Raw genomic sequence first — 144,179 nt, 5'->3', positions numbered from 1 at the left:
GTAAGCCTCTTGGCATGGAACACCTATTTCATTAATTTTGGACTGGTGCACTCTCCAAATTCATTTTGTGAGAATTTTGGATAAAACATTTAAAAAAAAGAGGCTCTTATAAAACAAAACATTGAGTCAAAAAGGAAGATTTTAAAAAATCAAATTAGAAAAAATGACATCAAATGTTATTAAAACTAGAGTACATTAAAAATAGAGGACATCACATTGTTAAAAGAGACAAAAAGTAAGATTTAAAATCAAATTAGAAAAAATGGCGTGACATGTTATTAAAACTAGAGTACATTTAAAAAAGAGCACATCACATTTGTACAAGAAGTAGATCATATAACTCAAAGCCATATGGTGTCAAAAAACACCTTACATTAGCTCACAGCCCTAGAAGATCTCATCTTGGTCTCTCTTATCTTCTCAATAACCCAAAGTCTAGAAGATCTCATCATTGGTCTCTCAAAACTAGAGTACATTTAAAAGAGAGCACATCACATTTGTACAAGAAGCAGATCATATAACTCAAAGACATATGGTGTCAAAAAGCACCTTACATCAGCTCCTAGAAGATCTCATCTTGGTCTCTCTTATCTTCTTAATCACCCAAAGTCTAGAAGATCTCATCATTGGTCTCTCTTATCTTCTTAATAACCCAATCTTTCACTGCCTCCACATCTGTATCCTCAACATAATTACATGCAAAGAAGTAGTTTAAGTAGTCACAAATTATAATTTCTCAGTGAGGCTCTTATTGTTCTCTCAGCATCCACATCAAATTGCCCATGACGAGAGCTGCGATAACAAAGGTTACTTAAGAAGTCTAAGAGATCTTGTCGGCTTTTATAATATGTCTTAAAAGTCTTTCACTCTCTGCTATCTTGAGAGTCTCCTCCCTCTCTGCATGCCTTTGTGCATCAAATTCCTCTCTCTCCATCTGTGTCAAAGGAGAGCCTTGTCGAATTCTAGCCTCTCTCTGTGCTCCTTGGTCAGCAATCCATTCTTTGAGACTGTTAATCCTGAACTCCATGTCTTTGACAATGCCAAGGACATCCATGGGTGGGGAGATGATAAAGAAAGGGAGAATATGGACTAGGATGGAAGAAAGAAGAGAGTGTTTGTGGAAGGACTAGGATGGAAGAATACAAGTTAATGAGAAGCACTAGGATGGATGAAAGAAGAGAGTGTTTGTGGAAGAACTAGGATAGAAGAATACAAGTTACTAGGATGGATGAAAGAAGAGAGTGTTTGTGGAAGGATTAGGATAGAAGAATACAAGTTACTGAGAAGGACTAAGATATAAGAAATAAGAGAGTGTTTGTGGAAGGACTAGGATGGAAGAATACAAGTGCACTAAGGCACGATGTGTTCGCTATGATAAGGATAAGAGTTGGAATAAAGTGAGAGAAGCATTGGGAATGATCTATTTTAAGTGAGTGGAGACTGTCCAACTGAATAAAATTTTGCAGAGCATTGGGAATGCTATACTTTAAGTGAGTGAAGCATTGGGAATTGATAGTTTGGAGTGAAATATATTACAAGTGAGAGAGACAGAGAGCGATAGAAAGTGAGGAAAGACGTAAAGTGAAAGATGAATATAAGTTAATCAGAAGGACTAGGATGTAAGAAATAAGAGAGTGTCTTGAAGTTTCATTCCCTCTCTCTCCCTCTCTCTCTTTCTCTCTCTCTCTCCCTCTCTCTCTTTCTCTCTCCCTAAGTCTCCCTCCTCTCTTCTCTCTCTCTCTCTCTCCCTCTCCCTCCCTACTCTCTCCCTCCCTCTAGCAGCCACGGCTGCCAGGAGACTCTCTTCTCTCTCTTAATCTCTCTCTCCCTCTCTCTGCTCTCTCTTTCTTTCCCTCCCTACTCTTATCTCTCATTTAAGGAGCCCCTCTTCTCTCTCTGAATCTCTTGTCTCTCTCCCTCTCCCTCTCCCTCTCCCTCTCCCTCCTCGCCCTCCCTCTCCCTCTCCCTCTCCCTCTCCCTCTCCCTCTCCCTCTCCCTCGTCGTCCTCCCTCTCCGTCGCTCAGCCCCCTCCCCCTCTCTGTTGTTCAGCCCCCCCCTCACCGTCGTGTAGCCCCCCCCTCCCCGTCGCTCTCAGCCCCCCCTCGTTGCTCAACCCCCCCCCCTCCCCGTCGCTCTCAGCCCCCCCGTCTCCCCGTCGCTCTTGGCCCCCCCTCCCCATCGCTTAGCCCCCTCCCCCTCTCCATCCCTCAGCCCCGCCCCTCCCCGTCGCTCTCAGCCCCCCCCTCTCCATCGCTCAGCCCCCCCCCTCACCGTCGCTCAGCCCCCCCCTCCCCCTCGCTCTCAGGGGCCTCCCCGTTGCTCAGCCCCCTCCCCCTCTCCGTCGCTCAACCCCCCCTCCCTGTCACTCTCAGGCCCCCCCTCTCCGTCGCTCAGCCCCCTCCCCCTCTCTGCCGCTCAGCCCCCCCCTCCCCGCCGCTCAGCCCCCGCCCTCCCCACCGCTCAACCCCCCCCTCCCCGCTCAACCCTCCCCCCCCTCCCCGCCGCTCAACCCTCCCCCTCCCCGCCGCTCAACCCCCCCCTCCCCGCCGCTCAACGCCCCCTCCCCGTCGCTTAGCCCCCCCCTCCCCTCCGCTCAGCCCCCCCCCCCCCACTCAACCCTCCCCCTCCCCGCCGCTCAACCCTCCCCCTCCCCGCCGCTCAACCCTCCCCCTCCCCGCCGCTCAGCTCCCCCTCTGCTGCTCAGCCCCTCCCCACCACGCAGCCCTCCCCCTCCCCGCCGCTCAGCCCCCCCTCTCCGCCGCTCAGCCCCCCCCTCCCCATCGCTCAACCCCCCCTCCCCGTCGCTCTCCCCTCTCCCCTCTCCTCTCGCAGCCGCTCCCCCCCTCTCGTAGCCCCCCCTCCTGTAGCGCCACTCTCCCCCTCTCGTAGCCTCTCGCAGCCCCCCTCCCGTATCTCCGCTCTCCCTCCCCCTCTCGCAGCCGCTCCCCCCCTCCCCCTCCTGCAACACTATGCCCCCCCTCCCGTAGCTCTACTCTGCCCCCCCCTCCCGTAGCTCCACTCTACTCCCCCCCCTCCCATAGCCTCTGCGCCACCTCCCCCTCCCGTAGCCTCTGCCCCACCCCCTCCCGTAGCATCTGCGCCACATCCCCCTCCTGTAGCCTCTGCCCCACCCCCTCCTGTAGCCTCTGGGCCACCCCCCCCGCTCTCCCTCCCCCTCTCGTAGCCTCTCCCCGCCCCCTCTCTCTCCATTGTGCCCCCCCTACTATAGCCTCTCCGCTCTGCCCCCCCTCCCGTAGCCTCTTCACCACCCCCCCCCCGCTTGCGCTTGGCCTACTGCCACGTGGTCTGAGGGCCCTTGTCTGCTGCAAGCCTTGGCTTGCCATTGGCCTTGCGCAGGCCTGCGCACCCCTACAGCAATGCTGAACAAGATCTGCCTCTGCAGGAAATCATGCACTTGAACAAGTCCTACAATGGCCCACAAACCCAAACAGTCTCCGAAGCCAATTGTGGGAGAGATCACAAAGCGCATCTCCAAGAGTGGATTAGCAATTGACAGCCAACCAGCCTTGAAAACATCGGGTGCAATGCGCACCAATGCAGTTCTTTCTCCCGCAGCCATCATCTCTACTCCAACCACTTCCTCCCCCACCACTGTACCACTTAGCCTGCCCCCGCCAGGAGAGGGTCACAGTTCCTCACCCCCCACACAGCTCCCTTCTGTCTCCACCACTCTTATGTCCCCCCTTCCCCTCACCCAACAGTCTTTCTCCACTCCTCTGCCATATACAACCAGCCTATGGCCCATGCCCCCATAGCCATATGCCATGTCCCAGTTCGCACCCTCCCGGGTCCCACCTGAGATGATAGATTACATCTTTACGGAGCTACATCGACTACGGGATCATACCGTAGCACAAGATCAGCTTATTCAGAGCATGCGCCAAGAGATCACTCACCTCCGTCAAGAGGTTGTCTCTCTCACTGCTACAGTCACAGCGGCCCCGCGCACAACACCAGAGGTGGAGGAGCGGATCGCTACCATCCAGAATGCTATTGCGGAGACTACCAGATGGGTGGACGTTGCGAGACAGGCACCCAAAGCAGCAGTCTCAGACACCATGTCTGAGCAGGAACAGAGGGCCAGTAAGGCTCTCAACATCCGAGTACAAGGTATCCCCCGCGCAGATTCACTCAACCCCTTAGCGGACGCGACTACTTTTGTGACCTCTACCCTCGGCCTCGCCGAGCATGGGATCGAGCATGCATGGCGCACAGGATGGGACCCCATGCACCCACAGCCACTCATCATCCGATTCAGGGATATTCAGGCTCGACTTGCAGCACTAAGGCAGCGTGCTACACTACGGGACCACCCTACTATATTCATGGATGAGGATCTCACACCTATGCAAGTGGAAGAGCGGCGCACCCTGCTTCAGCAGCGAGATGTAGCCCGTCAAGAGGGGAAGTGGGCTGTCGTCCGAGATGGTCGCCTATTAGTTGGCCCCCGCTGCCGAGCCCCACCAGGTACTCCATACACAGTAGCAGACTCCCCCCCAAATAGGGAGACATGGTCTATGAGATTCAGACTCAGCACATAGTACCCTTGGCATGCACCATATGGAACTGTAATGGTACCCTATGGTCTGACCCTAGGAACTTCTCAGAGTCATACACTGGATGCGACATCCTTTTCTATACAAAGACACATGAGAGCCCCGAGCGCCCTCTCCCCTCAGTCAGTGGCTATACCTGGGAGTCAGTAATCCGTGAGGAGACCAGATATACTGGGGGGGTCTAAGTGTCAGGCGGAGTTGCAGTACTCCTTGGTTCAGCACTCACGAGCTTGACATCCGTGGTTAGATGGGATGTCCATGCCTGTTACCTATGGCTCCGATTCTGACGCCCCTCCACACGTGACCTCTTTATTGCAGTCTGCTACTTTCCTCCCGAGACATCACATTTTGCACGGATGCTTCATGAGGATACAGGGGTATCCCCCTATCTAGATCTCTACTCATACATTGTGGAGTTCTCCAGACACGGAGAGGTCCTCCTAGTTGGGGATTTCAATGCAAGGACAGGTGCACATCAGACATCACTCTTGGACTTCCACTCAGATCCGGTCCTATTACCTAAGATGGACACAGGACTCGGGCTTCCCCCGCTCCTCGGTTGACAGTCGCGCCCCGTTAGTGGGTATGGGCAGGCTCTTTTGGACCTTGGACGTATACATGATCTGGTCATCTACAATGGACTTGACCGGTGGCCTGCCTCCTCTGGTTTCACATGTTTCCCACATGGCGGAGGAGCCAGTGTCGTCGACTACATTCTGGGATCTCCTACTTTAGCCCCACAGATCACTGACTTTCGCACTGCACCCTTACCTCTAGGAGCCGATCACACTTACCTGTTCTTTCATATCCTTGCGTCCCGAGCCCCTCCCAGCCACACCCCGCACTACACTACCTATCATGATATACGCTTCGATCATAACCTCTCACCTGATTACTCAACCCACCTAGCCTCCCTCCTCAGACACATAGACACCATATCCTCTCTAGATCACCGAGCCACCCTTATCACCCACTCCCTTCACAATGCAGCCCGCCACATCTTTCCTTCCACTACTTGGTCCACCCGCCCTCCACCAGCTGGCTCCACCCCTTGCAATAGCTGGTATGATGATGAGTGCAAAGCATTACGCCGCACACTCTGACTCACGACCCAACAAAACGCTAGGGCCAACCCACGTCTCACCAGGGATTATCGTCGACTAGTCCGTCACAAGAAGCTAGCCTTCCTGTGCCAGAATGAGGATACGCTATTGAACATTCTATTTAGTAGCAACTCCAAGGATTTCTAGAGGAAATTCCTAGAACACCCCCTCACGGACACTTCCCTTTGGCACACCTACACATGCACACTCTATGATATCCCTGATCAGCCTCCTCCCAACCTCTCAGCCACCCCGTGCCCACTTCTTGTATCCTCTTCACAACCCAGGGAGTCACCCACGCAGTGCATAAGCTTCATAACGGTCGAGCTAAGGATCATGAGTGCCTATGCACAGAGTTTGTTGCCTATGGCATCAAAACTCTAGCCCCCATCCTGGCAATGCTGTTCAATGCTGTCTGCCACGGGTTCCCCAGAGCCTGGACCCTGAACACTATCACACCCATCCACAAATCAAGAGATCCCATGGATCCAGGGAATTATAGGACCATCATGGTTGGACATGTTATGTCCAAGATCTATGCATCAGTGTTAGATGGTGAGGTCAGTGCTCGCGCAGAGGTACAGGGGCTCAGGGCATCCGAACAGGCCCGCTTACTCGACTTACGATCACTTTTTTACACTTAGAGGGATCATTGAGGAGGCCAGACACAGGAGACAGAGAGTATATTGTTGCTTTGTGGATTTCTGCAAGGCATTCGCGACACCGTTCCCCGTGCCTGACTCATCAAATGTCTGCAGGAGTTAGGCTACGACTCGGTGATTATTTGGGCATTAGTAGCTCTCTATGAGCGGGTGATGGGGTAGGTCAGGATTGGCACCAGCTGGACCCCAGAGATCACGAGCACTATCGGACTCAAACAAGGATGTCCCTTATCACCGACTCTATTTGGCCTCTACATCGACGACCATCAGGACACTCGGAGGTGCAGGCTGCTCTCTTGCGGAGGCTGTCATCCAGATTCTCCTATACGCAGATGATGTAGTACTACTATCCTCTTCTGCTACTTGTCTTCAGCGACACCTGGATGGACTTCAGGTCTTCTATCATACACATGACTTGAAGGAAAACCAAGGTGATGATCTTTAACACTTCCAGACCCCCGCTATGCACCGAGAGCAGTTCCTCTTCGCCAGCGACCCTATTGAGATAGTTGACTCTTACACATACTTGGGCCGGCTCTTAGGCTACCGTAGACGTACATCCATGCAAGATTTGGTCTCGAACTAATTTGGTATGCGCCACGTGGAAGGTATAATGCGTACATTTTTACAATCCCGACTAGCACGACTACGTGTGAAAAATGGCGCACGTACTAACGAAATATGCATGTGGACTTATCTGTTGGAGATTAAAATTTGCACGGCTCTTAGGCTCCGTAGATGTACATCCACGCAAGATTTGGTGTCCAACTGACTTGCTATGCACCATGTGGAAGGTATAATGCGTACATTTTTACAATCCCTACTAGCATGACTACGTATGAAAAATGGCGCATGTACTAATGAAATACGCACGTGGACTTATCTGTTGGGGATGAAACTTCACACAGCTCTTAGGCTACCTTAGACGTACATCCATGCAAGATTTGGTCTCCAACTAATTTGGTTTGCGCCACGTAGAAGGTATAATGCATACATTTTTACAATCCCTACTAGCACGACTAAACCCTAAACCCTGAACCCTAAATCCTAAACCCTGTTAGGGATGAAACTTCACACAGCTCTTAGGCTACCCTAGATGTACATCCACGTAAGATTTGGTCTCCAATTGATTTGGTTTGTGCCACGTAGAAGGTATAATGCATACATTTTTACAATCCCTACTAGCACAACTAAACCCTAAACCCTAAATCCTGAACCCTAAATCCTAAACCCTGTTGGGGATGAAACTTCACATGGCTCTTAGGCTACTCTAGACATACATCCACGCAAGATTTGGTCTCCAACTGATTTGGTTTGCGCCACGTAGAAGGTATAATGCGTACATTTTTACAATTCCTACTAGCACGACTAAACCCTAAACCCTAGACCCTGAACCCCAAATCCTAAACCCTGTCGGGGATGAAACTTCAGAAGGTATAATGTGTACATTTTTACAATCCCTACTAGCACGACTAAACCCTAAACCCTAAACCCTGAACCCTAAATCCTAAACCCTGTTAGGGATGAAACTTCACACGGCTCTTAGGCTACCCTAGACGTACATCCACACAATATTTGGTCTCCAACTGATTTAGTTTGCGCCACGTAGAAGGTATAATGCCTACATTTTTACAATCCCTACTAGCATGACTAAACCCTAAACCCTAAATCCTAAACCTTGTTGGGGATGAAACTTCACACGGCTCTTAGGCTACCCTAGACGTACATCCATGCAAGATTTGATCTCCAACTGATTTGGTTTGCACCACGTAGAAGGTATAATGCGTACATTTTTACAATCCCTACTAGCACGACTAAACCCTAAACCCTAAACCCTGAACCCTAAATCCTAAACCCTGTTGGGGATGAAACTTTACACGGCTCTTAGGCTATCCTAGACGTACATCCATGCAAGTTTTGGTCTCTAACTGATTTGGTTTGCACCACGTAGAAGGTATAATGCATACATTTTTACAATTCCTACTAGCACGACTAAACCCTAAACCCTAAATCCTAAACCCTGTTGGGGATGAAACTTCACACGGCTCTTAGGCTACCCTAGACGTACATCCATGCAAGATTTGGTCTCCGACTGATTTGGTATGCGCCACGTGGAAGGTATAATGCATACATTTCTGCAAGCACCTTTTCAATGCTTAATGTTTACAATTACGACACACGACATTATTTTTAAAATACATTATGTATTAGATGTGTGAATTGAGATATCTAAAATTCAAAATCATACTCTTAATTTTAAATACGCACATGGGGATGAAACTTCACATGGCTCTTAGGTTTAGTGTAATAATTGCAAGCATTGATATCTACGAAATTCAATATGATATTCAAAATGATAAAGTTTATACTTGAATACTTTTTCAATGCTTAATGTTTATAACTACTTCACATGGCATTCTTTTTTAAATACCTTATGTATTAGATGTGTGAATTAAGATATTCAAAATTCAAAATCATACTCCTAATTTTAAATGTTTATGTTAGATTTGAACAAACTATAAATTGAGATAAACAAAGTGTGAAGAACATCATGAAAGTACGAAAATGCTCATACATCATAAAAGTAAGAACAATATCATGAAAGTACCAAAATGAATTTGTACATCATCATCATCATCATGCATAAGTGCATCCCTAAACAAGAAATGTGTGAAGCTTAAACAATCATCCTGAATCAGAATCTGATAACTCCACATATGATCCTCTAGTCATCCTCTGACGTGGCTCCTGTATGACCCGTTGCCCAACCGTCCGCTATGTGCCCTCAGGCAAAGCCGGATCAGATGGGTCAGCCTCATCACTTGCATAAGATGGGCCAGCCTCATCCTGATGAAGAGGAGGGCATGCTGCATGAGCCACCGTTGCCATCTCTGCCTCCCTCGCCTCCTCTATGTATGCGCGTCTCAGCTCCCATATTCGTGCATCTACGAATACTCGTGCCTCAAATCCAGAACGAGTAATCGTCTCTACATGTAAAAGATGCTGGTCTCGGCCCCGCCCAAGCTGCTGCTCCACCCACTGCTGCAATGATGTCTGCAGCTCTGCCTCTCGCTCAATATGACGTGCCTCCTCTGCTCGTGCCTCGTCACCTGGCATGAAATCACCATATGAAAAGCATCGTGGAACGCATGCTGCAACCACTGATGTATCAGCACCCTCCTGCATCAGCAATGCTCTCTGTGCCTCCTCCCTGTAGTGCTCTATCAAGACCACGCGGGTGAATGGATCAATGGCCTGACGATGACTAGGATACAGATCATCCATGCCTAGTCCTCTGTATGTGGCCACATCAATGTCAGCAAAGCATACAGGGCACACTGATCGTGCCACCATGTGGCGGGTCATGCAATGGAGATGTGCGATGTGGCCGCACCCTAGTCCAAACCACCCTACGGTGTCAAACTCCTCGTGGCAAAGGATGCAAGTGGCAGTAGGAAGCCTGGCTATGATTGCTGCGTCTATGGGTGTCCTAGTCGGCACATCTACAGGAGGAGCAGGGTAGGAGGAGCAGGGTATAGGGCCACGCTGGGGTCGGATCCTATGGCGAGATGGATCACGACTAATATGCCTCAACTACAAAATATAGTGCTTCGCACGATGGTATGCTATGTGTGTCCAAATCCTCTGCTCCTCCAAATCTGCCTCCAACAGTCGTATACGAGACTCCATATCCTGACGCAATAGATGTGCTTGCAATGCAAACATGACGCGTACATAGTGAGAATTAACCAAAAAATTTCAGTTCAAAACACGCTACAAAAAAATAAACTAACATAATCAAAATAACTAACCTCGTCCCTAGGCTCGGCCAACGATGCCTCCAACTCTGCAATCCATGCATCTTGAGCCTCCAACTCGTGCTGAGGCAGTGTAGATGTGGGAGGTGGTGTAGATGTGGGAGGCTCCATCGATGATCGAGGTGGGGGAGGTGGAATCGAAAGTGATCTCGATAGGGCAGAGACCATGTGCTGCAAGGATGATGCCACTGAATGAACATCCCCCCTAATCCATCCTCCAACAGCTCGCAATGCCGATGCAGGGATGGTGTGCAACTCTGGTGCCTCGCGTCGATGCCGAAGTCTGATGCTCCTGACGCCCCATCCTACCATGTCCTGCTCCTGATCCTAGACGGGTACTAAGGTAGTCTACCCGATGACCAAGCACAAACTCAACGTATAGCTGCATGGCAAATGACCTGGCTATCTAACGGTTGTGAGGCAATCGACCACCATTCGCAGCGAGATATCTCGGATAAATGTGTGCTGCTATGATGCGGTGCCTACAACGTAAAATATGCAAGGGGAGCCCTAATCGTGGTCACATCGCCTCAGTGCGACCATCCCAAAACATATCCTCTAAGGCCTGCCTGTGATGTGACTCACGCTCAAACAACTGTCGAATGGCTCTCCAATCCAAGCCATCACCAGTGATCTCTGCCTCAGCCTGTGCCTGAAAGCTATCCACAACGTCCTCAACTGTGTCCAATCGACCCAGAGCCTCAATAACTGAATCTAGACTCACAACCAAGTGAGGAGGTGCCCTAGCATCCTGTAGTGCCCTCATCTCAGCTCTCAGAATCTCTATCTGCATATGAATAGTGGTGCCAGAACCTGTGCGATGGCTAGTGCATGCACAAAAAAAACACATGGAAATTAATATTCTATTTGGGTAATGATAATAATATTCTATTCAATACGACTTATAATCTATTTACGTAATGAAAACTATTTGTACGTACTCCTTGATGAGGTAGGATGTCGTTGGGATCATCCTATGCACCTACCGGTAGATGGGCCAAATGTGTGGCTCAATATTATGTTTATCAAACTCAATATTATTAAAAATTCTTAATTTTGATTAAAATTTTTTCAAACTCTAGTTGTTGCATTTTTAAACTTAGATGTCTCAAATATTTTTTCCTTATATGTTTCCCTTTTTTTACTTTTTATCCAATATGAAACTTTTCCACATGTGGTGTAAGGACCACATTGTCCACTTATGGCCCCTATACTAAGGACAGATAGTGGAGAGGTTTGGTTGCTAAGACCTTCTTTGAATGCTTTACTGCCTTGGGTATGGAGGAGATAGAAGGATACCTAATACATTACTTTGAACGATACACAAGCAAGGTGCATCTAGTATTTCTCGGACTACACATTAAAAAAGAGAGCAGGTTGAGCAATCCACCTCAACTAGTGCCCATTCCTATAGATCATCACTTGGTTCCCATGTCTGGGGAGAGAGGAGACCTTTAGAAAATCATTTATGTATGTGTTTTCGATGTGCTGGTGCATTTAGAAGATCCAATTAGCCATACGCTTATGCATCTAACCACTCTAGTGTTGGGGTCTTTGCCCATGTGGTGTGATGTTTTAGGGATAATGCCCATGTGGTGTTTTATAGAGCCTACTTACTCTACCTAAATTATGAAACAACTCTTAACCAACTATATAGTCTATAATATTTCACATAAAGATTGATAAACGCACACCGCTACCTTAAACTCTTATTTTCTTTTTTTTTAAAGATGATTTTGAAGACTAAAATTTAAACGTTTTTTTATTTAAATAAAAATAGCACCAATTTCAAAAATAACATAAAACCTACTTTAATCTCTCTTTTTTTAAATAGATGAATTTAGAAAACAAAATATATACATTTTCACATTTTACATAAAAAATTACGTAATTTATTAAAAAAATTTTGAAAAAACTTTAAAATGCATTTGAAATTTTAAAATATTTTATAATTAGATTACATATTCCTATAAGCTAAAATAATATAAAAGCTACTTTAAACTCTTATTTTCTTATTCTTAATACATGATTTCTAAAAAAAAATTTAAACGTTATATTAAATTCAAAACTTCAGTAATTTGTAAACTTTAGTTATAAATTTTTTTTAATGGATTATTTTAAAAAACAAATTATATGCTTTTTGACATTTAAATAAAAACTTCACTAACTTAAACTCTTATTTTCTTTTTTTTTTAAGATCATTTTTAAAAATAAAATTTAAATGGTTTTTATTTAAATATAAATAACACTAATTAAAAAAATATCTTTAATCTCTTTTTTTTAAAAGATGATTTCAAAAAACAAAATATATACATTTTCACATTTTAAATAAAAAATTACGTAATTCCAAAAATAATTTTAAAAAACTTTAAAATGCATTTCAAATTTAGAAATATTTTATAATTATTCCTATAAACTAAAATTTAAATGTTTCTTTATTTAAATAAAAATAGCACTAATTTAAAAAATAACTTTAATCTCCTTTTTTTTAAAGATGATTTTAAAAACAAAATATTTACATTTTCACATTTTAAATAAAAAATTACGTAATTCTAAAAATAATTTAAAAAAACTTTAAAATGCATTTCAAATTTAGAAATATTTTATAATTATTCCTATAAACTAAGATTTAAACGTTTTTTATTTAAATAAAAATAGCTCTAATTTAAAAAATAACTTTAATCTCTTTTTTTCCAAAGATGATTTTAAAAAACTAAATTTTTTACATTTTCACATTTTAAATAAAAAATGTCGTAATTCAAAAAAAAAACTTTAAAATGCATTTGAAATTTAGAAATATTTTATAATTATTCCTATGAACTAAAATTTAAACGTTTTTTTATTTAAATAAAATAGCTCTAATTTAAAAAATAACTTTAATCTCTTTTTTTTCAAAGATGATTTTAAAAAACAGAATTTTTACATTTTCACATTTTGAATAAAAAATGTCGTGATTCAAATATTTTAAAAAAACTTTAAAATGCATTTCTAATTTAGAAATATTTTATAATTATTCCTGTGAACTAAAATTTAAACGTTTTTTTATTTAATAAAAATAGCTCTAATTTTAAAAATAACTTTAATCTCTTTTTTTTCAAAGATGATTTTTAAAAATAAAATTTTCACATTTTCACATTTTAAATAAAAAATGTCATAATTCAAAAATTTCAAAAAAACTTTAAAATGCATTTGAAATTTAGAAATTTTTTATAATTATTCCTATAAACTAAAATTTAAATAAATTTTAGCAAAAAAAAAAAGCTACATAAAAAAAACCCTACCTGGACTCTCCCGCTCCATCCATCTTCGTCGGTCGCTCTCCGTCGCTGGCGCAATTCCGTTGACGTCCCACAAATCCGAAATTGGTCAATGAGGAGGAGCTCGATCGAGTTATGAAGAATGAGGGGGGTCGCTCTCCTTTTATAAGAAAATTTAGGGTTTCCCTACCTCGATCGAGGTATTTCACATGCAACATACATATCGCTCCATCATACCTCGATCGAGGTATAGACATGCCACGATACCTCGATCGAGGTATTTTGACATGCCCATACATCTCGGTACATCTACCTCGATCGAGGTATAGACATGCCATGATGCCTCGATCGAGGTATGTCAGCAGTAGCCGGATGCCACATGTCTCAATTGACGTATTCGACATGCGGCCAAGTCATCGGTCTAGCATACCTCGATTGAGGTATGTCAGCTATCCTATCGGATGGCACATACCTCGATCGAGGTATAGCTGGACATGCCACACTACCTCGATCGAGGTGTAGCTGGATTGCCACGATACCTCGAACGAGGTATATGTGGCATGTATAGGCTTGGTCCGGTGAAAAAAGCCCAGCACCTCGATCGAGGTATTGGCTTGGCTCGGTTGTCCTTGTGTGTGATTTTCATTGGAACTAATACCTCGATCGAGGTATTGCAGACCGAAGCAAAACCTTTGTATTTTCACTCGAGCGGGTGTCACACTCACCCGAAAGTGGTCCAGAAGTGGACACCCTTAGCTTGCTACCACCCCAAATTACTTAAGTATTAAATGCTTGAGACCCTACATGCAAAAATTCTCATCCCATTTCTAAGAATAATCACTTATTCAATTTGTTGAGAAGCAATCTACATTGATATGTAACCAAGCCAAATTACTCACTTATAGTTCTTGAGAGACTCTCACAGCTGGGATCTCGCTAGGATTTCCCATTCATTTAACTAGAAATTGAAAGATTCTCAATTGGGAGTTCCTATTGAATTAGCTAGAAATTCCCATTCGCTTATCAAGACAATTACATGGAACATAGCAAGCGCAAACTAAGAGGCCCAAAGAAGTCAATGTGCAATGTTCTTCAAAATAGAGTTCTTACAAAATAAGTCTTAGTAGACCTCATGGAAACAAAGAGCTCAACAACATATTGTGCAAGAGTGGAACATTTTTAACTTATAGATGACAAAAAGCTTTGATGCAACAAAAGTCTTCATAGAGGAGAAATGGTTTCAAGAAGGTATCAAAATTTTGTTCTATACATAAAACACTTATTTCAATTAATTTTGGACTCATATGTCTATTTTTGGACTATTCCTTAAAATCCTTCCCAAATGATAAGTTTACTTTATGAAAATGTCATTCAAGAATCAAAAGTTTACTTTCTGACATTGTCATTTCCACATAATGCATTTTAAAATATCTATCTACAATATTGCACTAATAATGCAAAAACTACTATTGAATCCTAAATTTGTATTTCTTGTTTAAATTCATGAAAAACCATGCTATTGAGGATTCACAAAATTTAAAAACTGTATACACAAGAGACCTGCAAGACTCTTTTTACTTTCAATGCAGAAAACTATAACACTCTTGGATATTCAAGAAATTAAAAGGCTTATATAGACATGAGACATGAAGGAAGCCTCTTTTGTACTCCAAAAATAGCAATAGCTATGCTTCCAATTTTACATTATCATAAGTTTTACAAGAAATATTGCTTTGGATGCACTACAAGGCATAGGCCCTTTTTCGATGGAAATACCAACCTTTTTTACACTAAAAAGTTTTTTTTTGATAGGCGCAAAGGTCAGTATTTACATTGCTATAAGCGTCGAAAAAGAATGGTCGCTATATAGAGACACTAACAAACATCACTATATAGTGACACTGGTAAACGTCGCTATATAGCGACAGTGGAAACATTGCTATATAGAAACGGCGATTAACAAAAGCTAAAAAAACATTAGTGGGGCTGAACAGGGCCATAGCAAGCCCTGTTTTGCCCCACTAATGTTTTTTATTTAGTAATGACAAAAGAATGTTTTTTGTTACAAAATTTCCCTTGTGGAAAGGGTGATACAAAATCGCTCAAATGAACTGAGCGATAGAAGCACATACATGTCGAAGATATACAACATTGTTTGTTACAAAATTACCCTTTTGAAAAGGGTGATACAAAATCGCTCAAACGAGCCGATATACAAAAGCATATACATGCGAAGTATATGCAAACTACTACTAATACTACTACTACTACTATTGTTGCTCATCCAAATCGTCATCCTCATCCTCGTCGCGTTGGCCTGACCCCTAGCCCTCATGAGCTACGCCTGATCCCTGGCCCTTGTGAGCTGTGCCTGGATCCCTGGCCCTCGTGAGTTGCGCCTGAGATCCCTACCCCTCGTCGAAGTCATGTAAGTCTAATCCCTCATCATCCCCACTCACCTCTGTTGATGGGACATTCGAGCTTTGATTCTAAGAGTGAAACTATATTAATTAGAAATTAGATTGGAACTTAAAGAATAAAATAGTTTAAAAAGTGAGATTACAGCAAGTAGGAGTAGACTTATACTGTGTGAGCAGCCACCTCAACCCAATCGACCGTCGCTCCCAGCACCTCCTGGTCAATAAACCATGGCTTTGTTCCTATGCAAAATGCACATCTCGTCTTTGTGTTTGTAGGAAGGCGACCAATTGCAGCTTGTTGTGGGCCCAATTTATGAGAGTTGGATAAAGTGCATGCAATATGTAGTAAAACAAATAGAATAATACATTAAATGAGAAGAAGTAGACTTACCATGGTTGCCTCGAATGCCAACCGTCCACCTGCACCAAAGTGTGAAGTACCTGCGGAGTCCAGCCGTCTCCTTGCAGCCCTCCTCTAACCCTCGAATAGTTTGAGATGCTCCCTGTACTGCTTCTTGAAAAACTTCCAATCAGCTTTGTCTGCCCAGCTAGGTTTAGCCTTCCCGTTTGTGATGGAAGTACACAAGGTTGACCTATAATGCTTCAAGAGGAACCCCATGCGCTCTTTCATATAATCCGAATTGAACTCCCAATTTGGATGGTTAGGATATTGTCTTTTAAATTCATCGATGACTACCTGCTTCTTTCCCTCATCTTGGTACCGCCAGTTAGTAAGCTATAATGCTCCTGAAGTGGTGGCTCATCTATCGCCTCATGGTGGCCATCACTACTGAGCTCTTCTTATTTTTTGCTATCTCTCTAGTAGTCATGATTTCATAGGATAGGTGTTGAGATATCGAGCTCCACTCGTGATATGCCAGGGTGACCGTTGTGCATTTATGTCACCGACTTGTTAGCTACAGATGCGGTTGGTACACCGCCCACGAATAATAGCTGGATGATAGCTATCCTTATCTACACTAGTTCGTGGCTCAGTTAGTATGCCACCTTAGTAAGTTGAGTTTGGTTTGAGACCCACATATAGGGTTCTTCTATTTCTTTGTACTAGAGTTCTTTTGGCTTTCACAACAAGAAGAGGAAAACTGTTTTCAGCCTCCACCTTTGTGTGTATTCCCCCATTGTGTATGTGAGAAAGCTGCAAGTGAGACTCCTTCCCTCTCTCCCACTATCTTCACAATAGGTCCTCGACCGGGGGTAAGGAGGACTCATGGTAGTGGCAGAGTTAGAGCGAGTGTGTTACTGCGAGCACTTACACAGCGAGTAGTAGTGGGAGTAGGAGAGGGCAAGGGACCAGACTGGTACCGGGTCTCAGGACCAAGTGGAGACCTGTAGGGATGTGAGTGTGCTAACTCGTCTACATCTCCCGAGTCAGCACAACATAAGTGACCCCTCCTACTCTTCCTTCCCTTACGATGGGCACACGCAAGTGATGACCCCTCAGTCGAAGGGGCTAGAGGGGATGGGTGGACGGTACGTCGAGCCATCGGTGTAGGAGAGGGATTTGCTGAGGTCCTCTAGGATAGCAGAGAGAAGAAGCTCGCTACCTCTGCATCGGTCATCTGTGCGACAAACTCATTGGCACTCCCGACAAAGCCATGGTCTCCTAGCAAAGGAGTTTCTCGAGGGGTAGTCACAGTGCTACGTCCGAGAGGAGTTGGGCTAGGGGTAGTCACAGGGGCAGGCCCTTGAGGTGTCGCCTGAGTGGAATCAAAGTCCTCTGGAGAATAGAGATCATGTTGTCTCCTCCTATGAGGGTTTCTATACTCGTCGGACGTGCGACGTGATCCCATGTCTAATTTGGGGAGATTGGACAAACGTACACACAAACACAAAAATAAAAAACAAAAAACAAGAGCGGGTAAGAAGCAGAAAGACAATTAATTACTTGAGACAATTATGAAATTCAAACTCAAGAAATTATGGGCAGGCAATTAATCACTTGTGAAAATTATGAAATGACATCAACACATAAAGGATAAATATGAAAGGCCAATTATTTACTTAAGACAACTATGAAAAGCTAGTTTTGAAAAGACAAATATTTATGAAAGACAAGTGGAATCCAATAAGATTTTCATATATATATATAAAATAGAGACAAAAAGTATGTCTCCAAAATTATGTATATAAAAAATTTATGTCTCCAAAAGTATGCTTAAGCAAAATTTATCTCCAAAAGGGACATTCTCCAAAATGCCAAAATGGTGGAGGAGGTCTACTGCTCTGTGTTACTATTTGAGGTACTTTCCTCCTCTACACGACTAGGCAAGTCACTGGGGACCTCATCCTCCACCTCTTCTAATATGCGGTCATGGTCTTCAATGATTATGTACTCGCAATCCACGAATGCCTCCACACAATCCATTATTTTCTTTACACAATCATATTTGAGGCTCCATCGATCATGGTGGTCTTTGCACAACCTACAGAGATCCCATAGGTTGGGTCATGCATTCCTCAGTCACCCTTGCTCCACTACCCTTCGGCTTGGACCCCACCCAGAATCATGCACCCCCATGTTATACTTCACCCAGTCATTCTCTTGCACAATCTTGTCTTTTACAGGAGCTAGTGAAGCTATGTCTATAATCCCTACAATGTGGGAAACCGGGTTCGGGTTTAGGGAGGACACCCATGGGTGAGGGCATGGTTGTTCCATTTAGAATATATTTGAAAAAAACAAGAACCAAATACGGATATGAGGGAAATCATATGAGGGAAAGCATATGAGGGAAAACATATGAATAAGAGAAGGAGAAGCATAAGAGAAGCATAAAGGAAGAGAAGGAGAAGCATAAGAGAAGGAGAGGGGAAAAGAAGAGAAAGAAGAGGGGAAAAGAACCAAGTATGCATAAGAGAAAAAAGAGAAAAAGCATATATGCATAGGAGAAAAAGAGAGAAAGCATATGCTTATGCTTATGCATAAGCATATGAGCATATGCTTATGCACACTACTACACATGGGCCCTATTCCGATGCTTAAGCACCGACATTTAGCGTGCATGGGGCGCTAATCGTCGGTAACCAAGGAGAGATTTGTTAAGTGTCGCTATATAGTAACTTTAGGCAAGTGTCGCTATATAGCAACACTTATTAAACTTGTGAATGGTCGCTATATAGAGACACTAAGATAATTTCTTATAGTGATGTTTTACACATAGTGTTTTTTCCCATACACTATCAAAACACATGCAAAGCACTGCCAAAGCAATCACAATGTACAAAGATATGGGAGACCAGTCACAAAGCACTACCACAAGAACATGTGAAGCACCACCAACACAATCACAAAGAGCATCTAGAGAGCTTAAAAGCACATGCAAATCACATTAAAACCACAAACAAAGTAGTCACAAACACAAGGCGGTGCCAAAAACACATAAAAACTTGCCCAAAACAACTATAAGCATTGCCAAAACCACATATATAGTGCCAAAACACAAGGTATGAGAGACCATACACAAAGAACATGCAAAGTAGTCACAAAGCACATACAAAGGAGGCACAAAGCACTCATAATGCAGCATCATACACATGCAAAGCACTGCTAAAACACATGTAGAGCACTGCCAACGCAATCACACAGCACACAAGTATGAGAGAACATTCACAAGGCACTGCTAAAGCAATCACAAAGAACATGTAGAGAAGTTATAAAGCATATGCAAAGCACAAACAAAGTAGTCACAAACACAATGTAGTGCCAAAAACACATAAATCATTGCATAAAACAACTATAAGTATTTACAAAAACACATATAAAGCAGTGCTTAAACACAAGGTATGAGAGACAAGGCACAAAGAACATGCAAAGCAGTCACAAAGAACATACATAGGAGGTGCAAAGAATTCTCAATGTAGTAGCATAAACATGCAAATCACTGCCAAAACACATGCAAAGCACTGCCAAAGCAATCACAACGCATAAAGGTATGAGACACCAGCCACAAAGCACTACCAAGCACATGCAAAGCACGACAAAAAAATTCACAAAAAGCACATCTAGAGAATCTTTAAAGCACATGAAAAGCACAAACAAAGAGCATGCAAAGCATAAATAAAGCAGTCACAGACATAAAGCAATGATAAAGTAGCAAAGTAGCCACCATTCACATACAGTGACAAAGAAATGACAACACAATGCCAGAGCACTCACAAAGCACATCTAAAGCACTTGTAAAGTTGTTGAGGAATATGGTGCCATGAGCATGTAATTAGATGCTAAGGTATAGTATAGGAATGTATTAAAGTAGCCACCCTAGGATGTGGACTACATGATTGGAGGATGTGGTGGATCGAGGACATTCACAAGGAGAGATGTGGATCAAAGGATCCCATAAGTGTTGACTATTCTAAAGGCTCTCTCTATATAAGAAGCCTTCTTGTATTGTTGAATTCATATTGCAATATATTGACTTGAGTCTTCCTATATCTCTCATGGAGTATCTTGTGCGGTTGCATCCACCATAGCTAGTACATTCATCATTGTTGCACTAGGCTTAGCACGATCATTGCTCATGTTTTCATATGGTATCAGAGCCCAGGTTAGCTAAATCTAGATTAGTTTTAGATGTAGTTGAGAATGCTTTGTGATACTTCTTGAGTGTTTCCTTGAGAGAGAGAAAGAGCAAGTTTTCTCGATAGTAAGCTCCTACAAGGAGCTTCACACACAAAGTCGTTAAAAGCACAGGCCGAGCTCGACTACTAGCCATCTCTATTGACTCACCTTTCCTGTGCTCTTCAACTACCTCCAACCTCTCCTACAAATGGCACACGCATAGTAGTGCCTATGGCTTGCCACCACTACTACACACGGGTCCTATTTTGATGCTTAAGGACCGATGATTAGCATGTGCGGGGTGCTAATCGTCAATAACCACAGTGGGATTCATTAAGTGTCGCTATATAGCGACTTTAGGAAAACGTCACAATATAGCGATGTTTAAAGTGCATCTCTATATAGCGACACTTAGACTTGTAAATGGTCGCTATATAGCGACACTTATTAGACTTGTGAATAGTCGTTATATAGCGACACTGAGATAGTTTCCTATAATAGTGATGTTTTACAAAGAGTGTTTTTTCTCATACCGACCTTAAAAGATAATTTTTTCCAATGACAAAATTTTTTTCTTTTTCATACATGTTTGATCCTTTGAGAGAATAAAAGTACAAGAGCATGGGAAGAGCATGTACATCAAGCCTTTGAAGCTCATATATTCATGTCCAAGTTTGAGATGAAAAAAATCAATGAAGAGCATTTACATAAACGGCTTCAGTCTAATGTGCCAAACAAGTTTATCTCTAACTCTATACCGACTTGATCTCCTATATCATCATCATACTCTAGCATCGTACATTCACCTACTAAGAGTACTTGATCATCTTCTTCAATAAAGTGTGGTGATTCTTGATGATCGTCATCTTCTTCCTCAATATCGTGATCTCCATCTTCCTCCCATACGATGTCATTATGCGTATCTTCCTCTTGGCTCATATCGTGATCTTCACCTTCTTTGCTAGATCCATCTGGATCCATTGGTAGCGGCATCTCCATATCCACATCTCTATCCAGCATTGGTAGCGGCATCTCCATATCCATATCTCTATCTTCAAAATTTTTCTTACTTCGTGGTGCAACTCGGATCACATACCACCATCTTGGATCAGAATGATTCGGATGAAAAACCACCTATATTGAAGATGGGTGCCAAATGCCATCAATTACATGTATGAAATTATGCTTAAGTACATGTATGAATGGATCTTTAAAAACGAAAGCTTCGATTAATTAAATCATTACTATGCACCTTCTCACAATGCTAGGGAAGAATAAAAGTATCACTTTCATCGGTCCAAAGTTTGGTGGAGTCTATTGCAAAGAATTCGCTACTGTCTTTTCTCATTGTCACATGTCTTTTCTCACTATTACTAGGCGATATTTGAGCTATGCTGCTGGGTTGGTAAGTCAGTTTATGCAGGCTCCAAGGAAATCGCATTTGGATGTGGCTAGACTCATACTGAGGTATGTGAAGTCCACATTGTAGTATGGACTATTTTATGAGACTGGGGTTCAGATACAGTTGCATGGATACATTGATGTTGATTGGGCTGGTAGTATTTCTGATAGACGATCTACTAGTGGATATGTGTTCTCTTTTGGGAGTGTTGCAGTCACTTGGAGCAACAAGAAACAGCCTACAGTTGCCTTGTCAAGCACAGAGGCTGAATACAGGGGTGCAGCAATGGCTGCATGTAAGGCAGTTTGGTTGCATAAGCTACTTTATGATATGCATCAGTCTATAGATGGGCCAGTTGTCATTTATTGTGACAACATGAGCAGTATACACTTGGCAAATAACCTAGTCTATCATTCTAGAACAAAGCACATTGAGGTGCATTATCACTATGTGCGGGAGAAGGCTCTAGTAGGTTTTATTGATCTGGTTTATGTCAGCATAGACGATCAGGTAGCTGACACATTCACGAAGGCATTGGGTGTAGAGAAGCTGTGCAAGTTCAGAGACCTGCTTGGTGTGTAGGAATTGGGATTGAGATCGAGGGGGAGTGTTGAGATATCGAGCTCCACTCGTGATATGCCAAGGTGACCGTTGTGCATTTATGTCACCGACTTGTTAGTTGCAGATGCGGTTGGTACACTGCCCATGAATAATAGCTACATGATAGCTATCTTTATGTACTCTAGTTAGTGGTTCAGATCTTTAAAAATGAAAGCTTCGATTAATTAAATCATTAGTATGCACCTTCTCACAATGCTCGGGAAGAATAAAAAGTAACATTTTCATCGGTCCAAAGTTTGGTGGAGTCTATTGCAAAGAAACCGCTACTGTCTTTTCTCATTGTCGCATGTCTTTTCTCACTGTCACATGGTGACCATTGTATATAGTTCTAAACCATTTTACATCAAAAATGAAAATTCTAAATCGTAATAGATTTCACATATGGTTCCACAATAATCCAATTGTGAACAGAGAATATTAGTATCCAAAGCACTTGCTCGGCTATCTTGTGTGAACTTAGCCGACTCCACAATCATACGTGACTCTCTTTGAATCTATGCGTTCCACGCAAAAATGTCGTCCATATAACCATAATGCACTGTACTTTTTGTACTGCAAAAGAGCGTCATTTAAACAATGAAGATGCATCTATTTTATAGTGTATATTGCCACAAATAATTACTTAATTACATCAAGAGGTAAGAAACTTACATGCATCATACATCCAGATGATAACTCTCGCTCGCACTTGTTTATTGTCTCTCCATTGCGTTTGGCTTTACCTAGAGCCAATTGTAGCCAATCAAGTGACATGTGAGTGGGGAGAAGGGCGAGATCTCGTGGATATGGTTGCGATTTCCCGTACATTACTCTAAATCTCGTCCTTGCATTTATTCTTTCTGCTTTGGCCACTTCATATCTCTTAATCCACTTCTGCATCTCCTTGTTATTGAGGATACAAAACTTATTGAATTTCTCAATTTTCTCTTTGCTCATCTTTCTTTCAATTCCTTTTCCTTGGGGAACCTCGCCAAATGATGTGATCATCATCCTTGTTATGCCAAGCTTATGGCATATCGAGATCCGTGGATGCAAGAAACTCCGTGATATATACTAATGACTCTTGCGCAAGCCATCCCTCTGCCATGCTTGCTTCTCATCTTTCTCTTTGTCTTACAAATCCCTTCAAATTTTTCATAAACCGCTCAAGAAAAAACATCCACCAACCATGAACGGTACCTACAACGGCCACCTCATCAACTATGTGCACAAGCAAGTGCACTTGAGTTGTCATAATGCTCGAGGGAAAGTGCTTCTCAAGCAAGCATATGGCTTCAATGGATTCCACCCTAGCCTTCTCGATGCTCGATATGGAGATCTCTTTTTGAGATATCCACCTATTTCACGTGCCCATGTAAGATATATTCATAATCACTCTACAGATTATTCAGCTTAAATTGAAGAAAATGCAATCAATGCGATTTGATAGTAAGCATACCTCACAATACCACTGATCTTGAATATATCATTTCTAACATCTTCTAAGAACCCTTTTATTGTAATTGGGAGGATGAACTATCAAAGCAACAAAGAAGTCATGTCAATAATATAACATAATCATAATTACACTAACGCATCACAATTATCAGTACACTAGTCCTAGAGCTTAGAATACCTATAAGACCTTGTGCCAATCATGGGACTTGATCCCACTAAGCTTATTGTCCTTTGAAAATGCTCCTTTCAAGCAACGCATGTACCTTGTGGGTGTTTGAAAAGAGGCAACCATTGCCTCCTCTCTCGTGGAGAGGATCCATGTTACTTTCGGAAGGATAACTTTTCCCAAAGCACACACTTGGGGCCACAAACGAGACATCCTATTCATAGCACGCAAGTCTTCTCACACTCCCTTTGAGTCTTTGGAACCAACCAAGTATGCCCAAATAGTAGCCCCCACATTCTTGAAGATATGCATGGGATCCAAGAGATGATTGATTTGTAACTGACCCCAATAAGGAAGCTCGTAAAAGATCGATAGCCTCTTCATACCACGAGGAGCTCATGAGGAGGTTCCTCTCCATTCGCCCTCCAAGCATGAATCCAGTCACTTGCCTTCAAATATGGTGGTGGTGGATCAAGCTAACCTCCACGCGTGAGATGGTCTAGTGGAAGGTATCGAGCAATGCCTTCATAAACATTTTTCCTCATATGTTTGGAGTATCGTGCAAGCGATTTCAAACCCGGTCCACAAATAGTACAAGCATGGTACCCACTTGTAACAAGTCTTGCATGTGTGCATGAATGTGTTAGTATAAGAGATGCGTGCGAAAGAGAGTCGTAAAAGCATAATCCTATATTATACATGTAAAGACACAACCACGTGCCTGTGCACTCTCCATATCTTGGGTATTCATGCATGGTCCACATCAAGATACCCTTGACCAAAGTATCATTGGTATGTCTAGGAGCTTTGTAAATATCAAAGACCCGCATTCCTCTCCATAAGATTTGTAACTCCTCTATCAAAGGTGCCATGTACACGTCCATATTTTTGGCTTTGTACTTCCCTGGCACAAGTAGTGCAAGCATGAGGTGCCCATTGACCTACACTGTCATAATCTTGTTGCCTCCTTATTTTTTACCCTGGATCTATCACCACGTGCAACACCCACGGTGGGTACTGGTTTGGGCTCCTTCCCATACATTTGCAAGTGGCGCATGACAATACGACATTGATGCCGTACTTCTCACTTTCAATGAGTGCAATGATAATACAACCTCTCCGTAAGCCACTCTGCGCTGCTGGGCATTGGTGCATTATCTAATGAGCTTCCACTCATCCCTTCCATCTGCACACTTCCAAAATCATAACATGAGTGGCAAGGAAATCTGTTAAGATCCAAAAAATAGCCACCCATGAGCTCCTTTTCTCTCTTTTGGCAATAAGTGCCCTGAACTGTCGCTATATAGCGACGTTCTGCCTTGTTCAGTCACTATATCATGATGCTTTTCCTGTTTCGTAGCTATATAGCGACACTTTTTTGATATAAATGTTGCTATATAGTGACTGACCAGGGTTGCTATATAGTGACGCTGGGGGCTTAAACTTGAAACCCCACGCTATGCTTTCTTTCACATCTCTATTGCGGGAAAAGCAAAAATCTCTCCACCCACCTTATATTCGAGGACCTCGCTTTCCTCCTCTCTATTCCCCACTCTTCACTCCTACCCAACTCCTCTCCCAACACTTGTGTTCCCTCTCCACCCTTCTCCCTCTCTGCTTATGTGAAAGGACATTTTTCAAGAAGGTGACTCTCTTTAAGCAATATAGGTTCATTTTTGTGAGATTTCATTTTGTGAGTATTGAAACATGTTTCTCCTTGTATTGCTAAGGCTATGTGCTAATTTTCATGCTTGATTTTCAGAGGTTAAGGACAAAAAACGAGATTTGGTGAAAGAAAGAAGACTCACCTCTTCTCTTTTTAGTATTTCTCTTCCTCCTCTTTCTCCTCGTTTGTAGGCTTATGATTTGTCCTTGTTTGTAGTCTTATGATTGTCTCCTCAATCTAATCCCTTTGAGAAGTTGCTTCTCTAAACTCCTCCTTCCTCTACCTAGTTATTTGAAAAATTGTATGTTTCCTCTCTTTTGTAGGACCAATCCATGAAACACCGAGCGGGACTTTTCAAACTAAGAGAGTGCTTTCTCTTTTTTCCTTTTGTTATTTTCGTTATTTTCATTGGCCTGTAGCTAGCGCCTTATGCATTAGCTGTAGAGATGGGTGTAGGAACCCTCTCTTCCCCTCTCTTCCCCTCTCTTTCCCTCTTCTTTCCCTCTTTTTCTCTTTTCCTCTCTATTTCCCCCCCTCTTTCCCTCATATGCTCATGCATAAGCATAAGCATAGTATTTCTCTCTTTTTCACCTCTTATGCATATGTTTTTCCTTCTCTTATGCTTATGCATTTTTCCCCTCTTCTTTTTCCCTTCTTTCAATCTCTTTTCCCCTCTCCTTCTCTTATTTTTCACTCTCTTTGGTCCTCTCTTTTCCTCCTCTTTTCATAAGCATATGTATTTGCCTATGCTTATGCTTATGCATGAGCATATGCTCATATGCTCATGCATAACCACAAGCTTATGCTTTCTCACTTTTTCTCTTATGCTCATATGCTCATGCATAAGCATAAGCATATGCTTTCTTTCTTTCAATCTCTTTTCTCCTCTTCATTCTCTTCTTTTCCCCTCTTTCAATCTCTTTTTCCCCTCTTTCAATCTCCTTTCCCCTCTTTCAAACATATGCTTTCTCTCTTTTTCTCTTATGCATATGTTTTTTCTTCTCTTATGCTTATGCTTATGCATGAGCATATGTCTCCTTCTCCTTCTTCTTCTCCTTCTCCTTCTCCTTTCCTTCTCTTCTTTTTCCCTCTCTTTTTCTCTTCTTTTCATAAGCATATGCCTATGCGTATGCCTATGCTTATGCTTATACATGAGCATATGCTCATATGCTTATGCATAAGCATAAGCATATGCTTTCTGTCTTTTTCTCTTATGCATATGCTTTCTCTCTTTTTTTTGTTATGCATATTTGGTTATTTTCCCCTCTATCAATCTCTTTTCCCCTTTTCTCTTCTTTTCCCCTCTCCTTCTCTTTTGCTTCTTATGCTTTCCCTCATATGCTTTCTGCTTCTTACCCGCTCTTATTTTTTGTTTTTTATTTTCGTGTTTGTGTCTATGTTTGTCCAATCCCCCCAAATTAGACATGGGATCACGTTGCATGTCCGATGAGTACGAAAACCCTCGTAGGAGGAGACATCTTGATCTTTATACTCCAAAGGACTTTGATTCCACTCAGGTGACACCTCAGGGTCCTACCCCTACAACTACCCCTAGCTCGATTCCTCTCGAACGTAGCACTATGACTACCCCTCGAGAAACTCCTTTGCTAGTAGACCAGTTTGCACATGGGACCAGTGTAGTTGCAGATATTGATATTTGGCATAAACGCATTGGTAATGTTAATGTATAGTGACTTAAATTAATGCAGCCTAAGTCCAAGGTTGCAAAAATGCATAAGGTATGTGAAGCCTGTCGATTTGGAAAACAGGCAAGGAAACCATTTCCTAGACATGTTCAAGAGAGTAATAGGCCATTGGAATTAATCCACTCTGATGTGTGGACTACTAAAGCTGCATCTATTGGAAGCTGTCATTATTTTGCCACTTTTATTGATGACTACAGCAGAAAAGTTTGGGTGTATTTTATGAAAAAGAAAAGTGAAGTGTTTGGGCATTTCAAAGCTTTTAAAGCCATGGTTAAAAAAGAAACAGGCCTACAAATAAAATGCCTAAGGTCAAATGGAGGGGGAGAGTACCTCTCAAATGAGTTTGCAAGTTTCCTGCAAAAGCATGGCATAAAGCAGTAATATTCATGTAGTCATACCCCACAACAAAATGGACTTGTAGAAAGGAAAAACATGCATATTAGAGAGGTATCTTGTGCCATGCTCAACAAAAAAGACCTACCAGATTATTATTGGGTTGAAGCAATTGCTACAGCACTCTACATAATGAATAGGACTCCCACTACAACAATACATGGCATGACACCAGAGGAGAGGTATACTGGCAGGAAACCAGATATTTCTCATTTGAAGGTTTTTGGTTGCATTGCCTATGTTCATGTGCCAAATGAGTTGAGATCCAAGTTGGATCAAAAGGCTAAGAAATGCATCTTTATTGGTTATTCTCTGTAGCAGAAAGGGTATAGATGCTATAACCCTTCTACTCATAAGTTTACAGTGAGCAGAGATGTTGTTTTTGATGAGATGAGCAATTGGTATAAACTAGTAAATGTGATTGATGATGTAGATGCACAAAATGGTAATGTTGCATAGAATTCACAACAGCAATCTCAAAATATTAGTGGACCTATAGTGTCCTCTAGCAGTGGCTCACATACTTTGCCATGGACAGGCAGATTGAGATCAGGAGGATCTCCTCAAGGCAATGCAGATAGTGGCATGTAAGTATCACGAAAAGGAAAAGAGAAAGTAGATCAACCCATGGTTGATGTGAATGCAAGTCACTCTTATGTGGATGGTGAATCCACTGCAAAGCCTTGATGATGAGTTGGGTATTCCTTCTGTTGTTACACCTGGAGTAAGCAAGACAAGGGAAGTTTTGAGAGAACCTAGTAGTGAGCCTATTTTGCACATGGTCAAAGTGATACATGAACGAGAACCCACTTCTTTTGAGCAAGCCATGGGAAAAGAAAAATGGGAGAAAGCCATGGATGAAGAAATGGATGCCTTGGAAGAAAATGCTACATGGGAATTGGTGCCTTTGCCTAAAGACAAGAATGCAATTGGCTACAAGTGGTTTATAGAAGAAATCATAATGCAGATGGTTCTATGAATAGATACAAGGTAAGATTAGTTGTCAAGGGGTATGCACAGACATATGGCATTGATTGTGAAGAAACATTCAGTCCGGTTGCAAGGATGGCAACTGTAAGAGTAGTCATTGCTATGGCTGCATCAAAGGGATGGTCTTTACATCAGATGTAAATAATGCTTTCTTGCATGGTGATTTGCAAGAAGAGGTCTATATGGAGCAGCCACCAGGTTATGTTCATGTTGTTCATCCTGAGTTTGTTTGCAGGTTGAAGAAAGCCTTGTATGGCTTGAAGCAAGCACCCAGAGCATGGTGTGACAAGATAGGACGGTATCTTGTCACTATTGGCTTTCAAATTTCCAAGGCAAATTTCTCACTTTATGTGAGAAAAACAGAGAAAGGCATTATGCTGCTTGTCATTTATGTTGATGATTTGATCATCACAGGTGATAGTGATGACAATATCCTTTTTGTGAAAATGCTATTGAAGCAGAAGTTTGAGATGAAGGATTTGGGAGAGCTGCATTACTTCTTGGGCATTGAGGTGATTAGATCCACAAGTGGGATATGGCTCTTGCAAAGGCAATATGGATTGGACATGCTGTCCAAATATGGGATGACAGGCTGTAAGCCTATTTCAGTTCCTTTGGAGTAGAATGTGAAGTTGAGTGCAGATGCAGGTGAGCTTCTAGAAGACCCTACTATGCATAGACGCATAGTAGGAAGTTTGATTTATATGACTATTACCAGGCCAGATTTGAGCTATGATATTGGGTTGGTAACTCAATTTATGCAGGCTCCAAGGAAATCGCATTTGGATGCGGCTAAATGCATATTGAGGTATGTGAAGTCCACATTGTAGTATGTACTATTTTATGAGACTAGGGTTCAGATACAGTCACATGGATACACTGATGCTGATTGGGCTGGTAGTATTTCTAATAGATGATCTACAAGTGGATATATGTTCTCTTTTGGGAGTGCTAAAGTCACTTGGAGCAGCAAGAAATAGCCTACAGTTGCCTTGTTGAGCACAAAGGCTGAGTACAGGGGTGCAACAATGGCTACATGTGAGGTAGCTTGGTTGCATAAGCTACTTTATGATATGCATCAATCTACAGATGGGCTAGTTGTCATTTATTGTGACAACATGAGTAGTATACACTTGGCAAATAACCTAGTCTATCATGCTAGAACAAAGCACATTGAGGTGCATTATCACTATGTGCGGGAGAAGGTTCTAGTAGGTTTTATTGATCTAGTTTATGTCAGCACAGAGAATCAGGTAGCTGACATATTCATGAAGGCATTGGGCATAGAGAAGCTATGCAAGTTCAGAGACCTACTTGGTGTGCAGGAATTGGGATTGAGCTCGAGGGGGAGTGTTGAGATATCGAGCTCCACTCGTGATATGCCAGGGTGACCGTTGTGCATTTATGTCACCTGTTGAGAGTTCACACTCAACATCATGTGATCATGTGTGCATAGCACCATCACGTGATCATATGTGCATAGCACTAACCTTATAGAGTGCTATAAAGGAAAGGGTTAGATCCCCCAACCCTAACCCTAAAAGAGTTTGTATATATTCTATTTTTTCAACTAAATCTAGTGTACAGTTAGTCATTTGTGGTGTGCTCTCTAGCTGTGCCCTCTCTCCTCATCTCCACTCTTCTCCTCTCCCCTCTTCATATTTTGTCATGGTATCAGAGCTTCCTTGCCTTCCGCTGAGGCATTGTGATTCTTGAGAGCGTAAAAAAACACGCTGCTAGGTGTGTTATCTAATCAAGCACTTATGCGATGGGCATGCCACTTTTCATGTAAGTCAATTCCACCTAGTTGAAGGTGTGTGAAAAGTATCATGCCCATTAGATATGCTTTGCATTGTTGATCAAGCATAACACACTGTTTTTGCCTTACTGTCATGCACAACCATATAAAAACACGGCCATAGGTGTGTTATTCAAATAAGTACTTATCAGATGGGGGATTCACTTTGCACGCAAGTCCTTTTTAACTAAGTTGAGGTGCGTGCAAAGTATTGTCACCATCGGATATGATTTGCATGGTCGATCACGCATTATACACCATTTTTTCCCTAATGATATGCACATCCGTAAAAAAACATGCCATTAGGTGTGTTATCTGACCAAGTACTTATCAGATGGGTGTGCCTCATTGAGAACATTTCAATAATACCTAGGTTGAGGCATATGAAAAGTTTTGTGCCCATCGGATATCCTTTGCATGGTCGATCGAGCATTAAATACTATTTTTACTCTAGTGTCATGCACATCCGTCAAAAAACACGCTGCTAGGTATGTTATACGATCAAGCACTTATGGGATGGGCGTGCCACTTTGCATGTAATTTGATTCTACCTAGTTGAAGGTGTGTGCAAAGTATTGTGCCCATCGGATATGCTTTGCATTGTCGATCAAGCATAAAACACCGTTGTTGCCTTAGTGTCATGCACAATCGTTAAAAAAGACGATCGTAGGTGTATTTTTCAAACAAGTACTTATCAGATGGGGATGCCACTTTGCACACAAGTCAATACTACCTAGGTTGAGGAACATGTAAAGTCTTGTGTCCATTGGATATGCTTTGCATAGTCGGTCTCACATGATACACCATTTTGTTGCTAGTGTTATGCACAATCGTCATAAAATATGTTTGGAGGTGTGTTATCCAAACAAGTACTTATGAGATGGGTGCACCACTTTGTATGCAAGTCAATAAGACCTAGGTTGAGGAGTGTACAAAGTTTTGTGCCCATCGGAGAAATGTAGATGCGATAATATTAGAAAATTCTCGGTATATGTATATGTGTGTGTGTGTGGCAAACAATTTTGACACAAAGTACACACCTAGTGCACAAATTATGCACTTCATACCTTGAGTAAATAAGCTTGTTGATGAGGATAAATATGCCCTTGAATAAAAGCACAGTTGTTGTATGACCACAATAGGATCGCTTTGACACCTGTGATTTTGCCCATATGTAAGTTTACAAATAGTATAAAAAATCATATAATAATATATTAATAGTTTGCAAATGTGTATAGCAAGTGAGTAATGGGAAGTGGAAGTGGGAATGAGGAGGGAGGAGTGGAATAGGATAGGGAAGTAATAAGGGTGTATGATAATAAGTATAAAAAATAGTATAATAATATATTAATAGTTTTCAAATGGCAAGTGAGTAATGGGAAGTGGAAGAGAGAGTGGGGAGGGAAGAATGGAATGGGAGAGGGGAAGGTAATAGGGGAGTAGGCTAATAAGGGAGTGAAATGAGTGAGGGAGTTAATAGGGGATGAAAAAGAGGAGGGTGAGATGGGGAAATATGGGATTTGGGGAAATGGGAGGAGTATGGGACGTGGTGGAAATGTGGGATGGGAGTGGTGGCAATGGGGAGGAAGAAGAAATGGATGGATGGGAGGAGGGCTAATGGATGAGGGATGGGGGTCCAATAGGAGAGGGGGAGTAATGGGAGCCAATGGGAGAGGAGATAAATGAAAAGCCAATAGGAGAGAGGGGAGGAATGGAAAGCCAATAGGAGAGGAGGAGGAAAACCTAATTTTTCTTATATATAGTCTTCCTTCTTCATTCATTCTCCCCTCATTTCATTCACTGAAGCAAGAAAGCAAGAAAGCAAGGACGATCAAGAGAGCAAGGAAGGAAGAGCAAGAAAGCAAGAAAGAGCAAACTTACAAACTTTTTCCAGGTACTTGCAAACTTTTTTTTCTAGTTTCTTTTTTAAAATTTGAAGAGAGAGGAACTAGAGAGAGAAAGGTTCAGGGGAGGAGAAGAAGAGGATGGAGGGAAGGGAGGAGGAAGGGAGGCAGAGGGTGGGGCTGAGTAGAGGAAGGAAAGGAGGAGGGAGGGGGGGAAGGGAGACTGTGTCTCCCATGGAAGGAGGAAGGGGGGAGGAGGGGGAAGGGGGCGCTTGCGGCTTGGAGGGGAGGAAGGGGGCTGGCGGCAGCAGCCACCAGCTTGGGGCGAAGAGGGAGGTGGGTGGGAGGGAAGCGGGTGGGAGGGAGGGCTGGGAGGGAAGCGGGTGGGAGGGGGGGCTGGCGGCCGCGCCGCCAGCTCAGGAGCGGGGAGGGGGTTGGGTGGGAGGGGTGAGAGGGGTAGGAGGAGCGACTGGCGGCCATGGCCGCCAGTCGGGGGCGGGGCGAGGAGGGAGGTGGGTGGGAGGGAAGGGGACGGGAGCGAAGGGGGTGGGAGGGGGGGCTGGCGGCCATGGCCGCCAGCAGCTCGGGGAGGGGGTTGGGTGGGAGCGGCTGAGAGGGGGGGCAGGGAGGGGGGTTGGTGGGGGGTGGTGGGAGGTGTTGAGAGGGGGGGGGCTGGCGGCCGCGGCCGCCAACCCGAGGGAAGGGGGGTGTGGGGAAGAGGGAGGGGGAGAGCTGGGGGGTAGCGAAGGGGGGGGAGGGTGAAGAGGGGCGGGGCTATCGGCCGCGGCTGCCATCCCGGGGCAAGGGGGGGTGGGAAAGGGTGAAGGAGGGGGGTGGGTGGGGGGGGTGGTGGGAGGTGTTGAGAGGGGGGGGGCTGACGGCCGCGGCCGCCAGCCCGAGGGAAGGGGGGGTGTGGGGAAGAGGGAGGGGGAGGGCTGGGGGGTAGCGAAGGGGGGGGAGGGTGAAGAGGGGGGGGGCTGGCGGCCGCGGCCGCTAGCCCGGGGAGGGGTTGGGTGGGAGGAGGGGGTGAGAGGAGGGGGGGGCTGGGGGGGGTGGGAAAGGGTGAAGAGGGTCAAGAGGGGGGGGGCTGGCGGCCGTGGCCGCCAGCCCGAGAGGGGGTTGGGTGGGAGGAAAGGGGGTGGGAGGGGTTGAGAGGGGGGGGCTGGCAGCCGCGGCCGCCAGCTCGGGGGCAGGGAGGGGGGTGGGTGGGGGGTGGTGGGAGGGGTTGAGAAGGGGGGGGGGGGCAGCCGCGGCCGCCAGCCCGGGGGAAGGGGGGGTGTGGGGAAGAGGGAGGGGGAGGGCTGGGGGGTCACGAAGGGGGGGAGTGTGAAGAGGGGGGGGCTGGCGGCCGCGGCCGCCAGCCCGAGGAGGGGGTTGGGTGGGAGGAAAGGGGGTGGGAGGGGCTGGGGGTCGCGAAGGGGGGGGTGGGGAAGGGGGAGCACTGAGAGGGGAAGGGGGAAGGGTGAAGAAGGGGGGAGCACTGAGAGGGGGAGCGGCCGCCAGCCCGGGGAGGGGGTGGGAGGGGTGAAGGGGGTGGGAGGGGTGGGAGGGGTTGAGAGGAGGGGAGGGGGCTGGCGGCCACGGCCGCCAGCCTGGGGAAGGGTGGGTGGGAAAGGGGGGAGGGCTCGACGGGGTCGGGAAGGAGGGGGGAAGGGTTGAGAGGGCAAGGGGGTGGGAGGGGTTGAGAGGAGGGGAGGGGGTTGGCGGCCATGGCCGCCAGCCCGGGGGGAAAGGGAGGGAGGGCTCGGGCGCCGGGTCACCAAGGAGGGGGGGGAGGGTTGAGAGGGGGGCAAGGGGGTGGGACGGGTTGAGAGGGGGGGGCTGGCGGCCACGGCAGCCAGCCCGGGGAAGGGGGAGTGGGGAAGAGGGTGGGAGGGTTGGGGGGGTCACGAAGGGGGGTGGGGAAAAGGGGGGAGGGTTAAAAGGGGGTAGGGGAAAAAGGGGTAGGGGAGGAAGGGGTTAGGCGACGGGAGAGGGGGAAGGGTAGCGGGAGGGGAGGGGGAGGGGTCGACTGGGGGATTTTGGCGGAAGGAGGGGGGGGGAGGGGAAGGGAGGGGTCGAGGGAGGAGTTTTGGCGACGGAGGGAGGGGAGGGAAGGGGAAGGGAGGAGAGGGCTGGGTCGAGGGATGGATGGAGGGAGGGAGGGAGGGGAGAGGAAGGAGAGAGAGGAGAGAGAGAGAGGGAGAGGAGAGGAGGGAGCAGAAGGAGAGAGAGGGGAGAGGAGGATTTGACTTACTATCACGAGCAAGAACGACAAATAAGATTTGACTTACGAGAAGAATGAAAAGGACTTACGAGAAGAATGAAAAGGACTTACGAGAATAAAAAGGACTTATGAGAATGAAAAGGACTTACGAGAATCGAGAAGAATGTTGAAGAAAGTATCAAGAAGAATGTTGAACACAAATTTGAATTCAAAAGGAACGTATGAGAAGAAAGTATAAGAAGAATGTTGAACACAAATTTGAATTCAAATTTATAATGAATTCAAATTTCCCTCTCTTTTTTGAAAATTCAAATTTATGCGTAGGAGGAGTGGGCTAGTTTTAACTCTCTCGTCATTTCATTGAAGCAACCAAGAGCGGAAGAGAAAGGATAAGCGGAGCCTTACTTTTTTCACTTTTTCCAGGTACTTGCATTCTTTTTTATTCGTCTTGTAATTCTTTTTCTTTACTTACAATTCTTTTCAATTAGTTTCTTGTTAAGGTTTTTGAGTTCTATTTCTTAAAATTCATATTGTAATTCTTTTTCTTTACTTATAATTCTTTTTCAATTAGTTTATTCTTAAAGTTTTTGAGGAGGGTGGTCTTTTAGAAGGCATTACAATTCTTTTTAAATTAGTTTCTTATTTGAGTTTTTGAGTTCTATTTTAATTAGTTTTTTATTTATATTTGAGTTTGTAAATTTGAGAAATGAGAGAATAGGGAGGGAGGGAAAGAGAGAAATTAAGAGAGAGAAGAGGGGCTCCTTAAATGAGAGAGGAGAGGGAGAGAGGGAGAGAGAGAGAGAGATTCACACAGAGAAGATGGTCCTTAAATGAGAGAGAAGAGTAGGGAGGGAAAGAAAGAGAGAGGAGAGAGGGGGAGAGAGATTAAGAGAGAGAAGCGGGTCTCTTGAGGGCCGTGGCTGCTTGAGGGAGGGAGAGAGTAGTGAGAGAGAGGGAGAGAGAGAGAAAGAGAGAGAGGGAGAGAGAGAAAGAGAGAGAGAGGGAAAGAGAGAGAGGGAGAGAGAGAGAGAGAGAGATGTTTATTAGAATGAAACGTGGCGAGAGGAGAGAGGAAAAGAGAGAGAGATAGAGAGAAGAGAAGAGGGAGACTTAGGGAGGGAGAGAGAGAGAGAGAGAGAGAGAGAGAGAGGAATGAAACTTCTATGCTAGAGGGAGGGAGAGGGAGAGAGAGAATAAGTGGGATGAGGATAGAGAGAAAAATACTTAAGAGTTGTCAAAGAGAGAGAGAGAGAGATTAAGAGAGAGAATGAGGTGTCTTGACTATGGCTACAAAGAGATTTAGGAGTCGAGAGAGAGAGAGAGAGAGAGAGAGAGAAAGTAAAGAGAGTTTTATATATTTACATCTTTTATATTATATTTTTAAATGAGAGAGAAGAGTAGGGAGGGAAAGAAAGAGAGAGGAGAGAGGGGGAGAGAGCTTAAGAGAGAGAAGCGGGTCTCTTGGGGATCGTGGCTGCTTGAGGGAGGGAGAGAGTAGGGAGAGAGAGGGAGAGAGAGAGAGAAAGAGAGAAAGGGAGAGAGAGAAAGATGGAGAGAGGGAAAGAGAGAGAGGGAGAGAGAGAGAGGGAGAGAGAGAGAGAGAGAGAGAGAGAGATGTTTATCAGAATGAAACGTGGGGAGAGGAGAGAGGAAAAGAGAGAGAGAGAGAAAGAGAGAGAGGGAGAGAGAGAGAGGAATGAAACTTCTGTGCTAGAGGGAGGGAGAGGGAGAGAGAGAATAAGTGGGATGAGGATAGAGAGAAAAATACTTAAGAGTTATCATAGAGAGAGAGAGAGAGATTAAGAGAGAGAGATTAAGAGAGAGAATGAGGTGTCTTGACTATGGCTACAAAGAGATTTAGGAGTCGAGAGAGAGAGAGAGAGAGAGAGAAAGTAAAGAGAGTTTTATATATTTACATCTTTTATATTATACTTTTAAAAAATTATAAAAGAGTGAATTTATGGTTTGTTTTGAAGGTGAGATAATATTTTTATATATATTCATCTTTTAAATTGAAAAATGTTAACTTTTCTTTAGATACTTGTTCTTCATTTATATCACATGCAGGTTTAGCCTCTACATCACAACCCCTTCTTTTGCATATTTAAGCCTCTTTAACCCCAGCACATTAAAATGAACACAGAAAAAGAAATTATTTATTGCTTTTCTTCGCTTCGACGGTTGGTTTAGCATAGTTTAGCATAGATTAGATTGCCTTAGAGGAGAGACAATTCTCCAAGTTGCCAATCGAAGCCATGCTCAAATTTTTCTAACTAGTTCCTAATCGTTGTCAGTCCCTTCACTCACATGCAGTTTAACACTCATAACATGCTATTAAATAAGACCTTATACCATTTACCAAGAAGTTTATCAGTGGGCAGATTGCATGAGCAGATATCAGTGGATAGATTACATATATCAGTGGACAGATTACATGTCATGGGACATATTGGAGCTTGATGATTATTGGTTATTTTTATTGCATTTGTATAAATATTTAAGCTCATTTATTGTCATAAAAATCCTTGTAAAGCCTTTTATGCTATTTTTTACATTTATTGTCATATGAAGCGCCTTGTAATAAACCTGACCATCCCGACCATTCACTAATTAACGAGTATCAGTGGGATGCATCAGTGGATATCATGTGGGCTGCATAAGTGGATATCAGTGGAAGAGTTTTTAGTGGATAGATTGCATCAGTTGGGTATCAGTGCACAGATATCAATGGATGGACAGATTACATGAATCTTCACGAAGATTGAAGCTTTATCACTAGACGACATTTTATATTACTTGTAGAGCTTTATTGGCTAATTCTTTTACATTTGTACAAATATTTAAGCCTTGTAAAGCCTTTTAGGCTATTTCCCACATTTATTGCCATATGAAGCCTTGTAAAGCCTTTTGGGCTATTTCCCACATTTATTGTATCAAGGGTTGTATATTGTACTTTACTTGTATGTATCTAAATTCTTCATTATCTTTTCTTGTAGGATTATGGAGCAATCAGCTAATGTGATGGCTATCCTAAATGACTCTGAGATCAGAGAATGGGTTTCTGATGTCACTTTGAATTTCAAAGAAAAGGAATATAGCCCCGATGGCTTTGGTAGGTGGACTCTGTAAAGAATAAGGGAGAGAGATAGGAGACTCAAGTTCAGCTTTCTTCACAACACACAAAAGAGAGAGGACACAAGGTTGGAGGGTGAAGCCTTTCTTCACTTTTGCACACAACAACAATACAATAGAAGAGGGAAATACCCTATATGTCAAACCCTAGAATACGTGGTTCATATGTGAACCCAAACCAAAAACATACGTGGTAGTCTAACTACACCACGAGTACAACTAACATAGGCGGTGACATAAATGATAGTCATCCAGGAGATATATCGGCGGTAGAGCTTGATATCTCAACACTCCCCCTCAAGCTCAAATCCATCTCACGTACACCAAGCAAGCTCCTAAATCTGCGAAGCTTCTCGGTACCCAATGCCTTCGTAAAAATATCAGCCACCTGCTCCTCAGTGCTGACATAGACAAGATCAATCTCACCAGCTAGAACCTTCTCTCTCAAAAGTGATAATGCACCTCAATGTGCTTCGTTCTAGCATGATAAACTGGGTTATTAGCAAGCATGATGCTGCTAATGTTGTCACAATGAATGACAACTGCTGCATGAATTGACTGTCCCATATCTGCAAGTAGCTTCCGTAACCAAGCTACCTCACATGCAGCCATTGCTGCACCCCTGTACTCGACAAGGCAACTGTTGGCTGCTTCTTGCTGCTCCAACTGATGGCACCACTCCCAAGGGAAAACATAAAACCACTAGTAGATCTCCTGTCTGAGACACTACCAGCCCAGTCAGCATCTGTGTATCCATGTACCTGTAATGCACACCCAGCTTCATAAAACAGTCCATAATGCAATGTGGACTTCACATACCGCAGTATGCGCCTAGCCGCATCCAAATGTGGCTTCCTCGGTGTCTGCATAAACTGACTCACCAGCCCCACAGCATAGCTCAAATCTGGTCTGGTTATAGTCATGTAAATCAAGCTACCTACTATGCACCTGTACATAGTAATATCTTCAAGAAGCTCACCTGTCTCTGCATTGAGCTTCACATTCTGCTCCAATGGAACAGAGATAGGCTTACAGCCTGTCATCCCATATTTGGACAGCATGTCCAAACCGTATTGCCTTTGCAACAGCCATATCCCACTCGGGGATCTAATAACCTCAATGCCCAAGAAGTAACGCAGCTCTCCCAAATCCTTCATCTCAAATTTCTGCTTCAACAGCAGCTTCACTTCATTAATGTCTGCATCACTATCACCTGTAATAATCAAGTCATCAACATAGATGACTACAAGCACAATCCCTCTGTTTGTCCTTTTCACATAAAGTGAAAAATCTGAATTGGAAATCTGAAATCCAATAGTGACAAGATATTGCCCTATCTTGTCTGACCATGCTCTCGGCGCCTGTTTTAAGCCATACAAGGCTTTGCGCAACCTGCATACAAAATCGGGGTGTGAATTATCCTCATAACATTCTGGCTGCATCATATAAACCTCTTCCTGCAAATCACCATGCAAGAAGGCATTTTTCACATCCATCTGATGCAAAGACCATCCCTTTGCAGCAGCCATAGCAATTACTGCTCTCACGGTTGCCATCCTTGCAACTAGGCTGAAAGTTTCCTCATAGTCAATTCCATATGTCTGCGCAAAACCTTTGGCAACCAATCTTGCCTTGTACCTGCTAACAGACCCATCAGCATTGTGCTTTACTTTGTAAACCCACTTGCAGCCAATAGCCTCTTATCATGAGGCAAAGGCATCAAATCCCAAGTGTGGTTTGCATCCAAGGCAGCCATCTCTTCATCCATAGCTGCTTCCCAATTTTTATGCCCTGCTGCATCCTCAAAACATGTGGGCTCTGGCTCCTCTAGAACCTTGACCATATAAGCATAGTGATGTGCTGTATACCCATCATATCTCAGCCTGTCAACTGGATACTTAATACGAGTGGACCTCCGTACAGCTGGGTCAGTTGCAGGAGTCTTTAAATCATGCCTGCTTTTCCTTGCACCAGGTGTAACAATAGAAGGAATCCCAAGTTCCTCATCAAGGCTCATTTCAGAGCCAGCTGACTCTCCATCAACATGAGAGCTACCAGCAGACACATCAAACACTGGAGCATTGTCTACTTTTTCTTTTCCTTTATGTGATACCTGCACAACACTATCAGGGCTGCCATGTGACGATTCACTAGATCTCAATCTCCCTGTCCATGCATTAGATCCACTAGTAGAGGACTCTCTGGGTCCACCACTCAAGGCTTGAGATTGCTGCTCTGCATTTATTGCAGCATTCCCATTTCCTGCATCTGCATCTCCTACCATAACAGTTGGTGCATACCAGCTGCTCATTTCATTAAAAACAACAACTCTGCTCACTTGCATTTTGCGGGTGGAAGGGTTATAACAGCGATACCCTTTCTGGTGCAGAGCATATCCAATAAAGATGCATTTTTCTGCCTTTGGATCCAGCTTTGTTCTTTTCTCATCAGGAACATGAACATAAGCTATGCAACCAATTACCTTCAAGTGAGAAATATCTGGTTTTTGGCCTGTATACATTTCTTCAGGCATCACGCCATGGACAGCTGCAGTGGGGGTTCTGTTCATAATATAAACAACAGTTGCTACTGCTTCAGCCCAAAAATAATCAGGCATGTTTTTCTCATTTAGGATCGCCCGTCCTACTTCTGCAATATGCCTGTTCTTCCTTTCTGCAACCCTATTTTGCTGAGGGGTAGACCTGCATGAGTACTTCCTTTGAATTCCCTGTTCTTTCAGATATTCACAAAATTCTTCTGAAAAGTGCTCTCCCCCTCCATCAGATCTTAGCACTTTAATATGCACACCTTTCTCTTTTTCAACCATGGCCTTAAAAGCCTTGAAATGGCTGAACACTTCACTTTTGTGCTTCATAAAATAAATCCACACCTGCCTAGTGTAGTCATCAATAAACGTCACATAATAATGGCATCCACCAATAGAAGCAGCTTTGGTTGTCCAAACATCTGAATGGATCACTTCCAAAGGTCTTCTACTCACCTTAGCATTTTTGGGAAATGCATGTCTGGCCTGCTTACCCATTTGGCATGCTTCACATACCTTTTGCATTCCCTCAACTCTGAATTTAGGCAAACCTGCAACAATGTTTTTCGTTTGCATAGATTTCAGCCTTTGTATATTCACGTGCCCAATGCGCTTGTGCCATATCTCAATATCTGCAATGACACCTCTCCCATGCGCAAACATAGCAGCTTTCACCTCAGGCATATCAACATCCAAGGTGAACATTCTGCCATTTTTGTTGCCTTTTGCAACCAAGCGGCACTTATTTTTCAAGTCCTCAACAAAGCATCCATCAGGATTAAATCTAACCTGCAGACCTTGCTCAACCATCTGGCCAACTGAAACCAGGTTCTTAGTGATTTTTGGAACATGAAGTACATCTGCCAAGTACTTCGTTTTGCCATCCTGCATAGCCAATGGCACTTTACCAACCCGCGTAATTGGGTGCGCAGTATCATCACCTGTTTCAACATAACCTGGCTTATCCAAATTTCTAACATCATGAAACCACTCACCATGACTGGTCATGTGGTTAGAGGCACCTGACTCAACATACCAAACATCATTGCAAGCTACAGCATCTCCTGACATGGAGTTAACCATATGCTGCATCACAAAAAGGTGCTCATTTCTATCGTCACCGTGCCCACTTGATGATGCATAGTTGCTTTGCTACAACTTCCCACTTTTGATGTCATTCTGCTTTTTATAGCATGTATTCTCCTTGTGTCCAGGCTTTCCACAATAATAGCATTCTATGCTGCTATTTACTTGCTGGTTCCTTTGCCATGAACCACGGCCTCTTTGGCTCCCCCTGCCTCTAGAACTACCACGTCCTCCTCCATAGGACTGGTTTTCCTATTGTTGCTGTTGGTTCTGATTTCCTACACGGCCACCAAAACGGCCTCTTCCTCTACCCCTGCCTCTACCTGTATTTGAGTAGAAAGTAGTCTCTTGAGAAGTTGAGGTGGCTGAACCACCATTCCTTTGCTCTTCACTCAGCAAGAGAGCAATAAGTTCCTGAAAATCAGGAAATGTTTCACGGACTCCAATGGATGTCCGAAATTGTGCATAATCTTTCCCAAGACCATTCAAGGTCACGGACACTAAGTCCTCATCATCAACAGGTGCTCCAATGGAGGCAAGAGAATCTGCAAGGCCTTTCACCTTCAAGGAATACTCATTTATGTTCAGATTTTTCCTTTGCACCATTGTGCAACTCCTGCTTTAGCTGCATCTTTCGTGCTTTGGTATTTGTGCTATACAGCTTCACCAATGTATCCCATGCCTCCTTAGGCGTCTCTACATCCTGTATATGCACAATCATAGAATCTGAAATGCTAACAGACAGCCAATACATGCATTTTCTTTAAAGGCCTTCAATTTAGCAGGAGTGGGAGTAGCACCCAAAACTGGTTCTGCAGTTTCACCACTGATGTACTCCCAAACTCCCTTTCCCATAAGGAAGTTTGTCATCCTGAACTTCCATGCTTGGAAGTTGTTCTTGTCAAGCTTCTCACTGACAATGGTAGACAGATTCTCAGACATTTTACAAATCACGAATTGCAACAACAACTTGTAAACACAGCAAATGCCTCACAAGGGCAAATAGCAAAACTTCTTCAAAAAGCCTCACAGGGGCAGATCTGCAACACTGACGAAAGTGGTATTTCACCACACAGTCACTTCCTAGTGACGATTTTGCATCAACAGGCAACAGGCATGAATCTGCAACTCCCAATATCTCTGCACACAGGCATACGATGCAATTTCTGTGGCACCTTTCCACCGAGCCGCGCAGTGGTCGCACAGCGAAAAACAGGGCCTTTTTCTGAGTGCCTGCGAAGAACTTCCGCCTTCAAAACGGGCCCCGAAACGGCCTCAAATCAAAAAAATAAAGTCACTGAGGGCTTTTCCCACACCAGCAGCATATACTGCGCTCTCGCCACACCGCAAAGGGCCTCTCAATCTGAAACAGTGCACTCCTGCACTTCTGGCTGTGCTACCTGCAGAGATTTGCTCCCAAACTCGAAATAGGAAAGCAACACTGGTCCTCTTACCAGGACACCACAAACTTGGCTTGCTTTCTTGAGCTCCTTACCACGAACAAGGCTCTGATACCATGTAAAGAAGAAGGGAGAGAGATAGGAGACTCAAGTTCAGCTTTCTTCACAACACACAAAAGAGAGAGGACACAAGGTTGGAGGGTGAAGCCTTTCTTCACTTTTGCACACAACAACAATACAATAGAAGAGGGAAATACCCTATATGTCAAACCCTAGAATACGTGGTTCATATGTGAACCCAAACCAAAAACATACGTGGTAGTCTAACTACACCACGAGTACAACTAACATAGGCGGTGACATAAATGATAGTCATCTAGGAGATATATCGGCGGTAGAGCTTGATATCTCAACAGACTCGATATCAGATGGGTAGAAGAGCTTGGTTTCTTCATCAAAAGGAAAAGAGACTCTTTCTACTTATGTCAAAAAGGGAGTTCAATGGTGTTGAAGATCCATGGGATGCTACTTTCTTCAAAAAAGATATGACTTCAAGCCTTGTAGTAGGCATAATAATTCAGCGAAAAGACACCTTTGTGGATATTTTAACAAAGAGTTCAGATCCTGAAGTTGGCGGTATGCATTTTATTGTGTCAAGGAGAGACGCAAAGACCTTTGTGATGCCTCCTCCTCAACCATCAAAGTTTCCAGAGCTGCAAAGGGCATTGGAGACTCTTTCATATACTTGGGAGCAATTTACTAGTGTGGTGGCAAAAAGGATGCATGCAAAGATAATGTTTGAATACTTTGAGGATGCAGAATATGCTCCTCATATGCAAGAATCTTCACATGAAGGAGATCAAAAAGCTCAGACTTCGATGTAGGGACAAGAAGAACAGGCACACTATCACAAACCTGTAGAACATGAGTGCAAACTTCTAGAGCTAGAAATGGTGGATGTAACTAAGGATGATGAAAAACAAGCCTTGAGTGCACGGGAATTAGCAAAAATTAAAGAAGATCAAGGTCGATCCACTGCAGTTATGCTAGAAGCTCTTGCTAGCAAACCACGACATGAAATGCAAAAGGCTAGTACTGCAAGAGCCACGGTTCCAAGCAGTAAGAAAAGAAATCGTCCCACTGTAGAGAAAGATAATGTGGATGAAAAACGGTCAAAAAAAGAGAAAGATGAAGAAGACTCAGAATCCGAGGCTGAAGATGATCAGGATGAACTCACATTAATCAAAAATCTTAATCTGCGTCTTAATGAAGCAGTTACAGATGATGATGTGGGATATATCTGGGGTCAAAGGACATGGTTTGTGAATGCCAAAGATGTGGAAGCTGCAGCTCTCTTTACTAATAGCCGAAGCCTTGATATATCCTATGCAATGCAAATATACGAGGCTTTGAGGATGGTAAGAAACCTGTGGCAAGCAATGTGGTCTTGCGCCCAATAATGTTTTGTCCAACCAAAAATAGTTTTCTGGATCAAATAACATTTACAGAGCCTACACATTTCGAGGAAATCTTTAGTCAATTCTTTAAAAACACTCTAAAAAATATTCCACTACAATAATGTTATTTTCCTTGCATCGAAGGTATCAAATATTTAAAAGTGAGTATTTTTATATGTGTGTACAATACATGTTCATATTATTGTGGTAGTACTAATGTGTCCTTCTTACTTTGCCAAAACTTTGTGGAGTCAATAGTTACAAAGCCACTTGCATGGCATTTGATTGTTGCATTAGGGCCTCTTTCCATCACGTCCTTAAACCACTTTACATCCAAAACATACATAAAGAAGCCTCGAAAGTTAAGCTTAATAATATCTTGGATTATGCCACAATAATCATCCATGGCTCCATTGTCTCCCTCAAAGCTAGCAATGATGTGGCAATCTTGTGTGTTTCTCTTATCATCAATCCGTTGTGTTCGAAAATGCTTGCCCTCACACCATATACTGCGTAAAACATAGTACACTACACCAAGACAAAATCTATTAAATAAGCAATCTAAATTGTTGAAAGCTCCTAACTTATGCATAACATTCTATAAACCGACCTTGCTCATGCATCCCCTAGCATACTCCCATTCTTCCATTGTGATATGCATCCCCTCATCTCTCTCTGCTCTCTCCATTTCGTCAAGTAGTCAATCCACATGAATATCCTTTGGAAGTGCTCTTAGATGCTGAGGGTATGGCACACGAGATCCGTGGTGTGTACGAAAGAGGGCCCTTTCTCCTTGTCTTCTTGTGTTTGGATCCTTGTATCTTGTCACCCATCTTTTAATCACATCATTCTTAAGCATGCAATAGAGGTTGATATTATTAATCAACTCTGTGTCTATTACTTTACTGCATCCTTTCCCTTGAGGCACAATAGAGGTCATCCTTAGGTCTTCATCATCTCTCCATAGTCGTGGGAGAGAGCTATCCACATCAACAAGAAACTCTAAAATATATACAAGTAACTCTTGTACCAACCAACCCTCGGCCATGCTACCTTTGGGTCTTGTATTTTGTCTCACAAAACCCTTCAAGGTCTTCATGAAGTGCTCGAGGAAGAACAACCATTGTTCATGTACAGTACCGCATATAGCAATCTCATCCACCAAATGCACTATGAGATGTAGTTGGCTTTTGAGAATAGAATGTGGAAATGTCTCCTCCACTAAACAAACCACCTCCACTAACATAACTCGAGCATTCTCAAGCGTGGTGGGATCTATTTCCTTTGAGCTCACATACCTAGAAAGGAAAAAGTATGCCATATTAGCAATATGAACACCTTGCATCCTGTAAAGTACCTCACAAGCTCGCCCATCTTGTAAATACAATATTCACATTTTGTATCCTATAAAGTACCTCACAAGCTTGCCCATCTTGTAAATACAATCCTTCACGTCCTTTGATGCACTGCGAGAAATGCTAGTAGGTAGTATGAACTGAACACACGAGGAATGGTTGATTAGTTGCTTCTAATTCACTCACAAATTTGGAAGGAAAAAGATATTATTCACATAAAGTACTTACTTGGAGCATCTTGTGCCAATCATGAGATTTCAAGCCATATAATTGCTCTACACCTCTTTTCTTACTCTTTGTGAAGGCCCCCTTCAAACACCTCATGCATACAAATTGTAGTGATAGCTCGCTTCACTGCCACCATCTCTAGCTTTGATAACCTCCATGGTGCACGAGGTAAAAATACATGTCCATTTGGCCTCTCTTGTGGCCAAGCTTCACGCATCCTCCCTGTGGTGCGTAGATCCTCCCTTATGCCTACGGAATCTCGTGTCCCATTTAAATATTCCCAAATGGTAGATGCCACATTCTTGAAGATATGCATGGGATCAAGCAAGTGATTGGTCTTGAGGTGGGACCAATATGGTAAATGATAAAAGATGGAGTATCTAAACGATAGCGGGCAATCTTTATTTCCAACCAATATAGCACATAATAGTTACAAATCCTTACCAGCTCATGCTAAGTGGTGGAGGAGTTATGGAACCATGCCAAATTCTCATCCAATCTCCCGCAGTGAGTGATTGTGGGGGGACTTTATTCCAAGGGGCGACATATCTAGGATGATCAAGTGGAAGAAATCGATGGTGATTCTCATAGATGACCTTACTCAATGCATCTGCCCGTGAGGCAACTAGCGAAGGACGACAAACAAGACATGCATGGTAACCCGATGTAGTGAGACCTAAACAATAGATGCAATTAAGAGTTGTAGGTGGGTTTAGGGTGCCACATTGATTGCCTACTCATAATTAAAAGTGCAATGATTACTTGAACACTTGCCATAGCCTAGGAAGTCATGCATCGTCCACATCAAGACTGCTTTGTAGTTGAAGTCTCATGACGAGGGAGGCCTGCTCACATCATGCACCTCGATACCTCTCCAAAGTATCTCTAGCTCATCAATCAAAGGCTCCAAATAAACATCAAGATTTTTTACTTTATGTTTCCCTGGAATTAGAAGGGATAACATAACATGTCCTTTCTTAATCGCCATAGAGGGTGGAAGATTATAATTCACTAATATCACTGGCCATACACTGTAAGAGGTGCTTTTGAGACCAAATGGGTTCACACCATCCATACCCAATCCAAGTCTCAAGCTCCTAGGTTCTTCCTTGAAGCTTGGCCATGTGTCTTCAATATGCTTCCACACAGGAGTGTCTGCGAGAGTTCTTCACTTGCCATCGGTTGATCGATGGGAGGAATGCCATGACATGAGCTCTACAATGGATTTGCACTTGAACATATGTTGGATGCGAGGGATTATGAGAAAATGTCGTAGAACCTTACGAGACACATTCAAAGTTTTGAGATCTACTCTATATCTTGCCTCTCCACAAGTAGGACACTCTCTTGCATCCTTATGTAGTCCACGAAACAAAACGTGACACGTGCATGGATGCACTTGTAATCTAATCCTCCAAGAGAGGTCACATGTTGCCTTGCCATATCTCTTGAGGTCGGTAATTTATTCTCCCTTGGAAGAATTTTACACAATAGCCTGCATGTAAAGACCATAAATGAGAAAAAGCATTTGAGTAATTGACCCACTAGCATAATTCACCATGTTTGCAAAGTAGACTTTAAAGCTTACTTGAGTAATGCATTCAAACTTGCATTGCTCCATCCATAGATGGTTTGCAAGTTTAGTAACTCAAGGGAGGCACGTAGAACAGAGAATGTGCACCCCTCAAACAGTGGAGTCGATGCTGCGGTAAAAAGATCATCCTGCTCCATGCTATCATCCCTACCTGAGGATTGATGGACATATAAATCCCGCACCATATCATCAAACACCTCCTCCTCCATGGCCTCATGAAGTAATGGTGGAGGGCTACTATCACCATCACTCCATGCATCTATAACGGTCCCTCCTAAAGATCCCACCTCATATCGCCGACGCTTCGCCTCCGCATGACGAGCATAGGGCAACATATGTGAGTGTGGCATTGCATCCTGTATCAAATTAAAACGGGATCATAACTCAAACACATGAATACCCATAGGTATCTCAATCAACCTTAACTCTTTAACACTTAACATGTTTATGGTCACATCCCATTCTCCATACTTTGAGACGTGATTGAGTGTAATTCTACGTGCACGATACATGTTTCCTCGACATCGATCACACATACATTTGATTTTTTGCTCCAACCACATTTTGCGATGGTGGATACGGAGGGATTCATCCTCACTAGAGCTACTTGTTGAAGATGAAGACATCCTATAGATAAACAACCCAAAAAATTTATTCTTGCATGAGTTGTAAATGTCAAAACTCTGTGGAGCGTCTAAAAGTGCATCTAACATCGCGTCTGTACTGTGGAGCGCATCTATAGGTGCATCTAAAATGTAGTGTAGATGTGCTGATAGACACACATTTAGATGTGCTTTTAGATGCACTGTTAGACGTGCTTTTAGACATGTAGACTGCGAGTTGATTTTTGAACCTACTTTTAGTGCACTTGCTTTCCTATTAACACACAACTCTGGACATCCACACTTATCTCTAAGCACCCACACTCATCTCCAAGCTTACACAATCATCCGCAAGCACACAAGAGAAGAGGGTGAACAAGGAAGAAAAGAAAGAGAAGCAGCTTTGAAGAAGGACAAGAAGCTTCCATACCTCTATCCAAGGTAAGTCTCTTAGCGGTTGATCTTCTTTGGAAGTTGCTCTCTTTGGATTCATCCTTTGTCGTATGCAGGGAACATATGTTTTTGGTACTAGTGTTGTTCCTTTTGGGATCGGGTGCATGTCCTTTTCAGTTTCTTTGTAAAAGGCATCTATAGACGCATATAACAGTGCATCTATCTTTTGGGAAAACAGACAGTTGTGCTATTAGATGCATCTATAGACACACTGTTAGACATGTCTATAGATGCGCTCCAACAGCCTTTGTTATGTGTTCTTCCCTTTCCCCTTCCTTTTCCTTCTCTTTCACTTCCCCTTCCCCTTCCCCTTCCCCTTCTAAGAAAATGATTGCATATTAAATGATGGAAATAAGTGATTGCATGAATGATGGAAAGGGATTGCATGAATGAAGAAAGGTATTGCATGAATGATGGAAAGGGATTGCATGATTGAAGAAAGGGATTGCATGAATGATGGAAAGGGATTGCATGATTGAAGAAAGGGATTGTATTCATGAGAAAATAAGGGATTGCATTCTCTTTTTCTCTCCTTTCTCCTCTCTTTCCTTCTCTTTTCTCCTCTCTTTTTCTCTCTTATCTCCTTTCTTTTTTCTCCTCTCTTTTCCTCTCTTTTCCTCTCTTTTCTCATCTCTTTCCTTCTCTCTATTTTCCTCTCTTTTCTCCTCTCTTTCCTTCTCTCTTTTTCTCTCTTTCATCCCCACTTTCTCTCTTTTTCTCTCTTATCTCCTCTCTTTTTTTCTCTTATCTCCTCTCTTTTCATCTCTTTTCTCATCTCTTTCCTTCTGTCTTTTTCTCTCTTTCTCTCCTCTCTTTTCTCCTCTCTTTCCTTCTCTCTTTTATCCTCACCTTTTCTCTCTTTCTCCTTCTCTCTTTTATCCTCTCTTTCCTTCTCTTTTCGTCTCTCTTTTTCTCTCTTATCTCCTCACTTTTTGTCTCTTTTTTTCTCCTCTCTTTTCGTCTATTTTCTGCTCTTTTCTCGTCTCTTTCCTTCTCTCTTTTTCTCTCTTTTATCCCCACTTTTTCTCTTTTCACTTTCTCTCTTTTTCTCTCTTATCTCCTCTCTTTTTCTCTCTTATCTCCTCTCTTTTTCTCTATTTTTTCTCCTCTCTTTTCTCCTTTTTCTCCTCTCTTTTTCTCTCTTTTTCTCCTCTCTTTTCCTCTCCTTTCTCCTCTCTTTCCTTCTCTTTTCTCCCCTCTTTTTCTCTCTTATCTCCTTTCTTTTTTCTCCTCTCTTTTCGTCTCTTTCCTTCTCTCTTTTTTCCCATGTGAAGCTTCAATATCCTGACATTGAGCAAGCAGATATAGACTTCTATCACTCTAATTCAAAGAATGCAGGAGTCTATAAATGCTTGCTCAATGTCAGGCTATAAATGCTTGCTCAATGTCAGGCTATCACTCTATTTTTTCTTTTGCATCTCATGACGAGGGCATGCTCGATGGTAATCTTCTTCTTTTCTTTTCTTCAGTTCATCATGTGGCCAGGAAGCTCTTTAGCCTCACCTGATCTTTAAGATGCCATCTTTTGGGAGTTATATAACATTTTGGGGCACCCTCCCACTCCTGTGGAGTTATACACATACATGACAGGTACTACAAACACCCCCTAGGAGTCGGCAGTATAGACTCCAAACCACCCCAACCCCACACCAGCTAAGATTACCCCAGTGGAGTCGAGACAGCTCAACCAACTACAGAGCTAAGCCCCTTCTCCCCCCTGTGGTTAGGAGGTCCTTTTGCCTCACAGAGCTACCGACATACTGCCATCGAGAGTCACTTCTCCAACTACGAGTAGCTAGCGTACTCCCATGCAGTCGAGAGTCGCTTCTCTAGCTACGAGTGGCCAATGTTCTAGCTTAACATGATAGAGAAGCAGGCGTAGTAGTAGGGAAAGCGGTGGGGGATGCATGGCACAGTGCTTTGGGGGGGTAGTAGTGGGGGGACAGGGATCATTCAGATGATGCAGACGTGCCAGAGGGTGATGGTACGATCTTCTATGACATCACTCAGACAGGAGGCATCTTGATGGATGCATGGGGGAAGGACATCATGGCCTTCATGTGCTCTATAATTGCTAACAACTACAAATATTGCTTTATTCACTACAAAGACCATCTAAAAAAGTTGGCTGATGAGACCCTCGCTGTTGTTCGCTCTAGGTATCCCAATCCCCCCAATATTTAGTTCACAGATAAATGGGCCAAGTCAAAGATTGTTATGATACTTGGCAATAAAAGATCTTCGCTTAAGAGGCAAGCACTAGCTAAGATTGCCAAGAGAGAGGGAGGTCAACCACCAAGGGGCCATCCCCACACCGCTTACAAGCGTGAGTGGAAGAAAGCAATGAAGGCAGTGAAGGCAGACCCCAATCTGCAGCACGTGGAGGCACGAAGGATCCAAATGGAGCAATATGGAAGCATGCATTTTGGAGCAGGGGGTGTTGAATCATGGGATGTGTACACTTTTCGAGTAAAAACCTACGAGTAGAAAAGTCCAAGGGATAATTTTCGACACCAACCATGCTTGTATATTTCTCAAAGGAATATACAATTCTTTCTTAATTTCTCATTTATGGAAGCATATACTTATTTATTTTTCATTATAACCCTCCTTTTAGAGAACATCATCTATATATGAACAAATAGTGAACACTTTAGAAACTCCTATAAATACCTCCCTACCATACTCTCTTTTGAGGATTTTGGTAATTAAATCAATTTAAAAGAGTTTCCCTAATCTTTAGCAATCCCATATTTGAAGCTCTCATATAACAATGTATACCATATTCCTTGGATGAGTAGGAAAAAGATATTGGAAACCTCATACTTGAGGCCATTATAATCAATCATAAATTAATCTCTAATACATTATCAAATATGAGAAGGCAAGGAACGGATTTTCAAAATATTCCCAATTCTCCAAACCTAAGTACTTTTAAGGAAATGTGGTCTCTACTGAACTCCTTCCTACCATAATATGAATTAGGGAGAAGTTGTAACTCTCATATACATCTTGAAATTTTCATATAACTATAAAAAGTATAATTTTAAGCCTATCTTTGCATAGATCATGAAATTTTGTACATTTTTCCTCTTTACAGCTCCTCAATCTGAGATAAGGAGCAAAAGTTATGACCCCTTCAACGTAGGCTCTCCAAGGGTATTCCGCTAGCGGAATAGGGTTGGGGCAAGCTCTTCAAACCATATTCCTCTGGAAAAATACACTTAGAGGGTCTATTAAAAAATTATTATATTATTTTCTTAGGTCCTCCTGAGGAACTGTAAAGAGGATATTTGCTCAAAATTTCATGATCCAACCAATGGTGAAAGGAAAAGAAAGGATTTTTGAAAGTGATAAAATAAGTCACCACTTGGACATTATATATGTATATTATATAAAGGTATATCTATATCTATATCTATTTATAAGTATTTCATATTTACTTACATATTTCTTGAAAAAATTTGGAATTTTTTGCTCCCCAAAACTGACTTGAGCCTATATATTTTGACCCCTCCTACCTTTTCTCCGCTCATTGCTCGGGGGTTTTTTCTTAGAAAATGAAAACCCCCTAAATCATGGGAGGTCCAATTTGTACGTATCGATCTCAAATTATATTGTTTATGTAGTTTATTAGGAGGTTCTTTCTTTGTACTAACCCCTCTATAAATTGTGTCATCTTACAGCTTGATATCGTGGGTAGGTACCCTACTCCTGTCGAGACAGCCTACCACCGCCACCATCGCAGAGGAGATACATGGAGGCACTTCTATGATGACAGGTTGATTACTGAGGAGCAGTATATCCGGGCTACTGGAGCGCCCCCCAGGTATTTAAAAGTAATTAAATAATGCAAATAAAGATTTGATTTTTCATACATTGATATATGTTATCCCTCGTTTACAGGGCCCTACGGCTGATTAGAAGGAAGAAGATGAGGAAGAAGGGAGCGAAGAACGGAGCGAAGAACGGGAAGAATGGAGCGAGGACGTGAAGAACTTAGATTAGTCATAGAAGTAGTGCTAGCTACTCTTTTTTGTACTTGAAGCCACTGGCTTGGCTCGTGCCTCTCTTGTATTGAAGTCACAGGACGTGGCTTGGCTTCGTGCTATATGTACATACAAGCACTTTTTGAGCTATGAATTAATAAACACTCCTTTTATTTTTTTGGCCTTCAATTTCCTTATGCAACGTTCTATCAATGAATGCCTTGTGAACTAAACGTTTTGGAGTTGTAATGTTTTATTCAAAATTGTAATCGTCGGCTATAGACATGCTTGCAATCATGCTAATTAAAATGCGATTGGCTGTAAGAATTGAATTGCACAATGTGGAAATAGGATTCTTGTAACTACATAGCATACACAACATACACAGCATTCTATTCAACCACACAAAATTATGCTTTTATTAACAAAAAAGATTCTGTAGAGCGTCTATAAGCGCATCTATAAATGCGTCTATATATGCATCTTTCAATTTTTTTTAATTGCTAGCAGAGCATCTATTTGCACATCTATATGTGCATCTATAGGCACGTCTATCTATTACATAGACATGCCAAACTTATCGGATGAAGGCATCACTTTGCATGCAATTCAATAACATCTAGTTTGAGATGCGTGCAAAGTATTGTGTCCATAGGATATGATTTGCATGGTCAATCACGTATTATACAACGTTTTTCTCCTAGTGTTATACACCACTGTCGAAAAATGCGCTCCTAGGTGTGTTATCTGAACAAGTCCTTTTAGGATGGGCATGCCACTTTGCATACTAGGTCTGTTATTCCAACAAGTACTTATCAAATTGGCATGCCACATTGCATGAAATGCAAGAACAAATAGGTTGAGCACGTGCAAAGTATTGTGCCCATCGGATATGCTTTGCATGGTCGATCACACATTATGCACCGTTTTTCCCCTAGTGATATGCATAATCTTCAAAAACCGCGCTTCCAGGTTTGTTATGCAAACAAGTACTTATGGGATGGGCGTGCCACTTTGCATGTAAGTAAATACCATGTAGGTTGAGCTGCGTGCAAAGTATTGTGCCCATCGGCGGATAGGCTTTGCATTATCGATCAAGCATTAAACACCATTTTTGCCTCAGTGTGACACACATCCGTAAAAAAACACGCTCCCAGGTCTATTATCCGAACAAGTACTATATGGATGGGCACGCCACATTGCATGCAACTCAATACAACCTAGGTTGAGGTGTGTGTAGAGTATTGTGCCCATCGCGGATATGATTTGCATGGGATGTACACATCCCAAATAAAGGCTTAAACAAGTAGATAAGGTTTCATACATGCTTTCATTTGAGTGAGTCTCTCCTCCGCTTGGAGCAAAAATTTAAAAAGTAAGGTTTTATACATGCTTTCATTAGAGTGAGTCTCTCCTCCTCTTAGAGGAAAAATTGATCACGCATTATACACCATTTTTCCCCTAGTGTTATGCAAAATCGTCAAAAACGCACTCCTATGTCTGTTATCTGAACAAGTACTTATGGTATGGGTGCGCTACTTATCATGCAACTCAATAGTGCCTAGGTTGAGGCACGTACAAAGTATTGTGCCCATTTGATATGCTTTGCATGGTCAATCAAACATTAAACACCGTTTTTGCCTCAGTGTGATGCACATTCGTCAACAAAACTTCTCCAAATATCCATGCGATCATGCCAGAGCTAACATGTGGGGGTTTTTATGCCACTGAAATGCAATGGGGAACCGTGGTCCCAATCACCGGGTCTAACACTCGGACCCAAAAACGTTTTTACAAATAAACCTATTTGTAAACACCACTGTAGTGTGAATGATGAGCAACACATAAGTCTTGAGACCTCCTGAGTCCATTGAAACTCACAGATCTGCAAATCGTTGCTTCAACATTGAGTTCCAACACACTGGCATAAAAACGTTGAAGCAGAGATAGTGAGTCAGAAATCCAATGAAGTGATCCCAAATTCATGAATGAAGGGGTTTTCGAATTCTTGAAGTGCAATGGACACTAAAATCAGGCAATGGTAGCCTCTCCAGGTCATTATGGACTCTCAGTCTCGTCAAAAGGAAGAGGGGAATTATAAAAGAACATCTTTTTTTGCTCCAAAATCACTCATAGAACTTTCCAAAGATTTTTGCAAGGTCTCTGCACACCAGGATGCAAGTAAAGTCACCTAATAGAGTTTCTCCTTCCTCCCATAGAGCTGCAGCAGTAGAGTTTGGGCTCCAAGATCACACCCGGTCTAGAACACCTGCGCGGGGCTCTGATAGGAGTTGAGAGATCTCAACAATGGAAGTAGAATGGAAGAAGGTAAGAGAGAGAGAGAGCCAGAAGAGTGAGCCACACAAGTTTTAGTGGTCCATAACACCCTAATCTTCTATGTCATCCATATATATATATGTGTTTGAGTATTGTATATAAGTGGGGTTAAGGCATAGTGGCCCTTAACTCCCACAATTATTTGTATTTGATGAAGGAAAAGGTGTTGCTAAAGAGAGAATAGAAGCCGTTCTTTAAAAGGTTATAACATTTTTTAAATAAGGAATTTTTTAGGAGTGTAAAAAGTAAAGTTGTATGGTTTAATATGATCTACCTTTGTCTTAAGAAATATCTAGCAAAAGGTTCTCTACACATAATCCAAAGTTGTACACATCTTGCGAGAGGCTTGGAATGCAAATTTGCTATAACTTTTAACTTCGACATCAGATCAAGCCACTATTAAAAGATTAAATCTTCAAATTTTCAAGATCTACAAGGTGGTGTAATCATTTCCAAGAAATGATTAGAGTAGACCTCAATTCTGACATCAAACAAATGGGAATTATCTTTAATCAAGCTTCTAGGATGTGAAGTGTGGTTCTTGCATGCAACACTAGTTTTGAGTCCTCAAAATTCAGCAAGTTATCTCTTATCCTATTAGGCTTCAATGAGGATTTGAATAATTCATGTTTTCATGTCATCAATTACCTCCTTAGAAATCCTAGCATGAGCTCTGTACCTTACCATGGATAAGGACTTTCGAAAGGGAATTTTGTGAGCTATTGCTTCAAGTTTATTCAAAGAGACTCTAGCCATTGTTTCTGGAGTATGCACCTTTCTTGTATTGGGATGCCCATTGTTCTATAAAAGATACTCTAACCATGGTTCCTTTGTTTTAATGGGATTCCTATGTCAATTTTTTAAATAAGAAAAACTACTACTATTGGTTATGTCTGTTGGGATTTTACTATCTATCTTATCCCTTTGAAATGTTGACTTTCATAAACAAAGTCTAAGAAGGGGCTAGCTCCATGTTTCACCTAGAAATAAAACAGTCTTGGGGATCAACTAAGCTACACGTCTTATTCAAGCATTCAATCTTGAAGATTTTTCATTGTTGCTATCTAATCCCTAAAGTACTAAAGTATGTTCTATCATCATTTGCCATTTTCCCAAAATTAGCCATTCCAACCATTATCCCCGACTAAATATTATCATCATCATTGTTGGTAGAAATTAGATCCTCTATAAACAATGAATTGTGATATTATTGGGTGCTGTTCGTTTGGATGAAGTGCTAGGTCCTCCTCCCCCCTTCATTTTTCCTATCCTTGACTATAACATCACTTGGGAAATTATGATTTTATGTCTTAATTTATGTCACAGTGGTACCTGCATTTTAATGGAGCACATCAACCCAACAAGAGAAAGGCAAGACTAGGAATAGTACTCACATATGTAGAGGGTAGAACTATCTCTTTTGGAATGCCACTCCCATCAGCACTTCAAACTAGATTGAGTATCAAGCATCAATTTTTGGCTTTCAACATGCAGGATCTTTGAATATTTAGAAGATTTTGGAGGTAAGAGGTGATGCTCCACTTGTATGTAAGGAAGTAACTAGCGATTGGAAAGTTTGAAGTGAATCTTTGTGGCCCTCCACAAGCAAGTTGTTGATATGAATAAGGAATCGTCTTTTGACATCTAGCATATACCATAAACTTCTAAATCCTATGCAGATCATCTTGCAAAGGAAGCTTGCAATATTGGGTTTCCTATTCAACATGTTGGAAAGGAAAACTCTTGAATAAATTATGTGGAGGCTACAATAGGTCAAGGAGACTGATAGAGATGCATAGATATTGCATATTATGGTGGCTATGATTTTGGCTCTGGCATATTTGCTCTCTTGAATAGTTTGATTGCATGATGACAACCTTAGTAACCACAGTGGTAGTAGTCTTAGGAAAGGGTCACAGAACTCTCATCTTTTCTCTATTATTCATCTTCATTTGGACAGTGAAAAAATATTTAAATGGTACTTATTGAAATATCTGGAAAAATCATCATGCATGTGTATTAGTGACAATACCTATTTGGAAGTCCACATTGTCCGATCTCAAAGTACTGATGATAAGAAGGGGTCATCAACACTTGATCAAAGAATAGATTGAGTGAAGGGAAGAGATACGGAGGAATGTTATTGGTGTGTATGCTCGTGTATGCATGATCTACTTGTAGGGGCAGGTTGAGCCCTAGAGGTCAAGTGTTGGCTAGAAAACTAGAAAAACAACTAAGAAACCCAATAATGGTGGCTACCTTTTAAGTGTTCATGGGACGTGATAAACAAGACCCCAAGGATAATCTATAAGGGCTCAAGAGGTATTGCATGGCACATGGTGATTATATGATAGCAAGCTTGCAATGTTGCCCTCATACTTTGAAGGGCCATCTCTAAAGTCGTATAAGATCTTGCCTGCTGCACCAATAAGTTCATAAAGGAGGAGAGTTATTAGATGATTTTGCATGCATTGTACTAGTTAAAGCAAGGCATGAGTACAACTTCAGAAGTACTTTTATATTAATATAAAATCCTAGCGAAAGTATATCAAGCTAATTTTTTTAGTTTCATGATATTGTCAAAACATAGTATGATTTTATATATTTTCTTTTGAATATCTATGTATAATATGTAAATATTGGTGAAATTTTTAAAATTTGTGCATAAAAGTTTCAAATCTTGTCCAATGTTTCAAAACTTACTTTTATTAGGGTATATAAACTTTTGATGCCAATGTAAAGGTTTCACCTCTTAATGAAACTAACATGAAAAAACCATCCATGGTCCTTGCTCACATGAATGGTGCCTCCCTTGCACTATGCATGTGGGAGGCATAACTTATGTATCTGCATACGTGACAAAAGATAGAGTCATATCCATGCATGAATGTGATTGTTGTACATCACTAAAATCAGGATGTGCTCATATGAGTGGGACTGCCTCGTGCTGAGGGCTTACTGCCAAATGTGCCTCATGCTGAGGGTTTGTCGAGAAATGTGCCTCATGGTGATGGCTTACTAGCAAATTTGCATGAGCAAAAACTACTGGTTGATCCATGCTAACATCCTAAGCATCTAGATCTGATCTCTCAAGGACAATGAGGCTCGAGTCTGCATCATAAACTGGAACATACCCTATGGCAATGTTGATGATCAAAGTAGGTTCTCTTTCCACTCATGGATCTCGTCCGGAGTCATGACTAGTGTCTCAGCATCAGCGTGATGTGGATAGATCCATGATGGAGCTGGTTTGGTGCTCTATGGAAGAGGATTACCCGTGTACCGACAAGAGTGTCTACCAATGAGAACATTGTAAAAGGCTGCCACTAACAGGCTTATGCCTGATGGGGGCTTACACTGAACTATCAAAACCAAGTCATATGAGAACTGTGTATGCCAAATATCAAGCCTATAAGATGATGACAACTAGTGTCCAGAGTAGAGGCTATACAAGGATGATGTGCATGTGCAGGAACTAATGGTAGAAAATAGTCAATGAAAATAATTGTACATGGGTGGCATATGTGCATTCAAGAAGAAAGCAACAAACTTGAATTTGAAGAAGATCACTACGAAGTGTCACAGATGTAAGGAGCTGCCAAATGCCAAGGGAACTAAACTGGTGTCAGATGTATGAATGTGAATCGCCGATGATAGATCCGATGGGACTGAGCCAATGGGAACTACTCGAGTAATGTGGAAATGGCTTGCTTACTTGGCTTTATGACTATGCTAGTCTATTGCTAGACTACACATCGAAGCACAAAATGCAACAAATGAATTTTATTGGGATTCATTTTATGTGTTGGGTAAGCTACAATGGATCAGGGTGTGGTTCCGCCGATGAGGAGTATTTGATGATGTTGACATGTGGAAATTTTAGGTGTGAAATCTAATGTAACAATTGCGTACAACATGAGCTGCTGAGCAATTTTGCTTTTTGGAGTGCTGTGAAATTCCCTCTTGATCAAAAGATACGGCCCCTAGAAGGATAGCCAAATTTTGATCACAAAAGAGGGAAAAATGATGATGGTGGATCAAGTGTGATGTGGCTGATTGAGATTACAGCTTACAACTTTGCCCATGTAGAGGCAGGTGTGCCTAGGTGGCACATGGTGACTTTTAGTATCAGAGAGAGTAAAGGAGGTCTCACTTGTCATATGAGACGGCCAGAGACAAAGAAGTAGTCCACTACATTGAAGGAAAAGGGAAGGCCACAGAAGTGGAAAGTGTGGAGAAATTAAAACCCAGTAAACCATCCAAAGTATTAGATGAAGGTAAGGGAAGTGGAGCATGTTAGATATGCTCAATGCCCCACCCTCTTGGTAACCACCAGTGGTCCAAGGTGCTCAAGTTGTAAGGCCCCCATATGAGGAGAAGCCATGTGTGAGCCCGAGACACTGGATGGATTCTGACTTGCATGTCAGATGAGGTCTATCAATGAGACTGTTGATGGTAGAAAGGTGATTGTATGGGAGCCCCTTATTCTTGCTGGGGCGTGGGGGCCAACAGCCCCTCTGGTGGGGGTTCGAGGGTGCGAGCCCCCGAGGCAATGTTATAGGGAATATTCCTTAAATATTCCATGGAAAACTAGTCGGTTCCACCGATGTTCCACCGACTAGGTTGACTGGTCAGCTCCACCGACTAGGTCGACTGGTCGACTCCATCAACTACATTGATCCGACTACCGCCCTCATAGCTATAAAGAGGCAACCTCCCCAGTCCATTGTATTAGATCAGTTCAGATCAGATCAGATTTTCCAGCTAGTAACTCTTCACCTAGTATCTGTCTAGATCGCCATCTAAGCTCCACTGTGGGAGCACACGGGTGGACAGAGCCATCATCTGTACTACATCAGTATTGAAGGAAAATTTTGTTCCTCTCCAATTTGCTGTGTACTCTCCATTCTTTGTTTAGTTTGTGTTCTGCTGCGCCGTGTAATTTAACATGGTATCAGAGCCCAGGCGGCTCTAAGGATCGAAGAATAGAAGAGAGGTGAGGGCTTCAATAGCATACGGAGTGATGGCAACATGAAGCGGCTCCACAGGAAGCACGGCTCGAGTTCAGTAGCTAATGCTGCACTAACAATCCAGGCGTTGAGGATTCGCCCACCAGCCTTCACTGAAGGCAAGGTAGATGGTACGAACTACACTCTATGGAAGTTTAAAATTACTGCTATTCTGGATTCATATGAGCTTCTGAAGACAGTACTGGGGACTGACCCAGAACCACAAGGAACTCCCTACCTAGCAAATCCGAGGAGTATGATACCTCCTAATGCCGACCTTCTATGAGCTTGGAAACATAGGAACGCAGATGCTCTGTGTGCCCTGGTTACAAGTACTACTGATAGTGTTTTGACCTTGATTCAGCATACATCTAAGGCAATTGTGGCCTGGAACATATTGAAGAGTCAGTATGAGATGCGGTATCCTGCAGCAGAGAAGTTTAATGAAGGAGAGACAGCAGAAGTGTTCATAACCCGAATTAAAAATCTGTGTGACCAAATGGCTGGTGTTGGGATACAAAAGACTAGCAAAGAGCTAGCTCGGCAGTGTCTTTGGATATGTCCACCAAGGTTTGATGGATTGGTAACAACGCTTAACACTCAAGTGAGACCCCAACCATTGTCATTTGAGGAGTTATGTGCTTTACTTATGAAGGAGGAATTGAGGCTTAAAGCTCGAGATGGAGGCGACAATGGGGATGCTGCTTTCTCTACCACTGTGAAAGGCAAAGGTGGTTCCTCCACCAAAGGTGAGTCCTCTACTAGTGGTGACAAAAAGAAGAAGGGCGGCAAGAAGAAGTTTCAGGGAGAATGCTTCTGTTGCAAAAAGAAGGGGCATATGATTACAGATTGCCGGGTCAAGAAAGCAGATGAAAAGAATGGTATCCTAAAGAAGACAGATAAGGGGAAAGAGATAGCTAACATAGTGGAAGCAGAGTTGGATCTATTTCTAGCCATTGAGGAAGAGTGTTCCTCAGTTCAAGAAGCTTCAACCACTGATTCATGGGTGTTGGATAGTGGTGCCTCCCATCACATGACCTGCAAGAAGGGTCTATATTGTTCCATGTAGCCTCTACAGGAACCCATCACCATGACGGTTGGTAATAACGCAAAATGCCCTGTTGAGGATATAGGTACGGTTTCATTTGTTTCTGTGAATGGAGATGTTAAGAAACTATCTAATGTGCTATATGTTCCACAAATCAAGAGAAATTTGCTATCAGTTGCTTCCATAACTGACCTTGACCATGAGGTGAGGTTCAACAAGACAGGAGAAAAAATTACGGATAGTGCAGGCAATCTTGTTGGCATAGGAGTAAGGAGGAACAACCTGTATGAGCTAAGTGCTCTTACAGCCACCGCTGGAGTGGGCACCAGTAGACTTTGGCATGAAAGATTCGGCCACATCAGATTTGCAGTGCTGAAGGAGATGCAGAAGCAAGGTATGGTTGCTCACTTACCTACAATCATAGAAATCAAAGAACCGTGTGAAGCTTGCATGATGGGCAAGCAACAAAGAAAGGCATTCCCACAAGAAAGCAAGAATAGAGCAAACGCTCCTCTAGAGTTGGTGCATGTCGACTTGTGCGGTAAGATGCCTACATAGGCCTTGGGGGGATCTTCCTATTTTTTATTGATTGTCGACGACTATAGTAGGAAGATGTGGGTGTACTTTCTTCGCAAAAAGGCTCAAGCTTTTGGTAAATTTAAATAATGGCTATAGCTTGTTGAAAATGAAACAGGGAGAAAAGTGAAGAAAATCAAATCGGATGGTGGTGGTGAGTTTGTTTCTACAGAGTTTGGAGATTTTTGCAAGAGCAAAGGGATCAAGCGACAAATGACGACACCACATATGCCTCAGTAAAATTTGGTTGTTGAACATCGAATGCGGACCACGGTGGAGATGGGGAGGTGTATGTTGAAAGGTGCTGGACTGCCAAACCACTTTTGGGTTGAGGCTGTCAATACTGCGGTTTACATCCTTAATCGCAGCTATACAAAGGCACTCAAAGGTAAAACACCACATGAGGCTTACAGCAATAAGAAGCCATATGTCTCCCACTTCAGAACGTTTGGGTGTGAGTGCTATGCGCATGTACTAGACAAAGAGAGAAATAAGCTACAACCAAAAAGCACGTATCTTCTTAGGCTATTGTGATGAGAAGAAATCCTATAAGTTGTATGACCGAGGCAAAGAAGATCATAGCGAGCTGCGATGTGGTGTTTAGGGAGCAGCCACATGCAGTGGAGGTAGAGAAGAGCTCTTCCACTTTATCATCAAGCGAAGAGGTAATTCACTATGGACTTGTCCCAAGAGCTATAAAGGAGGAGGAAATATCAAATGATGAAAGTATAAGTCACCAACCTGTTGTTACACCACCGGAAAAGCCATTGCCGCAATGGTTAAGACAGCTCTATGACCATGATAACCAGATGCCTATGTCTATTAAGCAGCATGCAGATGGACCAAGGCAGTCTCAGAGAATCCAGGAGCAAAGGAGGGCTTTTTCTCACATAGTCAATATGGCCTTGATGGCTGAGATTATTGCAGAAGTAAAGGAGCCTGCGAGTTTGGAGGAAGCACTTGCAGTCCGAGATTGGAAAAATGCTATGCAAGTAGAATATGACAGCATCATGAAGAATGAAACTTGGGAGCTGGTAGATCGACCACCTAACAGAAAGGTTATTGGCACCAAGTGGGTTTGGAAGGTAAAGTAGAAGGCCGATGGGACTTTGGAGAAGTACAAAGCCAAATTGGTTGCACAAGGATTTTCGCAAGTTGAAGGGTTTGATTATCAGGAATCTTTCGGTCCGATTGCTAGAATGACCACTATTCACACAGTACTATCGGTGGCTGCTTATAAAAAGTGGCCAGTTTATCAAATGGATGTTAAATCAGCATTCTTGAATGGTGACCTCAAGGAAGAGGTGTACGTGGCTCAGCCACGTGGGTTTGAGGCCCCCCATTCTAAGAACAAGTTATGTAAGCTGAAGAAGGCTCTGTATGGGCTGAAACAGGCCCTAAGAGCATGGTACCAATGGATAAACAAATTCTTTCATAAATTAAACTTCAAAAGATGTGCCTCAGATGCTAACTTGTATGTGTACAAGAAAGGTGGAAATTTTACTATTATTGTTCTCTATGTGGATGATCTCCTTATTACAGGTGACTATGAAGACATGATCCAGCAGACTAGAAAGGCGTTGAGCATGGAGTTTGAGATGACAGACTTAGGCTTGATGCACTACTGTTTGGGGATTGAAGTCGGCAAGATCTTCATCTCTCAGCAAAAATATGCAAGGGAGATCTTGAAGGCATTTGCTATGTCCGAGTGCAAGGAGATAGCTACACCTATGGAGGTAAATGCAAGGTTGTCTATGGAGGATGCCTCACCACCAGCAGACATCGGGAGGTACAGGAAGTTGGTCGGCAGTCTCATCTATCTGTGTCACACCAGACCGAACATCAGTTTTTACGTTGGCATTTTGAGCAGGTTCTCCAATAAGCCTCGGGAGAATCATTGGAATGCAGGGATGCGGTCTCAGGTATGTGAAGGGCACTCTTGATTATGGCATCACCTATGGTACGGGCACTTCCTTGGCTGGTCACTGTGACTCAGATTGGGCTGGAGATGTTGATTCCAGGAAATCAATTTCTGGATATTGTTTCTTTTTAGGTTTAGGTATCTTCTCTTGGATCAATAAGAAATAACCAATAGTGGCATTGTCTTCTACTGAGGCTGAGTACAAGGCAGCATGTTTTGCTGCATATGAAGTAGTGTGGCTAAGGAGAATCTTATGGCACATGGGAGTGCAAGAGGATGAGGCAACTGTGTTGAGGTGCGACAATCAAAGTTGCATGGCCATTGCTAAAAATCTAGTGTTTCATGCGCACACAAAACATATAGAGATTCAGTATCATTATGTGCGTGATTTGATCGAGGATGGGATAGTGGAATTGGTCTACTATACAACAGAGCAAAATGGAGTAAATATCTTCACCAAGGCACTCGGGAAGGATCAACTTCAGGGTTATCTTCAGAGACTCGGCATTGGGCTGAGAAGGTAGTTCACCTACGGGTGGATATTAAGGGGGGGTGTTAGATATTCTCAATGCCCCACCCTCTTGGTAACCACCAGTGGTGCAAGGTGCTCAAGTTGTAAGGCCCCCATATGAGAAGAAGCCATGTGTTAGCTCAGGACACTGGATGGATCCTAACTTTCATGTCAGATGAGCTCTATCAATGAGACTGTTGATGGTAGAAAGGTGATTGTGTGGGAGCCCCTTATTCTTGTGGGGCCTGGGGGGTCCTAGGGGGGCCAGCGGCCCGCCGCCTGGTGGGGGTTCGGTGGCGGGAGCCCTCGAGGCGACGGTATAGAAAATATTCTTTGAATATTCCATGAACAACTAGTCGGTTCCACCGACTGGGTTGGCTGGTCAGCTCCACCGACTAGGTCGACTGGTCAACTCCACTAACTATGTTGATCCGACTACCACCCTCATAGCTATAAAGAGACGACCTCCCCAGTCCATTATATCAGATCAGTTCACATGAGATCAGATCTTCCAGCTAGTAACTCTTCACCTAGTATCTGTCTAAATCGCCATCTAAGCTCCACTATGGGAGCGCACAGATGGATGGAACCATCTGTTAGATATCAATGCTCCACTCTCATGTAACTACACGGGAACTAGCTAACTCTACTTGTAAGCCCCCCATATGAGGAGAAGGAATTTGAGTAGCTCGGTTATCCAGTAGGTCCTGGTTTGGGGGGGCCATGTGTAGCCTGATGGCTGGACGGCTTCAGATAGAGTTGGCACACCGCCAACTAGGCTACATGCAAGTGCGGAAAGGCATCTCTTGACTGACCGCACTCAGGGTAGACGGAGCATTTTCTGAGGCAGTCCACTCTCGGGTTGCGGGGCCCGTTTGGAGCCTCAGATGATCCCGAATGGCTCTAGGCTGAACGGACTCCGTCGGTTAGTTGCTCTGTTTTACGCACCAGTTCTATCGTATGGTTGGTGGCCTATTTCGGGACCGACCCCCAGTCGACCGTTTTAGGTGGACTGGGTCGGTCACCCAATTGAGCCTAATCGACTACGACTAGTGGCTACATAAGAGTAAGCCCGTGAAGCCCATTTCATCACTGGCTACAGCAACCCTGATTCCTTAGCATCTAGCCTCCATCTTCTACTATTTCCAGCATGCCATCGAAGCTTCTTTCACAGGAGTGCACGGTTGGGAGGCAGCGCCATCTATTGTATCAGTTCTACAGTAATCAAATTTTTGATTCTCCATACTATCTTGTTTTCTCTCTTGCATATGAGATCCTATTATCTATTGAGCACAGACGTTGTATTATTTTCTTACATGGTATCAGAGCTTGGACTCTAGTAAGAAGATTTAGTAGTGTGTTTCTGTTTGCGAGCAGATTGTGAGAGATGGCCTAGCCCGCAAGACTGCGAATCCCACCGTTCGGCAAAAGCGAAAAGTTGGACGGCTCTGACTATTTACTCTAGAAGTTCAAGATGAAGACCATCCTAAACGCATACGAGCTTTGGGACATTGCTACTGGGATGGACGTGAGGCCGGTTGCGAGATCGGATCTAGCCAATGCAGGACAACACATAGTACCAACTGCGGATGAGATTCTCATGTGGACAAGAAGAAATGCAGATGCGCTGTGTTCTAGTGTTAGTGATTCCATCATGGCGTTAATTCAACATGTCACCACAGCAGAGGAGGCATGGACGGTCTTGAAAAATCAGTACGAGACCACGAATCAGACGTGGATTCAGAATCTGGAGACTCAACTCGCGAATAAGAAGTTGTTTGAGTCTGAAGCGACAGAGAAGTTCATCACCAGGGTGAAGAATCTGCGCGATCAGATGACTGCGATTGGCATCACCATCACCAGCGAGAATCTAGCACGAAGGTGCATATGGATTCTTCCACCAAAGTACGACGGTCTTGTTAGGGCGCTGAATACGCAGAACAGAAATGCGCCCCTCAACTTTGAGGATTTCAGCGCGATGCTTCTAGAGGAGGAGATGCATTAAAAGACGAGGACTGGAGAAGATTTAGCTTTCTGGACCAAATCAAAGAAAGGTAAGGGTAAGAACTCTGGTAACCCATCTTCTTCTGATGATAAAAAAAGAAAGAAGAAGATCAAGTGCTTCTATTGCAACAAGGCAAGGCACAAGCAGAATGAGTGCCGAAAGAATATTGCAGATGAGAAGAACGGAGTAAAGAAAGAGTCCAGCAACAGCGCACACGCAGCACCAATAGAGTTGTTTGTAGCAATTGAGGAGATTTGCACAGAGGCAATTCATGTACCTACGGATGAACCTTGGATCATTGACAGTGGTGCATCACGCCACATCACCAGCTGGAAGGATTGGTATACCTCTCTACAACCGGTAGGGAATGACATCCTGGTAGCAGTAGGCAATGATGCAAAATGTCCAGCAAAAGGAAAAGGTACGATTGCTCTCAAGTCAGATGGAGTTGTAAAACAGTTGTCCGATGTTCTTTATGTGCCAGATATCAAGAGGAACTTGTTGTCTGTTTCTGCGATCACACATCGGGATCTCAAAGTTCAATTCGATAAGAATGGTGCACAGATCCTGGATCTTCAAGGAAAGGTCGTTGGTAAAGATACACAGCGCTACAACATTTACAAACTCTCAGCTTTCAGTGCTCGAGCGGATGTGAAGAACACTAAGCTGTGGCATGAGAGGTTTGGTCATCTAAACCTTAGTTCTTTGAAGAAGATGCATAAAAGTGGAATGATTGCAGACCTACCAGAAATTTCAGATCTGCCCGATGTATGTGAAGCTTGCATGATGGGCAAGCAGCATCGGTAGCCCTTTCCTAAAGAGGCCCAGAGTTGACAACTAGTGACGCGAGTCGAGACCACAAAGGTACTAAGCACTCACTGTCATTGTTTGCTACTTCCATATTCAGTGGTTCGCTGACGAGGTTCTGCCCACAATTGGTGATCCAGTAGTTGTCAAGTTTTTTGGCTCAAATCCAGACTACACAGACACGTACCATTCGACTAGTTGCCACAGGGTTTCATGAAGGCAAGGAGCTACAAAGTAGTTAGGGTAGAGGACGTCTCAAAGGCCAGAATCGAACTCTCTCCAGCATTGTAAGATATCCCAGTTGTAAGACATACCAGTATGGAGTCGCAATATGTCACCAGTGGGGCTAAATACATAATGTGTTAATATTGTTAGAGCAGATCAGCGTGATCATACACTACTTATCGACGGTATCCCACTGCATTGATGCTTGCAAAGCCATCGTGGCGAACCCTTTACAAGTGAAATAAAATTACGTAGTGTTCTTCCTTCGCCTCCTTTCCTAGTGTTTATCTCAGGAGAGACTTCGAACCTCACGTAGTGCTAGAAAGACTTCTAGGATAGTTCAGGATAATTCAGACTGTCAATTCCGCGTAGAAACATGCATAAAACAAACCAACGTAGGTGCAGCAAACAAGTCCAAGGTCTACAAGCGTAGATACAGGGAGTTTGACTTGACGCTCCATTTTCAAGGCTGGGATTACGGGTCCTAGTTAAACATCCTTGCACAGGGCAGAGATCGGATCTGTTGATCTGAGATGTTGCAAGACAAAGGCGTTCAATGTTGCGCAGAGCGTGCTACAGATTATCCAAGTGCTATAATAGCGCATCTAAAGAGCAACACTAAATCTTCGAGCAAGAAATCGATAGCCAATATATGTCTTTTCTCGACCACACACACACACACTCTGAGTCGATTATCTAGAAGCCAAGCTGGGCTTTCCAGAGAGCAACGTGCACCTGGCTAATCTCTTTGAGCATTTTTCATCGTCTTTGTTGGGAACTGTGGCTCATAGTTGCTCTGAGGTCGTAGCTATTGCTGTTGGGCTTCCGCAAGTCTCCGCACGTCTCTTTGCCATTGACGCCTCCAATTATTCGAGCTTCCTTCATGTATTGAAGGGTGAGAATGTATTGGACATGGGTGATCCTTAGTGGAAGCGGGCTCTCTTTTTTGGAGCACCATGCAACTGCTAGTGGGAGTGAAGTATGCTTCTCTTCAGTGCGACATGCAACTGCAGTAGAGGAAGGAGGAAGGGGGCTGTTCATCCATACAGTGAGTCTCTCCATCGCAAGCTTGGGCCATTGAGCATTGGTTGGCTAAAGCATGAAGTGGGGGGGAAAAAAGATGTACTCCTCAATGAATCAATGGGCATCCTTCTCAAGGTCATAGTGCTCTATCATCCCTTCATAACTCCTATACTATTCACAAATCCCAAGTATGAAATGTCACTTCCTACTATTCAAAACATACCAACATGTGATCTATTCATATAAGATTCCCATGTGTCATCTATCAACACGTGTACATTTCCTATGGTGGTCCCCGGAATGTACTTGTGCTGACAAAGTTCAATACCTCAAATATCTTAAAAGATCCTAAAGCATCTTTTATCTTTTGCTATACTTCCCCTTGGTACACTTCCCACCACTATCTGTGTTTAATAAAAAGGTGGGTATAGTGTTCTATTTTCATACTGTCAATTAGCAAAATGTACAAGTGTTAGTCGCCCCCCTTTTTTCATAACATGGGTTATGGTTACGGGTTATCTACACCATAAGGTCATAAATATTTCCCTTAATACCAATGGATAATTACACTAATCCATGGATGAAGCTTTAGTATCTATGTCCTTCTAAAAGGATACACCAAGGTGTTTAAATTAGGGACAAAAGTCTAAAGTGGTCTTTTGAAGGCCTAGAGCATGGATGAATCCAAAAGAATAAAGATCCATAGTTAGACTCATCCCTTACTAATCATCCTTTAGTTAACCTCATCCCTTATCCTCATCGATAATTGGAATACCATACTATTGAGAATACATGAATTATCATCATCCCTTATCATCATGATGGGTATAGTCCGCCTGTCTTCCATTACTCCCTTCACTATCCAAGGACACCATTATGCCAGAATACGGAAGTACAAAGTATTACAGGTAAGGTTGTCCATTACATTTAATATACATGAGGCAGTCCAAGGGATCCCTTGGGAACATTCATAATTTTAATCCATATAAATTACCTAACATGTTGTAGAATACACTATAGTTATAACTATGTGCCCTAGGTAAGGCCCACAGGTTACCAATTATCGAAGTAATGCACCATGTATTGTATAAATCAAAGTAATGGAAAGCTTACCACACTCTTCTCCATGTTTTTCTTTCTATGATTTCCTACTTTCATGATCCAATATGATTTTCTACTATCGTGGTCTATTAGTATATTGACCAACTTGAACAACACAAGGGTCCTCAAAGGGATGTGTGTGTGTGTGTGTGTGTGTGTGTGTGTGTGTGTGTGTGTGTGTGTGAGAGATAATCGGGAGATTGAATTTGAAGGTTGTCTCGATTTGTTGATGCTGATGATTTTAGAGGCTTTTGAATTCAATCTTTCTTCTTCTCTTTATTGAGCACATTGTCAGTGCTGGTAGAACTTGATGGAGGTGATCTTGTTACACATAGTGCCTTGGGTACCCAAATATCATTGTTTCCATGGTAGTATCCTTGGGCCTCTAGTAGTCTTGTGGGAACCCAATTGTATTGTATTGTCCTTGCTTTTTTTGGCACTTCAATGTTGATGTTTGATGTTTATATGATGGGGTGGCATTTGATGTCGAGGTCTCATCGGAACCCAAATATATGATTCACCTTCAAAGTATGTTTAGGCCTCTACTACATCATTTTGGACCCACATTTGTTGGTTGCTCTTCTTCTTTTTTGTCTTTACTAGTGAGGCTCTTGTACAGGTTGAGAGGTGCAAGTAGATATTGATGCCAAGGATTGAATGTTGGTCCATTTGGTAGCATCTTGGTGGTTGTAGGATTGGCACTATAACTAACATCTTGACATCAATCTCAAAATTTGCAACATTAAAGCTAGCTACTTTAGCCAAGATATCCAATGCATTTACCACACTAAAGATTTTGGGTCCGAGCCCTTTACATAAATTTTCTACCAACGTTTCAATTATCAATCACTCCACCAAATTCAACCGTGCATGCAATTTCCAAATTTATGTGCATAGTGTTCCATCATAAACATTTTCTATGTCAACTCTCTCATTTTCTTACCGACATCATTTGGGGTTTTGTCTTTATAGGAATGCAACAAAAATATTATTTTCGGAGCATTGTAAATTTATAAAATGTGACACTTTCGTAGGGGCTGAATCAACTCATTACCTTGCCACTCAATGTACCTATGAATTGTTGCATCTTCTCTACACCCCCAAACATATAGTCTATAAGTTGCTCTCCTCCCATCGTGTCTCAAATTGGGCTAGGTGGTTGTTGAGGTCTTCTTTTTTCCAACCCTTGCACTCGACGAATTTTGCATTTCAATCTAGATGCACTAGGATTCATCAAAGGGGGGATGCACTTGAAAAAGGGATTGAGAACGATGAAAAATCTTTGTCACACACCAATCGCTCTCTCTCAAAAGGTGTACACATTCACAAGGATAGAAACTTTTGCATGAAAGGATGGAAAACTTTTAGTATCATTTTAAATTGCAAATAGAGGAGAAATTTTCTACTTAAAAGTCAATGGGATTGTCAAATGAAAGATAAAGAACCCAGAATTTAAGACATCCAATTTTAGCTCCTCAGTGTCAAAAACCTATCATTACTCTATTGACTTCTATGATAATGAAAGGCCTTGACATTTTCTTTGTAAAAATTGTCAAGCCCTTTGTAATAAATTATTGCAATGAGAAATTTTGTAACCTGCATGTTTGGTGAATGCTACTTACCACCGTTCATGATCTATATGATCAATTTCAAAGGTTCAATTTCCTTTCATCATTATAATTTTCAAAACATTTTCATTGAAGAAAAAGGTGACTATCAAGCTTTCATTATGCAAGATGATTGTGAAACAATTAACGTTGCAAATGAAAGATGATTTTATCATTTCGAGATGCACAAGGACAATGGTAAGTCACATAGCCACCAATGCAAAGACAAAAGCTTAAGGTAAAGGTTTTATAATAACAAGGCATATAGCCATGACTCGATGACGTCTTTTTTTTTTTTTGGCATTTGCAAAAGACACATCTCAATTTGTGCTATGGCTCGTAAAGGCAAAAAGGTCTTGCATGACAAGGGAAAAGTTTTCATATTCTAAAGACAATCATCAAGGCTGCAAAAGGAAAACGACTTGATGATATGCTTTATTTTGATGGCGTTACCCATCTCAACTAGTACTTTGATTCACAAAAGGCGAAAAGGTCTTCTATGACAAGCGTATAGTTTTCATATTCAATAAACCAAAAGGCAATCATAAATTGCAGTTTGTTTATATGTCATTCCTTTTCTTCTTAAGTCAAATTGTCAAACAAAACAAGATTATAGCATGACGATTTGGGCATGCAGCAGTTCAAAGTTTATCTTTCAAGCACAGGATACATCTTGCCCATGCATAACAAAAGTAGAAAATTATGTGACAATTATATCATGACAAGGAACCATTTTCAAAAAGCACTCAGTGAGCCTGTGCACCATAGCAACTTATTCATGCAAATGTTTGCAGTCCAATCAACAGTATTTCCATCGGTGAAACCAAGTACTCTGTTATCTTTGCTGATGATTTTTCTTTTAAAAAAGGGGTTTATTTCTTGAAGACACAAGGCAATTCATTTCAGCAAGTTCAAAGCAGGAATAAGACCAAAGCACTTCAGACAGATTCAGATGGAGAACTCAAATCAACTCAGTTCAGTCAGTCTTGCAAAAATCACAACATCAAAAGACAAATATATAGTTAAATACATTGCCCAACAAAATGGAAGGCTGAATGAAAGAATCAAACAATTGATAACATGTTGCTTGAGGCCAGAAAATCTCCCAACACAGTTTACGGAGAAGCAGTATCTGTCTTGTAATTGGATGTCGTCCAACAATTTGTCCTTACCTCGCGGAGCATGCCTACCCTTGCTCACATAGGTTCACTCCAACAGTTTAACCACTTCTCTAGATCATGCTTTTCTTCCAAAAATCCCAAACTACATTGTACCTCAATCGCACTTGTCAAGATGCTTTAAAACAGCATTTACAAATCTGACATGAGAACGACTTTTATTACAAAGACCAGATGAGAAATATACTTGGTACATTTCCGATTCTCAAGCTAAAATCCAATATTCGATCGGGTTAACAAAATTCGACCTCAAATAAAAGCTGACAATGGTAAAGCTAATAAAAGAATAGTTTTTGCCATGTAAGCCATGCCAAAGATACAAAAGGTTCGTAATATACTAGTGAAACTTCTTCCAAATTTGTCAACGCACATCCATGTTTGTTCCCTTATTGCTTTTCTGAGCCTTATTACGATCCCTGCTTCATGCAAACACATATGTCAATAAGCCTGTGCTCTTTCCCTGAGGTATGTGGCTGTGCCCTTGCTCCAAGTGGTAGCTGTGTTCTGAAATTAGAGAAATCAACCCCCTGTAGGGAAAAACAAAAGCCTAGCAATCAAGTATTCAGAAATTCTTGTACGGACATAATGCTGTTTTGAACATTCGGCAACGAGAGAAACAAGATGCCGGAACTCTTCAAGGTCGACTCAATACCTAAACCCAGAGGCCTTCCCACTCCCTGCGATTAATATTTACACACAGGATTTCAAAAGATCCCTGCTTAGATCAGGTTGTCTGCATTGCAGGGCCTGAATGGATATCCCACTGATTCATTTTAAAAGAGCTGTGCTCAACAGAAGTAATTGTGGCCACCCTAGACCAATAAAATGGTACAAGAGGCCCAGCTACTGGACTTCAACTTTTTGCAAATACTAAAACGTTTCCAGAGGCTGATCAGGGTAGTCAACCACTAGCCTCTTGTTGAATTACAGTTAGATGTCAAAATAATGGCAATTACTGGACTTTGATGCCTGGCCCCCATCATCACTTCAGAGGAAACTTATACAGTGGAGTTCCCATACAGCCTTTGTATCGCATGGGAATCTAAATAGAAAAGAACTTTTGATAAAAAATATGTAGCAGCAAAAAAACCTGTCTGTGGCAGACTGAGAAGGTAAACTGACAGTAATTGACTTTCAGAGAGTCTCTTCTTTAACAGAAAAAACAGGGGGGATGTCTTGATTTTGTAGGCACTCAATAAGTACTCTGTAGCTGTTGAAGGCCTTATGGTGTTCCTCCACCTCTTCTTGCAGATGGGCAAGTGCTTCATTATAGTTGAAGATTTCTTGATCAAGAAGGCGCTTAGCCTGAGCTACTTTTGCATAAGTGAGTTGCAAACGAAACTGAGCTGGAGTAAAGCTTTTCAGAAGTTGACCGTGGTAGTTAACCACTATCCTGTTCTTGTAGCGCTCCAGAAGAATAATCACAGGTCTAGAAGTCTTGACTCTGAATCAGGGCCATCAAAAAAATGCTTTCAATGCATTGGACTCTTTTCCTGCTTTGGTTTAAGCACAGCTATTGAATAACATACAGCCACTGACAGCAGGTGTCAACATGTATTCAACTTTCAACCTATAATACAAGGTTCTGATCCTAAGGATTTCAAATAGAAACACTCAAAAGCCGACGTCTTTGGCTTTCTTATTTTGTGCAAGGAACAAATCTGATCAGAATTCCTCGTGCCCTCCTTCGATGGTGATATTTTTTTACCTGCACACAGCCAAAAGTAAACACCTTTCTGGTTATTTAACATTTTGAAGAGTCTTCTTTTCCTATTCTCGAATACATTAAGTCCAAAAGAATTAACTGTGTAAAATTGGCAATACATTGGAGAGCATGGTAGCTGTGAAAAGTCATATGTATAGATAGCACAAGATATCTTCTATATTTGCACATATTGGGCATGCCTTTCAAACATGTATCTATGTGTGCATTTAGACAACCGAGTTTGGCTTTCTGAACGAAATCTGGCAGGCACTTGAAAACCGTGCTATTTGAAATATGATAAACCCCAACCTCTCCCTTTTCTACTGCAGCATGTTGGTATTGTAACTGCTGTCATTTGCAGCATTTATTAATCCCCACCTCTGCCCTTGGTATTACCTTAACCTCCATCATAATGTTCAAAATATGTAGAAAACACAGAATCTCCACTATTAAGATTTGAAGGCAGCACATAAAGTAGCTGATTGAAAATTACATATATATTTGATTTAACATGAAAGTATAATCAAAAAGCATATTTTTAACCAGGATACCATTTCCAGAAACAGGTTACTTTTACACGTGTAGACCAACACTGTTTCAACCTTTCCACGTGTGCATGTCCAAAAGAACAAATTTTCAAGAGTAAAAGTCATCCTATATCACAAAAAATGCATCTCTGCACTTCACCTTTTCTTTCTTCATTTTTGGTGCTTTCCAGCAAAGAAGACCCCCATACTTCATTCGTGATTCCAACCTCCTGGAAACAAGACAATTCATGGACCATGAGTGAGTCATCCTCTCTCTCTCTCTCTCTCTCTCTCTCTCTCTCTCTCCCCCCCCTGGTGGCCTTTAATACACGCATTTTGTTTCATCTCATTTCTCTACACATGCGTGTAAGCATGCATGCACAACAATAAACATTCGTACAAAGAAACATGCAACATCTGCATAGATCACTTGACACAAATATGAAGTCATTTGCTCAAGCGCAGTTGCACCCCATTCTTAAATGTAAGACTGAAGTTAACATCCAATTTTGTGAATTAATACTAGAATCAAACACAACCTCCAAAGAACGTTGATCACACATTGCAATACATTATGTTAATACACATCTCTTCAGCAAAACATAAAACAAACAAACTGATAGATCACAATTCAATTCTTCATACAAAACCAATTTCCAAAATTCAGGTCTTATTATATGGTAGTGGGTTCTCCATGGATATATCATTCCGATGCATAAATAGCCAATATGCGGCACTTACACTCCCCGTCCCCCCCCCCCTCTTTCTTTAAAATAGATTTTGTGACCCTCCACATCCTTGTTAAACACAGATTATCTCAGCCAATGTAGAGTATTGCATTTGGGGGGCTTCCTTCAAAGCTGCAAGCTCTTCTTCTAGTTGTTTAATTTTCTTGCTAGGGGCATCGCTCGTGTTCGTACTTCTCATAATTCCATTCTTACTGACAAAATCCAATTTTCAAAATCCAGGTCCCATTATATGGTCGGGGGTTCTCCAGGAATATTTCATTTACATGCATACATCGCCAATAGGCAGCCCTTATCATCCCCCTTTCTGATTTAATGACCCTACACATCCTCATTTGAGAGAGATTATCTCGGCCAAGGTAGGGTTGGCTCTTGCATTGGTACTTCTTTACTAGGACCGTCGAATCTAGGAAATACTCTACATAGTTGTCATCCTAGCTCCTTTTTCCATAGCTTCTCGCTCAAACTGCTATTTCTAGTCATGTAGTACTTAGGCTCAGGCTTTCTTGCAAAGTCTTTCCAGCTCATCCCTAAGCTTCTCACCTCAATGATCAGCTCAAAAGGTGGGCTGAAAGCATGACGACCCTGTTCTACCTATTCTTGGCGATTCTTGCGTCAATCTCAGAGGGAAGAAATGCCCCTAGCCCTTCAAATTAATACATTGGTCATTGCCTTTAATATTATAATATTTCCAACATGGACTTGCAGTGATAATGTCAAGTGTACAAGGAATAGTGTCAATCAGCAAACGGGAGTTCGAATCTTTACGAGAAAGCTTCAAACTTGTCACGAGGTAAAGATTTGGTGAAAAGACTTGCCACATTCTGATGTGTGGGGCTAAATGCCAAGCCGATCTGCCCTACATATAGCCACCCATTGACATAGTGATATTTATGTGTTTCATAAGTGCATGAAACACACGATTCCGTGCCATGGCAATAGCACTTTGATTGTCAGTGATGCTTGGAGTAGGCTTCTCTATTGATGCATGTACATCTGCAAACAAACATCTCAACCGGATGCACTTCACTAAGGTTGTGAAAGTTGCCCTGTATTCAGATTCTTATGATGAGGTAGCAACCGTCGATTGTTTCTTGCTCAATCGATATATGCAAGAGTGTCCTAGGAAGAAGTTGATTGCCTGTCTCAAAATCACCGGCCCAATCTTAATTGTTGTAAGCATGTAAATTGCAAGTTATCCCCCTTGAGAAATAGCAAACCAAGAGATGGAGTATCTTGCAAGTGTCTAAAAACATGCTTCATAGCCTGCCAATGTGAGGTCTTTGGGCTAGGAATCCCATAACTTGGCTGTAAATGGTTGTCATACATAGATAATATAAAACCTAGTTCCATAGGAGTTGAAAATAGGCTTACAATTTTGAAATCTGACCCATTGAAGCAGTTTCCCAATATACTTGGACTGCAACACACCTTTTCATCTTGTAGAAGTTAAGCCCAAGTAATAGTATAACAGTGCAACATTAGACATTCAAATGTCTTCTGCAATTCAGCATTAAATTCTGCAATTTTTGCAGCATTAATACCCATGAGCAGCATGCCATCAACATCCAAGACCATGATGACCAAAATCACCCCCTCTTTCTTGACATAAAGGCTTTCATTTGGACTATACTGCATACCCTGACTGGTCAAAAAGGTATTAGTCTTTGCATACCAGTTTGTAAGAGCCTGCTTTAAGCCATACAAGGCTTTCTTCAACCTGAAAAGTTTGTCTTCCTTGCCATGTACAACAAAACCAATGGGTTGAGACAAATACAGGTCTTCCAAGAGGTACCCATTCAAAAATGGAGTCTTACTGTCCAATTGATGGATATGCCATCCATAATAGAAACTACAGACCTGATGGTAGTCATACGACGACAAGTGGGGGCCAAGTTCTCATCATAATATATACCCCTTTTGTGAGCATATCCCTTAGCAGAAAGATGCACTTTGTACTTGTCAATAGATCCATCTGAATTGTGGTTCAGCTTACGTACCCAATTTGTACCTATTGCTTTCTTGCCCACAAGCATGTCCACCAAATCTCAAGTGTGTTTTTTTAATGGAGTCAATGGGGCCGCTTGCATTGCCTGCATCCAATGCACATTATCATGTGCATCATCACAACAATTAGGTCCATCCATTTCCAACAAATCACACTGAGTTTCGAAGCCCAATTCAGGTATTGAGGGAAAACCTCACATTGTGATTGTTTTTTAATCAGGTCCGGATTCTCAAGATGTGTTATGGATACTCCTCTCAAAATTTGTTAACATTGTACTTCATTAGTACTAGATGCAAAAACAACACAATAGTAGGTATATAAAATGAACCTCAACCATGCAAAGTGGATGAAGGAAGAGCTTGATTGACTCCTAGGAGTTGGTTTCATCTATGTTATAGATATGAGAGTCATTAGCACTTATAGATTTTATCTTGTTCACACAAACAACCAATTTATCCAACAACTTTCATGAACCTAACATAAACACCTACGCCATTTAAGGTGAGAATAGTAGAACTTTTGGGAAATAATTCCAAAATAGCAAATTGGAGGAGGACATGAGGGAAGAGACTCCTTGTGATTCAACAATGGAAAGATGCAAAAGAAATGGGATGGAAGGGATAGAATCTCTACACATGTTGAGGCTACAATAGATAAGCATGGCTATTAGAATGTGCAACCGTACATATAGATGTGCTAATGGGAGTAGAAGTGAGAACAAATGTCATTCAAACAGCAAACTCGGTCTTAGGGCTGATTGCTCATCTTTCATTGAAAGATTTCATGCTACTATGAAATACCCAAGATTTGAACCACAAAGCTATTTTGGCAAATAATGCATCAAGAATCTAAATTTAGCTGAGGGCTCTATTTCCTAGAGGCATAGGGGAGGGTCTCAACATGTGATTTGATTATAAAAAAGCTATCACTTATGTCCAAATGATGAATACTATGCTAGCTAAGCGAATCAAGACCATCCCTCTATCAAAACTTTAAGATGTGATGAGTAATCATAGGGCAACAGCCAAACACACACTCTCTGTCAAATCCTATATAGTCAACACTATGCTCTCCTCACCACCTTGACTACTTATAGCCACAATTCTTCACATCGGCAAAATGGCCTCAGGCTTCCATGCTTACCGCACCAAATGATAAGGTTTTCAAAGTTAACACATCATTGATGTAAGGAAAATTCCTTCCCACATCATCACAGATGATGTCATTTACAAAAACAAACTTACTTAATCAGAATCACATTAGCACTTATAGATTTGCACACTAATAGCTCTGATTTACCCAACAACCTTCTCAAACCTAAGATAGATGCCGATGCTATTCAAGTGAGGATAGTAGAACTTTTGGGAGAAGGAGGAGACATGAGGGAAGAGACTCGTCGTAGTTCTTTCCATACGTGTATGGCACATATACCAGACGCATGCAAACGTCTAGAAAAATTACACATAAAATGGCACATCATACTTGACCCAAAATTTGGCAGAGTGTGTTTTGAATATCATACTTTTGAAATGTCTAGATTTAAGATTATATCATCTGTTTAATGGTTTAAGATATATTTTTGGAATGCTTAAGTAGTTGAAACCTGATAAGATTTTCTACACCTTATGTTTTGAAAGTAGGGCCACATATGGTCCAGCCAAGGGCATCTTTCCATACTTCCATACCCATATGCGTATGCTGTATGGAAACGTATGGAAAAACTATGAGACTCATTATGATTAGACGAGAGAGAGAGAGAGAGAGAGAGAGAGAGAGAGAGAGCTGTATTAACGTCTCCAGGAGGCCTTGCGGGCCTATGAGACAAAGTACAATCAGCAAAATCTCGTATAAGCCGCTGTGGGCTGAAGCAAAGGGCTCGCTAAACTCCTTGCTAAGTGCTAAGCTAACTAATAATGTCAAAGTCTCAAAATCTAAGAAACTCTCAAGAGACTCGAGTAGGTAGTGCGAAAGCTCCAAGGACATATCCAGGGGTCGTGGTAGCCCTCCAATGAGACACAAAGATGTTGCATATCCGTAGCTGCCGAGCTGTCTCTTGCTATGGTAAGGGGCATGGTCTCCGGGATCTCTGTATCCAATGAGCCATGTCAAGGGTGACAAGTAGAGCAGCGATGGGCTAGACCTCTATCATGCGTGCATCATCCTCTTTGTCACAAAGCACCACCACTCTACATCGTCTATCCCCGTTGATCCATGCTGCGCTCATGTAGGCTATCTCCTCCTCTTGGCGCTACTAGACTGTGCAATGTTATTGGACTACTTATATTCAAAAAGATGTGCTAGTGGGAGTAGAAGGGAGAACAAATTCCATTCAAATAGAAAACTCAGTGTTATGGATGATTGCTCATCTTTCACAAGGAGTTGCATAGGTTGTGAGACTTCATGCTACTAGGAAAACCCCAAGAATTGAATCCAAGGCTCTTTTGACAAATATTGTATCAAGAACCTAAATTCAGCTTAAGGGCTCTAATTTCTAGAGGCATAGGGGAGGTCCTCAACATGTGATTTGATTATCAAAAAGCTGTACTTATGTCGCTGAACACTAGGCTAGCTTAGTAAAACAAGACCATCCCTCTCCATCAAAATTTTAAGATGTTATGAGTAATCATTTCTTCAGAATAGCGATTTGAGGGGGTTTTCCATGCAGCAAGTGTTTTTATAAGGAACCTAAAGGTCCAAGATAGAATATATTCACATGTCCTTAAGATAGCTGACAAAAGATATGCATTATTGTCAGAAGACAAGGACATAACTACTACATGGAGCTCAGAGTCACAAATGCAACCCACCTTGGTCAAAATCCATCTGGTTTTGGAAAGGTACAAAAGATAAATAATGCCCAAGAAATATCTCTCTCTAGGCATAGCCCGTTTGACAACGTGTCGAGCAATGGTGGGGTGCTTTGTTCGCACGGAATGACATGTTTGATATTGGATCCAAGGAATCGTATACCTAGAACGTGGCCACATGTAGGACATCACGATCAAGAGGTTTTCCTTCTCTAGCTTAGCTTCTTGGATACCACTTAGGCATTAGTGGAGCAAAGCCCAATCTACCTTGGACCACATCTGGATTTCTTCATCCCTTGGTACCATGGCTTGATAGTGGATGATATGGAGATGATGCTTCATGTACCAGGATATTCCATTACACGTTGCTTCCACGATATTTAGGCAAATCTTGCCTACTTCTTTCATTCTTCCCCGTTGACTTGACAATTTGCTCCAACTTCTTCATCTACTAGCAATGATTTGCTTTCTTTCAACTTCTTATGCCCCAACCATGACCAAAAGTCAAAAGAGTTCACACATTCAACTTGTTCCCAACTACCATTTGAGCACATGCTATTTCTTTCAATTCTAGGCAACAATTTCACCTATGTGTGCATCTAGAGGTAAATTTACATATTTCTAACATGTTCTAAGTTTTTCCAATGGTCCAAACTAGGATGGGTTTGAAGATATTGGTTTTTGGTTATTTTTCTAACTAGAACAATAGGGCTAAATGATATTAATGTGCAATTTGTGTTTCAAAGTCTAAGAGATAGATTGAATGAGATTTTTTTTTCCAATGAAAAGACTTCTCTTAAGTATGAAAATAACACCAAAAGCAAATGCTCATGGAGAAAATGCATCATGCATAGCATTTGAGTGAGTAAACAAACTGCTCATCAAGAAAAACTAGTAAAGCACTATGATTTGGAGGCTCAAAGTGCCATCTCAACCTTGTGATAGACTCCAAGAAAAAAGAAGATCCACTCAACTAAGTAAGAAAAATAGTTCTCCTTGTAGACCCCACCCAGAAGACCCCTGCATGCTCATCTAAATGGCCATCAGTGTGTGTACAGAGTGTGTATAGAATCTATCTAAACACTAGCCAATGTATGTGAAGGGTGGACTTGGAAGCCAAGAAGAGCCTCTATGCATCTAGATCTCCAAATATGACATGCTGAAATGCTCGCTATAATCTCCCAAAAAGTATCCACCTAAGCATGTACACATTTGTAAAGAAAAGTCAGAAACATCATCCAGAGAGCATGACTCACCGAAATGTCATCGAACCAAAAGAGCCCAAGAAGACCTCACTTCTCTCATAAAAGACTTGCGGCCATGAAAGAAAGAGCCAAGCCACCAAGCCCTAGGTCATGAAGAAGAAGAGGGAACAAAAGTGCTCAAGAGATACCAATCCCCTTCCAAATAAACCTCACCCCTCTCCGATCCCATAAGCAATTCTTAATGGACTCCTTGCAACGAAGGCAAGTAAGGGCTGTCCCAAACCTCGACCTGCATAAGTTCATTGTAATTTCTCCATGAATAGAAAGCTAAAACAAAGAGAGCTTGTCAGAGCTTCTTCAAAAAGATAACTGCGAGTCTATACAAATACAAAAATTCAATGAGGAACTCTCATGGGCTTCTAGTCCTCATGACTAAGCCGAAACTCCTGGCATAGTTTTTTCCATACGTTACCATACGCATACGTCATACGAGTATGGAAGTATGATTGGAGTATGGTTCGGGCCTAGGGCTGAAAAATACGTGACCCTAATTTTACCCAAAAACATTTAGAAAAATATACATTGTACACATTACATTGACATAGAGCTACAAAACTTTCAAACTTCAAACTTCAAACTTGTATTAATATTGAAGTCATGAATCATGATTCATGAAAGTTCAAAGAGTCCAACCTCCAGAGACCACAGTCATTTGGAATCTGGATTCTGATACATAGTGTCAATGATAGATCAATACTACACCAAACATCATGATCAAAGGTAGTAGGTAGTAGAAACTTGGAAGTAGGTACTACACCAAAACATCAAAGGCAAAACATCATATAAGAAAAGGCTGCCACAGCTCAAAAATAAAGCTGAAAACTGAAATGCATCACAATTCACAACCGATGAGGCTCAAGCCTCAAGTTGCATCCTCATCCTCATTCTCTTGCTCATCCTCATCCTCATCATCATCTGCATCAGTGCCATCCTCCTCCTCCTCCTTGAGACCATCCTTGAGGCCAACCATAGCCAAAGTTGGCCAACACTGTACGGAGTACGGATTAGCAGCATACAGATTAGAATAGTGCTAAAAAATGTGCTTTCCAAGGTTTTGGCCAGGCACAAAATCGATCCCCCCCCCCAAAAAAAAATCCCCAACACGAAAACAAAAACCACACACAACCCCCCCCCCAAAAAAACGTGTACGGAAGGCCATACGTACAGACGTACGGATAGAGTACCGAAAAAATGTTCGTACGCGTACGGATCTAACTATGACTCCTAGCATTACTAACCGTGTGGCGAAAGAGAGAGAGAGAAAGGAATCTTGAGATGTATTGATGTAGAAATCCACCTCTACAATCCACCCAATCCCCCTCCAGGAGAGAAGAGCTAGACTATATGCAACAAATGAAGAAATATTTCAAAGGCTCCTGTCTTACCAAAAGCCCCCTGACCACAGAAAACCTTGCACTAAGTGGATCAATGATATTAAGGCCCCCTTCTTGCTTGGGTAGAATCAAAGTCTCCCAACCCTCCCTAGTATCTGCCAAACCATCTGAGTAATGCATTCTCTAAAGCAGCAGCAACAAGAACAAATAAACCAGGCTGTGGCCAGCTATACTCCTTAACAACTACCGCCATGGAAGCAAGGTCAAGACTGGCTAGCCTCCAAAAGAATACTTTTCTCATTATACTCTCCAACACAGGAATGAATTGCTCACCGAAAAAGAGATACCTACACTAACCTACCAGCCTGACTATCTAGCAGAGGCACCTCTCTAAATCCAAGTAAAACTAAAGCAGCCCCCAAATTTGAGGTGTCCTCATTGCTAATCCAGAGAGCCTTAGATTTATTCCAATTGATATATGTGTCTGCTGTTGAACAAAATAAATGCAAGTGAATCTTGAAAGCAGTGAGAGTCTATGGAGTGGCATCCGAAAAAAACAGCAGTGTCATCAGCAAGATGACCGTTCAAGGTCTCCTCATCTTGCCTTAGGGGAAGTATCAGCCCCAATAATGTCACCTTGTGATTTCAACAAGCTTGCTTTTTTTTTTTTTGAAAAAAGGAGATGCTTGTTGCTTTAGCCACAAACAAATAGGCAACAGGGCATCCCTATCAGACAGATCTAGCAATCTGAAATGTCTCTCTTGTCCCCTCTCCTAAGCACCTGGCCGTGGGCTTATCTGTACAATGAAGAGACTCCTTTGATCCAAGCATCCGAAAAGCCAAACCTTAGAAGGGTATACTCCAACCAAATGCCAATCTACTCTGGCATAAGCTTTCTTGATATCCAAAAGTAGAATGACTGAACTCTGGCCACTCTACATAGCCCAAAAGATACTATAAACAAAAGCTTCAGCCATGCAAAAGCCCGTCTACATATCATGAATAGGATGTCGAAGAAGGTGTTGCAAATCCAAACTGCAGGTATTAGACAAAATCTTATAAAAAGTTCTCAAAAGAGTGATTGGCCTTCATTGAGAATCAATTTTTTGCAACGTTCTTATGGGATAAGATGAATGAGACCCTTTGTAGGTGAATTAGGAATAGCACCGAAGTCCCAAATGCCTTGCAGGGCTGAGGTAACATGGTTCCCAATCATGTCTCAAAAAGCAATGAAAAAGGATGGTGTTATCCCATTCGAGCTCAAGCACTTGTCCTTGTGAAGGGAGCAAGAAGAGCAGTTCTAAATTCTAGATTGGTGAAAGGTGCATCATGTAAGCACCTCATATTTGGTCTCACCAATCCTAGAATAGCTTGCCAAACTCCATATCTAAGATCATCATTGGCAAGCACCTCATGATTTGCTGAAAGAGGGAGGCATAAAAATCAATAACAGTACATATGAAGGCATCAGAATCTAAATGTAGAACTCCGTCAGAGTCAATACGCTTTTAAAAAACTTCTCTACCATGTCTCGGGCCAAGAGTAGAGAAGAAGTGTATGCTCATTCCATCTGAGTCCAAAATGACTCCGTGCATGCAAGGCATACTCTACTCTCTAATCCAAAAGAACTTGCTGATGAGCCCTTAGTACAGCAAGGCACTTCTACTCTTCCCTCTGCCGGATTGCTAAACGTTGACAGAGGCTAACATCCCACTTGAAAACATCGTGTCTCTTGGCAGAAGTGATGCAATGATAGAAAGCATTAAAACAAAGATGGCACTCCGCCCTGCACATGAGATATCCAAATCTGTACCACTGCTTCTGTGAGACCCCCCGTCCACATACAAAGAATCAAAAATCCTGATACTCACAGAGCGGGCTTTCAAGAAAGGCTCATGAACCATTCATACCACTAGAAAGTAACCCAAGGTGGGAACCTCTAATGAAATGCATATGGAGCCATCTCTATCCAATGCCAAATCATCAACATAAAATCCATTAACCCACGCATGGATGGGCATCCAACGTCTCCTTTTCGGCCATGAGAACAAGAGAAAATGAGGCGGACTGTGAAAGGCATTATCTATCCAAGAAACTAGCCACTGACCTAGAAAAGGAAGGCATCCCACGCTATTCTCTCAAGAGAATGAATGCCACCTTTCCTTCCTCTTTCTGTCCGAAGGGGATTCCACCATGTTGAAAGTCACCTCTAGTAATTCATGAATCTGCAATTAGGAACAAGTTCCTTCTAGAACAGGACATGTTCCCCTCTATGTTTGGGGACGTAGAGGTTGAGAAGACTAACCTTACGTCTCCTATTCAAAAGTATGATCGACTGAGCACTAGAAAGTGTAATGCTATCATGTCTGACCACAAGGGGAAGAAAAGAATCTGAAACTAAAATGCAGGTTGCTCCTCTATTGCCCAAGGCAGGAGACCAAAAGGTATGATAAGAGAACAGTTTACCTAACTTTGCACAATCTTTAACATCCAACTTGTAATGAGCTGAATTGGTGGACAAATATAGATATGAAAACTAAATATCTGAACCTATGGGAAGAATAGATCTACAATGTGGTATCATTGTGATGGTCCTATTTATGTTCTTGAGAAACGAATCAAATGGACATCTGAGAATGAATGTGAGGGTCTCACCAGACAATGCAACACAGGATAGGGTGCAGACATCAGTCAACCTATGTGGTCCACTATGGTCTCCTCGCAGTAGCTCTCCGTCGGACAAGTGTGTCACCCTTGTGGAGTATGTTTTTGGCCTAGTGAACACGTACGGAAGATCCCCAAGCCTCATCTATACATCAACGCGTTGGTGTCTATCATGTCTCTTGCTCTACGTCTCGCCTGTGCCACTTCCTTTTATAGAAAGCACGAAGACTACATTTCAAGCACTTCACACTAGAAACTGTTGACTTCTAAATGTAATAGGAAATAAAATATGAGGAATTAGAAAGGGTAGATTTATATGCACCCAGCATCAAAAATGGATGCAAATCAGACTCAAGATGAATGTGCATGCCTGCTCACAAGGACACCAGATTACAGCATTGTGTGGTTATACAATACAGCTCCATCTGAAATTCAGCTAGAGGCGATTTTCAGGCACAATAAAAATATGTCTGCGAGATTTTTCTTGCAAGAAAAGTTCTTCCCTTTGTTCTTAGATTAGTGCCAAAACACTGCAGAGCACCTCATTATCTTCTTGGAACAACTATCTATGTTCCACTCAGAATGTTACAATGATTTCTTTTATAAAACAATCAGGGTACAATTTGAACTTTATCCCAAGGAATGCCAAAACAATGCAGAGCACCTTATCGTCTTGTGGTACAACTATCTCATGCTAGACGCAGAAGGTTATAATTGATTTCCTTTTATAAAACAATCAGGATACGACTTGGATTTCATCCTGAGGAATGTCTTCTGTAAACATGCTCATCATTGAATGCATCATCAAAGCATCGTTGTAATGAAGGGAAATTAAGCTAACATAGAATTTACATCTTTCAGAAGGTGAGCATGGACTCCATGAAATGTACTGACAAGAAACAGGACGTAATTAAATTTCTATAACTATCTTCATAACACATCCAAACATATGTGCACAATATAGATTAAAAAGAATTTACTCACAAATTCTCCTCTTCAACATCATAGGCATGAGAACTTCTGGCACCCTTACAGTCAGCAAAGACACTGTCACTATTATTATTGTGCCCAAATTTCTGAGCATGTGGCCCTTCTGACTGCATCTTGCAGTCTGCCATTGGCATTTCCGTAACCTCCATAACAATTTCTTGAGATTTCGGTTCATGCCTAAATGTGCTTAAGCCTTGAGAACCAGGGGCCTGCAATGGAGAAAATCTTCTAGCTTCACTGACCCAAGCAGTTTCAAGTCTTTCCTCCTCTGGAAACCTATTTTCAGATCTTTGACCAGACTGGATGCCACCTCCAAAACGCGATGTATCACTTGGACTCCTAGCTGATGATAAGGGATCAACTCCATTTGTATTGGAAAAAACAGGAATTGCAGGGAAACTGTGAGGAGAGCTCGACTGTTCCGCTCTATTTTGATGTGCAACTCCACCTTGGCTTCTCCAAAAATGTAGAGATCCAACCTCAACGCTAGCCCTCTCTTGTAGCAACCTGCAATCTGCTCTGACGTTATTGGCAAAAAAATTTATCCCACCTTGTAGTGGAGATGACTGCTCTCCATGAGGCAGAACTTTTGAGCGAAGAAACTCTGGCTCAGCTGGAAGAGAGGCCAGACCTATCTTTACATCAACAGGAAGGCCTAGCACTTTCTTAAAAGCATTGGCTATACTCTTTCTGGACATCTCAGCTCGGGACTTAAGTTCTGGGTTTCCAAACTCCAATTGAACTACAGCCTCAACTGCCAAAATGAAAGCAGTTATAAACCTTTGTTTTGAAATGCAATCCAAAGAGAACAGGCACATAAGACAGTTACTTGAAAACTACCCAATAGAAAACTTTCAAATCATAATATTTCTCATTGATCCTATCTTTAAATGTATTATTTTGGATTCCTAGCATTGAATATACACCATTCATGAAAATATACATAGAACTCGTGATACTTTCCTTTAAAAATATGGTTCAATGCATACCTGCAGAAAAAGACACAGCCAACAGCTTTCCATGACTGTCCAATAATTGCCTGACTGGAAGTGATTTACATCCTTCCAAAACATTGTCCCAGATGTTTCCCAGATTACCAGGACTCATAAAACTCACATGTCTCTTATTATCTTCACTGAAAAATGGTGATTCTTCTAGAGAGCCTTCACTTGAGGGGTCTCTAGAAGCAGCATCATACGGAAAAGACTGATCAGTTGGATGTATTCGCACTTCAAAGCTCGACTTCCTTGACCTACTTTTACGTTTCGGAGCATGGCTATGCATTCTCTTCTGAGAACTTGAGCTCATCCCTTTCAACATGGTTTTTTTCCTACCTTCTTTTCTTGTTGACTCAGGATCTTGCCTGTCATTGGAAGTTGTTTGTGTGATTGGGCTTGCAGTAACACTACTATCTGCAGAGGAAACTGCCAGTTTTGATGACCGAGCGGGTCCAAATTGCAATAAGGCTGCAGTTAGCCATGTTGTTCTGTCATGCGAAGCAGCCCTCAATTGCTTCTCTGCTTCAGACAAGGTCTTCAAGGCAATTCTCAACCTCTCCAGCTCTTCGTCAGAAACTGCATCATCCAGTTAATAAGAAACAAGTCAGAGGCAATTTTTCACTAAAGAAAACCAAAGTACCACAGATCAATCAATGAAGAAGAATAGGTCTCTATAAAGTGAGAAAACAAATGAATTTCATGCCCCTGGTGCATGCTTACTAGGATGATTAACTCAGAAATGCGTGTAATTCCCAGATGAGTGATTTTCTATGCAAAGAAAAGCAATTTGGAGAGAATGGAAATCTAAAGATTTGAGACCATAATACTCACTTTTATCTCCAAGAAATTCTGTAGAATCACACAGCATGCATAACTATCAAAAAAACATACGGTATGTACACGGAGGCCTGGAAGGTTACATGCGTATACAGACAGTTGAATAATCCCACACTTTGTTTCATAGGATTTCTAATATAACAGAGAAACAATGAATGAGAACCTCTGGAAACAACCTATTTTCCCAACCTCACTGAGCCATCAATAATCTCAAATAGATAAAGGCTTCATTAAACCTGTTACACTTTTTAATCTATTTGAAATAAAAAGTAGGTTGATGAAAATATGCATGAGCCACCAGGAAAATCCATCCTTGTCTGTTCGCTGGCATGAGAGCTATTTTTAGCTCAAGACATGCACCCATAGAATACCAACAAATGACTCATAGCAGGCTCACACTACACCTCTGCTGACAATTGCATGCAACAAAAGTTCCACATGAAGATCCCAAATCTTTGGACAAGAAGAAAATAATACTATTCTTTGTCACTTATATTTAGCAACCCTGCCAATGTTATCAAAGAATTCACAAAAGTTGGCTTGCAAATTCAGTCAACTGGATCATCTTATGCTCTCTTAAAGAAATACACTGTCTATGTAATGAGTCCAGCATTATATCAAATATTTGAGTACTGTGAATGGCTAGGCTGGGCATATGGCCGCATACTTTCTAATGGTCTTATCATGATTGCAACCATTAAAAGAATAATACTCTTACGAGTCCAAACATTATCTCTGACTGCAAGCTCTACCTGAGGCCATCCATGATTTTTACTTTATTTTTAAAAACTTGCAAGATCACAAATCCAGAATATCCTACATAAGCCACCTTTCCCAAAAACTTGCAAGATCACAAATCCAAAAAATCCAACATAGCCATCTTTCCCAAATAACTTACATGGTGATAGATGAAAGAAATGTCACATCAAATGCATAGTAGGTAGAAGAAATGGCACACACTACTACACCATGCAACTTCATAATGAGTTTCATGATTGCGAATATTAAAACAATAATAATCTTGTAGTCCAAACATTATCTCTAACTGCAAGCTCTACCTGAGACCCTCCATGATTGCTATTTATATTTTGAATTACTTGCAAGATCACAAATCCAGAAAATCTTACATAGCAATCCTCCTCAAATACCTTACATGGTAATTCCAAGTACAAACCCTGCCTGACAAAAATTTAACTTCTCAGTTCGTGATGAAGATGTGATTATTAGGCATGCTTGTCCAAAACCAGTACTCTCATACACACAATTTCTCAAATCCTGATGAAGTTTTGGTTATTAGGCATGCCTGTCTGGAAAACATGCTCTCAGATCACAGCAAAAATTTGAAGTCCAAGATGATACAAACGTTGTCAACCTTCCAAAACTAAAGAATACATTCAATATCCCATACCATATCAAAACCAATGTGATTATTGAGTGCATGATTTAAAACACTGATAAATGAAAGCGACACATCTTAAACCAATTAACTTCAACAAAGAAAATAATTTATGTATGCCCAAGCATATATGGCCGGCTATGTAAACATCTATCAAAATAAATTTCCTTTGGACAGCATATTGTGCCAATGGGTAAGCCCCCCCCCAAAAGGGACCCCATATTTACCTCAAGGCCAGATTTCCACAACATTAAAGGAGGTGCAATCTGATATGACCGTATTTGAACAAGCTGAACCCTGCCATATCTAGTTGTTATCCAAGTCAGGACAGAAAACCATATATCTTTTTATTTTCCTATCCAGGCGACCGGCTGCGGTGTTAGCATAAGGCTCCAACTACAAATATTGACCCGACACTGCCACGAGGTAGGAGCCCAAATATTGAATCATTTTATGTGCACCACGCTATCTTCTTGCTACTCTTGTGGGAACTCATCCTACAAATGAATTTTCTCAATCTGTGCACTTGAAACAGCACTGCTACTTCATGTTGAGACATCAAGGTGCCTAGATATTAGAAACACTGATGCCCTCAATATCTTTAATTATTTTACATAGAATGAGAAGGTCAATATCACCACAAAGACACCTACTAAGCATGAGAAGGACAATATCACCACAAAGACACCTACTAACTCACTAGAAATGCCCTCTCGATGAATGAGCCGTTACATGACATTACTCTACTAGTTCAGCAAAACAGAGTCCTCTACGCAATCGATGCAATCAGATATACCTATTGTATAGGAATAGAAGATCAGATTTCCGATTGCAAATTCTGCATTTGTGCCTTGACTTGCATTTTGTGCAAGGTACTGACCTCTGCATGTCCTTGAGAGTAATTTCCACCGTAACCATTTTTACCATGCATATTTGATGGATCTAATAGTACAAGATTCATGGGTAGTAGTTGCAAGATGGCAGATGCCAATCTAAAATAATGGGAAACCAAAAACTTCTGTCAACACAACCACTTACATCCTAGAGAATAGATATTCACCAAACTTTATGAAACCTTATAATAAGCAATTTACATGATTTCCCTTTTGTTAAAAAGCACATGAATGATCCCAAAGTAAACGTGCAATACTTTGTTTAACAAATCTTATAATGCATGACTCACACTCTCTAAAGAGGGTCCTTTCAAGATCTGAGCAACATCAGGATATTACTAGAAAATAATATTTGAGACTGCTCTTCCAAGACTATTTATACTTGAATATAGCCATCCATTTGGTAAGTTGCAAATCTCTACAGCTAGTTACTTTTTGATACTTGTTCATTCAAAGAAAGTGGTAGAAATCTAATATTATCAGTGCTTTAAAATTCTTCAAGTTTCGTTTTGCTCATTTTAGGCACCACCATAATGTTTGATACCCATTAAGTATGTTCTACATCATAAATAAAAACTGCACCGAGGAATTTTTGTGATTCCTCTAGCACATGGGCTCCATATTTCATAGTTGTGCATTATGGCCTTGGTTCTTCCCTCTCCTTGATCAAAATGGACTGTATACAATATAAGGGGAGATTAATTTCACCTCCATGAAAGACGGAGAAAGAAATAGCAATTAATATTCCATAATTAAGCACTTTTATGAGTCTAGGCAGTGTGAGAGGCAGCATGGGGTTTTAAGTTCCACTGGATTCACCTTTCTCCCATCTCACGCTTGAGTTTCATCTTGAAGTACAATAGAGGTCTGTTTCCCATATGATTTGAACATGTTCCACTATAATTTTCCTTTTTCCCATGAAATTGTGACATTCAATTACCCTTGCCTTTGTTGTTCCAAGTTGGCAGCTTGAGCTCGACCAAATATGTTAGCCAAGGGGGAACACTCACACAGATATTTACAATTTCTTAGATAATGTTTGTGTGTTCCAGGTAGTGGGAACACAAGATAACTTTATAATTCTAACACTACCACTTCACAATTCTCCCACTCCCACATGCTATAGCTGATACCTCATCAATGACTCCTATTGCCTCATCCACTCCCACATGCTCTAGCTGAGACCTCATCAATGACTCCTATTACCTCCATTCCCACCATTGTTCATCATTTTTTCAATATGAATACCTTCTTGCGGTTAGCTTTTCATTGTTAACCATGTATTTCTCTTCTTGATCCATCGAGCATATTTGTAAGTGTCATCCAAATGGCTTCTTTGGATAAGAAAATTGCACTCTGAGCTATTAAAGGTCTTCACAATCGTGAAGCCACATGTGCCTCATCAAACAATGTCTCGTGGATATCCTATATAAGAATCCAAATAAGACATCTAGAAAGTACATCTTTCTTTACTTTAAAATTAGAAAGGCTAAAACTTTGCAAAAATTAAAAGGGGAGAAGTTTTGGTATAATGTCTTAACTACGAAATAAAAGTCCTAAAAATGGATTAGATGTCTTCACCTCAATTGTGGCTGAAGAGGACTAGCACTATAATATTGCATCAAATGGAGGACCATGGTCCAAGTGACAGCTTGGCAACATCTTTACCAATGCCAAAAGAGCCTTTCCTCTAGAGAAAACGTTCCATGGATGGTACTATCCCATTCTCAAAGCAAAGCAAGCTCGACTAAATGAAACAAACAAGAGTTTGTAATTCAGTCCGAATGCAATGTCTCACGAACGGCAAAAGAGGATGAATATAAGATTGGCTCACACCTCAATGAAGCCATTAAATATCTGGAGATATGTCATTGAAGAAAAAGATTGTAGCCACAATTTGTAATGACATATGAGAACTAAAGTACCTATCAAGGCAGAGAAGCATCTTAGCTGCAAACTATCCGATTCTCAAAGCAAAGCAAGCTTCACTAAATGAAACAAACAAGCAAAGAGCTTGTAATTTAGTCTGAACGCAATGTTTTACTAACGGCAAAAGAGGATGAATATAAGATTGGCTCACACCTCGATGAAGCCATTCAAGATCTGGAGATATGTCATTGAAGAAAAAGATTGTAGCGACAATTTGTAATGACATATGAGAACTAAAGACCCTATCAAGGCAGAGAAGCATCTTAGCTGCAAATGGGCATACAAAAAAGCAAGGCCAATGGAAGTCCTCAGTGTGGGGATTTGATACCATGTCCATTTACACATAGATACAAGAATCAACAATCTATGTTGGTCATATTTCATATCCCATGTGACAAGATGTTCCACTATTCTATTTTCTCTAATTATTTAACACTCTTCTGGCCTACACTTCAAATGCATACACACAAAAAAATTATGAAGAGACGTACGAGCATTGCTAGAAAAGAAGCCCCCCTGCTGATTGCTAGTCATGAGCTCATAGCTTCCTGCAAGGATATCTGTGATTAGGGTAGCCAATTGTGACATTAGATCCAATGGTTCCACACCAGAATTAATAAGCTCTCTTGCTCTTTGAACGGTACTAACTGTGTTTGAACAAAGGGCCAAGTCTAGCAAGCTGAACAACTTCTCATCTGAAACTGAACCAACCTGAAAATTCCAAAAAATTACAACCATTAGGAATGGCCGTTTATCATAGCCCAAATTTATTCTCAAAGAAACACTAATAAGCAATTACCAACAAGATCTGGCAATGCTTTATACAACAAGTTAGCTAAGATAAGGGCAAAAAGTAGACAACATTCATTAAAAAAATAAGTGCTGGTTATCTCCTAAATATAATAAGAAATAGAAGATTAACATGACTTCATGAACTAGTTCTTCATGGAACTTTAAAAGAGATGCTTCATGAATTGTGAAAGGATGCATGAAGTCTAATGAGACAAGATGTAATGTCAAGAGCATAAAAACATACATGTTTATATACATTACAATAGTATATCCTCTCCTCCTAAACGTATGTGTACTTCTTTCTCTTGCAGCACATAGGAGTATACAAATTCATTGAGTACAAAATTAAAACAAACATGATCTACATTCCATTTTGGTTTAGAAACTATTATCAATAGAGAAAAAAATTAGGGAAGATCTTTTAGCATCCTTTGGAAACCAAAAATAACCTGTGAGACCCAGACAAGATAGTTTATAGTCGTTGGGATCAAGATATTGCTTGCATATCATGTAGAGAGCCCATCAAGAGATGTGTGGCATAAATGTGTATGTGCTCCCCTGACAAGGCCCCTATATCCAAGCCTACATCCAGCTCAAATGCAAAATGTTGTTGTTGGAATTGACCTCGAGTTATCCTACTAAAGAACCCAAGAAAACCACAGATAAGGTTCCTCAAAATAACAACTCACAAGCCACAACCTTGCACTAGGAAACTAATCTGCCTTTTCCTTAGGTTGACCCATAATTTGTGTGAGTTGGTGTGAAATAGGTGTTAGAATTATAGATATAATTCAGCAGTGACCAATGTAATTTAATAAGCTAGTTAGGGGCACTTTTCCCTCTTTAAGAGGTTTTTCCCCCTAACCGCAGTTAGTTCACTAACTATGGTTAGTGACTACTAAGGTTTTGTCACTAGGACAAAACCTTATCTCTCACTCTTTGAGTTGTACTCTTTACACTCTTCTATTGCAACTCAGCTCTCAAGCTTTCAGCTCTCCAGCTCTCACTCTCTTGCTCTCTCTCTCTCTCTGCATCCTCTCACATTTGGTATCAGAGCAATTGATCCCGCTCCCTGCTTCTTCCCTGTTCAGCTCCAGCCTACAGCCCATGCTCCTGCTGCTACACCTCGCCCGTACAGTCCGTACGATTGTACGGAATCCGTACTTGGTATCTGCACGTCCGTACCCTGCCGTACCTTACCTGTCGTACCGTACCTGCCGTACTGCTCCTGCATCGTCCGTACAAGCGAAGCAACCAACGTCCATATAGTTCCTGCGCCATACAGATCTGCAACACACGTGGTCGTCGTACAGATCGTCATCCGTACAAGTGCCGTACAGTCCGTCGCCAGATTGTATGGTTCGTCGTACAGTTCCGTACTTGCACGTACGATTCGCTGCCACCAGCCGTACAACTCGCTGTCACCGTCCGTACCTGCGAGTACAAGCCGTACAGCAGGTCGACAGGACCTGCTTCTGTACAGGTCTTCATGAGTTTCTGCAACGTACAACTGTACTTGCTGATCCGTACTTTGTTCGTCCGTACAACTATACCCGTTGATCCGTACTTTGTTGTACCTCCGTACATTCTAATCAGTACTTTGTCGTACAGTCACCGTACCAGTAGATCTGGTGGTATTTGTGCAAACATTTGTAGATCTTTGTAGTCAATTCGATATTTTCGGGTTCATTGTTGCTTGTGAAGCACACATTGCAGGCAGATTCAGAGGTTTAGTCAAAAATTTGGGGCTTTCTGCTGAAATTGCAAAATTTGGGGCTTTCTGTACTTTTGCCCCTTTCTGGTTGCAATTTCAAGCTCGAAATTTGGGGCTTTCAGTTTTGCAATACAATTTCTTGAAGAAATTTGGGGATTTTGTAATTACACTACAATTTGGCAGTGAAATTTGGGGCTTTTGCAAACAGAGCTCAATTCTTGCAACATTTGGGGCTATTGATCAATTTGCCCCTTTCTGGTTGCAATTTCGGGCCTATTTTGGGGCTTTTGTGTTGGGAGAGCAATTTCTGGAGATTTCAGTTCATACTGCCTTTCTTGAAGTGTTTTGCAGCACTTTTGGCAGATTCTGGAGAGTTTTTGATGCTTGGACAGATTTCTGACAGTGCAAGTACAAAAATCTGAGTTGCATTTACAGCCGGTGCTTGGCTGTGTTTTTTGGGAGTTGTGCATTTCATTCCCAGTAAGGGAATTCAGTTTTGTATCTGCTTAAATCTCTTTCCCAGATATGGCCCATCAAAATCAGAATGACTTCCAGTTGGGTGGTCTTTCACAAGAAGACAAGTTGGATGGTACCAACTACTCCCTCTGGAGTTTTATGGTACGCAATATTCTGATTTCTCGCAATTTATGGGATTATGTCAATGGGGGTGAGATCCGACCAGCAGATATGGCACCTGCTACCCCTCCCCAGCAAGGAGGTGGGAGAGGTCATGCACAGGGTGCAGCTATAGTCACTACTCCAGAGCAGAAGAGATGGGATTCACGGGATGCCTTAGCTTCGTCATGCATCTCTCTTTCAGTGAAAAGATTTATCATTCCGCATATCCGGTCGTGTAAGACCTCGAAGGCAGCGTGGGATATTTTAGAAAGCATGTATGCAGCCCGGAATGATGCAAGGGTATCTTTTTTGAAAAGAGAGTTAAGTAATACACATATGGAAGAGGGTGACTCCATGTCAGTCCACCTCACAAAGCTACAGGATCTCAGAGAGCAATTGTTAAACATAGATGAGATTATTCCTGATTCAGAGATGATTACAACCACTCTGAATTCTCTTCCTGAGTCTTATCTCAGCTTTCACACCTCGCTGAACTTATCATTGAGGGGGGGTGCATATCCTCTCACTTTTCATGAGTTGATAGGACTTCTGCTCCAGGAAGAGCAGACCAGGAAAAACTTGGCTTCACGTGCAGGTGAACAAGCTATGCTCTCAAAGTTTAAATCAAAAACAAAGGGACAGGCAAAGACATCAGTAAATCAGCCTTCCAGTGGGTCAGGACAGCCTTCACAAAAGGCTAAAAATGATGCAAGTAAGCCCAAGAAGAAGGGTTTTTGTCACTACTGCAAAAAGCCAGGTCATCACATTGCAGAATGCAGGAAAAGGCTTGCAAAAGAGAAGAAAAACAGCTCCGGTATGGCTGTTTCAGATTCAGCTCCTCATGCATCTGCTGACAGTCGGGATGCTGCAGCCAACTTGATGGACAGGATTCTAGGCTGGCTGCTCCAGTTGCTCGGGATAGTACAGCCACTTGTAGTGATGATACATATGCATTTTTGACTTGCAATTATGACTCTTCTACGGATGCATCTGCTTTCAGTGTCAATGAAACACTAAACACTTCATATTTTGACAACGGTGCATCCAAGCACATCACTTCTAGGAAGTGTCTTTTTACTTCCTTGCATCCACCTCCCGTTCGTAAGAAAGTCACTTGTGCCAACAACTCATCATATTCAGTACGTGGCATAGGAGATGTTGAGCTCACTGCCATTGATGGCTCAATTTTCAGACTTTCAGATGTCTTATATGTGCCTGGTATAACCAAAAATCTTCTTTCGGTGTCCACTCTTAACAGAGCTGGATTTCAGGTCATCTTTGAGGATGACAAATGTGCTGTCCGAGACAGGGAAGATGATTATGCCTTAAGATTATCTGGTACTCTACTGCGTGGGCTTTTTCAGCTTGATCTTTTTGAGAAAAGAGCAGCCCATGCTCTTGCAGTTTCTACCCCTACTGCTGCCATGCAGAATGCAGAATTATGGCATGCCTGATATGGCCACATGCATTACAACAGCTTGATGACACTTCAGAAGCATTCCATGGTTGATGCATTGCCACCTCTTAAGATACCTCCTCCACATAACTGTGAAGGGTGCATTTTAGGCAAGATGCATAGATTCCCCTTCAAGAAGGATGGTTCAGTTAAAGCTGTCCGCAAATTACAGCTTATACACAGTGATGTCTGTGGTCCCATGAGGACTCCATCATTGGGTGGTCATCTCTACTTCGTTACATTTATTGATGATTACTCCGATTTCACTTGGGTCTTTGGGCTGAAGCGCAAATCAGAAGTGTTCATGGTGTTTAAACACTTTTCAGCCATGGTTGAAAATGAAACTGGACTCAAGATACAGACATTGCGCACAGATAGAGGTGGGGAATACTTGTCTGCAGATTTTGATGCTTTTTAGAAAGGCAAGGGTATTGTCCATCAGCTCATAGTCAGGCTGACCCCTCAGCAAAATGGCAAAGCTGAGAGGAAAAATAGAACTCTCATGGAGATGGACAGATGTATGCTGAAAAGCAAACACATGCCTCACCAATTCTGGCTTGAGGGTCTGATGTGTGCCAATTACATTTTGAATCGGGCTCCCACTAAGGCTTTAAAAACAAAAACTCCCTATGAGGTCTGGAATGGGAGAAAGCCTTCAGTGGATCATTTCTGAGTCTTTGGATGCCTTGCTTATGCTCATGTGCCAGTTGAATTTAGGCACAAGTTGTCAGATAAAGCCATTAAGTGCATATTTGTTGGGTACAGTGCAGAAAGCAAGGGGTACCATCTCTACAATCCTGCTACACGCAAGACCATAGTCAGTAGAGACTTGCAGAAAATTCAGCTCACACTCAAGCTGAATTTCAAATGCCTTCTTCTTCAGAGGATGTCTTTGAGGGGTTGCTACCCATTGCCTTGGGTTCCCCTGCTGATATTTCTGATGCAAATCAGAATTTACAGCCACCTTCACATGCTTTAGTTCTACCACAGGATGTCTTGCCCCCTCCACAGGCAGTGGAACAGGTGGTGCAGCAAGAAATTGCAGACATACATGCAGCAAAAATAGTCCCAAACTGGCTGTTACAGACTCTCAGGGAGAGTAAAATTGATGCTCCGTTACCTGGCAGGACTCGCAGTGCAGCAAGGCACATGGAAGGTGCTAATTTAATGGAATCAGCATATGCAGGTACTCTTCTTGATGAGGAGGAGCCTGCCACATTCGAAGAGGCAGAGGACAATGTGCATTGGATGAATGCCATGCACGATGAGTTGCAGTCCATTGCAAAAAATCAGACTTGGGATGTTGTAGACTTGCCACCAGGTAAACATGCCATTGGCACCCGATGCGTTTTCAAGGTCAAACGGAAGCCAGATGGCTCCATTGACAGATACAAGGCAAGGCTGGTTGCTAAAGGCTATGCTCAGAAAAAGGGCATAGATTATGAGGAGACATTCGCTCCTACATCCCGGATGACCACCATCCGATCAGTTATTGCAATGGCTACGCATTTTGAGTGGAATGTTTATCAGTTGGACATAAAAACAGCCTTCTTAAATGGGGACTTGCTGGAAGAGGTGTATGTCAAACAACCTCCACGCTTTGAAATTACAGCAAATGCACTTCAAGTATGCAAGCTAAACAAAGCTTTATATGGGCTGAAACAGGCCCCTCGTGCATGGTATGCCAAGATTCATGCCTTTTTGACCAGCAACAAGGGGCTGCACAATGGTCCTACTGAGAGCACCTTCTACATCAAGATGGATGGGGGGGGGAAATTTTAGTCATCCTTCTTTATGTCGATGACTTACTGCTCACAGGGTCCAATGAAAACAAAATTGCAGATTTCAAAGCTGATTTGCAGACCAACTTTGACATGTCAGATTTGGGGCTGCTTCACTTTTATTTGGGGATCCAGTTCTCTCATGAGACACGTGGCAGTATTATGTCTCAGTCCAAGTATGTGCAGAAACTCTTGGACAGATTTAACATGCATGATTGTAAGCACATAGCCACTCCCATGGAGCCGGGGCTGAAACTCACACTGCATGATGCAGGAGAATTAGTTGATGCCACACTTTACAGTCAAGCTGTTGGATGCCTCATATATCTCTGCAACACTAGACCTGATATTCAGTTTGCCGTATCTTAGGTGAGCAGGTACATGCACAGCCCAAAAACTATGCATTGGCAGGCAGTTAAGTGCATCTTCCGTTATTTGCAGGGCATGAAGTCTTTTGGCTTGCTATTTCCCAGGGGGGTGACTTGCAGATGCATGCCTACAATGATTCAGATTGGGCTGGTGATTATTATACTAGGCAGTCCACCAGTGGCAATTGTTTCTTTTTGGGTAAATCTTGCATTTCCTGGCTAAGCAAGAAACAATCTACAGTGGCTACCTCATCATGTGAAGCTGAGTACAGGGCAGCTTTCACAGCAACAGTTGAATGTGTCTGGTTGCGACGTCTATTTGCTGATCTTCATTTGTCTTTGGAGGGTCCTTCTCCAATTCTCACTGATAGTCAGAGTGCCATTGCAGTGGCAAAGAATCCAGTGTTTCATGCTCGCACGAAGCACATTGAGGTTCACTATCACTACGTCAGAGAGAAGTTGCATGCGGGAATCAGTATGATCTTTGTGTCCACACATGACAACGTTGCAGATATTTTCACCAAAGCACTACCACGTGAAAAGTTTGAGGCCTTTCGCAGTGCCCTGAACTTATATCCGTTTGCTGATTGATCAGCCTTGTGCATCACATTGGCACTACAGGGGGGTGTTAGAATTATAGATATAATTCAGCAGTGACCAATGTAATTTAATAATCTAGTTAGGGGCACTTTTCCCTCTTTAAGAGGTTTTTCCCCCTAACCGCAGTTAGTTCACTAACTATGGTTAGTGACTACTAAGGTTTTGTCACTAGGACAAAACCTTATCTCTCACTCTTTGAGTTGTACTCTTTACACTCTTCTATTGCAACTCAGCTCTCAAGCTTTCAGCTCTCACTCTCTTGCTCTCTCTCTCTCCGCATTCTCTCACAATAGGGACATGGTCTTGTGCTGGCTAAGAGATAGGTATTTGTAAAACCTTTCTTTAAAGCTCATCCTAACAACATGGGCTAATGTGCTGATACTACCACCAACATTTTTTGTTGCTCTCTACTATCTTCCACAATGGTGTGATCAATCAACCCAACAAGCTTGCATATCTACAAGGTCAATTCTACTCTCATTTCAAGAACAAGAATGAAAGAAATTTATTAGCAGTCTTTGGAAGAGTCTATGAGACTAAAAAAAAGTAATACAGCAAGCTAAGGGGTGGAGCCATTGAGCGGGCATCAACACCCAGAACAAATATAAAATCCATAGTTTGATCATGATGGCGTCAGTATATATATATATATATATATATATATATATATATGTATACATATATGGATACATATACATATACGTATGCATATATGTATATGCATACATATACATATACGTATGCATATATGTATATGCATACATATACATATATGCATACGTATATGTATATGTATTTATATATGTATACATATATATATATATATATATATATATATATATATATATATATATATATATATATATATTAAATATATTTATATTTATATATATTTATGTATGTATGTATGTATGTATGCATACATAACATATATATATATATATATATATATATATATACATGTATATATATATATATATATATATATATATATATATATATACATGTACATATATATATATACATATATATACATGTACATATATATGTATATGTATATATGTATATACATATACATATACATATATATGTATATGTATGTATATACATATATGTATATATATGTATGTATGTATATATAGAAAGAGAGAGAAGGAGAAAGAAAAAGAAAGAAAGTTTATAAATGTCTACGAAAGATGAGAGGGCCTATTAGACTGAAAAGAAACCAGACACAATGAAAGCTAAGGGCAGGGCCACTAAACGGGCACCTCTAGCCAAGGCCGATGTTTGTGACGAGAAAAAAAGTATATCACTGCAAGAACAATGCAAGAGGGGGGAAAAACACCAAGGAGAATCCCCTAGCTGCCTACCAATTGGTCAGCCATATCTCTGAGTGGTTGGATGTGTGTATGTTGCCTGTGGGAGGAACACCATTGGACCATTGTGGAGAGGCTTCAAATCCAAACAAAAGGGACAAAACATGTGGCCAGTGATCACTTGTACCAATACTGGACCACATCATACTCCATAGACTTCTCATTCATGAGGATTGCCTCCCTGAAACAAATTCGAGAAAACAATCTACTTTTCTCCCTGCATTGTCATACTAGGGTTAGGTCTGCAAAAGAACATAAGGAAAACTTTATCAACATAAAAGGCATACTTAGCCTTAGACATTTGTAAAAATTAATCCTTGGAGCCCTTCTTTGTCTTCTTTCCCTTATGTAGATGAGTTCCATGCTAATACTCTTCTTAGTAGTGTGAACCTCACCTTGGCATTGCTTTGGAAAGAACTATTCTTTGAAGAATTTGTCAAATGCCATTCATTGCTTAAGTGCTCCCTTTTCCACAAGATGTTTTCTTTGCCACACTTAGTGTGTCTGTTAGGTGTAAACTTACTATTCTTTAACTTGGATGGCTGTCGAAACTTCTCTGTCCAAAAGGGTGTGTTATTGATGGATAAATTGTAAAGTAGTGTCACTCAACCAAATTCGTCCATTAGCCAATCATGACCATATATAATATTGTCACATAAACAGCTGGTACTTGATCATATCATCTCTATAAGAAAACAACATAAATGAATATCATTTGAAATGAGATAACTAGAAATAGGCGAGTGTGTCATAATGGAATAGAACCTCCATGATTGTTAACAGGGCCAACTTAGAACATATTACCCCCAAGTAGTATCTCACCTTGAATCTCAAAGGTACTTGTTTCCCTCACATAAAACTCTTTCAAGCCATGCTTAAATTACATACATGCATACATACATACATACATATAAACATACACACACACACACACACACACACTTCATTTTTAGTGAAATCTTATATTTCTCTGTGGGAAACCTCAGAAGAGGTAAAAACCCACCATGAAGTACAAAAGTAAAAAGATTACAAGTAGGCTCATGTGTAAAGCGAGGAGGCTAACTGAAAAACTAGAAAAATGAAAATGTTTACAAGTCACTAGGGGGAGTATCTGGCAAGATATCCTCTACAATGAGATTGTTTGCATGCAAAAACTGTTGTAAAGAAACCACATCACCATCAATAAAATGAAGGTGTTTCTTACCATTGCAATTCTTCATGAGGCACGCACTCGAAATTTATGAATCACCAGGTCAAAAACCTGTTGCAACATAGGATACATATCCTGAAGTGTAAAAGTGCTTTGTGGTTCACGAGAAGTCCGAGGGGTCACTTTTCATAAACCCCATACAGCACGTGCGAGCAAGCATATATTAAAAATGCCCCTATTCTTCCATTTTACAATTTTTCATGTAATTGATGAACCCCCTCTTGCATGTATACGTTTTTCAATCTTTAAATTGACACCCCTCCATAAATCAACATATATAGATTACAATAAGTTGCTATTTTATAAATCCCCTCATGTATGTAAACGGCATGTAAGTCCCCCTATTTAAAAAATACCCCTCCGTGCACTAACGTACTATGTTACATGTTCATAACTAACCCCCTCGAGAGGAGAAGCATCCTGAGCTTCTTGCACTCTCAAATCCACAATCTGTTCCAGTGTATCATCATTTACTATAGAAATATCCACCTGTGTATCTTGTTCTGTCAAATCCACATTTAGATCCTCATTACCATCTATATCCGAAGGAGAGAGATCCACTTGTAGCTCAAAAGGTTGTGATTCAATGGCTGGAATTGCCATACATGATGCCACATCAAAAGAATGACACTTGTGAACCAAAGAGGGCTCTCAAGAGTCACAAACATCAGCACTAGAAAATGTAAAGGTGGTTGAGGAAGAAGGATTATCAAGGGGAGCCTCTGGCGATGACAAAGAAGTCAAAGGAGACACACTGACTGAAGAATTTACCTTAGGCCGCACTCATCTCCATTCTTTTTTCTGTTTGGGCTCCACTATCTTATCAGAGTGGAGATGAGGGGGAACCCGAGGGAGAGGCATAATGCCCTTGACAGTAGGATCTTGACTAGGTGATGAAGGGAAGCAATGAGCAAAATGACCAATTTTCTTACACTTGTAACACGCATTTGGGAAAGAAGCAAACTGTAAAAGAATGTGAAAAGGATGCGCCAAACCATAATCGATATCCAAACATGAAGGTATGGGTTGATCCATATCCCATAGGATGCATACTCGAATATCCTTGCTAAAAACTAAAAAACCTCGCTGCTGAAGATGTAGCACTTTCCCCAACAAAGCTGCAATAACCAAAAGATGCGAAAGGAGAGGTACTGATAAGGCCTTGAGAGTGACCCAGAGTGGGCAAAATTTGATAAGATTCTTGGCTGGGTCAAAAAGAGGATCCCAAGGCATAATACAAGCAAAAAAGCCTGCACCAGGGACCCCTTCCATGTTTACGAGCTTATACACCATGTCTACATCAACACAAGTAGCATAGTAGAATCCTTTTCCCCCAGAAAAACAAAGAAGCCAATTCGATCAACACCAATTGCAGCCGAAGTCCAAGCATGCAACGAAGCTGAAATCATGATTCATCCCATGGAATAGAGGCAAACACCAAGCTGCTGCTCATGAGAAACAGTGTGAAGGAGAGACTCTATAGGAAGAGAGCAACTGAAGAACAAACCCGGATCCTGGGCTTCCAAAATAGAATCATAACACAAATGTCGAAGGAGACCCTATTGCAACGTGGAGGAGGAGAAATTTCCAGAATCCAACTTCACGGCTTGATCTGGCTGAGAGGAAATGAAAATTGAAGCCCTTTCCTTTTTACAACTATCTGTCACAAGATCAGGTGATTGGAAGACAAAAGGTGCACATATGCCAGCATATGGATAGAATGGAGGAACCGGAAAGTTCCTTGGCATGTACAGACGATGGAGGGTGAGACGGAGTAGGTACAGACGATGGAAGGTGAGACGGAATTGCAGACGGAACAGACAACAATGGAGCACGAGCTCCATCGCGAACCTTCTACACACACACACACACTTTTTTTTTGGTAATATCCAGTGCATATATTTATATGATCATAAAATTACATGATGGGAGGTCTCCAAAATGGAGAGTATCCCAAAGATCAGAAACATAAAAAGAAAATCTCTATGCAAGAAGCATCCATATCACCCTCATGGCAGGCATCATATAAGGATTGCCGCAATGATGCTCAGAAAGATTCATATGACTTGTGAATCTGCCGACCCAGGTATGCCAAATAATGCTCACTCCAAATTGTCCAAAGAGCCCAATATCGCACCCAAGAGAGAAATAGTGAGTATTGAGACAAAGACTTCATAAATCTGCCAAAGAGCCAGAAATGTTTCCCAAATGTGTGACTTGGGAAACAGATCCGAAGATAATCTGAAATTCTCCTGAGGAGGATCCTAGTACATGGGCAGTGCCAAAGCAGATGAATACCAGTCTCTAAAGGAGCCTGACATCTTAAACATGTGGATGGTGCAATGCGACGTTTAGCAAGTGTGACCCCCACTGACAATGTACTTGTCATACATCTCCAAAGAAAAAGTCTTTGTTTCAATGGCATTTTACTCTTCCATAACATCCTGAGATTCTTCCGCCACCATGAGAGGGGCTTCCTTATATGCCATAGAGAATTAGCATATTGCTGAATCCATGGAGCAGGCTGAAGAAGCCTATAGGCTTTGATGGAGGTTAAGGCAGGAAGAGGAACAGGATGAGTGCATGTAGCAGAGGGTTGCAATTGCCAATCCGTAAGCCTGTCTGTGTCAGCCACAGGAGGAACAGGTAGAAAAGGATGTAATAAATCAGCAATTTTCTTCCATATAGACCTATGATGCATTCCCAATGCATAGGAGGCAGTGGCCTGAGGAAAGGATAAGACATATCCCTGATCATCTATCACATCATGTATGTATCTAATTCCCAATTTCATGAGATTGTATGCCCGAACAGGTTCCTGTAAAGCGAGCGGAATGTCAAAAATGGCACTCTAATCAATACTTTCTTTCCTCATTGAGTTTGTCCCCGAGCAATTATTAGGATTCCATTTGACCTTAGAAAGTACTTGTTTCTAGTCAAGTATCAGAGCAGTAAAGAAAGGACAGCCAGGTATCTTCCCTACAAATCTGCCAATGACAACCTCCCAATGATCAGTAGTCCAATGACCATAAGCACAAGTCCTCATGTTGACACACATGGATGCTAGCATACAAGTCCATGGCTATTGTTGGCAGAAAAAAGTATGCAGCATAGTCGCCTTCCTTGCAAGCACATGATATCTTATATTGAGGACATTAAGTCCACCATGCATCCTAGGAGAGCACACCATTTCCATCTTCATCAGTCTCAATGCTTTCACAGCAGTTTTTGTCCTCCATAATATCTTTATAGCTTGAGACATAAAGGCTGAAATATCCTTGGAGGACCAATGTATCAAAGGCAAATAGAACTGGACATAGGACATTACAATGGACTGTACTATTCTAAGCCTGACATGAAGAGGCCAAGTAGAGATCTTCCAGTATTCCAGTTTATGTTGAAGTCTTTGGAAGATCCATTTTAGCTGCTGGGATATCCCAAATGCCTGATTACATCTTTGGAATGCACCACCTGACCATGCCAAAGAATAGAATGCCAATCACATTGTTTCAGGGGGAGTAATTTAGATTTGTCAAAATTGACATGCAATCCCACCGCCAAACCATACAATGAAAGAGTGGTCATAAGCATGTGAACTTCCTGGGAAGAATTCTGTGGCATAAAGAAGGAATCATCAGCATATGCTTGTGCCAAAAAAGATGCAGCCCCAGGGATTTTAAGACCAGTCATCTGTCCTGTGTTTGTAAACCGAATACTTAGCATATTCAATTGCAATCAAGGCATTGGAAATATTATCATGGATTTGTCTTCACGGCACAAATCCATACTGATGAGGATGAAGTCCCGCATCCAATATCCTATGAAGCCTATGCACAATCATTTTGGTAATGAGTTTGTAAACTACAGGCATCAAAGTAATAGGCCTCCAATCTATGAACTAAGAGCACTGGTGAGCGAAAGGGTGAGGAACTGGGCCTGATAAGTCCTTTGGAGAGCAAATCTTGTACCTATGCCATAATTTCTTTAGTCTGAGCTGCACTCACACGATAAGGCGTCCGATTCAGGGGCTCAATTCCTGGAAGGAGCTCTATAACATGATCTTCAGTCCATTCTAGAGGAAGCTCTCCTGGTGGAGAATCTGAAAAACAATCTTTGAAAGATTCTAGAAACAGAAATTTTTCTTTTTCGCAAGGACTTATTTTCACTTGAGCTTCACCCTCTTTCTTTTTAACTAAGACCATATGTGCAAAAATTGCAGATTTTGTTGATTTAGCAATGGAAATATTTGATACAACTGGAATGGTATTGTCTCTTCCCTTGGCCAAAATCTTGTGTTGCTTATTCCAATGCACAAACCTAAGGGTTCTTGCTTTAGAATCAAGAACTACCTCCTTTCTATGGAACCACGGCATACCAAAATAGCATCATAATGCTTGAGAGGTGAAACATAAAAATCTTTGTGATCCACATAGTCTTGTGCATGAATTCTAAGCTTTCCAATCAAAGGTGTGACTTTGATTGGATCCCCTTTAAAAACATGTTCTGCATCCAAAGATAAAATCCCAATTCTTCCATCTTAATTCCTAGCCTCAAAGCTAGATCTTTTGAGATGAAATTATCGGTAGCTCCTAGATAAAAAATAATTGAAGCATTCTGATCTCCTACTTTACCCCATGCGAGGCAAAGCTCTCAGTTTCTTGGTTCTGTGGTTCTAACCAACATATTGGGGACTCCTCCCGCCACAAGTTTTGATGGTTCTCTTGGCATTTTTTTGCTCTCTTGGACCCGCAGGGCTTTCAAGGCACTGGGCAGCCATCTGCCCTTCTTTTCCACAATCGAAACACTTACCCTTCTTTCGGAAGGCCTCAATCTATTCTAGAGTAAACTTTGACTTCCCTTTGAAGGGCTTGAATGGGCCCCTCGGCTTCTCATGCTGAAATCTCTTTGAGCCTTGGGTTGGTGTGCCACAACCCTCTGGCTAGTATCCACACCCTTCCCTTTTTCTGCCATAGTCTAAAGGGGGTCTTCCCTTAGCAGCTCAACCATGGAAGCTCCATGCATCAAATCTTGGAGCTTCGTCTTCTTTGGATCAATGCTTACTTGAGTTCGTATGTTGGGAAGCAATCCCGCTCGATAACTCTAAAGCTTCATCTTTTCTGAAATTTCTTTGAAGGGTGTGATCTGAAGATAAGCTGTCCAAAACTTGATTACATGTCTCGATGGTGTCAGAGGCTGCCAACACAGAGTTTCCCAAGTTGTATGAACATCATCATAGAAATTCTTGGGCAAAACTGCTCATAAAACTTCTTCTTAAATTCTTTCCATGTCTTTGGAGCCTCTTCTACAACTAGAAGAGCTCCCAACCAAGCACTGACACTATTTGTCAGGTGAAGACTTACAATCTTTAACTTGGACTTCTCGGAATGATAACCCATTTTGGAGGCTATATCAAACTGATGCATGAACTGCAAAGCATTTTCAATGGCTCCATATTTTCCATTAAAAGTAGTGAGCTTGACCGACTTCCACCTTCCTTGAAGTCTCTGCTTCGAGATCTAGATCTCCGTCTTCTGCGCTTATGACAAGAGCATCCGCGGGATACAGAAGAAGATGAGGAAGAGGAAGAACAAGAAGAAGAAGAAGAACTAGAAAAAGATGGGCTTGAGCTGGGAGACCTCCTTCCATGCTTTCAGCTTCGTCTCCCGTGAGTATGATGCTTTTGGTGCGACTTTGTGATGCAGGACTCCGAGAACACTTCCTTGAAGCATGTGAATGCTTAGAAAGGTCTTTTGATAGAGACGTGAAAGAAAACTCTTGATCTCCCTTTTCTTTTAGCGACCTTGAAACTTGCTTGGTCATGATCTACTCAATATTGAAATCAAGGCTTTGTCTTCAAAGACTGAAACTCCTTGATCTATTTTTTCACAAATCCTTCGCTAAGGTTGACCTCCCTTGCTCTGAAACCATGATGTGGGAGATGGAAATTTCAACCCATCGAATCAACTTGACTGGGCCTAAAGCAATCACCTACAAAGCCCCTACTCCTTTCAAGGAGAGAAATGCTTACGGGTGGAGACGGAAGCCGGCCCGATGCGCGATGAAGTATGGGTGGGTGTGGCTCTTGGTTGTATGGTTCAACAACTAGTCTGGGGTATGGGCCTAAATTGAAAACAATATATGTGATTTCTCTTATCCCACACAGTTAGCCTATGCCTGCAAGCTCGTTGGGTATCGTGCTCCTGACAGATGTCTTACCGAGGTCTATTCCTAGTTCTTGGACTATTTCTAGTCCCTTGTGGGTGTCCCCACACTTCTCTTTTTACCAATGTAAGGCAAAAGTAAAAACAATAAAACTTATTCTTGGATAACCAACTTCATCATTCTTTAACCGAAGTCAATTCTAATAAAGATTACTCTTTATTTGCTTAGGAGGAATCCCAAATGGAGACATTGCTCATCCAAATTCTGTCTTCCCAAGAGATTTGTGATCAATTCTTTAGGCAGATTTATGATTAGTCACTATAACCCTCTTTTCTTTTTTGGTGGTGGGGGGGGCAGGGGGGCAAAAAAGAACTTCTATTGCCTATGAACAAAACCTACGAGAGCAAGCTCAAGGCGGCAGAAATACATCATGCAAGCAGAAAAACACCGTAAAAAGACTAATAAAAGCTCCTTAGCACAAAATGAACCAAGGTTAGGGCTAAAAGTACCATCTCAACCCTAATGGGGAGTCAAGGAGAAGCCCCTCCATCTCTAAAGAATATGGACCTCTTAAAAGAAGATGCTCTCGAGATCCCGTGCATGCTTGTATAGCCATGTTTGTCTAAATATTGGCTAAGGTGTGAGAAGGGTGGATCCGTAATCCATCCAAGGCCTCTTGAATTGTCTCTCCAAATATGCTACGCTGAAATACTCGCTAGAATCTCCCAAGAAGATCCACAGAAGCATGCACAAGCCTGAAGTGTGAGGAGGAAATATCATCCATAGAGCATAACTCAAGTAAATGTAATCGTATCAAGAGAGCCCAAGAAGAGTCATGCCTCTCATAGATGACATGAGACCTCGAGAGAGAGATCCAAGCCATCGAGACCATAAAGAAGGGGGAAGGAGCAAACATACTAAAAATTCTAGCAATCCCCTTCCATATGATCCTCGCCTATTTGCAATCCCAAAGGCAATGCAAAATAGTCTCCACAACAGAATGGCAAGGAGGACAAGTGAAGTCTAGACCTCCATAAATTCAATGGAATCCCTCCATGAATAGAAAGCCAAAAGAAAAGTGTTACTTTTCTCATTTTGAGGAGGGAGTTCCAAAGTCTCCTCCAAAAAACTTCTTGCAAATCAGCATAAATCTGAAAATTCTCCCAATGATGAGATTTAGAGGGCCACCAACCTCTACAACCAAGCTAAAAACTCCTAGCATTACGACTATGTAACGAAAGAAGGGAACGCTCTTCTCTCAACGCCCTACAACTATCCACTCCCACTCTCTGGGGTCCCACTATAGGAACCTTATATGTGACTCCTCCATAGAGTTGGATCCTCAATGATTCCAGAGAGAGAAGAAGCGGGTCCGGATCTAGATACCATTGTGAAACGGAGCCTTGCTCTACATAATCTAAGATCCTGATAGGCTGAAAAGAAACTCCCAACAAAATATCATGTGAAGATTTAGAAAGCTTGTCCACTATCTGAACATCGAAGAGTGCAATGACCAGAGGTCACATAGGCCCAAACAGACTCATTGGGCTAAGCACGTAGTGCTCTATTACGAATTTCCTTACTGGATGGCACCGGCCCTCACCAGATCTAGAGTCACTATGGGGCGAGACCATCTCTTATATCCTCAAGCAGCTGTTAGAGTTTGGTAGGTCAACTCCCCATATGTGAGCCTTGGAGAGATGCACCATGAACTCTCTCTCTCTCTCTCTCTCTCTCTCTCTCTCTCTCTCTCTCTCTCTCTCTCTCTCTCTGCCCCTCCGTGCCTAGCCTCTCAGCCCTCGCCGCCTACAGCTCCCTACCCGCCTAGCCTTGCCGCCTACAGCTCCCTCCCTATCCGCCTAGCCTCGCCGCCTGCAGCTCCCTACTCGCCTAGCCTCGCGCCTGCAGCTCCCTACCCGCCTAGCCTCGCGCCTCCAGCTCCCTACCCGCCTAGCCTCGCCTGTAGTTCCCTCCCTGCCTAGCTTCCTTCCTCGTCTAGCCTCACCGCCTGCAGCTCCCTCCTGCGCCTACTGCCTCCTCCGTCTGTGTGCTCCTGCTGCTCCCCTCCCGCCTGCAGCTCTGCAAACCCCTCCCCCACCTTCAGCTCCTTCGCCCGCTGCCTCCCCGCCTACAGCCCCTCCGCTTGTTGCCTTCTCTCCCTCGCTTCTACTCCACCCTCCGTCTCTGCTCATGTTGCCTTGCCATTGTGCTTGCTCACGCTATTGCTCATGCTGCCTTGCCATCGCACCAGCACATTGCTCCATCTTGGAGGACCTTTCAACCTTTGACACCAACCCTCTACCATAATGGACAAAGGGAACGGTGACAAGGGAAAAACACAAAGGCAACTCAACTTGGAGGACTTCAACAAACGCAGCAATCGGAGTGGTTTGACAGTGGACAGCTCCGCGGCCCAGAAGAAAGGGGCCCACCCAAAGCCCATGCTGCTCACCATAGCCTCGACCACTATGATTACCACCACCACTTCGCCACCATCATCCGCATCTGCGTCATCATCTACGCCACCTCTCCCCTCTCCCTCTCCTACATCATCATCACAGGCCTCCTCCCTAGTAGCCCCATCACTAGTCCCATCAACCACGGCTCCACAGTACTTCTCCCTCGTATCCCCTCTACCTCTCAGTCAGCCACCCTTCATCGCCTCGTCCAGCCCACTCCACTCCCCCACCCAGATTACGTTGTTCCCACCCTTAGTACAGCCTCAACAGCCCACCTTCATTCCAGCCCCTTCTTAGGCCCCCACCAGATGCTTGGGACTCCCTATTGGCTGAGATACACAGCATCCAGGCCCCTCAGGCAGAACTGACACATTACGCTTAGGAGCAGGCCCGCTACACCTAAGAGCAAGCCCGCATTATACACGAGCAGGGCACCCTTATCCAGCGGCTCAGACACGACATCACACAGCTCCAAGAGGAGCTCGGGACCCTGAGAGCGGCGCCTAGAGGGACCCCAGTCACAGAGATGGAGGCACAGATAGCCACGATACATTCGGCTATAGCAAAGACGACTAGATGGGTGGATGTGGTGAAACGAGAGCCTGCAAAAGCAACCGTTTTAGCCACCATATAGAATCAGCAGCATAGGGCTTCGAAGGCCCTCAACATCCGGATTCGAGGGATCACGCGAGACAGCACCAACACCATGACGATGCCCATGGAGGAGGCGATCGCCTTTGTGACCACCACCATGGTGTCCCCGACCACGGCATAGAGGGAGCATGGCATGTTAGGAGAGACCCCAACCGAGAGCAGCCCCTAGTCATCCGCTTCAGAGATTCACATGCTCAACTAATGACACTCCGACGTCAAGCCACTCTACGAGAGCATCCCACCCTGTCCATGGATGAGGATTTGACACCACTACAAATTGAGGAGAGATGAGTTCTTCTCCAACAATGGGATGTTGCTCGCAAAGAGGGGAAATGGGCCGTGGTCCGAGATGGTAGATTGTTGACCGCCGGCGCCCGCCGGGCTCCCACCCGTGCCCCCTAGGGGGACGGGGGCTATGAGACTCAGGTTTTCGAGACCCTAGCCTGCACCATTTGGAGCTGTAATGGTACCTTATGGTCAAACCCAGGGAACTTCTTGGAATCTTACACAAGACGAGACATAGTCTTTTACATGGAGACACACCAGAGCCCAAAGTGTCCACTACCAGTAGTCAGTGGCTACACATGGGAGTCATCCTTCACGGATGAGACGAGGGATACAGGAGGAGTTTGAGAATCAGGTGGGGTCGCAGTATTGTACAGGTCTTCTCTCGCTGGAGCCATCTCCGTTGAGAGGAAGGACACACACTCCCGATTCATGTGGATCCGGATCCGACGCACGGCCACTTGTGACCTTTTCATAGGAGTATGCTACTTCCCACCAGACACATCCCACTTCGCCAGAGTTGCGCGAGAGGAGGGTGAGACATCGCCATATGCACCCTTACATCTGGATATCATAGACCTTTCAGCTCGCACGGAAGTTCTCCTTGTTGGGGACTTCAACGCCAGGACGAGCATACGTCAAGCACCACTCCTAGACTTCCGAGACGACTCTATCATGCTACCAAACATGGACCCAGACAGAGTAGGTATGACTAGGATCTCATCGGACCAACACGGGCCTGTTACACCATATGGACACGTGCTCCTTGACCTGGGCAGGATGCATGATCTCATCATCTACAACGGGCTTGACCTATGGCCCTCCTCAGGTGGTTTTACTTACTTCCCACATGGGGGGGGCACTAGTGTGGTAGATTACATCATGGGATCCCCTACCTTCACATCACGTATTACCAACTTCACTATGGCACCACTCCCTCCAAGAGCTGATCACACATACCTATTCTTCACTATCGCCACCTCACGCTTAGCCACACCACACCCCATATATGATGTACGACACCTACCACAACATACACTTTGATCACAGCATCTCCCCTACCTACTCTGGATGCCTAAATAGACTCCTAACCTACATCGATCACATACCACTCATAGAGGACCGTGCTACCCTGATTAGCCGCACACTCCACGAGGCTACCCTCCAAGTCTTTCCCCACACCACACGGTCCACTAGACCACCCTGCAACAACTGGTACGATGCGGAGTGCAAGGCTTCTCGATGACAACCCACACCAGCCTACTCCAGATCACACACACCTCGGCCCACCACTTGCACGTTGTTCACCAGAGGGTGAGTCAAGGACGCGACATGGAAACTGCACAATGGCTGAGCTAAGGACCACGAGGGGCTATGCAGTGAGTTTATCGCATATGGGATCGACAGCCCCGATCCTAGCAAAGCTATTCAATGACGATGTTTGCCTTGGCTTCCCCTGCACTTGGACACTCAACACCATCACCCCCATCCACAAGGCAGGGGATCCCATGAACCCAAGTAACTACAGGACTATCATGATTGGACATGTGATGTCCAAGATCTATGCAGCAGTATTGGATGCGTCAGTCAACTTGTCCGCAAAGATGAGAGGCCTCAGAGCAGAGGGTCAGGCCGGTTTCAGATGAGACCATGAAACTATGGATCACATACTCACACTTAGGAGTGTCGTAGAGGAGGCCAAATCACGAAAGGAGAGGGTACATTGCTGCTTTGTGGATTTCCGCAAAGCCTTTGACACAGTACCTCGAGCTCGACTCATCACACGCCTACAGGCACTGGGATATGACCAGGAGATCATCTGGGCAGTCATGGCAATTCATGAGAGAGTCTCAAGCCCAGGCGTAGGTTGGATAGATGAGATCTAGAGCACCATAGGGGTCAAATAGGGTTGTCTCTTATCACCAACCCTGTTTGGCCTCTACATCGACCAGCTTGAGACTTTCATGGGGGCTTCCGGAGGGACCGTTTGATCACTTGCTGGGATCATCATCAGGATTCTTCTTTATGCATATGATGTGGCACTCTTGTTGTCGACACCCGAGGGACTCCAGCGACACCTGGATTCACTGCAAGCTTTTTGTTTATCCCATGATTTGGAGGTCAACCCTGGCAAGACCAAGGTCATGATCTTTAACACCTCTCGAGCAGTCATGCACTAGGAGTTCACTTTTAGTGGGTCACCAGCTGAGATCATATCCTCATACACTTACTTGGGGGTCATCTTCTCCAAGCCGATCTTCACGATGAGACCAACGATGCAGGCCAGACTGAGCAGGGGATACGCCTCACTGACTCGGCTAGAGATAGTGCTTCCACTCCTACTTCCAGGACCCTCGCACCAAGGCTCTTCTCTTCGACTCCTTGGTCCGCCGACTAGCCGGTATGTATGGCGAGGAGTGAATGATAGGGGAAGGCTGAGAGGAAGGCTTAGTGAAGGAGGGGCTGCGAAGAAGAGGAGGAGGGGAAGGCTTAGAGCAATTAGAGGAGCAAAGGTAGTTGAATTTGCCTCTGAGAAACCACAATAGGGTCCTCAAACCCAAGGCTGGCAAGGGAACCTGCAAGTACACCAAAGAGCTGAGCCAATCAGACGAGATTGCAGCCAAATATGTATGGCCATTTGTTGGGGTAAAGGGCAGTGTGCCCACCCACTTGTACAGTGCCTATGTATACTCATATATATATATGATAGAGGAATAAGCTGGAGTAGCTTTTGCTCCACCACTTTTGGTGTCTCCTATCCCTTTGTGTGTGCTCTCCTCTCCCACAACTGGTATCAGAGCAGGTCGTGGTGTTCGGTCTGCGGGGAGCTTCGCGAGGGCTTGTGGTGTGTGCGGATCGAGCATTGAAGGAGCTTTGGATAGATGTCTCTCGTGGAGAAGATGGGGCAGCCATAGCTATGCTCATCTACTGATCTGAGCCCGGGAGCTCGAGGAGAAGAGCCTGAGGAGAGAGTTCAATGCAGCCATCGAGGGAGCCCAGGCTATTGAGGCACCCATGAGCGTGTGTTGCAGGACACTGTTGTAGAGCCGTGAGTAGGAGTGGTTGGAGAAGACATCATTTGGGAGCTTCATTGCCTCGTTGATGGAAGCATTGCTTCGTAGATACTTGCTGGAGATCGTTGACATTGGTGTTTCGTAACTCACGAGTGGATATTATTGGAGCTGCCCGTATGGCGGAGGAGCTGTGGTTGAAGCATATGTGCTTGGAGCTTTGAGCGATGCACTCTTGAGGCTGAGCCTTCATTGGAGAGCATTGTTTGGAGAGGGCTGTAGAGAAGCTCTTTGTAGATGCAGCTGCTGCAGATGGCTCGTGAGCCACTGCGAGCTCTTAGATGGAGTAGATAGGAGTCTCTTTCTCTCCATACCTTTCTCCTTCCCGTGAGCAAAGGAAGAGCAGCCCAGTGATAGCAACAACATCCCCTTTGGAGAAAAAGAGAGAGTTCTTTGTTTTTAGTCTGGAAATCTGACAGTATTTCAGACAGTAAAAGTGAGCAGAATCCCATTTTCGACAGCAAGTATTTGCAAATCCATAAGGACTTAGGCTCGGTGCCCAACAGAGGAGTCGGAGAACTTTGGAAGGGCTACGTTTTCTCTGTTGACAGCTCGGTCATCCGAGTTTACAGTACAGAGTTATTTACTGTCCAAAATAGGGACAGTTTGTGATCAGTGTGCAGACAGCCATTTTGCAGACTGTATATCTTTTCACCTGTGCAAAATCTGCTGCTGTGTTCAACTAGAGAGTTGTAGTCCTTCAAAACACTACAACTTTGCTGTTGGACGGAAGTTGATCCAATTTTGCAGATGTCACAAGGGTACAACGGATGCATGATATTGTCGCTTACTTGGATGCACAAATGATATAGTGGTACATGCCATTTGGATGCCATTTTGGTTGTCAATTGACACATTTTGGATGCATCATTCCTCACATGCTGTGAGAGGTCTCAAGGTTGAGCAGAAAATACAGCCTTGGTAACATTTGTGAGGTGTCTTGATGCTGAGTTCAGTGACATTGATAGTCACTTTACATTGATTTGGTTGGGCATTGTACTTGCCATTTTGCTGGTGTTGCAGTTGACATACGGGGTGATCTGCTGGATGTATTTTGACCATTGTTTGGGGCTGTTTTTTGCTGGAGCAGATGAGTGCTGTAAAGGGCAGCAAACATACAAGGAAGCTGCTGTTGCTGTTTTTATGACAAAACAGTCATTTTCAGGACTGAATATCTCTTTCCTGGTGCGGAATTGCACTTTGTGCCGAACTGGAAAGTTGTAGTTCACAGAACACACTACAACTTTGCTTTTGGAAGCAAGTTGATCCGATATAAGCTGCAGGAGTTACAGCCTCTGCAAAGCCACAAAAAGTTGCAGTCTGCTGTCTATTTGTGACCAATGTGCAGGAAGCTGTTTTTCAGGTGAGAATATTTGAGAATCCACAGGGATTTTGCTCTTGAGGTCAACTAACAAGTTGTAGATCTTTCTACCAGCTACAACTTTGCTGTTTACAGCTTTGGCATCCGGTCTTTCAGTGAAAAGATATCGTTGTTCAAATACAAGGACAGCGTGTTATTTTGCCCAAAGTGGCTGTGAGGTATTGTTGTAGGAATTTCTCTTGCACAACAGTGAATTGGGAACTCACAGTAAATTACAGAAAGTGATTTCAGTCCAAGGGCATTATTGGCATTTTGGCAAGTCACTTTGGCACATTTGGCAAGTGGTGAATGCTTGATTTTGTTGCCAAAGGATTGCACACTTGAGGTGATGCATTGGTGATGCAGTAAATGCCATTTCGATGCATTATGGATTTGCATTGGTGGATGCCGCACTGATGTTTATGGATAGTTGAGCTGGGCTCCTATTGCCATTGGTTGAGCAGGCATTGCTCATTTGGTTCAGTGCATTTCTTACCTGGATTGCCAGGCATTGGCAGGCTGCATATATTCTTGTTTATGCCTCTTTATGGCTGAGTGCTTTTGAGCATTGGATCAGCCAATTTATTTGGAGACCTGATTAGTCTGGACAACACTATATTTTTTGGTCATTTGGGTTGCCTATTGCACTATACTGCTCTTTGGTTGTGACCTATTGTGCCACAGATATGGCATCTACAGCTGGTAGTGCCCTCTTTGATATTGAGAGGTTGGATGGATCAAACTTTCAGTATTGGAAAGAGCAGATTTATAATGTGTTAGTGCAGAAGAGGCAGCATAAGCCCATTCAATGCAAAGGTGTCAAGCCTAATAGCATTAAACAGAGTGATTGGGATGACATGGATGAGCAAGCATGCTCTATCATTCAGGCGTCACTCTCGAAGTCAGTCTACTTGCAGGTACTGGATGGTGTACAGGGTGTAGACTACCATGCATATGAGTTTTATACTCGTATATGCCGGATGTATGACCATGATAGTGTTATGTTACAGCATGATGGGCTGAAATGTCCTGATGGGCTGAAATACAGCCTTGATATGCACTCCAAAGGTCGATCAATTGGTAGAAACAAGTCATGTTCAAGGGGGAATTCCAGGAGCAAGTCTAGCTCTCGGACTTGTGTTAGATGTTTCTATTGTGGAAAGTATGGCCACATGAAAAAGTATTGCTGGAAATGGCTGAGAAAATACAAGAAGAAGAGCAAGGTTAAGAATGACATGAAGAAGGAGAAGAAGCATGTTGAGCTTCAAGGCGTGGATGCCAGGGTTTCCACTGACAGTAGCAGTGATGAAGGCATTTTTTTGTCTATGTCTGACACCTCCTTCTTGGCCACTGATGTACCCATTCTCGGCGATTGGATGTTAGATCCATGTGCTTCATGTCATATGACCCCTCATAGGTCATGGTTAAGTGCATATCAGGAATGCATTGTGGAGAGTGGTTTGATGGGCATTGATCATTCTACGGATGTCTATGGTTATGGGGATATCCACCTTGTTATGCCTAGTGGCTCTATTCTTGTTCTGCAAAGGGTTAGACATATACCAGGACTTGCTACGAGCAAGATCAATACTGGACAGTTGGTTGAGGCAAGTTATCATGTCTCTTTGGGTGATCATGCATGAAAGATTGCTAGAGGCAATCTGGTTATGGCTAGGGGATCACGGGTTGGATTCTCTTATGCATTGCATGTATCAAGTGTCCAAGATAAGATGCTTATGATTAGTAAGCAGCCATCAGCTAGTTTATGGTATGCCAGACTTGGACATATGTCTACTGCAGGTATGGAAGCCCTTACAACATTGAGATACATTCCTGTTATGGATGTCTCTCAAATTTTATGTCATGATTGTGATGATGATCAGCAATCAGGATTCTCTTTTGTAAGGAAGACAGTCAGTGAGAGATATGTTGAGCCATTGCAGTTGGTTCATAGTGCAGTTTATGGGCCTATGCCTACTGTTTCACTGGGTGGCGCCTCTTACTTTGTGACATTTATTGATGCTGCTACAAAATACATATGGGTCTATCCGATTCGGCAGAAGCATGATGTATATGATGCATTTCAGCGCTTCTTGGGTAATGCTGAAAATCAGTCAGGAAAGAAGCTATTGAGCTTGATGACTGATGGTGATGCAGAGTTTACCTCTTCTAGATTTCAGCATCTATGTGATACACTTGGTATCAGGAGGGTGTTGACCATTCCTCCTCTTTCTGCTCATGATGCCTTGGCAGAAGGCATAAATCAGATTCTATTGGATAGGATTGGTAGCATGCTACGATATGCAGGTCTTACCGAATGCTATTAGGCTGAGGCATGTAAGACAGTTGCATACTTGCTTAACAGGTCACCCAGGAGATCTCTAAATGGTAGAGTGCCATTTGACTTCTTGACAGGCAGGGCACCATGTTATGAGCATTTACGTGTGTTTGGCTGCGACGCTTATGCTCATGGTTCCCGATCGAGGAGGTGTATCTTCCTTGGATACAGTGAGTCCAGTAGGGACTATAGGTTATGGGATTCTTCAACTAGAGAGTTGATACGCAGCCATAACGTCTATTTTAGAGAGGATGCTATGTTTAGACAGCCCAGGACTGTGGATAGCAGGAGAGTGGTGTTCCAGGAGGGTATAAGTGCACTGATACCTCCGAATTCTATGCAGGGACAGCCCATATCCCTTGGAGTGGGAGGTTTTTCCCACGGTGAGCAAGTTATAAAGTTGGGACAGCCACGATTACTTCCTGATTTTGGTCAGAGACGATCAGATGTCTCGAGTATTCCACAAGTTTATACTCCTATGGAGATTGTTGATGCATCTTCTATGGACAGTTACAGTTTACTCCCAGGATGTGGAGTGCCTCTTGCATATGAGGACGAGGCTATGCATGGTGAGGAGGAAACCTTGGCTAATGATGCCCGGTATGATCCATTGGCTGGTTATGCTAGGACAGATGTGGTTTCTGGAGTTATTGACTCCGGTCATATTGCGCATGGGCAGAAATCATTGATGTGTTTGCTTCGTAAGTGCCTCCATGGCCATAAGCAATCCCCTTGAGCTTGGCTTCATAGGTTTGATACCGTTATGAGAGCTCAGGATGTGATGCGCAGTGAGACAGGTTATGGTCTCAGTATTCAGGAGGTTGCTATCCTTCTGAGGTTACTTGCCATATGGTTCCTTATGGACAGGGATGCTTTGCAGTGGGCGCTGCATGGTCTTGATGATGTTTGTCAGATACTTGGTTGTTTCAATATGGAGAGGGGGAAGTTATTGAGTACTCCATTGCCTGTATTGGCTCCATACTTGAAACACAGCAGGTTTGATGATCACAGATCAGTTGAGCAGCAAGTTATGGTTGATATGGCAGCCATAGTACTTCATGCATCCATGACTGTGTTGAGACTTGGTTCTCACATGTTTGCCATTGGGGCTACACTTCCGGTTCTTGCTTCCGTTGCAGTGGGAGTTGGTAGCATGATTATGGCAGATTTTGGTAGTAGGGAAGCGGTTGTGGACATCAGGTCCTTATGCTTCCAGGAGCACCATGCAGGTGATGCAGGTTGGGTAGACCAGCAGAGGTCTATTGTAGGGCATGTGCTTATGGTCACAGGTGGTACAGAGACATTTTCTTTGCACAGTGACAGTTCGGGTGCTATGGACTTAGCACAGGAGCATGTGGTGGTGAGAGTTCACTCTCCCAGTGAGATCAAGCATGAGATCTTGGTTGACAGGCATCTACAGCTTGTCATTTTCTATCCTGCAAACCTGATGTCTGCTAGCAGCTTATCCTCTATGCACTTTGCACATTGTAAAGTGCCGATGGGCATAGGATGATGGTCTAGTCATCTTGTTTTTCAGCCTATGGCTGATTGTATTGTATGTGTACTATACTCCCTTAAAGGCACACTGCCTTTAAGTGGGAGGTTGTTGGGGTAAAGGGCAGTGTGCCCACCCACTTGTACAGTGCCCATGTATACTCATATATATATGATAGAGGAATAAGCTGGAGTAGCTTTTGCTCCACCACTTTTGGTGTCTCCTATCCCTCCCTTTGTGTGTGCTCTCCTCTCCCACACCATTAAGGCCCAGTGTATGGCCCAAATGAGCAGCAATGACAGTAAAATTTTTTGGCCTAGTGTGAGCAGAAATCCTTCAAAGCTAGAAGCAGTAACTGTACAACCCTCTATACGACCTAAAGTACAGCCACTGCCAAATGAACGACTTGGAGCAGCAGCTGAGGTATGTCCTAATGTATGGCCAAATGCTTGACACTTCTGTCAACTGAAGCAGCAGCTGTACGGCATGAAGTATGGTCCAGATGTACGGACAAAAGTACCTTTGAGCAGCAGCTGACGTACGATCTGATGTATATCCAAATGTGTGACTCTACCTCTCTGCCTACCCACCATCTTGTTGAGTAGTTTCTTGAGCCCATACCACTTTCCAAGATAGTACCTCTTGCTTCCAAGCCAGTCCCTCCAGTTTCCAAACCAATTCCTCCCGCCCTCGCATGACTAACTGTGTATCAAAGGAAGGGGAGAGTCTTCTCTCGGTGCCTTGTATCAATCCATTCCCACTTCCTGGGATCCCACTGCAAGTACTTTATGGGGACACCTCCATAGAGTCAAATCCTCCATGAACCCAATGTGACCTGGGTTGGAGTCTGGATACCATCATGAAGCAATAAAGAATTGCTCTACATAGCCTACACCTATGAACCTGATAGGCTGAAATGGAAAATGCATAAGTATATTATTTGTAGACCTCATCAGTTTTCCCCCTGGATGAACATAAACAATCAAGGAATCCCTGTCTGATCCTCAAAACCCAATGACCTGAAGAGGAACCCCTGCTCTCGTAAATGCCCCTAACCAAATAGACCAAGAAGGAGGCCTGTCATGCGGAAAAACCGAATCCAAGGGTATGGCTGCATCAATCTGTTGGATTCTCATTGCACTCCCTCAAAGGTGACTCACAACCTGAAGCCTGCGATCATCTGGCAAACTTCTAAAAATATTTCATGAACCCACCGAGGAGACAGAACCTCTCTGCCATCTAGACCACTGCATAAAATGAGAAGTGCCAAGTGGTCTTCCATGAGCATCGTGTATACTATCATTCCACATGACAAGATGTCCATCAATCTCTTCCTGAGAGGTGGGGATAATTCTCTGAAGAGTATTCCTGAAGTTGGCCCAAGCTTTCGGGATAGCAGCCATAAGAGGGTATGAGGGAGGTCTGAGATGGACTCAGGTGAAGATCCATCTCGTACTATCCATCCAATTTCACTCTGAGGAAGGAGAGAGAAGGACTGTATACTTTGAAGGAAGAAATCTTTTCAAGATTCACATCCTAGCAAGAGTCCTCTAACCACCACCCTACATAACAAAGCTTTGCTCTACAAATCTAGGTCTATTATGTCGAGGCCTCCTTTATAGTTGAGTGACACAATCCCTAGAATGGCACCAAAAAGAAGACACGATCCATGCCATTGCCAATAGGACTTGGTTGACCCTAAAAACAAGGTCGAGTTTGGTTAAGGTCCAAAAAACAATGAGGCTAATTGTTGAGAAAGAGACATGCCCACACCAACTTGTCAGCCCTGATGTCTTACAGACACACCCCTCTGGATCCAAGTAAAATCAGTCCCTCCAAGCAAGGGTGTCCTCATCACAGATCCAAAAACCAAAATCAGTCCCTTCAGGCTGGGGTGTCATCATCACAGATCTAAAAGCCATTGGATTTGTTCCAAATTCATGTGTGCACCTACTGCAATACAAAACATATCCAAGGCAGCCGTAAAGGATGTGAGGTTTTCTGTACTGCCATCCAGAAAAATTAGCAATGTCATCATCTAGCTCACTATCTAGGAGTTAAGGGAAAATATCCTAAAAATGAGGTCACATGGGATCACTAAATATCTACTTATTGCCTCAGACACAAATAAATACAAGAAGGGGGTGATGGCGGAGGACTGATCTGGAAATCAGAAGTCTCTGTCCCCATTCTCCTCTAATAAGCACCTGGTTGTGGGCTGATCTATATAAGGAGTAAACCCCTCCAATCCATGCATCTGAAAATCTGAAGCGTGCAAGAGTATCCTCGAAAAAGCTCCAATCTTCCCTATTGTATACCTTTTCAAAATCCAAGAGAAGAATGACAAGGAACTAACCACTTTGCATAGACCAATTTGAAGCTTCCAAAAGTTGTCAATTATGCTTCTTCCATGCACGCAGCCAGTCTGTGTGTTACGCTCTAGCCGAGGTAGCATGACCTCGGAAGAATCAGTCGACATTTCCCTTATAGGATCTATCTTTGTAATATATGTGTTTGCGCTTTATGTAAATGATCGGGAGGGATTAATGTCAAGGTCCTAGGTGAGGGCTGATAGCACCGGACTAGATAGATCTGAGACCAGGGGCCTAGTGCAAAGAATGTGCCTAGGGGCAAGGAATTAAATGCATCCCAAGAGAGGGGTGAACTGTTGCATTAGTAAGGCCCTATATGGATGACATATGGCATCTAGATCTATCTAGGGAATTGGGGTGTCAAAGCTTGTGAGAGAATGGAGAATTGGGTAATTACGTGATTTCAAAAATAGCTCTCTCTCTCTTGCTTTTGAGCTTTGGCAGTTTGGCTGGGTGGTTAAGATGGTGCTACTCCCGTGATCAGAAAACGTGGCTTGGAAGAGAAAGTCGTGATATTTGGTATCAGAGCTGAAGGTTGGAAGGAAGGGTGAATCGACGAACGGGCTGTTGGAGCGATCCAAGAGAGGGGTGAAAAGGGTCCGTCTGACGATCGCGTCAAATGGGTATTACGATTGCGTAAGCTGCACGGAGCGGGGTAGGAGAGGAAGCGAACGAAAAGTGCTGACGTGCGACGAAGCATAGCAGTTCGCCATTCTTTTACGTACGCGTCTGAAAAAGAAAGGTGCCTAGGCACTCGAGCGATCGCCTGGCGTAGAGCATGGACCGTGTCGCGATGCCTTTTGGGAATCTAACGGAAGACCTGGATGGGATACGCCGTTGATCCGACGAGGAGTCTAGTGCAGCCCTCCCACGATTGGCACAGTTGAGCGGACCTGACGGAGCGCAGCGGAAGCGTGGTATATTTGGTCTTCGGTCAACGCTGATAGGGCGACGCGCAGGCTGGAGAACAAGGATTGAATTTAGCTGGTTGCAGAACTCGAATTCCAGGGAGCTTCCTACCTATTTTCCCTTTTGGGTTTGGATCAAAATTCATAGACCAGGAAGGTTCTTTGTCATTTCTGTCGATTCTGTGTTTTTTTCCCTGGTTGGTTGCTGATACTCCGTTTGCGTGAAAAGCGACAAGTAAGCATAGAATTTAATGCTGTAGTAAGGACAGACTATGCTTGAGAATATGCCGGTGGGCTTCAGTCAGAGTAAAATGCAGTAGCTTCCCTAGTATAGGGAAAGGCGGGATTAAATGCATATGCCTGTGTCAGATACGTAATTAGTGTGCATGTCAGGTTGCAGGAGTTCCCTAGTATAGGGAATTGTGTTCAGAGTGTCAGTACCCTGAATTGTGTCAGCTTTTGATTACAGTGTTCTAGGGGTGTTTTTTTAAAAAAAAAAAAAAAAAAGAAACCCCAAAACAAAACGCCTACTGAACTAAATGGAAGCAGAAGAAGGGGCTTCCAGGAGGGACCCTGGTGAATCAGGAGTCCGGCCGACCCAGCAGGGATCGCGCCCAGTAGCTCATACCTTATCTGGCAGAATTGCATTGTTGGAGGATGCCTTACAACAGTTGTTAGCACAGCAATTACAAGCTAATGCAGGGCAGTCCGAACTTAGGAGAACACTCCAGAGTATGTCTGCCAGACCTTCTCGAGAGGAGAAGGGAAAGGCTCCAATGGAACCGGAGTCTAGTGTCCATACGGTCGAGCCTAGGAAGGCAAAAGTGCCAATTATTGCCAATTACAGACCGGAAAAGTATTCTGGTCGGATGAACGACCGTAGCTCCGATGTCATTGAGACATGGTTACACAAATGGGACGAGGCGTTCGCCATTTGTGAGATCAGAAATGACATCAAAAAGATCCGCGAGGCCACCCACATGTTTAGTGAGGCAGCGGATCGGTGGTGGATTAAGCAACAAAAGGATGGCATAGCATCCACTACCTGGGAGGGGTTTAAAAGAGAGTTCAGGAAACACTTCTTACCTCCTGACGAGGCATCCCGAGCTTGGGATCAATATAGGAACCTGCGTCAGAGAAATTTATCAGTGGCAGAATACACTGATAAGTTTCGAGAGAGTGTAATGAAGGTTGATGAACCCCTGCCTCAATCAATCCAAGTGAAAGATTTCATATTTGGATTGAATGACCGAATAAAAATGGAAGTTCGGGCTAAGTACGCGAACACGCTAGATGATGCAATAGCTATAGCCTTGAACTATGAGGATGCCAAGGGCAGCAAGCCAAGTGGGTTTGCACAGGTCGGAACCCAGTATGGGTATCCAAAGAAATCTGGGTTTAAGAAGAAGTGGACTAGTAAAGGGAGTGGTTCGCAGCCGAGTGGTCAAGCCAAGCAGGCGAGACCGGCTGAAACTCCTAAACCAAGTACCACCATTGGAGTGAAGAGAAAAGTAACTCCAATGGCAGCCCGGGCTTGGTCTAAGTCTCCCTTGAACCCGGAACAAAGGGAAAAAGCGAGGAGAGAAGGCTTATGCTTTGGTTGCCTTCAACCTCATCAGTGGAGAGATTGTCCACGTAATAAAGATCGTCGGATGGCTGAGATGGTGATCTCAGAGTGCGACGTGGAGATGCAGGGAAGTCCCAGAGCGGAAGAGATGCAGATTCAGCTAGCGGGATCTTCTCAGAGGTTAGTACCTTGTTTGTTTTGTGTGTCTGTTACTAAGTTAGTGACGAGTGCACCTGATAACATCCTATCTAAGCCCGCAGCAACGGGGTATACAGCCTTCAATGATACGGAGCTAATCAAAATGAAAGGGCAAGTGGCCAATCATGATGTCATTGTGTTGTTTGACTCAGCGTCAACTCACAATGTGATTAACTCCAAGCTCGTGAAGAGGCTGAAATTGAAAACAAGTCCATCTGACTATGCGTATACAGTCAGGATGGCTGATGGAAGTTCAACTGAAGTATGGGACCAAAGGGTTACCCAGTTGGAGCTTCAGATTCAGGACTATACTGAGAAGCTTGATTTTGAAATAACCAAGCTTGCTCATGCGGATATAGCCCTGGGAATGGCGTGGCATTCTAGGAAGAATCCAGCCATTGATTGGAAAAAGCACGTATATCAATTCAAGATGAATGATGTGCTTTATGTCTTGCGAGGTGGAAGAGATATACCTCAGGGACCGTTGGTTTCCGTGATGGAAATCAGAAAGGCTCAAGTAGAGTCTTTATACCTTTGCACAGCATCGGTAGAGTCGGTGGATGAGTCTTCGGCTAGCACTGATGTTATGCAAAGTGATGAGATGGCCAAGCTGGCTAATCTTATAACAGAGGAGTTCTCTGAATGTTTTAGGGATGAACTACCTTATGGGTTACCTCCAGAACGGAAAGTTCAGCATAAGATTGAACTGATCCCGGGGGCAGAACCTGTAAATAGACCTCCCTATAGAATGAGTTTTACTGAAGAAGCGGAGGTGCGTAGGCAACTGGAAGAATACCTCAAGTTGGGGCAGATTCAACCAAGTTTCTCACCTTTTGCTTCACCAGTGATATTAAAGAGGAAAAAGGATGATACGTTTCGCCTCTGTATAGATTACAGAGCATTAAATAATATCACTGTCAAGCACAGGTATCCGATGGCTCGGATTGATGATTTGCTAGATGCATTACATGGAGCCGTAATTTTCAGCAAGATAGATCTTAAGTGCGGCTATCATCAGATCCGGATTAGAGCCGAGGATGTGCATAAAACCGCTTTTAGAAGCAGGTTTGGTCATTATGAGTTTTTGGTAATGCCCTTCGGACTTACCAATGCTCCAGCGACTTTCGTCATGCTTATGAACGATTTACTACGACCGTATATCGGAAAGTTCGTAGTACATTTTATTGACGATATCTTGATATTCAGTAAAAGTGTTACTGAGCATCGTGAACACTTAAGGATAGTGTTCAGTACTTTGAGGAAAGCCAGTCTATATGTGAATAAAAAGAAAACTATACTGTGTATGGTTAGGCTTGAGTATCTAGGGTTCATAATTACTCCACAAGGGGTAGAAATGGATCCGAAGAAAGTGGCTGCGATACTGACTTGGCCAATCCCTCAGAGTCTGACCGCGTGTTGCGATCATTCTTGGGATTTGTCCAGTTTTATAGAAGGCATATCAAAGGATATTCCGGAATAGTATCGCCATTGACTGATCTGACCTCAGATAAAGTACCTTTTATTTGGGGACAGAATCAACAAGAAAGTTTTAACACCATAAAACAAGCTGTGGTCTCAGGACCGGTGTTAAAAATAGTTGATCCCCAGAAACCGTTGTTCCTAGAAACCGATGCAAGTGGCATTGCGGTAGGAGCAGTCCTCCTTCAAGAGGGAAGGCCAGTAGCCTTTGAAAGCAAGAAGCTTTCTCCCTCTCAAAGGAATTGGCCAACTCATGAATTGGAGTTGTATGCTGTTATCCATGCTTTGAAAACATGGAGGCATTATCTGTATGGTTCAGAGTTTTATGTGGATGTGGATCATGATACTCTGAAACATTTCTGTAAACAGCCTGACTTGAGGGGCCGCCAAGCTAGGTGGGCAGAGCTCATGCAGGAGTTTAATCTTACGATTCGGTACCGAAGAGGAAAAGACAATAAGGTAGCTGATGCGTTATCTCGCATTATGCACAACCTGAGTTTCACGGTATTAGAGAGCGCTCTAATGACCGAAATAAAAGAAACTCAGAAGGTGGACGAGTTTGTCCAGAGCTTATGGCCTAAGGCTCATGTGTTAAAACCCGGGGAAAATGAAAAGGATGACCTGGCATCCAGAAAAGGCCAAACTTATGCAAGATATACCATAAGGGATGGTATGCTAGTTAGAAATGGCAAGGTTGTAGTACCTGGTCAGAATGATCTCAGGCAGAGAGTCATTCGACAATGCCATGATAGCCCGTGTGCGGGACATCCAGGTGTCGAGAAGACGTATGATCTCGTGAAGCGAGACTTCTTTTGGCCAAAGATGAAAAAGCATATTCATGAATATGTGACACGGTGTTTCTCGTGTCAAGTAAGTAAGGCCGAGCGGGTGAAGCCACCCGGACTTTTACAACCCTTGGAAATACCACTAAGTAAGTGGGAGAGCATTTCCATGGACTTTATTGTAGGGTTACCTGCAACACAAGGAGGATATAATTCTATCCTTGTGGTGGTTGATCGTCTAACCAAGATGGCTCACTTCATTCCGACTAGAGAGTCTGTTAGTGCCCCGCAAGTAGCGGATTTGTTTATTAGACATATTTTTCGTCTGCATGGATTGCCTAGATCCATAGTGTCAGACAGAGATGTCAGGTTTACCGGTCACTTTTGGACTGCGGTATTTGAGACACTAAGGACTGAGTTGGGAATGAGTAGTGGGGATCATCCTGAGACGGATGGTCAGACGGAGAGAGTCAACCAGACTTTAGAGGATATGCTGAGAGCATATGTGTCATTGAGGCAACATACATGGGACAAGTGGTTGCCATTGTTGGAGTTTGCCTACAATGACAGGAAACATTCATCTACTGGGTTCAGTCCGTTTGAGCTGAACTATGGTTATAGGCCAGCCAATCCAACTATAGTTGGAGTACCTCAGAAAGTGCCTAGTGCCGCGAACTTTGTAGTTCAGATGCGGGAGATGCTAGCACTTGCGAGAGCTAATATCCGCCAGGCTATGGATAGAGCCAAGGTGTATGCGGATGAAAATCGGTCTATAAGAGTATTTGAAGAAGGAGAAAAAGTTTTTCTCAGAATTCCTTCGCACTCGAAGTCGTTGACTTCAGGAGAGTGTGCTAAGTTATCACCTCGATACTGTGGGCCGTGGTTAATTCTGAAAAGAATAGGCAGTGTAGCCTATAAATTAGAATTGCCACAGGGGTGTAAGGTGCACCCGGTTTTTCATGTTTCACGCTTAAAGAAATTTTTACATACTGGTGACTCACTAATCGAAGGTGTGGTTTTGTTTCAGGAGATAGAGGATATTGCAAGGCGCAAACCAACAAGAATCCTGGACCGAGGAACAATGCAAATACGAAATCGGAAGATACCCACGGTGTTGGTTGCATGGCATGGTCAGCCTCTATCCGAAGCTACCTGGGAATCCGTATATCAGTTGCGGAGAGTGTTCCCAGACTTTATCATCGAGGACGCTGATGTCTGAAGAGGGAAGGAATGTTACGCTCTAGCCGAGGTAGCATGACCTCGGAAGAATCAGTCGACATTTCCCTTATAGGATCTATCTTTGTAATATATGTGTTTGCGCTTTATGTAAATGATCGGGAGGGATTAATGTCAAGGTCCTAGGTGAGGGCTGATAGCACCGGACTAGATAGATCTGAGACCAGGGGCCTAGTGCAAAGAATGTGCCTAGGGGCAAGGAATTAAATGCATCCCAAGAGAGGGGTGAACTGTTGCATTAGTAAGGCCCTATATGGATGACATATGGCATCTAGATCTATCTAGGGAATTGGGGTGTCAAAGCTTGTGAGAGAATGGAGAATTGGGTAATTACGTGATTTCAAAAATAGCTCTCTCTCTCTTGCTTTTGAGCTTTGGCAGTTTGGCTGGGTGGTTAAGATGGTGCTACTCCCGTGATCAGAAAACGTGGCTTGGAAGAGAAAGTCGTGATACTGTGTATCTTGAATAAGATCTGAAGAAATGGGCTACAACCTGATAGCTTTGGTCGGAATTTTGTAAAATATTCCCAACAAAGTGATGGGTCTCCATTTCTCAAAAAGCCAGGAAATTTTCATATACAAAGTGATAGGTCTCGACTCGTATTCTAAAAATCCATGAAAAGAAAGTCGTAAGTCCATTTGAACCCGAGCATCTACCCTTGTAAGACGTGAAGAGCAGTCTTGAATTCCGGATTGGTGAAAGGACATCAAATAAATCTATCATCTAAGGTGTCACCAATACCGGAATACTCTGCCAAACCCTATCTCTAGCATCATCTCTGGTAGGTGAATTAGGATTTGCTGAAAAAAGGGAGGCATAAAAGTATGTAGCAATCTACATGACGGCATCAGGATTTGTGTGCAAAACCGTGCCTGAGTCAATAAGCTGAGATACAGTTTCTCTATCTTACCTGGGCCCAAGCATAGAGAAGACATGTTTATTGACTCTTCCTCCCATCTGAATCCAAAAGGATTCTCGTGCATGAAAGGCATAGTCTGCTCTCTGATCTAACAAAGTTTGCAAATGAGCCCTTGCTATCGCTCTTGAATCCAGGCATCTGTAGGCCTTTCCTACTCCTCCCTTTATAGGGCTGCTGATTGTTGAAAGAGACCCCTCTCTTGCCTGAGAATATCATGTCTCCTGGTGTTAGCAATAGTATGGTAGAAATCACAAACACCAGACAGAGGTGTTGCCACATGTGAAGGAGATGACACTCCACCCTACAAATGAGAAACCCATATCTGCAAAACCACCTCCGAGAGGTCCTCCTTTGCATACAAGGCATATGGAATCCAAATAATAGCAGAGCGGTACAGTGCCCAAGGCTCCAAAACCAGAAGAACCACAGGAAATGATCAACTGTGGTGACCCCTTGAGTAATGCATACTAAGGCACCTCTATCCAAAGCCCGATCATCAACATACCATCTATCAATCCGGGCATGAATAGGCATCTGTAACCTCTTGTTCGACCACGAGAACAGGAGCAAATGTGGCAAAGTGTGACAAGCATCATCCATCCAAGCATCTCTAACATTGTACTAGAATAAGAAGGCATCTCAAGTTGCTCTCTTCAAGGAGTAAATGCCAGTTTCTCTTTTTCCTTTTTTATCTTAAAGGCAACCCCACCATGTTGAAGTCTCCTCCAATAATCCATGAATTTGCAATAGGGTCCTTGGAGAGAAGTTCATACCAACAAAGGACACAATCTCCTCTATTGTTGGGGAAAGTTAGGTTGAGGAGATCAATCTCATGTCTCTGAATAAACAAAATAATCCACTATGCTCAAGAGGGTATGATGATACCATGCCCAACCACAAGGGCTAGGAAAGAAAGTGAAATACATGTCCCTCCCCTAGTGCCCAGAGTGCCCAAAGCTGTTGACTAGAAAGTATGACATGTAAGCAGTTCACCTAACTTTGACCAATCTATGGCATCCAGTTTGTGTTCTTGTATGAAAAGGATGTCAATAGATCCCCATATAACACATGCATAAAGTTGTTACCATATCAGCTACCTACAGTGACGATGCGGTACACTACCCAGGCCTAGATATTCCAACTCACATTCCCCATAAACGGAAGGAAGAGTGGAAGATCTTACCAGAACTGGTGACAGAAACAAATCTCTCCTGTATGGTAGGTCTCGTGGAATAGTGCAAAGGATAAAAATCTATAGAAGAAAAAGCACCTAGTCCTCTAGAAGATGATGCTCTATTGATAGAAACACCAAGTACCGCATCATCAAAAGTAGATTGTACGAACTCAATCTCTTTGAAAGCAGCCAATAGAGAGAAAGAGTTCCTCTTGCCCAAACATTGTGATAGAGGTGTAAAACCCCTACCTAAAGCATAGGAGAAGATGTCTAAAAAGCCTCCTTCCCTCTAGCCAAAGATGAAGACTAGGGAGCTGAGATAGAAGGAGAATGCTCCGGCGAATAACGAGTATCTGGAGAAAAATATGTACACAAAACACCACCTACCTCATCCAAGGTCACACCTGAGGCATCTTTGGTTGCAACTTCGAAAGGATCACTACCATCACTAGCCGCAACCAAGACACAAATATCAAATTGCCCTGACCGGTGAGGGGGCAAAACCAAGAGTATTGTCCTCTTGATATGAAGGTGAAGGAGCTGCCACTCTAAGCGCCCCCCAATGAGGGACAGCTGTTGAGCGTGTGCTCGAGGTCCTCAATGCACTATTGGTACTAAATGTCTTGTTGGTACATATTGTGCAGTGCACGCCACTGAGGTAGAACGAGGAAGAGGTGATGAGGGAGTAGTGTGAGAAGAAGCCACACCAAAAGACTTCTTGGGTCTATTCTTCTTCCTCGCATAGTCTCGTGCAAAATGCCCAAAGGTCCTACAAATCTTGCACTCGTCCTATCTGCCTACGATCTCGACTCTCTGGAAAAAGAGTGAGTCATCATGACATTGAAGTATAATGTGGTCCTCTGTGATGTTAGGATCAGAGACAATGAACCTAAATCTAGGAACCCTATCAAACCTGATCGCCTCTATTATAGAGGAGGGCAGACCAAGGAGGGGAGAAATGTCTGTGACCACTCCAAAAGTAGCTCCAATGGTAGCGAGAAGTTGATGATGAACCTATGGGAGACCAGAAACTCTAACAAAGATAGAACTGACCATCTATTCTTATGGAGCCAAGTGCCGAAGGGTTAGCCTTGACAGTCTCTGAAGAATCAAAAGCCACCTAGAAGAAGCCTTGTCCCAATAATTGAATTTTGGAAAGGTGGGAAGCAAGGTCCGCAAGTAAGGTCGACAACATCCAATCCCTGGGCAGTGATTTAGAGGCATTGGATCCATGGGTGGTCGAGCTTTCCAACTCTACATCCTTTTTGAGCTACTGCAACTCATGTTTTCAAAAAATAATGATTCGTGTGGCTGGTGGAAGTGGTCGAGGATTGACTAAATGCGGATCCATTCCTCAATCAAAGGTAGAAGCCCACCTCACACACCAATGAAGATCCGTCTGTCGACACGACTGAGAAAAATGAATAGAGGGTGGGATAAAAGAGAGAGGTGGGACTGCTAGGAGGGGCTAAAAGAGAGAGGAGGGGCTGCTAGAAGGAGAAAGGATTGAGGTGGAGGTTAGGGAGAAACTGTAGGTAGTTGGAGCTAGAGACCAGCATAGAAGCTAGAAAAGGCACAGGAGGAGGAGAAACCAGGCACGGAGAAGGAGAGAAGTAGAGGCGGTTTGGCAGGAGAGGAGGGGAGGAAGAAGAAGAGGTGAGGGGGAAAGAGAAAGCAAGCGGGGGGGGGGGGGGGGTGGGGGTGCAAAAGAGGAGGCAAAGCAATAGGAGCAGTCGGGAGGTGCAGAAATAGAGGCATGGCATAAGAAGATGAGGAGAAGGAGATCATGAGCATGTTTCCAAGGGCCTTGTATAGTCCCGTCCTAAAATACTTTTTATCCCTCTTGTATAATAAAAGGAGAAATTTCCAAACATCGGGGTACCCTGATTCAAATGTCATGAGCGTGTTTCCAAGGGCCCCCATTTCAGAAAGTGGGACTTCAAGGAGCCTAAAGTTCTAAGGAAAAATAAAACACTAGAAATGTGAGGCAATAAACTTTTCTCAGCAATGATCGTTCTTTTCCTCCTGAAACAGTTCCCCTAACCCAGAAAAAAGGAAAAGAAGCCCCATCAAAAATATATATTGACTCCAAACAGCAATGTGTGCATATAGACATAGTAGCATACGAATATACACTTCTCAAGATGTTCAGACTCCCATGAATCAGTCCGTCCACTTCTCAAGATGTTCAGACACCCATGAATCAGTCCGTCAAACGGGAACACCAAGCCCACGTTCACTTTCAAAGCTTTATGTCAAAGTTGTTGAGAAACAAAACCTACCAAATCGATACCTTCATGCAAAGCATGTTTTAGGCCTGCAATGAGTATTTTAGTCATTCATGGTTTGCATCCAACAAAGAAAACAGAGTTATGTATTCTAAGCAAGTATTAGACAGGTGTATAAGTAGCTCCAGATCTGAGAAAGGGCCACTCCAATGAGTCAGCATTTGAAGGCAGTTCCAAAATCACTATTCCCCAGATGCTGTGAAAGTGGAAAACCAGATTGCAGACTGGAAAATGGAAAGATTTCCTGAAACCTAAGAACTCAATTTTCGAGCAGCCATATTACGACTCAATTTGAAGGCTAAAAAGGAGAAAAAATAAGCTAAGTTGTCTATTTTTGGAGAGGAGAGCATAATTTTGTGAAGGTGCCCATCATGAGGCTTGGGTAGTTGCCACCAGGTTGATGCTGGTATACCATAATCTATAGCAATCAGCCTACTCACTGTGCAGTTAGTAAGAAGATGCACCAAGCTTGAAAGTTGAATTTTGTTCACCTCTTAACATCTCAACACCTTAATACTTCATAGATTTCTACAGCTATCGAGGTCAGAGACACATAAACATTTATTCTGGGTGTCCAAACATCTAACCCAGAGTTTTCCATCAGAACCAGATTAACACATTTTTCATACAAAAGAAATGACAACAGTATGGAAGACCAGAGCAAGATGTCCTACCACAATCTGGATTCACGTTAACCTAGCTGCTTTGAATTTTAAAACTTCATGGGATTACTCTGGGTGCCCAACCATCTTACCTGGAGTTTGCTTCATAAATCACATTAAAATCTTTCTGATACAAAATAATGAGCAAAGGAAATACAAACTGTCCAGATCAGAGAAAGACGAATATGCATTCAAGGTAATATGAATGCTTCAAATACCAAAAAATGCCCAAGAAACTTTGCAATGCAAAAATATGAAAAGAACATTGTTGATATGCTTAGCACTTCAGAATTTCTGATCTGACTGAACAAATCACAAAGAAGGGTGACACAAAAACAAATGGACAAGATGGTGGCACAAACCAGCTCGTGGATTGTAGACACAGTGATGTTCTGTCCCAACAGGCTAAGTTGATCAAGTATATTCTCGGCATCGCGAAGTGACCCATCTGATCTTGCTGCTATCAAATCCAAAGCCCCTCGTTCAACATCCAGATTCTCTAAAGTTGCTAACGTTTGCAGCCTATTGACAATCTCAGACTGCTTAATTTTTTGGAAAGGAAATCTCTGGCATCTGGAGACAGCAGTGCGAGGCAACTTATCAGGATCTGTTGTAATGAGGATGAAGACAACATTTCCTGGAGGTTCTTCTAACAGTTTCAATAGACCATTCCATGTTTCGTTTGTAAGTATGTGGCATTCATCAACTATGAAAACTTTGAATCGGGAGAGGGAGGGAGAGGAAAAGGTGCTATTTAAAAGCGCTTTCACTCTTTCAATTCCATTATTGCTTGCAGCATCCACTTCTCGGACATCCGAACTCTTTCCTGATGCAAGTGCAATACATTCATTGCAAATTCCACATGGTCTTCGCTCTTCACAAGTGACACAATTCAAAGCTGCAGCAAATATTCTAGCAGCAGAAGTTTTCCCAGTTCCACGAGAGCCTTGAAAGAGATACACGGGGGCAATCTTCCCTTTGGAAATGGCATTTGAAAGTGCCTGGGCTACAAGGTTTTGCCCAACTAACTCTTCAAACACCTTAGGCCTGTACTTTTGGCTAAGACTTCGGGGTCTTTCCACAAATATTGTGAGCTCCTTACCCTCCGCAGGAGAAATGCCAAGCCTAGCCTTGTCTTGTACATCAGAGGCTACATTCCTCAGCCCAGTCTGTGCACTTCCACACTCCAATCCCAGCTCACCATTCAGATCGCTTGAAAGTCTTTCACTTTCATCTACAGAAGAGGCTCCTCCATCATCACTGGCTGCAGAAGGCTCTGTCGGTAAGGGTAGGGCTTCCACATGCTCCGATTCCAATGGTGGAGCTGTCTCACCTGAAATATGCCCAGCTAACTCTCGCTGTGGCTCTGAACAAACATTTGAATTGGATTGTCCTTTCCTTCTTGATGAATCTGACAAACCACACGAGAGACTCCTTCCAGCAATGTCAAGCAAACCTTTACCTCTTTTTTGACTTCTAGACCAGTAGCAGGATATACCGCACCCATTTTTAGGCAGCTCAGAGACATCTAGTTCATCATTCAGCCGATTTGAAGATGTCTCCCAGACACCTGGAATTGAGCTTTGTGAGACTGTCCTTTGACTAGTGCTTGTTGAGCTTGTCAGTAAGTCTTGAGACTTCCAGGTACTGCTTCTTACAAATTCTCTAAGACCTGATCTAGCTGTGGGCTTCGGAGGAAGGGGAGTAGATGATCGTGAGCCCACATAGGTAGAACTATGTGGTCGATACAGCCGGGTTTTCGTGCCTCGATTGGAAAATTCATTCTGATCGTGATGAGACCCCTCCAACGTAAACAAAGATAGAGAGTGACCAGGATTATGGATATCTTCGAGAGAATTCAGAACCAAAGGTGAGAGAATAGGAGCATTTTCCTTAGAGACACTTTCTTTTCTTGATGTTTTATTTTGGTCTTTCAAGAGAGATCTCCTGGCCTCTGCCTGATTTTCAAAACCAAAATCATGTCTACTATATATCGAACCTCTCGCTCTTGCAGCCGAATCCATGCTTCTATTTTGCCTCTGGACCCACTCCCGAGAGTGGCCTGTTTCGTCCACACTAGCAATTCCGTCCGTGTTAGTAGCCCTGCTTGGGTGCATCCAGTTGTATAGGCAAAACTTATCGTCATAAGGATACTCTGCTCGCTTTCGATGAGAATGCTCACCTTTAAAATACGGTATTGCTCCCTCCCCCCGCAGTCCACCAAAAACTTCCTGTTGCTCCCTTACGTCCTCAAGGATTGTCTCTTCAATTCCCAGGTCCCAGCTCCTTTGAGCACTAGTGTCATTAGAGGAGGCTGACCAGAGTGAAGATTTTGAGACCGTGGCCCTTCTTGGAACCCGTCTGGAACTGCTCCCTGTGAACTGCCCCTCCACTAACTGCCCTCTTCCCGCTGTACGATCTGCTTCCGTGGTCTTCCCACTATAACCTCTTAAGGGTGACTTTCGACTGGGATTCAAAGAGGGAGCAGCTAACAAGGATGATTTCCAGTTCGATATAGTTGAGGGATCCCTGAGAGACCGAGCCCGTTTGAGAGCAGTCAACTCCCTCATTAGAGGGAGTTCGCCTGGCTGGCCTACATCGAACATGACCTTGCGACACTGCAACAACAAAATTGACGTAAAATCAATCATACGTGATAGAGCGCTTTTCTACATTCAGTTTGCCTGCTAAGAAAGCTACGTTAACACGTCTGTGACATTGCTGAAGTTAACTTAAGCGAATACATCGGACAGAAAACATTACTCACGTCAAAAAGATCAGCAAGTTGAGTGACAATGCTAACATGACTCGTCCACTTTTCAGTCGCTCGACTGTTCAAAAGCTCTCGACGGAAGTCCATGCTAGTATCTATACTATGTGCATCACACCCAATCATCTGTTTTTAGCGCTAATTAGTACATCTGGTAGGGTTCACCGCGCCGAACCGGTCTGCACGCGCTCAGTATCAATTCATAGACGCTGCATCACTTCAGAATGTTTGAGAGCGGAGAGCAGATGCAAGTGCAACAAAGTATCAGCTGTGCTGCACTTGAAAAGCCCAAACTTCTCCTCCTATTGTATTATCCTTTGAAGTTTGATTAAGTCAATAGTTCTAGGCTTGCTACTCGCTATCTGTGACGGGCAGCTAACTGATTAGATGCATACGCGATCAATTGTTTTAGCGGATGACCAAAAATGAACGTCGGAATGAGGACATACAGAATGAGAGCCTCGCCAAATTTCGGCGTAGTTTTGGCTAAATACGATCGACTCCGCTCAAAACTGGTAGAGAATTCTCGGAGGGCGGTAAGCGCACCGCTCGGAAACTTCTGGTAGAATCGATATGTTTAAAAAATGGAAGTTGCTCTGTAAAGGGTCTATTGCTGTCAATCTCGTTAAAGTACGACTGTTCAGCAGCAATGTAGCGAAAGGGGTCTAGGTGGGTAGTAGTCTAATTGTCCCCTTAAAGGCGAAGGGCTTCTCAACTTTTCTATCTCCAACTCTGTGTAGAAATCGATGTGTGCGCACGCATTTTGATTCTTCGTTGATACCATGATATTAGATGCAAGAGTGGACAAGGTTGAAGGCACTATCATTACAGGAAACACTACCTCACTACCTCAGCTAAAGACTCCGAGAACAGTCTGGACTCTGGGATGGACGAAATAGACGCGTTGATTTGACAAGCAAACGGGAAAGTGTAAACGGAACGAGTCCCAAGCCACTTACCAGTCACAGAGAGCTTGCGAGACAGCGCACACAAAGTAAGCCATCCGTTCGGATCAGATGTTCCATGAGGGCATGGAAAGTGTAAGCGTCGGAGGGGATAGCGATGGAAGAGACAAGCGGTGCCACAAGAACCCTTGGGCGGATCTTAACAGCCAAAGGCTCTCCACAAGCTGATAAGTAATTGAATCCAAAGAAGGACGGCACGACTAGACGACAGCTCAAAGCGATATATGATTTGGATGGGAGATCGAGGTCATCATCAAAGAGTACTCATGCAGCTGGTAAGTATGTTGTCGAGAGTTCTACCAATTCAAGGATGAGCATTCAGCACGAAGGATGAATCGAGAGGAAGCGTCGAAAGCAAAGTCCTGGTCGCCGAGGAAAACATGTGCAACCTGTGGGGCTGCAAACAAAAGGTCACTGAAAAAGAGACGACGAATGATGAGACGCTTTACGTTAGTTTGTCGATAGCGGACTGTGGGGGGCAGGTGAGAGGGAAAGGCGGGGTTGGAAGGAAGATCTGACGAGAATCGGATGGGTTTGATGTTGGTTGATGATGATGATGAGGTTGAAAGATGAAAAATGCAGGTTGGGCGACAAAGAATCAAAGCTTGTTAGGGATGGGAACGAGAAGTTGTTGAGAATGCAATGGAGGAGGTTTGAAATTTGAGGACAACTCGGTTGGATTTGAATGGCGCATCATCCTAGTATAGATCATAGCATCTCGAATTGGAATGGCAAACTTTCGAAATTACTAAAATCTGGATTCTGTTGGACCGAACGCGTTGCAAATGTTGCACACAACGTGTCGCTCTGCACTGCAGTTTTGTTGTTGTTGTTGTTGGTGGTGGTGTTGATGATGATGATCGTAATTGAATGTGAGCTGCTTTTTTGCAAAGTTTGCATGACGTCCATGTTTTACGTCAAATCTGAGCAAGTTTGCATGATCTCCATGTTTTACTTTAAATCTGCAGCGCCGATTCAGCTCATCATCCCCGTTCTTTTATTAACTACGTTCGATCACAATCACATCCACATTTTATTATGAACTCCATTCTCACCTACGTAAAACCTGCAGGGCTCAATCTGATTCCCCGCTACGTTACTATTGACATCAAATGTTTTATCATCTCGTTCCGTCATCATGTACCTCAACACGTAGTGTGACTTTTGTAGTGTAACTTTAGACTTTTGTAACTTCGTTCACTATTCCATCAATGTTTTCGTATCTCGATTCGTCAATTCGTATATGCGTATCGTTCACTATGTATGTGATCACATCCATGTTTTATTATCTCCATTCGTCAATACGTATATGCGTATCGTTCACTATGTATTCGCATCCATGTTTTATTATTTCGATTCGTCAACACGTAAATCTGCAGCCGCCGCGCTGAAATCCGATTCACCTCCTTCCTCTTTAACTACTTTCGATTGCTATTCACATCCATGTTTCGGTATCTTTATTCTTAACTACGTCAATCTGCAGCGCTGAACCTCGTCCGAATCACTATTCATAATCTCGATTTTCAACTACATAAACCTGCAGCGCTCAATCTGATTCAACGTTCTATCACTTCATATCCCCTTTTTATAATAATCTGCAGGGCTGAATCTGTTTCAGCTATATCATCAGGATTAATCTGTATTCGGTGGAACCTGCGGAAACACCGAAACCCAACTGCGGCGAATCAACAATTTCTACGACGCCGCATGATGTGGCCTGTTTGCTAACACAAGGGTTCTGATGGGCATCTCAAGTGCGTTTGAATTCAAACGTGAATCACGATTCACGATCTGCGTGTCTCACGGACCCTAATACGGACAGCCCGCTCATTTCTAGCGTGAACGCCTGGGGTTGTACCAGTTCTCACGGTTTGACAACCATTTCCAAATTTCCCCTCATTTCTAGCGTGAACGCCTGGCGTTCTACCAGATGTCACGGTTTGACAACCAAACCGCAACACCGAAGTGTAGCATTGTAGCGCTCCACTGGAGACGGGAATTTTCGTCTGCAGCCGCCTCTAATTTGCTCGCCAACCGTCTGTGGCACGTTCAAATGTCAAAGGAGTCCGACATCTGCAGAATGCTAGCCAGGGTAGGCGGGAACGCAAGAGCTTGTGGCGGAGCATGGCGAGCAGAATGCTGGGACCTTGGTGCTGGTGGGATCATTGCCCTTACCGCCTAAGGGCACAGTCACGCATGGCCCCTACTTTCACGAACTCCTTCTATGTATCACGTTCACACCAAAAGTTACCTCAAGCTTGGGTAATACGCAACAGATTTCTCCCATGGTTGTGTTGAGAGTGTGTTAGAGTGAATTTAATTGAGTAAAGGTGTAGAGGCCATACTATTGGTTGTAGGAGCAATTAGAACAATTAGAACATAGAGAACCTTGCTTCTCCAACATAGCCCCTCCTCTATGATTCCGTTTGTCACATGACCTACTTCTCCCTTTTTCTTACCTGATTTGACAAGTACGGGCCATGCCTATCATCATCTTCAAGTTCAGCATGCATCTCTTAGATTTTCTTCAACACATAAATGAATAAGAGTGGTCAGGTCAATAGCATTTCACAAATCAAAAAATCAATTTCTATTTTCGTCTCATCACTTTCAAAGCCTAGAAAGTTCCTTTCTCACTAGTGGTTTTATTGTGTTTCCTCCATATTTATCTCCTACTTGTTACTATAAAGTTGGCTCTCCTTAGCTTGACCATATGAAAGACGAAAGGCCAACTTTTCACACAATTAAAAATTGCAAGTGCTGACCATCGGCCTTTCTCATAATTTAAAATTATGTGCAGCTCACCTATATGAAAGGCCTGAGGCCTCTCACATACATTTTGAAAGACAATTGTCGCCCAAGCAACCCATCAAATGACTTTTTGATGTGGAAAGTCAATTATATGGTACTTGGGATCACTAAAAAAACACCAAATTCACCACTAATTTAATTTCTATCCAAGCTTAGCCTCCCAATGTCTTCCAGGAATGGGAATGCTCTTGAGTCAAGCATTTTCCACCCAAGAAAATGGCCTCATTTTCCTAGCTTTTACTTTACAATTGTTTGCAAACAATGCTATTGGTTTCAAAATCAACTCATTGTTCCAATCCGAAGGTGTTAGACTACCCACTAGTAAAAAACGCCCATCCTCACCAAAATGAGCCAATAGTTCCCATCCACATGCAAGAGTCGAGCACCCAACTGAGGACATAGTGGAATTATCTAAACATTACATCATAAGCTTGCAATCCAAAATGGGAGGAGCCAACACGAGTTCTCACTATGAGCTTTCTTTCATAGTGACACAACATCCATCCTTTAGTCAAGCTCACCTCTCAGTTTTGTCTTCCCCTATGCAAGTAGAGCTCTACTCTCTCTCTCTCTCTCTCTCTCTCTCTCTCTCTCTCTCTCTCATTATATCCACTATCCATCCCCCTCTAGCTATTTGTTCACCATTGCGGATCATGGCTCCTCTCTATGTGTGTCTTCTTAGTATCACTTTCACTCATTCCACAATTTATAGATTTGCAATGAAACCATGTAGGCTCCACATTATTTTTGAAAACTCAACTCCTCCTTGACTCCAAAATTTGAATTACAATGCAATTCAATTATGAGCTTCAAATGTTTTGCCAACAAAAATCATCATCGACCAACATTATCCTAACTAAGACTCGGGGTATGTAACCTACAAGAAAAGGTAGTAGAATAAATAAGCTCATCAAGTTTGTCTTAAACGAAAAAAACTCAGTTGTGTTAATTTCAGATTTGTCATGATGTCATTATTGATGAGGGAGCAAATTTGACTTTTTCCTCGAAATGTGTAAAAAAATGTGAAAAGGCAAAAATACAAAAAAAATCTATCTTGTTTACTATCAGAACCATAGAGAGTATCGTGTTGAGATCAGGGCCATGGTGTCAAAAAGGAGCCATGGAGACTATTAGGGACAAACTCAATACAAAAGTTATTGAATGTAAGTAAAGGAAGAGGAAGGGCCTTGAATGGGTTTTCTAATTGAACAAATTACACTCCCATTGTCAAATTAAGTTTTAAGGATGCAACTTTTTAGCTTGCATGCCTCTAAATTTGTAATCGATCCAATCTAAATCCCATTTTTAAGCTTATTCCTATTAGGATTCAAGCTATGCTCATTTGATTGAATGAATAGGGAACTTGAAACCAAGTGGGGAGTTCAAGGCCTGTTAAAGCAAAAATGTGATTGGAGCAAGTTACTTAATGAAGTATATTGAAAGATTATGTCTTTAGTTACCCCTATAGGAGTGCTACATTTAAAAACGAAATTGGATTGCATATTAGCTACAGTAAAGAATCTATTTAATCATGTGCATAGCAATGTCTTGTCACTCAATAATTATGATTTTAACTGATTGGTATGTGTGCTTCTTTGCAAAATGAGAGTGGCATCTATCTTGGATTCACCCCATATCTCAAAACAACTCATTGTTGAAGCTACCCCAACATATGAAGTTTGTCAAAGTTTAATCCATGGGTAAGATCTAAGAATGTACGTTGGATAGCCTTTCACCTTATTCACTTTATTTGCATCTCCTAGTCAAACTCTACTAGCACATACATCTACATGCAAGTTTCATGGGTGAGTCTTAAAAGGAACACAACAAAATACCCCAAAAAAGGTCATGGTAACTTGTCCAATGTCATGATCCTCAACCCATTCTCATGATTGTTCTGATGGTGGAAACATCAATGTAGTTAAAGGTCTGATGTCTTTACGTGAGATGGGATAGAAAATTTAGTGAAGGTCAATTTTACAACCTAACTCACTTAAGTCCTTCTACCTATTCCAATTCTATTAAAGAAAAAATAGGTAAGGTCTTGGTCGATCTTCTAGAAATGGATGGCTACAATAGATTTATGAATGTGTGAAACCTTTGCAATGAGGTTCCCATGTATGATTTATGTATGTGAAACCTTTGCAGCCACAAGCTTCTCATGTATGATTTATACATGTGAAACCTTTATATTGAAATTTCCCATGCATGAATTATATGTGCCTTTCATTAAAGGCACCCATATCCTTTATAAGCCAAAGGGAATCATTCATGTTCCTTTTGTCTAGTAACACCACTTGCAACATCCCGTGGGATAGCCTTTATTGCTGAGGGAGCACGATGTGTGCATAAGATGAAGCCCCATGGGCGAGTTTAAAAAGAAGACAAGAAATATCCAAAAACATGATTACTTTCTGGAGGTCATAATCATCAATTTGACCTCATGACTAGGTCGCTGGTGGAAACATCAATCATGTGGAAGACATGGTGTCTTTATATGAGATGGGGTAGGAATTAAATGTTACAAGTGTACATACTCAATATCATGATATAGCTTGTGGTAGGCTTATGTGATTACTCTAAAAAGAACTATGTGAGATATTCATTCTCCTGCGAAAAGTGGAGTGTTGTAAAAGATCTATGAATGCATAACACTCTAGGTGGTGCCCCAACAATCAAGATTTAGTTGGGAATTTAGACTTTGAAAGGAAAACCCCAACCAGCCCAATTTCTTAGTAGCACCCAACTGAGGACATAGTGGAATTATCTAGACATTACATCATAAGCTTGCAATCCAAAAAGGTAGGAGCCAACACAAGTTCTCACTATGAGCTTTCATTCATAGTGACACAACATCCATCCTTCAATCAAGCTCACCTCTCAGTTTTGTCTTCCCCTGTGCAACTAGAGCTCTCTCTCTCTCTCTCTCTCTCTCTCTCTCTCTCATTATATCCACTATCCCTCCCTCTCTAGCTATTGGTTCACCAATGCAGATCATGGCTCCTCTCTATGTCTGTCTTCTTAGCATCACTATCAATCATTCCACAATTTATGATTGGAGCAAGTCACTTAATGACGTATATTGAAAGATTATGTCTTTGAATACCCCTATCGGAGTGCTTCATTTAAAATGGGAAATTGGATTGCATATTAGCTATAGTAAAGAATCTATCTAATCAAGTACATAGCAATGTATTGTCACTCAATAATTATGATTTTAACTGATTGATATGTGTGCTTCTTTGCAAAATGAGAGTGGCATTTGTCTTGGATTCACCCCATATCTCAAAACAAATCATTGTTGAAGCTACCCCAACATATGAAGTTTGTCAAAGTTTAATCCATGGATAAGATCTAAGAACGTCGTACGTTGGATAGCCTTTCACCTTATTCACTTTATTTGCATCTCCTAGTCAAACTCTACTAGCACATACATCTACATGCAAGTTTCGTGGGTGAGTCTTAAAAGGAACACAACAGAATACCCCAAAAAAGGTCATGATAACTTGTCTAATGTCATGATCCTCAACCCATTTTCATGATTGTGCTGATGGTGGAAACATCAATGTAGTTAAAGGTCTGATGTCTTTATGTAAGATGGGATAGAAAATTTAGTGAAGGTCAATTTTACAACCTTACTTACTTAAGTCCTTCTACCTATTCCAATTCTATTAAAGAAAAAATAGGTAAGGTCTTGGTCGATCTTCTAGAAATGGATGGCTACAATAGATTTATGAATGTGTGAAACCTTTGCAACAAGGTTCCCATGTATGATTTATGTATGTGAAACCTTTGGAGCCACAAGGTTCTCATGTATGATTTATACATGTGAAACCTTTGTATTGAAAGTTACAATGCAGGATTTATATGTGCCTTTCATTAAAGGCACCATATCCTTTATAAGCCAAAGGGAATCATTCATCTTCCTTTGTGTCTAGTAACACCACTTGCAACATCCTGTGGGATAGCCTTTATTGCTGAAGGAGCACGATGTGTGCATAAGATGAAGCCCCATGGGCGAGTTTAAAAAGAAGACAAGAAATACCCAAAAACACGATTACATTCTGGAGGTCATAATCCTCAATTCGACATCATGACTATGTCGCTGGTGGAAGCATCAATCATGTGGAAGACATGGTGTCTTTATATGAGATGGGGTAGGAAAATGTTACAAGTGTACATATTCAATATCATGATATAGCTTGTGGTAGGCTTATGTCATTACTCTAAAAAGAACTATCTGAGATATTCATTCTCCTGCGAAAAGTGGAGTGTTGTAAAAGATCCATGAATGCATAAACTTTGCAATGAGGTTCCCATGAGTATTTGGTGTGCCCTTCATTAAAAGCAATGACACCTGAGACCTCCTATCGTCC

The 144,179-nt window shown here is 42.7% G+C and overlaps 1 protein-coding gene across 1 annotated transcript; it reads right to left on the bottom strand.

Annotated features, from left to right (window-relative positions):
* Positions 1-73,151: 73,151 nt before the first annotated feature.
* On the bottom strand, positions 73,152-136,562 carry LOC147881365 (protein STICHEL-like). Its single transcript, XM_087369667.1, has 7 exons — positions 136,025-136,562; positions 133,620-135,875; positions 92,425-92,644; positions 86,870-87,454; positions 85,875-86,634; positions 74,227-74,296; positions 73,152-73,542 (listed from the first exon to the last, which is right to left on the bottom strand). Exons 1-7 carry the CDS (start codon positions 136,151-136,153, stop codon positions 73,474-73,476), a joined length of 4,089 nt encoding a protein of 1,362 aa, XP_087225793.1. The 5' UTR covers positions 136,154-136,562; the 3' UTR covers positions 73,152-73,473.
* Between the last annotated feature and the right edge of the window lie 7,617 nt (positions 136,563-144,179).

The sequence above is a fragment of the Dipteris shenzhenensis genome, chromosome 31 (assembly GCF_047967505.1).
Source record: "Dipteris shenzhenensis isolate YYH24624 ecotype China chromosome 31, Dip_SZ_1.0, whole genome shotgun sequence".
Classification (NCBI taxonomy): Eukaryota; Viridiplantae; Streptophyta; class Polypodiopsida; order Gleicheniales; family Dipteridaceae; genus Dipteris; species Dipteris shenzhenensis.
This window is presented reverse-complemented; position numbering and strand designations above follow the sequence as displayed.

Bases quoted from the DNA above. Each gene is read 5' to 3' on its own strand.
- LOC147881365 (XM_087369667.1), bottom strand. From the start codon at position 136,153: ATGATTGGGTGTGATGCACATAGTATAGATACTAGCATGGACTTCCGT. The intron at 92,645-133,619 runs GTTTGTGCCACC...TGGAATTTTCAG, and splicing joins TGTCTACAATCCACGAGCTG to GTTGGTTCAGTTTCAGATGA. The intron at 86,635-86,869 runs GTATGCATTGAA...TCATTTTGGCAG, and splicing joins GGCTGTGTCTTTTTCTGCAG to TTGAGGCTGTAGTTCAATTG.